The following is a 108,306-nucleotide window of genomic DNA, read 5'->3' as shown; positions in this document are numbered from 1 at the left end:
TTTTATTTTGAAAAAGGAAAATGTCATTTGATCTTTTAAAAAATAAATGTTATTTGTGTTTTCGAATGTTAAATGTTATTTGAAATCACTTTTATATATACATCTCATTTAAATCAGATTGATATGGTCCAAAGTCCATTACATGATCTATTTAATTTTTCATTCACTATCAAAAAAAAAAAAAAATTAAACATTCATCCAAAGTTTACAAATTTTGATTTATGCCATATTCATTTTATCTGTTTTTTTTATTTATATTCATATATATTCTCATTATTTAAAATTTATGTTAAAAAATAAATTTTGACCTTTCCTTCAAAATCGACAGTCCAACGCTCATTGTTATTTTAATGATTTTTTTTTAATTATTTGTTTATTTCTAGACGATCCAAACAATTGTTACAAATAAGCGGAAACAAGAATAAAAACAGAACCCATTTTAATCAACCCTAAAGTATTAATGATTCCATAAATATCAAAAAATGTTTTAGATGCAAAAAGGGAAAAAACGATTCCATGCTATTGGAAGAAAGTATAATATGTACTTGCTACAGCTTTAATGTCACATGGAACCTCTCTATTTTTCTAGGCATGTGCCCTTCTACACATTACATGTTACCAATTACTGCAGTTCACACAGATTATTAATCAGGAGCTCTTCAAACAAAAATGAATGGATGGAAGAATTAAAATCTAGGCCATTTACGTTTGCTAGCTGCTCGCCTAAATTAAATCTGCTGGATTATCTTCTGTTCTATTGATATCAATAATGTGAATTTTTTTTTTTTGACGAGTCTTTGACCCAATAGTTAAGGTTGAGGCTATGAGATTTGTTGATATCAGGTTTGAGTCACGTTGATTGCAAGTAGTTTTTTTTTTTATTCTTTTAGGTAGATTTAGTTGTTTCTTTTTACTTTCTTTGCTCGAGATAAACAAGTCTCGGATCCACGCTCAAGTAACATTGGTATTGTCAGTAATTACATTATATCTTCAAAAATGTTAGCCAATTTTCATTCTTTTGACAAAAAAGTGACACTCTATCTTCTTTATACGTCCCAGCAATAATTGCTGGCTCGATTGGGAGGGGAGAAAGAGAATTCATAAATTGCTTACAAAACTGAGTAGCGTGTGTGATTTGGCTTTTTTTTTTTTTTTTTTTTATGTTCCAAGACAATTATTGCCGATAAAATATAATAATATTGGGTGTGATATAATTTAAATGCCATGGTTTGTGGATTCAATGGGACTCGATAAATTTTATATAAAATTAATATAATCACATTAGTTATTTTGTGTGTACTTGACAAAATGTCTCATGTCCACGCATGGGTACCCATGCGTAAACAACATCGGTTCATGTCCCTCCAATGCGATTTCCGCGGTCACCTAAATGGCTGAAAAAGCTGTTTATATGTGTGTGTGTATATATATATTGTGTGTGTGTGTGTAATGGCTGAAAAAGCTGTTTATATGTATCTTAATTTAACACACAAAATTAAACTCTCAATAATGGTGACCGGGTAAATCGGGTAAGAGCTTGGTGGGTGATAGCACTGGGTCGGGTTGATGAGCTGGAGATGATTGTTCGGGAACCTGGGCCCGCACTTTCAAGGGAGAAAAAACGTTAATAGGTGCCGGAAGATTCTCCGGCGTGACCATTCCGACGTTTAAGTCAATGAAGGGTTTTTTAGAGAGAATATTGTAATAAATATTGCAGGCAATATGTAAGTGAATGAATAATGCTGACCAAACCTGGAATTTATAAAAAAAAAGAGTCAATGATGACCTTGTTTTTAGTTCTTGCTTACTAATCATGGCAAGATAGTTGTCTATATCTTGTTTTCTGACACCGATTACTCTGACAATCCAGACTTTACCCTGATTTGACAACGATGATTATTGAGTTGAGATATCCCATACCTATACACTTGAGTACACTATTTTTATCGAGATAACCGGACAGAGAGATATCATCCGAATTCTGCCCGAGAGCCTGGGGCCCTGGGCTACCTTAGACCGGGAAACGATGATCCAGGCCTCTACTTGCCCGGTCTCTTATACGAAGTTACGTGAAGCTTTCTATGACCCATGTTATTCATCCATTGTCCCGTATTATCCACCGCTCGTACCCATCCGAGGGTTTCAATCAACTAAAAATAATTTACATAAGAATAAATAGTAAAATAAAAATAAATGGAAGTAACTAGAATCATAAAAAGTTTCCATTACTATGACAATCAATAATGAGGGAGCAGCTCCTACTCTCTACCCATCCCCTCATATTACAAGTGGGGGCGGTGGCCTCCTCTTGGCTCCATCACGGACTGTTATAACCAGAAATTTTGGTCATTTTCAATATGAACGCTTAGGTATAACAAATAATCGGTTAATAAATTATCAGACAATAACAAATAAGAGTTTAAGAAGATTTGGCAGCAAAATTCATTTACATGTTGAGAGAGAAGATAATCTTATCATAATTTACCATTTCGAAACAGATCGCATGGATCACTAATATAACATTGAAAAAGACAAGCCAGTAGACACCACTCGATCTGTAGCTTCTCGCCGTTGTCACAGCTCTACAGTGGTATGTCCGATTATCAAATGAAAAACATGTCTAGTTTTAGTTCTTAATTATTTTTATTTTAGTATAAACATGCAAATAACGGACGGATAGATAATTCAACAGCATCTATTCGGTTTAATATTATCACCCCACCATATAAATTTACATCTCCATAAATGTTTGAGTCGGTTTTATGAAACGGTCTCACGAATCTCTATCTCTGAGACGAGTCAACCCTACTGATATTCACAATAAAAAGTAATATTCTTAGCATAAAAAGTATATTTTTTTCTTGGAGGACTCAAATAAGAGATTCGTCTCACAAAATACGACCCGTGAGACCGTCTCACACAAGTTTTTGCTTAAATATTTTGCATGTCCAACCAATTAAAACTTAAATATTTTGCATGTCCAACCAATTAATTCACGACACACACACATATGTAACCAACTAGTTAATATGCATTTAAATCTCTTGCATGCTTCGAATAATTATAGTACTACATTTTGATGTTATATTTTATATTGATAAAGCTGATATTTTTCGTCTAAATTAGCCTAAACAATTTAAAAAATGTATCAGGATGGAATGATATAGTATATACTATTTCAAATTAATAAATATGTTCATACTATGAAGTGTTTTTCAGTCTCTTGCATCAGAGATTCAGACTACACATTTTCTTCGATGTTTTGACTTTCGAGGTAATTTGGTCTTTAAAATTTCAGCATGTTATATGTTTTTATTGTTAAATTAAATATCTTACATTAACTAAATCGAATTAAGTATTATATTATACATTTAGTAATAGTAAATGATAATAATAAAATGAACGGGTCAAACGTTAACAGTATTAAATCCTGTAGTTTAGTAATTAATTGTACATTGGACGGAAGAGTGTGGATGCAAACAAAATACTACGATACAGTGCTTTACTTTAATTAGGTGTATAAATATGCGAGTCTATCTTATTTCTCTTCCCTGCCTGCTTCCTACTACTCACCGTCTCTGGTTATCTGTTGAATATTGAAACCTGCGGAGATATTTTCTTGTCTCCGATTTATTTGGTCTTGCATGGCAGTTCGTTTGTTGGGTTATGAGGTGGTTGATCTGTGCCTTGGAAAGCCGCCGCTCCGCTCCCTCTCCGCTGGTGCTACCGTCTCCGACGCGCTCACCGTCTTAAAGACTTCGGGGGACAACTTCATAAGCGTCTGGAGTTGCGACCACCGTTCGAATAAGAGAAATCTGGAGTGCGTTTGTGTGGGGAAAGTGTGCATGGTGGATATAGTATGCTATCTTTGTAAGGAAGATAATATGTGTTCGCCGGGTTTGGCTTTGAAATCTCCGGTGTCCGTCTTGCTGTCAAAAGATCAGGGTTCGGTGAAGCACGTGGAACCTTCTTCCAGGTAATTTATTTATGTCTAATAATGACATCTATGTCTCTCTCTCATGTTTTTTTACCTGCTAAATTTATGGGCATCCGAGTAATTTGTCGGGGGTGGATTCCGTTATGGAATGTTGTTTTCTTAAATTCTGTGGCTTTTTTGCTAAAGCTTTTTGCGTGGGGAAGCTACCAAAATCGACCCCTTCATTATACGTTCCGAGACAATGATCTTTTTTGCTAAAGCTTTTTGCGTGGGGAAGCTACCAAAATTGACCCCTTCATCGACAATGATAATCTGCGCGTGTTTTTGTGAATAGATCCAGTTTCACCTAATGGGTTTTGCTGTTATGGGTTCGGTAGGTGGCAAGAGTGAAGCTTTAATGGAGAAAATAGTAGTCTTGATGCATTTGCTCTGTTTCTAACCTGTTTTTGTCACATACACGCTATAGTTTTCCAAATTGATAGACGATCCCAGTGTTTTTGTTCAAATTATCCAGGTAATTGAAATGTTTTTTGCTATTATTTTTGCAGTTTACTTGATACCATCGATCTCATCCTCCAAGGTGCTCAGAATCTTGTTGTCCCTATAGAGAGCAACGCCACAACCTATTCGTCGAAGAGAAAGCAGCTCCAGAAATTATCACCATTAGCAATCTGTGCAACAAGTCACAACGGCCAAGAATTCTGCTGGTTAACACAAGAAGACGTGATCCGGTTCCTCCTCAGTTCAATTGGCCTATTCTCTCCCATTCCCACCCTTTCCATCGACACCCTCGGTATTATAACCCACGAATTCTTGGCCGTAAACTACCATTCCCCTGCCTCATCGGCAATGGGGGCCATTTCCCAATCCTTGCTTGAACAAACCTCGGTGGCAGTACTCGACGATGATGGGATCTTGATTGGCGAATTATCGCCCTTCACCCTTACCAGCTGTGATGAGACTGTGGCGGCAGCAATTACAACCCTCTCGGCCGGTGAACTCATGTCATATATCGACTGTGGCGGCCCACCGGAGGAAGTCCTGAGGGTTGTGCAGGCGAGGTTGAAGGAGAGAAAACTCGAGGCCATGCTCGAAGAAATCATGACTGATTCTGATAGTGTTCATTCCTTTAGTTCATCTTCATCCGATGAGGAACTACACTCCCCCACCACGACATTGTCGAGGTCGTGCCGGTATAGCAGGTCTAGCAGCTATTCAGCCCGCAGGTCTAGCAGCTATTCAGCTCGGATGGTAAGACGGGCTGAGGCGATCGTGTGTCATCCAGGAAGTTCTTTGGTTGCAGTGATGATCCAGGCTATCGCACATCGGGTGAATTACGTCTGGGTGATTGAAGATGACTGTAGCGTTGTTGGGATTGTGACATTCGCCAACATGTTGAAGATCTTTCGCCAGAATTTTGATTCTACGATATGACCAGAGATCCAAATTTAGTTTCAGTTTCACCCCTAAACTATGATATGAATATAATATGTGGTGTGGGATTGGGGCTGATCGGGAGGCGCATATTGTGAATATGAGCTCTTGATTTTCAGTTTTGTGTAGTGTGTCTTGAGTTGGACCTGAGTTCTACAGGTTTTGAACCCGGATGGTAGTTTGAGTCGGTATTTGTCTTTGTTTTAAATTATTTTTTAAGATAAAAAGTTGTAGCTATTCGAAATTGTTGTCGCGGTTATGGAACAAATCATGCTTTGACAGATTTGATTATCTTTATGTTTGGTATTCATAAATGTTAAACTTTCGTTTGCTTGGATGATCTGCTTTTGTTAATAGAATTATTATTAATTTCTGACTCAAAATAATATTTTTAGTATTGTCGCCTTGTCTCGTAAAATATTATGCATACAAATGATCGAGCAGTCGCCCTCCAAAATATAATAAGCCTACCCCAGTAGACCAAATTCATGGATTCATTATCCCATCTTACTGGTGCCCATATACACCTCGTGTCGTGTTCATTTTGCCAATATCAGACGGCAACATAGACGTTGTAACAGCCGTTTGTAAGAACTATTAAATATTAGATGAGATTTACAGTGTTTTATCCTGACTTTTGCACTCTCTGTTGAGCCAGGCTTTACATGTCATTTGTTTAAACGTATTGAACAAGAAAAGGCATGCAATACCATATAAATAAAAAAAATAAAAAATCAACCATTATTGCGATCTTTAATTCTTGAACTTTAACCTCTGCATCGTCAAATTTCAAATTGGAAAAACCTCACTTGGTCAGAATATGCTAATACATTTGAGATTATGGCTTCCACAAGATGCTAGTCCTTGACCTCAATGACCCATGGCTCTACAATTATTCAAGACCACCAAATAAACAATGCACACTACGTCAATTACATGGTGTCATTACACGGGCAAAGCAAACCTGATACTTCACTAAACAAATGAAACATTTTAAAAATCTGAGAAAACAGACACGTACAGATACAGATTTCGTAAAACAAAGTCTACAATCATCATCCGGTTCCTTCATGTGTACTGTTAGTTGTTTTGTCAAGAAAGATTTCAGTTGGTTCAAGGCATCCTCTGATGGTGTCATGCCCAAGCTGCGCTCTTTCATTATCTCCGAATCCTAAAGCCTGTCCTTGACTAGTGATTACAACGGTGTGGTACAAACCTGTGCTAACTTGTAGGACATGGTGCTGTCTCAAGCTGTCCAGAACTCGAGGCCTCAATACTTTTTCAGAAACGCCCATGTCTGGAAAGCCGAGGCTTCCGAAACCAGTCCAACCAAAGCCATAGACAGCTCCATCGTCCACAAGAACAAAAGTTTTCCTCTTACCAGCACATACCTGGAAAACATAGGAAAGTGGCGATAAAAAAAACTATTCCATATTTTTCCAGTCCTTCGAAAAACGGTAACAGTTTTTTAGCAGACCTGCACGGCAAGGCGGCTTTTGAGGCTGTTAAGGAGTTGCGGAGTTGTCTTATCAATCTCATCCCCATGTCCAAGTGCGCCACAATAACCTTTGCCCCAAGTATGTACCTGTAACCACCAATTAGCATATGACATTATCATCTTAATCTGTGTGAAATATGCTGAATTCTAAAGGTATATTTCTTCCAACTAGTGTAGGGTCATACGAATCCATTTGAATCAAGAGCCACCACATGCTCATCACCAGCTGACACGCGAACAATGTGTATGTTCTTCCTCTTGAATGACTGGACTGCACGAGGTTGAAGCTCATTGTGCTGCTCTCCATGACCAAGGCAGAAATTTGTACCAGATCCAAAAGAGAAAAGTGTTCCGTCATCAGTTATGGCGAGAGAATAACTCGGACCAGCAGAAATATAAATTATAGAGGCGACACACTGAAGGAGTTCAATCTTTCGGGGGGAAGGTGTATCCTGTGTATCGCCGTGACCGAGTTGACCATGATTATTGATTCCACATGTATATACGTGGCCATGTCTTGTAAGAAACATAGTGAAGCTGAGCCCAGTAGCCACCTATAAATATTCATTTTACAATTACGGGAGATGCGTAAAAAATAAGAAAAGATAATAGCAGAAATTTGGTATTTCACGAGCATCTTTATCATCCAGTCACAAGCATCTTGTTAGCACAAAGGGTGCACAGGGGATTAAATCAATAGTGGAGATTCTCCCTGCTCGCCCCAAAAAGTAAGTCGCCTCTTCTGCGCTGCGGTCTTTGGAATGGGCGAACCAAGCAATTGAGTAAAACATCAAGGTCTTACCGGCCATAATGCATCCTTGAAGAAGTTTAATTTTTGAAAATATGGAAAGTACAGAAGGGAGATGATGGCTAAATAGAACTCGGTTCATTCAAAACTGCTCAAACTAGGAAAATATTTACAAGGCCGCAAACAAAGGAATTAGTAAAATTGTGTACCTGCTTGCAAGGAATGCCCTTTAATGCTTCAACAAGCCTTGGCCTGAATATGGAGCGGTCCCTATGGCCACAACAAAACGATGAATTATCCCCACATGTGAAAACCTGCAGTAGCCAACCAGAAATCTAGATTAAACACAAATTATGCCACAAAAATGGTGCATTAACGTGTGGACTTGTTCTATTATGTGAATGTCTTTAAAATCTTATAAGAAGAATGCCAACTGGAGGTGTCCTATGAGTCAAGTTGACACAACTTGAGCTTAAGATTTCTCAAATCAAGCTCAAGCTTCATTTCAGCTATTTGTAAGCTTGTGAACGCACCCGCAAACTCAAAATTATGATTTTAAATATTTGCAATTTTTTAAAGTATAAAATGAAAATTAATCTTTTCTGTAAATTAATATATAAAAACATAATTATTAATTTTAGACATAAAGATCTGATCAACCAGTTTATTGACGCAATCATGAATTCAAATTTGTGAGTCGAAACTCCACAACCGTTACTTGTTTACACTGCTGCCAGCACCTATAGGTACATGTCAGAACCGTCGAAACTAAATCAAAGAATGAGTGTGACCAATTAAAAATAGAAAAAACGACATTTCACATACATTCATACGACCACAAGAAAAATGAAGGGATTCACATTCACGTGAGCACACACAACCAACTTGAACCACAGCCGTCATTAAAAAACAAGCTCACTTACTAAATGCTGGCAAGCACAAAAAGTGTCAATAGGAAGTGAAATTTATTTTGAATAAAAATGTGAGTAAATCATTTTTTCTCCTGGAACTATGTAATAGGGAAAAAAGGTTCTATGATTAACACAAAAAGGAAGTATAACGAAATCATTAGCAGCCACCAAATGACCTTGATTTCAAGGGTATTATTATCATGTAATCATCTAAAAATTATGACAACATGATCGCACATAAAGAAGCAGAAACATGATTGGTCAGCAGGAGGAGATGAGTTCATGACAAACCTCTCCAGACTGTGTAACAAAGGCTGCGTGATTGTGGGAGGCTGAGACTTGAATCACTTGAGCCGGGCATGGGAAACTTATTTGCCTAAAGGCTACACATTGTTTTGTTTCTGAACCATGACCAAGGACACCACATAAACTGGAACCACAAGAGTATACACCCAAGTCGTTGATAAGTAAAGTGTGATATCTTCCGCTCTTGATCTGCGTCTGCTGAGAACTTTGAATTAGCACAACACAAACAAAGTGATAGCAGACGTACTAAAAGGCCAGTCCCATTTCAACGTGGACATGAAAAATAGAAGGAGAATGAAGTACTTCGAACAGGATAACTTTCAAATATCTCTCACATATAAAATGGACGTTAAAGCTCAAATAGTTTAAGCACGCAAGGTGAATCGAGCAGTTTTTGTAAACATTCTAGCTGAAATTTTTGTAATGACCAGTGTCCGTATACTAAAGCAAAGTGTATGCAAAAAGTAAAGGGAAAGAAAATACATTCTATTTCCGCTTCCAATTTCTATTTTCAACCCTTCAATATTCAATAAAACATTAGCAGCAAGAACCGATGGTGTGGTAGAGAAACTACTGAATTACCACAATCACTGAATCATCAACTCCAAGAGTTCTGAAAGGGCAATGCCTCGAGATAATTCGGGAGTCAAGAAAAAGGTACCTTGCCTGCGGACGTCTGAACCATGTCAGTAGACTGTTCCACGGACTGCAAGAACCTCAAAGTTAGCTTCCAATTCCCGCCACATCGATTAAACAACTCATCCCGAGCTCTATCCCGCATTGAAACATACATGGGGTTTAACTCACAAAGCCTGAAGGCAGCAAAATCCACTAAAGATCGAAACTTTTGAGGAAATAGTCCGTGACATGAGCAAAATGTCCGGGACGTCAGCTCCAAACACACTAAATCTGCCGCGCTTAACCGACCAGATGCCAATATTTCGAGAATCAAGTGGACTGGCAAGTCATCCATTGAAATCGATTTCATCTGATCCCCCATTTTGGCCAAAAAATGAAAACCAAACACGAAATCAACAGGTTTTTGAAAGATTATTCAAAAAAGTAGCAGGGACATCAAAATTTTAACCGGAAGCGGAGACAGTACAAACAATTAACGAAGAAGCTATATAAGTGATAGAAGTTGGATGAAATTGAGTATAGAAATTGGGGTTTAGATGAGTAAATCAACGATGGTTTGTAGTTTGAATTAGAGTAAATCATCAGATGAAATAACCGGAGCTTATCACCAACAAAGAACAATAGATTGGAATCAAAATCGAAACCAGAAAGATAAAATTGAAGATTTACCCCGAACTGAACCGGGAAAAAAATGGAAAGCCAAAGTGGATGATTAATCGAAAAATCGAGGAACATGGAACATACGGAAAATGGGAAATGACTCCTTAATCACTAAGTAACCCAACGGGTAGAGCCGCCATACGTCACACTTTGCATGAAATATGGCAGTGTAGATTATAATGAACACTAATTGGGTAAAACCAACAGGATTCTAAAATCAATTCAAGAATTATTTTTGCTTGAAGATGGCTTAGTCTCTCAAGTTTGGAACGACTTTCATTTGTAACATTACTTTTCCCAGCTTTAAAAAATACTCCAACCCAAAGAATAAGGCTGGATCAATTTTTTTTTTTTAAATAATTAGAAAAAAATTTGAGTAAGCCCATTTTCAGAACCCTCCTCCAATAAAATAATCTACCTATTGGGGCAAGAGATCCTATTTTTTTTTTTTTTTTAATGGTAAAGAGACCCTATTTTTTAATTAACTTCAGACACAACCACCTGAAAAATTGAGCTAATTGTCTTGTACAGAATTTAAAAGACATGAAACTCTTTAAAAATATTAACAAATTTTTCAGCCCAATAGGTCAAGATGAATTCTATTGACTTCGGCCCAGACCCATTTAACTGGGTAGTTTATATTTCCTCCCCTTTCAAGAGGATTGTAGTGTCGCTGACTAGCTAAAAAGTGGGGAAGTAAGTTTCAAATCTTGTGTTCTTTTTCCTTTTCGTCTGATTAAGCTCGTAAAAAAGTAGGTGTTTTTATAATCGAATTTTGAGTTTTCATCCGGTGAATGCAAGCTGCATACAACAACCGATATTCTTATTGTGTTACTCTGAAAGTTAAAGAATTGGCACTCAATGGGATAAATCTTGAAGAAAATACTAGAAATATTGTGTAATACACTCATGCGAGATGCCAATTCTGTAGGATTTCTGTTGCTTATGTATGCAATTTTTTTTTGTAATCTTTAAATAGCCTAAGAAATAGATGGAATTGGGGGATAATGGGAGGACCTAGTTTTGATTTGATGTATCAAGCTTTTGTATTTTATTTGAAGTTGGAGTTTTTGAAACGGTTCAAATAAATTAAACTCTTAACATTTAATTTCGTTAAGTTGTAAGAAAGATTATGAAGTTTCGGGGCTGCTTTACATATTGTCACAGTGTTTTGCAATTTGTGCCATGAAATAATCCATGGGCCAAGATAGAGAAGAAATAGAAGAGGAAGAAGAGTATGTACTGCTTGACTTGGATAGCGTTTCAGCCGATATTGATATTCCACAGGATGCCTCATATGTTCTTTCTGTACGATCGCTACCTTTCAATCAATTGTGTTTAATTCATATCTTCTGTTCTGCTAGTTTAGTGCTTGAAGTTTTATGCAGCAGCCTATTCTAATTTGTTCTTTTCTTATTGAAATCTAAAGTGGAATTGTAATATTTTAGGCAAACACTCAATCTTTCATTTAGCATATGTTTTGTTAAGGTTTGTGTTTTTGTTCGTTACTCCGACCTTATGTTATGCACATCTAGTTCATGAATAATAGTATGATTATTGCACTTACTTTCTTTCTTTATTTATTTTGTTTTGCTCTTAATTTCATACTATTCATAATTTTATTGTTGACCAAATAATGCAGGGTCTGGATACGCTCAACCCTATTCTGATAATCGATAACAAAATTAAGTTGGTAAGTGAGAAAGACTTAAGAAAATGTATGTTGCGGTATTGGGCTTCAAAATAAAGTGCCTCTTTCTCGTTTGATTTTATCCTTTTCATGAGTGAGTTTTAGTGTTAATTTCGTTATGCTTATTTTGTTAGGAAAAAAATTGTGAAATGTAACTAATTCTAAAAGCTTGCCTTCAAAGGACAAGTATTCTTGATGCATTGCCATTTCAGAAATATATCTTAATGAGCTAACTTTTGTATGTTTTAAATTTTCTGCAACTATTTTCAAAAGTTTGTTTGACAGAATGATATTGGTTAAGAGGTTATGTTATGTAAGCTATAAGCATTCTGGAACCTGTTGCTACCTTTTACCATGATTTAAGCTGGAAGGTTTCATTATCTTAGTGACCCGTTCATACTCGAATTTACTGGTATTAGATGATTACCTTAGTGGATGATACCATCTTTTTTGTCAATCCACTTCCTGATATATGTCTCTTTGATTCAGATTTATACAATTTACTAGGCTGTAGCAAGCTGCTATGAATCAAGCTAACTGCATCATAAAACATAACGGGGGCATGCACATTATTTAAAATTATCTGGAACCTACCACAATTAGACTAATTGAATGTTACATCTGCTTCTTAAACTTAATTCGTTTTTGTTTGAGTTCCAGATTGGAGAATATGAAGAAACAATAGGAACCTGCATCATCTTCGATGAAAGTGGTGAGTCACATTTACTTTTCTTTGAGTTTTGATTGGTTCATGTAGTGGAGCAGTTGTCTTTCGTATCATTTCTGATGTCAGTCTTAAAGACTCATAAGTTGGTTAGTGAAACTTTATCATTTACTTTGCCATAAGCATTTAGTTTATGCAGAAATGGCACCTATTGCTCATGAATAGGCGGTGATATTAGTCTTAAAGACTCATAAGTTGGGTAGTGAAACTTTATCATTTACTTTGCCATAAGCATTTTGTTTATGCAGAAGTGGCACCTATTGCTCATGAACAGGCGGGGCCATCCGAAACAAACCTTTTGTCCAGCAGATGCTTAATGGACCCCAAGCAAACCCCAGCTAAGCAAGTCAATCCATTGGCAAGTCTTCATAAGGTTCTTAAGTTCAGATTATTTTTGGATGCTGACGATGAAAATGGAGAAGATGTGGATGCAAACACTCTTTCTTGATGTATTAAACATCAATTGTACCTTTATAATTTATTTGAAGACATGATATTGGTCATTTTTCACCTTAAAATTTAAGGGATGTACATATTGGTAACTTTCTCTTTAACCGATATCCAATATTTTCTAAAGTTTAGTGTTTAAGATCATGTGGCAAATTCAAAAAATGGACTTTCAAAACATATTTACACGCAGAAACACAAAAATTAAACCAAAACTACCTAACTATATAAGTTGTAGGCAAAATAATATTCTAGGCATGCTTATTACGTTTTTGTTCTTGTACATTCTTATGACATTTCACCCATTTATCGTTTGGTTATCCGTATGAATTCTATATCACACCCGGTGTGTACACATTTTGGAGGATTACACAATGATATATAATATGGGGATGTTTGAGAAAATAGATCTGGTCAATTTTTTTTTTTTGAAAAATAACATCTTCAAATATATTTGAAATACACATTAGAAAGTCAATTTTTAAAAAATATCAGTGGATTTAAATAACAAAATACCAAATAATATCGGGTCTCTCCGGTGAACATCCCACCGGATGATTTCTTACCATGTGGGATATCCTTTCTCGGTTATCCAAAGGACATGTGGGATTAATTAATACCCTGAGCCACTGGGGATAGACTTTTAGTGCTTGGTAGCCGCCTAAACATATGCAAATTATTAGCTAGTGTAGCCATGTGCATTGAATCCAGCGTTGGTTGGGCTTTGATTTTGCGGGTAAATGAAGCCTTAATTTCAACAACATGCCACTAATCAATTCACTCACATCATAACATTATCGGGTGGTTCCGGGAATTGGAAGATCTTAGTAAAATAATATAAAATCAGAATTAGATTCGATTTCTTTTTCTAAATCCCTTTTGCCAATCAAAGAATTAACTCACCTATCCGGATCACAATGTGATTTTTTTATTATACAAATTTCATGTCTTTTTTGCTTGTTGAAGAAAGTAAAGGGACACTTTTGAGCTAACTACGTTTTTCTTTCAAGTTAAATAATCAATTCTGATCTAAATATTTTTTTTTTGGAATCACAACATTGTTGTATGGAGAAATTCTCGATAGTCTCGGGGTGAGACGTGGAATCTTCCATTTTGAAAATAGAATAAACTTGTATCAAAATTGTACTAAATATAAAATATGTTTACAAATCTAATGACATTAGGTTTTGTTTACTAATTATTTTATGTAAATATAACATTATATGATAAATAACTAAAAAAAAAACTAATTATTTCTAGTCATGTGATATGGTCGGTGCGATTTTTCATTAAATTTGTCACCACATTTTCTTTTCTTTTTTTTACAGGTAAAATCTTATAAATTTGTCACCACTCTTTTTCTTTCTTAATCATCGTTTTGGTCAAAATTTTGAAGATGGCGAAACTTCAGGTTCGATTTTATTGGTTAACGAGATTTTTGATAAAACTTCTTAGGCAAAAACTTGTGTGAGACGGTCTCACGAGATTTTTGATAAAACTTCTTAGGCAAAATTACTTTTTATGCTAAGATTATCATTTTTTATTGCGAATATGAGTAGGGTTTACTCGTCTCACGGATTATGATCCGTGAGACGGTCTCACATGAGACCCACTCAACTTCTTAACCCCGTCTTGATATGATATTAATATGTGATATATTAATTTTTTAAAAACATGATAAAATATGGTTTGATCTACATTTATCAAGAAAATTTCCAAACATTTTTCCATATTTAAAAAATCATAGAAGGCTTTATAGTATATTATTTTATTTTTTTTTCAATAGACTGAAAAAATAGACCGATATAACTTCTAGTGTGTGTGAATTCATCCTTGATTGAATCACTCTTCTTAGATGCTCAATTGTTCAGGAACATATCGTTGGAGGACAACTAAAATAAAATATAAATTTTTTTCAAGTACGCAACATATTGGACTTTCATCACATCAATTGGGAGAAACATTTCAGTGCATAGAACATGATTGTCAACAATCAAAAAAGAATTTTTTCATTCCATATATATATATATATATATATATATAATGTTGGGTAATCGAAAATCACATATACTAGTAATATGAATTATTCACTTTGGACCTAAGTCCACATGAAATGTTTTTGGATTTTATATAATAATATAAACAATATGTTTGTATGAAACACTATTGCCATAATACTGATTATATTCACTTTGGACCTAAGTCCACATGAAATTGGTTGTTTTTGGATTTTACCAAAAAAACTTTATACCCAACCTCGTATATTTCTAATGTGTGATTTTAGTTCCATTCAAAAATTACAAGTGACCATATCTTTATTCCCCCATGAACGCCGAAATTAGGTGGAAAAGGGAAAGGAAAGGAAAGTAAACTTTACCCTGTTCTCTTTTCTCCCAATTTATTTTCGTCCCAAAAAGTAAAACCAATATTTTGGAATTAGCATAAAAGATTACCATTTAATTTTCTGCATTTCAAAAATATATTTGTTCTCATCATCTTATACATCTCACGGTCATTACTTTTAATTAACTTTGTATGTTTTCTAAAGTATTCTATAATTTTAAATACTTAACAATGTATTTAATTTTTTTTAAAAAAAAGCTGAATAAATAAAAAAGCTAAATATGTAAACAGTCTATTCAACGTAAATGGAAATAGTAGGTCCAGCCACCTTTATTGTGGCACTCCCAATTGGTGGGAAAGGTGACAGAAACCTCTGCCGGTGGAGGTTCAATCCGTGTTATTTAATGGACGGGAGGGGAAATTAGATTAATCATGGACAATTATAAATAAAATAATAAATGCACCTGTTCCAGCTCATTGTACCGAGACGACAGAGATCGGAGATTTGCTGCTTTTTATGAGCTACAAAAACACTACGTGGAGGAAAGTTCATATCTTTTTCTTCTCCAATCCTGTGTCGAAACTCGAAAGGGAGAAGAATAATAAATGGGTTTCTCATTTCACTTGGAGAGCTGAAATTCATTGATTATTTGCTGGCAAGAACAAATCTTTCTTGGTGTTTGTTATTGACCATTCTTGAAGTTCAACCCAGAGCACACCCATTCTCTTGCAACGTTCTATTTGGAAGTGCAGTTGAGACTTTATAATTTTTCGGATCTGAAAAGGTGTAATCTTGGAAGTCAGTTCTTGGCAACAGCAGGACGTTATTTATTCCTAAAACAAACAAACAAACAAACAAACAAACCTACTAGAGGGGGCAGGGGACAAGGAGAACTAGACCGACTTACACTTTTTAAACCCTTTTGGTGTTCATGGAATCCTTTATGTGGCAATGGATGCTACGCGGGTTCTCATTGTAGTTACGCGGCAGAGTGCTGATTTTTAGCTTTTGCGTCAGACGGGTTGTGATAATCTCGTGGAAGGAATTGATTGCGAGAGTTCTTTGAAGCTTTAGAGCTTGAAGTTCGGTTACTTAGATTGTCTGGATCCAAACCATTAGCAATGTCCGAAAATAACGCGGAGCTGAGGTCACTCGCCTTGACTCCGACTTGGTCTGTTGCTACTGTATTGACCATATTTGTCGCTGTTTCACTGCTTGTAGAGCGCTCGATTCATTGGCTGGGTAATGTGAGTTGCATTCATCTCTTCTCTTTGAATCCACCAAATTCGTACTTGTTTCAAAAAATCTCTTTGAAGCACCTGTTTCAAATTTGAGTTTTTATGTTAGGATGAAACTCAGACGAACTTATCGAGTTGTTTTTCAGAAAATGCTTTTAGATTTCAGGAGTAGCTGATTAGGAACAATTTTCTACGCAGGTTTTCATTAAATTGCCTTTTTAGGATGTAATAGTTTGATAACTTTGGTCAAAATTAAGTGGCTTTGAACTAAATTTGTCAGCTTTCGTTTTTTTCTGTGATTTCAGTGGTTGAAGAAAACTGATAGGAAACCTTTGCTTGCTGCTGTGGAGAAAATGAAGGAAGGTGATGTCAAATTTTGCGTGTATTTTGAAACTAAATGCTGTTCCAAACTTTTTCCTGGCTTCTAACTCCGAGCTTGTTTTGAAACCTGCCTACAGAGTTGATGCTTCTTGGATTCATATCTCTCCTACTAACAGCAACTTCAAGCATTATATCTAATATATGCATACCATCAAAGTTCTATGATGGCGCATTCGCCCCCTGCACCAGGCATGAAGTCGGCGAGGAAAGGGTGGATAATGGCTTAAAGGAGGGAAGACTTCTGATGACCGGTCTTAACTAGGAACACCTGCCGAGAGGCAAGTCAGTTCTAGAGAAGCAATTGTGTTTCTTTGGTCATCTGAGACTCCCAAAGTGGATAAATCAACTATGTTTCTTTGTTTATCATCACAATTATATGGTCCTTATATATTGGTTCTTGCAAAGTAGAGCTTTTCTTATCTAGTGATCCAACAATTTAGTCATATGCTCCTTTGTTTTCCTTTCCGAGTTCATATGTGATATACTTGCCGCATTTCAGAAAAACCTAAGTTTATTGGGTTTGACTTGTCTTACAGAATTACGAGCCATTTGTTTCGTATGAAGGTCTTGAGCAACTCCACCGATTCATCTTTGTTATGGCAGTTACACATATATCTTACAGCTGCTTGACTATGTTGCTGGCAATTGTAAAGGTAGTATATCGAATTTTCAGATTACTCATCTACATACGACTCATAGTTGTTTAAGGCAGCCAATCTAGTCTTGTTTTAACTGAAACATGCTATCTTCCTCATTTATCTTTCAATTTATTCTATCATCTCAACTTTTGGAATTGTCAGGGCCCTGATAGGTAATTATTATGTTCAGTTTAGAATCACATAAGAGTTCAAGTTTCTGATTTTACTACCTTTGGCTTTAATTTTTTGTCTCTTCATAGGTTCTAACATGTAGGTGCTCATTATTCATGCCAGATTCACAGCTGGAGAACATGGGAGAATGAGGCTCACATGGACAGATATAATACATTAAGCGGTAATCTAGAGCACTTTTTTTAGTCCTCGGACATATTCGTTGCTTCCTTTCCCATTTTGATCACTATATCTTAAACGAATTGAGGATATCTTTGCAAGGTGAAAGGACTACCCCTTTATCAGCATACACTAGCTATTAATGGGTATGAAAAATTTCGAAAATTCCTACATTATTCATGACTAAAATTCTGCTAATAGCTGAGATGACACAATGAATTTCTTTATTAGAAAAAAAAACAAGACATAATATGAGGCAAAACTCCATTGATGAATGAACGAGAGATTCTCGATACAGCAAAGCTATGTTTCTGTAATAAAAAATCTGAGATTCAACAGCTACAAGTCAACCTATTTATACCAACAGTAAAGAAGGGAAAATGCGACTAATAAAACGTGTTTAAGTAAATGACTTCTAATATTCCCCCTCAAGATGGGGAGTGAATGTTTTCAATTCCCATCTTGACCATCAGTTCTCGAAGCTTTGAAGGAAGAAGGGCCTTGGTGAATATATCTCCAAGTTGTAAGTGGGAGGCAACGTGCATTACTCGGATGATGCCTGACTGTATTCTTTCGCGCACAATGTGACAGTCAATTTCAATATGCTTTGTAAGGGAAAATGCGGCTAATAAAACGTGTTTAAGTAAATGACTTCTAATATTCTTCATATGCATTTGTCACTCTCTCTTAGCACTAGTTATTACCTCGGTATAGTGAGGATCAAGTGTCAACAGTAGAATATAGGATCAAAGAGTGAAGTTATGTTCTATTAATTAGAAATTTGGAAGAAGTTAAGACTGATCTGCGTCAATTTCTTCTTTGCAGAAATCACGACGGCCCTGACAATGCGTAGGCAATCAACCTTCGTCAGAGTCCATACATCAAATCCTATGGACAGGAATAGATTCCTTGTTTGGGTGGTAGGTGCACTTGTCTGCTGCTGCTGCTGCTCTTCTTTAGTTTATGTTCGTAAATATATTATTTCTTCTACTTATGTGGTATGTCTATTTAAATAATTGCATCATTGCACATTTCTGTATGACCAACAATCCCAAATGGCAGTGTGAAATGGCTTTGTTTTCTTTTGGTTTCATTCGGTTTTGTTACTCTTTGTCACTCGTTCATATTTAGCTAAGAAGGATGCTTGATTAGAAACTAACACCACTTCGTTCTGATTGAGATTAAAATGGCTTGAATGTCCAGACTTGTTTCTTCCGTCAGTTTGGGAGGTCAGTGGTCCGTGCAGATTACCTTTCACTTCGCCAGGGATTCTTTGCGGTATGTAAAAGTCAGAGCAAATGGTGAACAAGGCCACTTCTGTATCCTAATTTTTTTTAAATGTAATTACTCATAATATAAGATTTTGATCATTGTTTGATTTGAGAATAATTTTTCACAAGGTACCTCCACAATGTCAGCAATAAATTAGGGCTATTTCTTGCGCTAGAATTTAATTATTGATTTCACTTGTTACTTTTTAGACATTTACTATGCGAATGAGATTATACTCTATGATAATCTGTTTCAAGTGTTTTATCTTTTCCAACCTTGCAGTAGTTCATGTCACCTTGTCAGTTGTATATAATAAGGGCTCACATAATTTTCCACGATAATCTAAATGATTCTTAGGTTGATTTGAATATGTGCTGTATGTCTTTTCTTCTTTTTTAATCTCCTCTGGAACTTTGCGGTGATATGTATCGATCAAATTTATTTATTTATTAATTGCAAAATTTTCTGTCTTCCTATAAGAATCAGTTATTAATAACATCTCTGTTTACTTCTTCTTATTCTTTTAAATTATGGCAGAATCACAACCTTCCATCAACATATGATTTTCACAGCTATATGATACGCTCCATGGAAGAAGAATTTCAACGGATTGTTGGTGTCAGGTAAGAAAGAATATCACGTAGAAGCTTATTATTTACGTTATATTTTTTTGATGTTCTTTTACTTCTAAAGAGAACTAAAAGGCTGAATTTCTTTATTGCTATTTGGTTAGAATGCAAAAACATAGCAGTCCATGTGTTCTGTTCGCCAGTGATCTCTTTCATATACCCTTTTAGTGCTGTAAATCATGGACCCGTCTACTGTAAATGATTGTTATGAAGGTGACCTGGTATTAATTTCTCCATTCTAATCATTATGTTGCAACATGGTCATAAATTGGTAGATTTTTTGAAAACACGACGTGTAGCATAGCTGTCTTGATCTATGTAGGCAGTCCATTACATGAATCCAGTTTTTCCTGATCTGTATGGTTTTCTATGGGAACCTTGTGACATTCTTTTCTGTTTATTATTTACAGCGCTCCACTCTGGGGATTTGTTGTAGCGTTTATGCTGTTCAATATAAAAGGTAATTTTGAATCAAAAGCTACTATATTTTTTGTCTCGCCTTTGTTTGGTCAATTTCAAAATGTGTACCTCAAATCCAAATCACCACCTCCCTCACCAGTCAGGCTTCCATGTTGGCTCTTATTTTTGGCTAACAATCGGAGCTTATGCTCTTATGGTGGATGACTTAATGATAACTTGCACTTTGCATTCTTACATTTGCTCCTTTTATGTGGTCTAAAATTCGATGAGAAGGGATGGACAGGCTAATTTGTCTTAAGTTATCTTTTTTGAATTGCAGGGTCTAATCTCTATTTCTGGATTGCACTAATTCCTGTGACTGTAAGTTCCTCTAACTGGCAGTTGAAACTTATATAAGTTTTCATATTTTATTTGGTTCATTTCTTGAGGATTTTGTGATTTCTTCCTTCTTGCCACGCACAGTAAGAGAGGAATTGCTCTTTTGCCATCATTATAACATGATTTGTCATGTTTTGCAGCTTGTTCTTCTTGTGGGCGCTAAACTGCAACATGTTATAGCAACCCTGGCACTGGAGAGTGCAGGAATAAATGGGAGTTTTTCCGGTCTTAAGTTCAAACTCAGAGATGAATTGTTTTGGTTCAATAAGCCAGAATTGTTGTTGTCCTTGATTCATTTTATCTTATTCCAGGTTGGCCAGTAAAATTGTAATCATGGAACAATAATTTTGATGTTCTTCAAAATTCTCTTGATACATATCCATATTGTGATACTAACCCTTCTATGATACTTGCAGAATGCGTTTGAGCTGGCTTCCTTTTTTTGGTTCTGGGTACTCTTTCTTCCTTTATGTTGCTTTGCTTCCTTCGTATACAATTTAAATTAACTTGGAAACCGTACGTTTAAGAAACTAAGTTAAAGTTATAACACTAGAAGCCTGTGGAATGTTTTGTTCTTTTTTGTCAACGAGATGAGTGTTAGTTCTCTTATATCTGTACCTTCGAACGCAGTGGCAGTTTGGATACAATTCATGCTTCATAAAGAACCACTTGCTTGTTTATATACGTCTCTTCGTGGGGTATGCATAAATTTTTAAGTTGTTACAACATATTGAACCTTCTGTTATACCTTTCACGAGTCTCAGAGTTTAGCTTCTGTCGGCAGGTTTTCCGGACAGTTTTTGTGCAGCTACAGCACCTTACCACTCTATGCACTTGTTACTCAGGTATTCTGCATATTAAACAATCGTAGAAAAATTGAACATTGAGTAAATATGACGGTATGTTTTATTTCTTAGATGGGAACAAACTACAAAGCAGCCTTGATTCCAAAAAGAATTAGAGAAACAATCCATGGATGGGGAAGGGAAGCTAGGAGAAGGAGAAGGCATGGCCATTTCACCGACGATTCCACTGTGCACACAGACACGAGCACAGTAGCATCAGTCGAGGAAGATGATAATCACTTGCCAGATAGTCCTGTATTTGCTCCCGAAAAAGGTGCAGAAATCGAGTTGCAACCTCATGCTGTCATTAGCATTGATTTGCCATTTACTGACCAGAGTTCTAGTCAGATTGGTACTCCTTTCTTTCGGCCCTCAGCTTCAGTTTCTTCCCCGTCTTCTTTAAGAATTTTGCCAGAGATGATACCAAGGTCTTCTTCAATGCCACGATAAAGTAATGGATAGGAAAATTCAGAATCAGATATATTGTAGTAATCGTGTAGATGAATGAATGGCTCGCGTTTTTGCATCTTTATTGTTAAATACCAGTCGGAGAAGCTCAAGCAGATAGGCAAGATAGATTGTAAAATATTTATATAATGACTTCAATAATTCTATATTCTTCTATTTCAACATATAATTGTATCACTTTATTTCGAAACCATAAATGAAAATGGCTGTTTTACAGTTTAGTTCATGGACCAGAGTTTACAGTTTAGTTCATGGACTCAGTTCTTGGAAACATCTTCCAGCATTTGGCCATCCGAGCCTGGTTGTTCTGCCTGATTCTTACCATCTAGTTCGGTCATCTGTTCGAGCTGTCTCTCTTTGTCTGAATGACTGGACTTTGAATCATCGTCGGCATTCAATTTGGGCTCGCTATGAATTTCATCATTTTCAGTTTTCTTGATATATGTTTTGTGTTCATTGTGACTGTCTTGTGGGCTCGGTGGGACCTGCGAGTTGTCCGAATGATGCCACCTGACTTGTGGTTTTGGTGGGGCCTGCCAGTTAGCCCAACGTTGCGCAGCAACTTTATGTTGTCCATAACCTGACGAGCACCAGACGGGGCAACAATTTGAAACTGGTGGGCAAGAAACTGTGCAACAAGTTGGAGGCGGGGGATAGTAGCAGCCGCCCTGATAATTTCCACCATCACCACAGGCATAGCCGCAACCACAACCATAACCTCCATTGCCACCACTGTAGCCACCACCAAATCCACCATCACAACCAAAGTTTGCACACCCGCCATAATAGCCACCGCCACCACCAAAATTTCCACACCCGCCACAACCTTCATTCCCTCCACAATCGCCGCTGCCTCCACCTCCACCTCCACCCCCACCCCCACCTCCAGAACCATGACTACCTCTGCCGCCAGATTGCCACTTGGAGTCACTTAAGCTGGAAATACCACCGGTGCTCTGTGTATCCTGGAAATTAGACGGTGCAATGTTTGGCTTTTCAGCATCTGAAGAGTCAGTAAGTACCCTACGAGCAGAGCAGAAGCTCAAGCATAACAAAACCAAGAATCCCACATGTGCAAAACCCATAGCTGTTGCCATTTAAGAAATATTTCTAAATTTTTCTTATCGATGACATGAAAACATATGCAACGAGCTTTATATAGTGTTGGAAAACAAGCCATTTTAGTTACCAAGCAGTACGAAATTTCAGCAGTCTTTTGGGTTAGCACTCTCCATCCTCTTCCCACTTCTTGAAGCACTTAAAACTCGTGATCGTTGCATGGATAGTGGTAGTTATAATTTTGTACTACAATAATTTATTAATTGCAGAGTTCTATTTCTGTACCCCCATTTTCCCAAATGTTATCCCGGTTTAAACGCAAAGAAATGAAATTTCTGCTCCAGATTTTATTATTAGAGTTCGATGAATTTTAATATTTTGAAGTTTGAACGGATATATACCAAAGTGTAAATTACGTAATAATTAAAATTTAAGGCGAATAGCAAACTGCAAATAAAATACAAAAATGCTAGTCTTTACTATTTTTTTTAATTTTTTTTTCAAGAACGTATACTTCTTTATTATTAATTAAATTGGAGTGTAATATAATAATCATTTTTTAAAATTTTTCTAATAATAACAACTTTTCGACTAACCAATTGTATAGTTTAAAATAACATAATTGAAGAATCACAGTGATATCTTTACTTTCATAATGATTTGAAAAATCATTCTCATTCTACTACATATAGCTTTCAACAACTCACAGATTTGAAATACTGGCGAAGTGAAATTTTAAGACCATCCGAATTCAAACTTTCATTCGGCATTAAATATAGGAATTAGTATGATTGTGTTTATTGATTGGGTCATTGTGCAGGCTTCGTCTTCTTCTGCCTCATATTCTTCTAGTCTGGAGTTGATTATAAACTTTTTTATCATCTTAGCTCTAGATATACAATCTTGCACTTTTGTTTTTGAGAAGATCAGCGAACCAGGCTATTTATGCCTTAGCTAAAACCGCTGGTTCTATGTTTGGTCTTTTTAGGCTAATTATATGCTTGGGTATCAGACATCCTATTGTGTGTAGGAGAATAGAAACATAGAATTATTAAAATTTGTCTGCACACTATAAATCTTAGCGTGTGCTAACAATATGAAAGCAGACACGTAGTGAAAAAAGAAAAAGAAAAGCATGAATTCAAGACGATTTGACCCAACCTGAAAAATCTCTGAAGTAGTAGCCATGAAGTTGATGTCTTGGTGTGGGAATTGGGGAAGTGGGAAGAAAAATATCGAGAAGCAGGATAACAAATACAGATGCCAGAGAGAAACTCTAGGCCTTTCTAACTTTTTAGTAACTCGATGAAGTTGGATAAAGCAATTCGAGTACATAATAAAGCCATTCATAAATAAAGCTGAGATATCAAATCAGGAGTGAATTAGTCTCATCAGGGGAAATGAATGAAAGTAGCAGAGCAAATCTTATTTCCCAGCATATGCATCCCTCAAGGATTGGGACATCATTTTCTCTCTATTTTGCAGTTTTCTTTCAGCAGCTACTATGTAAAGGCTAAGAGTTTAAATAGATGCGGTAATGTAAATATTCCACCTCCCTAATAAGAATACAATATACAACAAAGTGAAGCTTATAACATGCAGCGAGAATGTGAGAATCGGAAAATTAAGTTCTCCGACAGCATGATTAACTAGTCTGGAATTCTACATAACCACGACTTCTTGGTTTCTTTGAACCACCAAAATTCTAACTTGCTGATTTTGAACTCCAACAATACGGATACCCACATGGTAATGTAGTCTCTGTTAATTTGCTATTTAAAAGAAATTTTTTTTTAAGCCCACAATCTCATCATTTCATCCTTTTCCCCTAGATGTGCATAAAGCGAAATCAAATGATTATATCCCATCGCATCTCCGTGAATCTTTTCTTCCAACTTCATGTAAGTTAGCGCTTTCTCCTTGTAGTTAGCTTTAATGAACTGATCGGCCACTATTGAATAAGTAGCCCAATCAATGGATATGTCGGGCTGAGATTCAATCTCCTCAAGTAGCTTCCCCATGCCAACAAGATCAGATCTCTCTCCAAATGAGTTTATGCGTATTCTGTAACTAAAATTGTTAGGAGCAACACCATTAGTTTTCATTTCTGAGAGAGCCTCAGGGATTTTTTCAAGCTCGCCGGCCTTTTTGTAGAGTGCCATGAGATTGTTGTAAGCAAGAGATGATGAAGCATATACTTTATGTTTCATTTTCTCCATGTGGTGAAGTGTTTTCTTCAAGAGTCCTCTGACAGAAGAATTCAAGAGAGCACCATATGTTTTTTCATCTTTCTCTTGTTCGCTCAGGTTATCAAAATATCTCTCCGCAGCTTCCGATCCACGGACTACACCAATCAAATCCAAATGCACAGCAGGATCACCAGGTGAAAATGTATATGCATTATTAGAACTAATCCACTCACAACAACGAGCACGATGCATCCACTGTCAGAAAAATTATCAAGGGTATTTTTATTATTGAAAACTTTTTGGCTTCTAATTATCGAACTGAGTTGTCGTTAGATAAACTGTTTGGGTCTTACCTTAGCATAACTTCAACTCAACAGCTCGGTAGATTGGTTATTTTTATTATTGAAAACTCTTTGGCTTCTAATTATTGTTTCCCAAAATGTCGTTATCAGATACATCGTGAACTCTTCACACGAAACAAATCTAAAACCAATCAAGAAAAGCAGAATTCCAGAAGACTGATTCTTAGCAAATAACCTCTTATTAATAACAGTGTAGACAATTATTTTCAGAAGATAAACCGATACTTTTCAACAGAAGAAAAAAGGCGATCAACAAGATAAAAAAAAATCTGAGGAACGAGATTAAAATAGCAAAGACCGAAAACCACACCTGAAGTGCCTGAGAAAAACGCTTGCGGCTTCGATGATCTCTGATAATGCGAAATATCTCACGGTTATGGACTTTTCATTAACCCATTAATCGGGAGCCTGAACAGTGTCGCGATCGACTTCGACATTGCTAATTCTTGAAAACAAACTTCTGCATCTTGATGCCGAGTATTTTGGGGAATTTTCATGGGCCGCAGAAGCAGTAGCAATGGAGCAGCAGTGGATTTTAAAAGACAAGGTTTTTCCAAAAGCAACAAGATATCTGGAGCGTGCAGACAGTAAAATCGATCCCTTTACGGCGGTGAACATTCTTGAATAGGTGACAGCAATTATGGATAGCGGTCGTCCGTTAGAATGGTTGTGATTTTTTCCCCGAGGTCATAGTGTTCAGCTTAGAACAAGTGCTCACAATGCCTGGCTTTTTGTCAGTCTCTTATTCGAACTATCTTGAAACTAATACGGAATTGATCTCACATGGAAGGGATTACAATTTACAAGTATTGATGTTCATCCTAAATTTAGAAATTTTGGAATCTTGACCTCAGATGACATGACTTTCCTTCAAATGAAGATTTCCATGTGGAAAGGGACGTGAATATCAAACATTTCGTAACTGATGTGTGTAAATATATTGTCCATCAAAATGAGATGGAGATGATTGATAAATATATATGATGCGCACTTCAAATCTTTTATTCATAATCATGTTCGAACTCATATTCTTATTTGTGAGAATTATATAATGAAACTTTTGATCATATAGAAAAATATATTGAAATAGGTACCAAAAAGTTAAATCAATATTTATACAGTATATCGTTATAAATTGACAGACAAAAAGTATATATAATCCTCTTTGCAAGAGGTTAAAAACACAAATACAAAAGGGAAGTGGGCATTAATCATATGTTAATATCCCACAAATGTAGAGGTTTTCCAAGAATATCAGGTGCAGCAGGAAAAGCTGATCCCGGTTGAGTTCAAGTATTGTAATAGGTCTCTAACAAAAACTACATAATGCATACTGCATATATAAGCAGTCCCTCAGAATCTATACAAACCTGTACACCATGAAAATGTAAACTAAAAAAGGATAAGGCACAGAACAATGCAGCAGAAAAGGAAGATGGATACTCTGTTAAGTGACTTGTCCAACTGCATTTCTTGCCTCCTCATCCTTGGGCTACCGTTTCCTGGAAAGTGGTAAGAATTGGAATATGGATGAGCAAACAAACTCGAGTCTAGGCCCCCAAACATTCTGGCAAACACCATTTCACTGACCATGTTAATGGTTGGACTGAAGATATTGGTTGTTGCGGTATAATTACCAAACGGTGGGGTAAAATATTGATGTTGATGAAATGTTCGGTTCTGTGGCAGAAATGGGTTCGGATGGTTCGGCTGATTTGTATCCGAAGTCACTGATGTTGCAGTGGCAGACACCACATTTGTCCCGATTGCTGGTGGTCTCTGGGGTATGGCCAAGTCCAGTTGTGAAGTTTTCCTAGCTTCAAACTTGGAGGCCGAGGACGTACCGCGACCATACAGGGGAACCACTGACGAGGTAGAGATGTAAGATTTACAAACTGGACATTTAGGTTGCCCATCTGAATCAGGTGAGGTGTTTTGAACCTGAAGCCATTTGTAAAGGCATGGCCAACAGTATAGATGTCCGCAAAGTGTGACTACAGGGTCGTTAGATGAATCTAAACAAATGTTGCAATCAAAGCATCCATTTACATTTTCTGAAGCTGTTGCTGACGCTGATACAGAATTCAGTTTTTGTTTGTGCAAATCATTCCCCTCGGATCCGAAATTCATTGCAGAGGAATCAAAGTTTTGCTGAAAAGCCATTAAACTGCATATAGAGAGACCAGGTTACAATCACTCATAGATTATTTTACATATAACTTAGAGCACTCAAATAAAGAATGTCTGAATGTTGGTGCGAATCTTAGGTTTCCTGCACACAGATTATAGTGGAATACACGTCTTTACGAAAAAAATACATTGAGAAAAAGTGTAAGATGCAATCATGCAACAAGCATAGATGGTAACAAAACATAGAAACAATAAAATAAGATAATCTCGAAGATCTGAAACACTCAATTAGCTGAGGTCAAATATGCATTCAACTACAAGAATGGTAGATGTCAATCTGTGGATGATTGTTTTAGAGACTCAAGTTACTATCAGTCAGGAAGAAGGAATAATGCTCAACAATCATCATAGGTAACAAATGATATCCTTCCGAAAAACAGAAATCATTCATGAAAACCATCATATGCTTGAGCTGTTCTGGATTCCACTATCGCAAAATCATTTCAAGTTAAATAAACACAAACAAACTGATGACTTTATATCAACTGGTAAAACCTCAAATCAGTCCGTCCTACTGCAAGAAAAAAACTACAAAAATTCAATGATGCAGAAAATAAGGAAAGAGCCTTAATCCTCCTTAAGGGACCATGTTACTTGATCTTATCTTATCTTATCTTACATAAACAATCAAAACATCATAAATCACGCTTTAAATACTACCAACCTCTCACGGAACTATAATACTCCAAAAGGAAGAAAACAATATTTATGAATTCATTGGATTCCACAGATGCCATGCTCGGTTATTTCTATAACCATGTTATAAAAAAAAAGACATTTTTAAGTTCCAATACATTCATTAGGGACGATGACACGAAAATCACATTAGATCAGCTTATTTGGAAGCACAGGGGAACTGGCGAAAAACTCAGGTTGGATTTGATAAATAACCTTCACACAAAGATCCAGGATCTTTATCCTTGAGAGTTTTAAAATAATTATTTTATTTGACATGAGAAGCAGCCTTGATTTATGAAAATAAAAAAAGCAAAAAATTTGATTTTCGTTTCATGTAAAAAGAATTCAAATCAAAACTCAAAAGATGGTCATAACTCATATATATTCGTGTCTACGCAACATGATTAAAAAGGAGAGAAATTTCTTCACATGTAAACCTTCTTTGATTGGGAAAGAAGCAAGGAAGCGTACACCTCGCCACAAACACCAGCCCGAATAATGACGAAGAATTCCAAATGCTAATGTAACAAGCTAAAATTTTGGAAGAAAAGCTAAAAAAAGCTAATTTTCCGTTTGATTTCATACCATTGAAAGCGTTCAAAAAAAAAACCTGAAAACATGTTATGCCAGCAGTCCGTAAGGAGGCAACAAAACCCCAGAAGATCAATAATCGCGAAACTCAAAGAGAACATGAAAGTTGTACAAACATATAAAGATATCCAGAATACCGGAAAGTAAAGAAAGATATTGTTACCGGGATAAAAACGATCGACAGGAGAATATCCCTGCAGCAATGTATAGGGGAAAGAGGGAGAGGAAATGGGACAACAATGGCGGAAAACGGGAAAATAATTGAGCAGTTGAGGATAATGGGGTTGGAGAAAGAGATTCGCACCACAAAAGGGGTAATTAAGAGAAAGTCAAAATCTTGTGTGAGAAGATGGCATAGGTCGTGGTATTTGAGATATAGATTTTTTATATGAGTTGAAAAAATATTATTTTTTATATTAAAAGTATTATTTTTTTATTGTGAATATCAATAGATTTATCCGTTTCACAGATAAAGATTCGTGAGACCGTCTCACAAGAGACCTATTATAAAGAAAAAGGGACTCGACTGTCATTTGATTTAAAAAAAGATCCACAACTTCCGTCGACCCCCTTCCATTTCTTTTTCGACAACGATTCTCAATGCATATCGTCTTTTCTTTTCGAGCAATTCTTGACGCAGATCCTTCCAATCTAAGCAAACTCAATCGAACAAATGACGGACAAAAATATAATAATATTAACGTTTATTTCGATTTATTTCTTCTATTTTTTAGACTGACTTGAAAAAGAAATGGTCGACTCACGCTTGAATGAGTCGACAAAAGCTTGTGTCGACCCAAGCGCTGGACTCACGCTTGGGTCGATCCAAGCGCAAGCGCTTGGGTCGATCCAAGCCCCACACTTAGGTCTACCAAGGTGCTTGTTGGGTCTATCAAAGCGCAGTTTGTCGACCCAAGTGTATCGGTTGACCCAATGTCCACAGATGTGCACGAAGAATTTTCATCTTTGTCCACACAGATGGATCGACCAAGGTTGATCTCTAGGTCGACTCATGTTGATTTTGGATTGACCAAGGTTGTTTTAGGATAGACTCTTTTTCTAACACATGAATCCATGGATTTGACAAATATAATCGATAATTATTTAATTTTGATAGATAATCACACAATTTTGACCAATGTTGTATGTTTTTAATATATGAATAACATAATTTCACAAGTATGTTTTATAATGTTACATGTTATGACATAAGAGTCACAATTCACCTATGTTACATGTATTTTGACATATGAGCCACAATTTCATTTTAACATATGAATCACAATTCATAACTATATTACATGTTTTGACATATGAATCACAATTATGTTAAATGTTTAACATATGAATCACAATTTCACAACCATGTTACATGTTTTAACGAATGAATCACATTTCACATTTATGTTACATGTTGTTTTAACATATTAATCACAATTTCACAATTATGTTAAATGTTTAACATATGAATCACAATTTCACAACCATGTTAAATGTTTTAACGAATGAAACACAATTTCACATTTATGGTACATGTTATTTTAATATATTAATCACAATTTCACAATTATGTTACATGTTTTAACATATGAATCACAATTTCACAACCAACTATGTTACATATTATTTTAACACATGAATCACAATTTCATAACTATGTTACATGTTTTAACATATGAATCACAATTTCATAACCAACTATGTTACATATTGTTTTAACATATAAATCACAATTTCACAACATGTTGCATGTTTTTTAACATATGAATCACAGTACATGTAACATAGGTGGAATTGTGACTCATATGTCATAACATGTAACATAATCATATAACATTATAAAACATACTTGTGAATGTATGTGATTTATATGTTAAAAACATACAACATTGGTCAAAATTGTGTAATTATCCGTCAAAATTAAGTAATTATCGGTCATATTTGTCTAATTCATGGATGTATTAGAAAGAGGGTCGACCCAAAAACAACCTTGGTCGACCCAAAATCAACATGAGTTGAAGAGATCAACCTTGGTGGACCCAAACGGCTACTTGTTTTTGTGTCGACCCAACTTTGAGTCGACCCAATATACATCCTACAAAATTCAACAAAAATTAAGAGAATTATAATAGACAAAAATTAATAAATAAAAAAACTAAGTGACCAAGAAGAATTTCTTGGTCGACCAAATTTTACCCATAATATTTGGTGGACCATTCTTCATGGTCGACCAAATTTGACCCATAATACTTGGTTGACCAATTTAATTTTAGTCGATCAATTCTTTTTGATGGACTTTTATTTTTTCTTAAAGTAGATTCTGATTTGATTTAGTCACGTACAAATACATAATATCTCTATTGTATTCTGAGGGAGATTTTTTATATATCATTGTGACTAAAGTAAGTGATAAAATATTTTTTTAAAAAAAATATCGTAAACATACTTCGAAGTTCGTTCATAAATTATTTATATTCGAGATATTTGATCGACAAGCATGACATTAAATCACTGAAGAGACGTAAAACTTGTATCACACGCGCCTTTCGAGGTCCCCTTTTGTTGTCAGTTTGTCACTCCAATTTGCAATCAAGAAAAAAAAAGTAAATTGATGGAAAATCACCAAAGCTAAATCATTTTTTCACGTCCAGTCTTTAACCATTAATTTTAAAATCTGCACTCTCCATGTATGATTCTTTCAAGACAAGCTCTAATCCTGGGTGTTCTTTATGTGCTCTTCTAACCTTATAATAAAAGACTCGAACTGACATAAATACACAAAATGAAAGACATAATTACAAGATAAAAGTATGATTAATGTCCTTACCCGCAAGAACTCCGATGGCCCTTCTAGCAACTAGTTCAACTCAACGTCTTAAGAGTCAAGCTGTCCACCCAACCTCTCGAGCAAGCTAGAAAAAAACTCGTTTTTCTAAAAGTATTTTTCATGATATAAAAACTGACTTTATTTTCCTATCAAGGGAGGTCGAGTTTGCTACTCTTTTTTTTGAGCTAAAACTAGTACCCAATGTATATACACAAATGTAATGTAATAATATCAAATAAGATATATAAACTTAGTTATGCTTATCACTTATTTCGAATTAACAAACTATGAGTAACTATGTTCATGTTAATTTTCATATTGCCACAATTAAAAATTTTATATACCAACTTAAACGTACATAATACTGCGATTCTATAAAATATCAGTAATTATGACATGCATATATAAAATATAATGTAATAATATTAAATACGATACACAAAATTTGTTGTTGTTTCATAATGTCATCTTGAGACCTTCTCGTAAAAACTTATTCAGATTGATATCAAATTGTAAGAAACCTCATCCGATTTAGAAACAAATGTGTAGGTTGAAATTTAACATATGTAAACGTGTTCTTGTGCATTAATCTCATGTATTTACGTATTGATTTGATGTATTGGACAATCACCTCACTTTTGCATTTGAGGAAGTTGATAAATGTAGAATATATTATATACGAGTTAAATACAAAGTTCGTGTTAAAATGCACTTTTTACCACTAATTAGTCATTACAATTGTGATGTAAAATGACAAGTATTGCGTCTTACAATTATTTACCATAGTTAAGCTAAAATCTTCTGTTATCACGCTGTTTTGAATTATAAAAATATTATCAAGACCCGAAAACCTAGAGTGCCTTTTGATCATTACTAGCCGAAAAAATTCATTTATTTAATAAAAATATGATAAAAATAATAAATTTTTATCTCATCGTAATTAATCATTTATTTATCCATATTTTTAAAATTTTAATTTAAATGATCATAGTATCGGAACACATAAAATGTTATCTATCCAAACTAGGAAAGGAGGGGCAAATAGATCGATCCATACCATGTGTTATTTTAACTTCCTTTTTTTAAATGCATCTCCGAATCATTGGCTCTGATTCATTTTCTAATTTAGCCGGTCATCAGACATCACCAAAGCATTTTCTTAACAATTCCTCCTGGGAACATATAACTTTAGCTTGGGCTTGGGCTTGGGCTTGGGGTTTTCCAACCCAAGATCGTGCCCTGTTTTCAGAGGTTGGGCCCTCATGTATTGGAAGTGGGGTGGTCCATGTGATCCACTGGATGTGTGTGTGATCAAACATAGGATACAACATATTAATGGAAAATAGTTCAAAACTCAAAAGTCAAGGGACGTCATTGATCATCAGGAGAAAATTAGATTACAAAAAAGTAATCTTGAAATGGGGTGAAGGTATCCAACTTCATTGGTGGTGAGAGTAAAATATGATCTTCGATAAAAGCATACAAAATAGGAATCAGATAGGAGGTAATCACCAAAGCAACACAGAGGATACGAATAATTTAATAATTAACATTATATTGTAGAAAACATGACATAATGGAACTATACATGAAATTTATCAAGTCTATTCGAGCAATGGTTGCAGTGTCGACGGGTAAAAGGAAAGAGAGAAACGCGAGAGAGAATGCTTTCCCGAAGACAAACTTGTAAATTACCATTTACACGAATCTTTCTATGCAGGTAGTTAGTGTCGACTCTGGAACTGCACCTATGACCGCATCTTTCTTCTCACCGTCCTTGAAGATTAAGACAGTTGGAATGCTTCGGATCCCATATTGGGTTGCTATCGAAGGACTGTCATCGGTATTAACCTTGTAGCATTTGAGTTTTCCGGAATAATCCTTGGCCAGTTTGTCGATGACAGGGTGTATGATGCGGCAGGGTCCACACCATGGAGCCCAAAATTCAACCAAAACAGGTAAATCAGACCCGATCACCAGAGATTGCCAGGTTGCATCAGTAACAGCAGGCACTATATAGTTCAAGTAAATAATAACCATGCTGCTATTCATACTTAACATTAGAGCAAAAAAAATTTTGTGTGAAACTATTACGACACAATAATTTTCACAATGGAATGTTGCTCTTCTTAACGGTAAATATATTTTGAGCAATAGGAATCTACCAAGCTCCAACAGCTAACATCATCGTAGTTTTAAAAAATCATACTGAATTAATTTCGCAATCTAATATAGTAACTATTCCATCAGATAGGAATAAATAAAAAAAAACAAAAATTTTAGTCCCATACATATCAATTTTGTTCCTATAACTGAAATAAAGCAAAGTCCTTCTCGATGCCATTAGAACACGGTATCCCTTTAAACCAGCTAAATCAACAATCAGTTGAACGTTATCACATACAACAGCAACTGAGTTTCAGCGATATCCAAGTAACCGATGCACACAAAAAGTAAACCTCATCCATAACAATAGTAAAACATTGTATTCAACCAGAAATACTCGAGGAAGAAGAATCCTAACCTACGACAGCCGTGTCTTGCGCCTCACAGACGACTCGACCACCGCGGCCAGCAGGTTTCGAGGTGAAATTCGGCGACGTGGAAGAGCGAGTCGACTGGATCTTGAGGCCCCTGAATTCAGATAACAGGACCACGGAGCGGCGAGGTGCGGCGGATCCGGCAATTGGAGCCAAGGAAGCGGAGGGGAGAGCGGAGGCGCGTGGGACAACCAGGGTTTCCAGCACACCAGCCATGGAGAAGAAGGTTTTCACGCAGTAAGCGTGCTAGTGCGTGGATTTGTGGATGAATGGGAAGCGAGTGAGGCGTGAGCGATTGTGGTGGTGGAGTGAAGTTGTGAATGGATGAGGAGTTGTTTCGGTTCGTTCATTGTTCTTAAATGGATCACGTGCGTCACACATGTCCGTTTCATCTATTGGATTGGGCCTAATTGGGCCCCGCCTTTTGTTATGGATTGGACAGAAGATCACTGTGTGATATTATTGGTACTAGCACCCTTCTGAACGCAGCAAAGTTTTTTTATATACAATTAATTTAAATTAAAAAAGAAAAACGAATAAACCGTAATTTTAAAATAATAACTTGTACAAAAAATAGAAAAACAAAATCAATAAAACGTCTTAGATGGAGGTTGCTCTTGAATCTTTCTGTTTAAGAAACAAGTTTTTATCTATTGAACTACAAACGTTTTACGCTAGAAATTCGATATTTCATTAATATTTTATTGTAAGGGCAATTTGAAAATATTTTTTTAAAAAAATCACGCATCTCTCTAGTTAATAATTTTACACTTTCATTAGAAACCAACTATAACATTAAATAATTTATCAAACAAGCTCCCTCGAACACCAGAAATAAAATCTTAACGTACCCTTATATTCGTTCTTCAGGCTGTTTGGTTATTTATTTGAACGTCAATTTTTTAAAATTATTGGCATCGACGTTTATTATCTGGAGGTCCATTTTCCAAATGCCCCTTTCCTTTGCCAAATGTGGACGTGTCATTTGTATTTATTCATCCGATATATGAAATATAATATTAAAAATTAAAAATATGAGTTTGGCATTCCTGAGCCACAATCGAGAAGATAAAATTACGTAGCGCTATAAACTGCATTTGGCGTAATAATGAATTATATGTATAATTTACATGAAGCAAATCCAGACAAGATGAGCTCTGGGACAGAGAGAAGCCCATTCACTTCAAAAATATAAAAACACGAGGATATGAAAGGCTACAAGAAGGTGGCTGGCTATATTGTATGAAGCCGTTTGATTTGGCTGGGAGTTATGCAGCTAAGACAGGTTTCTTTGGCGCATGTAATGCTCTATTTTCTCCACATCTTCTTGTACATCAACACCATGGGATTCATGGTCAACTTTTATTACCTGCAGATTATGGAAAACGACTAATTATCCGCAGAACAATTAAATTGATGTCTGGGAAATTAAGAAAATACAAGAGTAACACAGGGGTAACGATTCTTGTTTGCACCTTCATTTTGTATCCATTTTCAAGGACCTTCAACTGCTCAAGATCTTCTTCCAGTTGGAGTGGTGTTGGTGGCAGCTCGGGATATATCTTGAGAAATTTAGAATCAAAGCTCTGCACAAATCTGCTTCTTATATCGAATACATAAAGCATGCGAAACATGTGCAAAACATAATGATGGCAGTTTGATACCTGAATCCCCAGATGAAGCAAATATGGAAATTGAGGGGTAACTTTTCCAGACCTGCATATACGTTAGAGTTAATCAAAATCCATTTTGGCATGTTGCCCGTGAGATACAATAATGCGTAGAGGAATATAGTCTCAGAAGAACCAACTTGTTAAATGGTATAAGTCCTCGTGAGAAATATATTGCATAGCCATGGTTATCTACCACACATTTGACACGATTCGGATCAAAGGCATCTTCAGGCTTTAAAGATGTAACTGCGGTGCTGAAAACCGCATCTGGAGCAGCCTACATGAACCACATATTTTATTTGAGTTGTGATCAGTGACCTGAATGAGGGTGAGAATATTCATAGTGTGAAAAAATCATTGGGGCCATACCCCAAGGAGGTTTGTTACTACAGAACCTAAATATTTTAATTTGAGAGATCTTACCAATGAATTCATCATCTAAATTTTGGAAAAAATCAATAATCTTTTTCACAATTGGAAATTCTCAAGTCCAATCCACACATCCCTTGTTTACCAATATAAGACCAAACTACATAATGCTTCAGTAGTTCCTATAATTTGATCTTGCGGACTGCTACAAGTAAATGCTTTCTCATGAATAGATTTAAATGTGAATATGACAAGGGAAAACAATGTTCTCAGCGCATCTCACCATTAAGGAGAGATCACGGGTGAAAACGCATTGTTACCTGTAGGGCCTTGACAATGCCATCTATAATTTCAGGTTCTATGAGTGGTTCGTCTCCTTGAATATTTACAACCACATCATACTTCTTTCCGATCTTTTCGAGCGCTTCGTTACAACGTTCGGTGCCTATGAAATTCAAAATTGTACTCCATAAATCAAATCTCTTAACAGAGCTAGCGTTATTAGGACTTGGGAGGACAGTAAATGCGGAATCTTGTACCATTTCGACATGATTCTGAGGTCATTACCACATCAGCACCAAATCCTCTACAACATTCAGCAATCTTATCATCATCTGTCGCCACAACTAATCACCCATAACGAAAATCAAATACTTGAGTTAGAAGTTGTCACGTTTGAGCAAACGGTTTGAGCCAAATCAATCGATCCTTACCCACATGGTCCAATGTCGTAGCCAATTTTGCTCTTTCCCACGTTCTCTGCAAAAAGTAAAAGAAATTAGAACAATGGCAGAATAATCGTAAACCCAATTGATCCGGAGACATGAGCAACCATAATTGGAAAACACAGGCCAAAAAGTACCTGGATCATGGGCTTGCCTAGGATTTGAACGAGGGGTTTGCCTGGAAAGCGAGAGGACGCACATCGAGCAGGTATAATTCCGATGACCCGGCTCCGGAACCTTATCGATTGGCGATAATATGCATGGGCACCAAGCGCCAACGCGACCGCAGCCCCCGCCGCCAGGCAGTGAACAACCCAAGACTTAGTGGAGCTAGAGCTTGGGGATGAGTCGCAGATCGGCATTTGAAAGTTGTCGTTCGGAAATATGAGAGCAGAGAGACAATGATAGTTGCGAGTTGCAGCATCAAAAAATAAAAGGAACAAATTATGATGTTGAATCGCCCGTAGTCGTAGTGTTTCGATCTACTTTTCCGGGAAGAACCGTACGTATGAATGAAATAGCACACAGTATTAATGTACGTACGAAGGAATGTATGCTTACATATATAGAAACAATTTCGTTCTTCGATTGTCGTGGAGTGTTTCAAGTAATAGGGAAAATTGTCCCTGTATTCTCACATTTGTTCAGAAAATTAATTCATTAAATAATAAAACTGTATTTCGAATCGCTAAGCTCAAGTGCTCAACAATAGAACGTCACTTTCAAGTTTTGAATACGTAAGATATGTGATCTGTAATAAATCACATGAATCATCAAACCAAACGAGCTCGTGTGGTCTGTATTTTTTTTAACCAAAGAATAATGGTACGACAACAGTAGACACTACTGAGTCCAATACAATACGTTGGAACAAAACTTTAGCAATTTTTTACGCTATGCTAGGACGCCACTTTTAAGGACTGCTATCGTAACTGACGGTGTTTCCAATATTGTTTATTTGTTTGCGAGTTCCTTAAATCACTATTTTCTTCCTTCTTCTTCTTCTTTCTCGACCCCGTCGTACAACCATTTTCTTCATATCTGTCTAGGATACCAGATCCTTTCACTTCCTTGGTAAAACTGTTATCCTTAGACGACTTGCTTTTCTTTCTGGAAGAGTTCATGTCCTGCTGGCCAGGAATTCCGTTTCCAAGCGGAAGTGGCTCTTCATCTTCGTCATTTAGCCTCCAGTTACAACAAATCTCCTGCTGATTGTCAAAGAGTTGTTCCCATCGCTCTCCAGCACCAGGAAATAGGGCACTGAAGGTTGGATTCTCAGTCAACCCTCCTTTTCGTTCCAATAGTACATCATCTGGTCGTATGATAGCACCAAGGATGCTTTTCTTGGGTCCAAGGCGTGATATGGTCTTCTCATTCGTCAGAGTAGAGTATGCCATGGCAAAAGCAGATCTGACCTGTAGAGGTTATAGATCAACTATGATTATAAAAGTACTAAAGAAAAAAGAAACTAATCATGAACTAGGGGAGCAACGTTGCTCTTAACAAATCATAAATCCAATAAAGATGCCTGACACCAGCTGGCGTGTTCAAAGATTATGATAAACATCGTCATCCGTGAACACTAAATTATGACAGGGTAACTTTTTCTCCCATTCAAAAGGGTAAGAGGCTGTCTTTTCAAAAACTATCGCATCACGAGATGCTTCTGGCAATCATTTCCCAGTGCACCATAATGCAAAAAAGAAAGGAAGTTCATTTTTGAACCAAAATAAAGATAGATGAGTGATCCTAAAATTTATTGCAAAACTTAACCTGATAAAAGTTGAAAGAGCTCTTCCCTACATCATTATCTGGAACCTGTTACATAAAAATATGTGGATAAGTCACAAAATGAAGTATCATCTTATTCTTCTTCCGGGAGAAAGTCTAGCCCTCAATTTTCCTCTCAGTTTAGGGTTTGAAAGACTTTTCAAAAGGAAGATGATTCGGACTCAAATTCATTAGATAACCTGCGGGTCTTCAATTGAGATAAGGGAAGACCGGCCTTCAACTGAAAATCTGAATAGAAGGCAATAATAGCAGAAATCAGAAATAAATAATTTAAGTTAAATTAAACCACAACCTAATATAATGCAAAAATTTCTAACCCTTTATTACTTTTTGGGAAGAAGGTAGTTCTCCCGCCATTGCAAGAAACACCAACATCAACTGTATTCAATTTGCGGCCATACATGTCAAAAAAGTTTACCTGTATTCCACCAAAAACCAGAAAGCCCATGAAATTTTTGTACATCACACCATAAGCTCACGCGCGTACACCATCCTTAGTTTAGAGACTAAATGAAGCATTCTGCCATAACACTACTAAAAACCACGGACTACTACAAACTTCAAATTTAATCAATACTTTAAGCTCATCAAAATTACAAGAACAGGGAACACATCATAAAACACTAAAAATTGCATAGATATATTTTATTCGCTCGAACAAAATTAAGATATTTATGACTTCCGAATTCCGATGCAAAAACAAATCAATGGAAGGATGCTCCCATGTTCTTTAGCAGTTTATCTCAACATATTTGCATTCCATGCAGTAACTTCTCAAAAATTGAAGACAAATTGGCAAACTAATGAAAAAGAAATTGAATGGAGTACTTGACAAATAGCAGTGTCTGGTGAACTCAACGATAGCGGCACGAATGCTGTCAAAAGTAAAATATATTACAAATTTATTGCTCTAGTGAAGTGAACATTATCGATGCATTAGTCTACAACTTAGATAATCCAATATGGTTGATGCATCATCTGTACAATTAAGGATAAGCGAAGTGATTGATAACAGCAAAGAATTTGGTACCCCTGAGAATATGCCACTTACAGAGAAATGCTTCTCAAAAATTAAATAAATGGAAAGTTTTAGCAAAGAATCATAATACCAGCAAAACTCCCAGATTATCATCGAGGAAAGCTTGATCATGCCGGTTCTGGTAGAAAAAAAACTATCTTAGAAAAAAAATCCAACAAATAGGAATTCCATAAAAAGTAGAGAAAGAATTTACATATTGAATGTTTTTATATTTAAAATATAAACTGCTTTCTACAATAATTTCTAGCAAAACAGCATAAAAATATTTCAACATTAGGGATTTTTAAAAGGAGTGTGAAACATCTGACAGGAAAAAACACCATTGACCCAAAAGCGAACAGAGGCAAAAGAATGTAATTACCCGCAACATTGCTATAAGCATGGAAAGGAGCGCATATGAACCAATTCCACCAGTGTACACCTAGAGAAAGAGTGACAAGTTGATGGAAATGTAAGATTTATATGCAGGTCAACAAGAATAAAACATAATGAATTTTTCACCTCATTTAACTCTCTTTGCTGCAGGAAGACTTTCAATATAAGGCACAATGGTCGTAGTGGTGGCCATTTAGATACAGCATTCTGAATAATAAGAAACATACAAATAATAACATTAAGACTAACCAAAAAAACTAAAATAAATCCAAAAGCAAAAATATTAAATAAATCAGCAGCAAAAAACCTTTATAAACTCAGCAGCTTGTGGTCCAGTATGTGCATCAAAACTGTTACCAAGAGATACAACATCACAGCCACTCAAGGAAACAAGATCATAACAAAGAAGTTTCAAGAAGCAGTATTCTGCCAAGTACTGTAAATGTGCTTTGGTGTCACACAATAAAGTCCCGAGTACGTGTACACACCACAGAAAGTACACAAATTAGGAACCCGTTGACACATTCAGGACCCAACAATTCTTTCTTCACTGGCAAAAATATTATAATTTCGTCACAACCATCTAAGATTTCTTTCAAGTACAGTACAGTAAAATAGTAGTCAAATCTTATATCTAATGTCAATCCACTTTTTCCACCAAGGCAGCCAACATACAATAATTTCTCATAACCATTTAATAGTCCTATAAAGTGTAATTAAACAGTGCCTAACCTTATATCAAATGCTATACCACTTTTCTTCTCCACAAATTTAATAATTGGTACTCGAGCCTTTGCAATAACCTGATATAGGTAAGACATTGAAAAATTTGAATAAGCGGTGAAGAACTAACCAATGGTGAAATTCAAACCACAAAAGACACCTGTATCTTCTTAGCAATCCCTCCTTGAGATAGAGCCCTGGAAAGAGCATGCAAACCAGTCTGGGGACTACTTACATTTGAACCCAAGATAACAACCTGCCGAAGTACCACACAGCGAAGTCAAATTGCTTACATTTTATATTAATTCCCATACCAAAGGTCATCCACAAAAAATTAGCTCATCACAAGATATCTGCTACCATGGAATCGGAAAGAAAATCCACCATATAAATGTGAATTACCATAACATCTGTCCCGCCAGAACCCATTTAGAGTTCACCCATGGCCTAAATCAATTTTATAAGAATCAAACCATGAAGACATAATTTCTAACTTCTAAGATTGGCAAAATCAAATTTTTATCGGTTATTATATAACAACCAGGAAAATCACTCGCTAAGGATGAAAAGTCATGGTTAGTTTTTCTTAAATAAGAACACATCATGAGACCTGATGCATTGCGGCGTGTATAATTATATCTCTGTTTTCAAATATCAATATGTTGAAGGGCAATCTAGCATCTATGTAACCTAGCTTCAGAAACCAGTCCAAGATGTACATATTTAAAATTTGGGAAAAACACAAACCCTTCTGATGAAATGAAAAATTTTAGATTACATGATTGTGGAAAGAAATACAAGGTAACAGCCAAAAAGCTAATAATATCAGTAATGCCCTTGCTCACATTCTGACATCTCTATCAGTAATAAAGTTATTATGAACTTATCAGGGTTATTGCTGATCCATCCATATCCATAACCATAAAATTTTGTCTTTTGATTGTAGTCAACCACAATGTCCCTGGTGTCCTTTGGCGAGAAAATGCTAATACTTAATAAAACATATCCAAATTCACGATTTAACAATAATCATGGATTCAATGGTCCACATTTGATAATACCTGGTAAAACGACATCTCATAATTAGTTACTATGGCAAGTTATATCATATTTGCAGACAATTATACCTCTAGCTTGCAAGTTGAACAGTGAATATTTGTCAAAAGATCATAAATAATTGCTAAAAACAAATCATTCAAATGACTAATACACAGTTTCAAGCTCACATCAATATCACTAGATGGAAGATAAAGCCCCGTCTTAAATGATCCAAAAACTTCAGCCTGCAAGATGCACCTCACACATATTAACATTTCTCCACAGCTAAGCAAAAAAAAAAACATTTCTCCAGAGCCCAAATTACACATACGCACAAAAATCTAACATACCTTAGCATCAGGCCAGATATAATTTATAACATCAAAAACAGATTCTACTGCAACATTTCGGTGCCCTTGTTCCTCAGGTGTTGGAGAGAGAAAATTACAAAAATCGAGTATCTCTGCACGTATCCAATCTTATAATTAGAAGTCAAGTTCACTAGATTACACAGAGTATTGACACAAGCTGAGAAAAGGAAAATCTACAGTCAAACTTTTTTTCAAGGGTCCGCATTCTTAAACTGCATAGTTTAATGTAGCAAAAGAGGAGCAAACGAGAACCTCGGTGGAGACGAAGCATGGGGCTTTTGAAGTGAAATTTGGAGCTAAACCAATTGCCTTCGAGAGTCCTATGCGGCGACGAAGTGGAAGCTTCGGCAGGCGTATGAGGAAGAGGAGCGGTTAAAACTAAATTCTCTTTAGATTCCTCCAATTCATTAACCTTGAGAGAGAAGTAATCCACAGTGGGGGATTCTGGAGATGCACGTTGGGAAGAGTTAAGAGAAATCAGGTTGCGGAAGACGACGTAGGATTTGAAATCTTCGGAGGAAAATTCCGTAGGATTAGGCGACGTTGATGTGACGGCAAGAGGGCTCATGGCTTCATAGAGGATGCTCTGCCCTTCCATTGCAGGTTGCCGCTTGCCGGCGTGGAAACCGACAAGACAAGGGTTTTTCCTTAATTTATGTTGTTCCCTTGTATTTCTTTTTCTGGGCTAAATAAAGACAACGTTTTCCCTGGGCTTTAGGAATTCACGAACTTCGATCCAGTTTCAACTACAGAAATGGTTAGGGAGGTGTGTGTGAATGACGGACGATTTTGTTAGGGTTTTGCGAGAGGTCTAATAAATTGTTTTGGATTGGACCGCTGTGCAAAAGCATTTGGGCCTCTAGAAATCAAGTTGGTGTTATACACCTTTATTTTTAGCTTATATTAAAAACATCAGGTACTATCTAAATGGAGGCCAGAATCAAAGATCAGTCTGAGTGTTTTCTTGTTTTAATTGGTAATTTTTTTTTTTTAATTTGGATGAATTTTGAGCAATTTTCATTATTTTGTATGTTGATTAAGAATGAATGATTTTTTTTAGATTTTTTTAAATTTTAATGGTTAACGTTGAGGGCAATAACTTTTGTGAGACGGTCTCACGGGTCGTATTTTCTGAGACGGATATCTTATTTGAGTCATCCATGAAATATTACTAATTTTTATGTTAAGAGTATTACTTTTTATTGTGAATATTGGTAGGATTGATCTGTCTCACAGATAAAGATTCGTGATATCATTTACAAAATTTTTTATAGTTTTGAATCGTATTATAAAAAATTTATAGGCAGGACAAAATAAAATGGAAAATATCTCCTAGATATCTTTTTAGAGTTAAAGAAAATGAAACAAGGGATCACATCAATTCAAAGTCAAGCCGAGATATTGATAGATATTTTAACAGAAATAGCATAATATGAAGTGAGGAATGAGTGGATCATATGATATATTTATACATTATTTGGTGTATTTATTATTTACAAATCCGTTAAAACAGGTACCGCTATGCTGCTGCTCAGCGTATTTAACGATTCCGATAGACCTCAAGACACTGGAAAAATATACAGTAAATGTATCATCTATATTTCTGAATGCATGTACAATTCATAGCTCATCGTTAACCACTGGAACTTTTTCATACAGCTCTAACTCCATGAATCTCCTCGGAAGAATCCAACGTCCGCCACGTCGTTGCTGAAGAAACACGATCACAACCAGTGCAATCACTGCACAAGGGATTATCACGTCCCAAGCGGTAGAGTAAAAATCCACGGCGGGATTCGCATAATAGTATGTTCCGTTAACAATGGTTCGTGGAAAATTGTGAGCCCGGTATTGATCATAAGCATGAGGAACCAACCGAACAGCACTGATGCCGATGTAGAATGGATTAGACAAAGCTTTTGCAGATGAACCAGAGAAAGTATTGAGCGAGATTTGTGGGAGAAGAAACCCATCAAGAATCAAACCAGCATAAGATCTCAAGTACCCCCAAAGAGAATAGTACATTTGATGATATTCGACAAAAGAATTCATTTCTTGATTCTTGCTCTTTATCCAGTTCAGCAGCAGAGTAAGTAATCCGCCAAAAATATACATCGACATTGAAACAAAAGCCGCCCTTTTCTCTGCACCCCACATGCCCTTTTCATTTCCTTCACTTGTTTTTGCGGTCCAAACCAGCTGGAGTAGGCGTATCTGCAACAAAAATGCCACCATCATCACCACTCTCATGGTTACTTCATTAGCTTCAAGCCATCCTTTGCTGCTAAACATGAATGGTTGCTTGTTATAGTTTTGCAAGAAAAGGGCTTCGAAGTTCAGGACAAGCGGGATCATGTATCCTAGAGAAAGTATCAGAAGCATGACAAGCGATATGCTGGAGACGACCTCAGGATTTCTTCTCACGTGGAAAAGTTGTAACCCAACGAAGATGCACATGAACGTGTTGGATATCAAGATCATGGTGATCTCCAAGTCCATTCTCCATATCAAGTGTTCAGCCGCACTGCTGTAAAATGCAGCAGATGACATTGTCATATCCTCGAAATAAAGAGGATCTGTTCTTGTTCGTGTGCTTCTGATGCTTCCACTGATAACCCCACCACTTTTATCGTTGATTGGAGCAAACTGGAAGTTCACAACAATCTCACAGTCTGTGGAGTCATCAGATTTTTTGACATTAGATTGCAACTTTCTGCAGCCTACCATACAGAGACATCCGCTTTCTGAATCATACACTCCTTCGGCAGTGATCTGAATTCGACTTTGACTTCGTGACTTATTAATTTCTGAATGAAAAGGGGTGATGGATACTATGAAGCTCATATTCAATGGACCGGATCTACTTTTCTGGGTTTCAGAAATTGGTTCGCGTACAGCACCTGCGATTGGTGCTGACTCTGGTGCCAGTTCAATCCCCTTGTCTCCTTGGTACAACTCATTTCCAATGGCTAGAGGAGCTGTAATGCCCCAACCAAACTCTTTCCCGTTCGAATTCTTGACTAACATGTCGAACCTCATGTTGTTAGACGGCCCATCTGGATATATATTCCCCTTCTTTTCAACCTTCTCCACTCGGCATAACTCTTTTACCTTATCCAATTCAGTGTATTCGTATTTTAGTCCTGGAAGTGCCTCAGGGAGATCTCCACCAATGAGACTGAGATTTATGTTTCTGAAATATCCTGAGTCGTCCACACTTTTGTTTGTCCAAATTTTTCCGACAAGTTTGGCATTATTTCTGATGGTAAGGATTGAAGGGTATCTGAAACTCAACCTTAATGAACAATCTCCTATACCATTCCCAAAATGGTTAACTGGATCCAAGATTCGACAAGCAACAATCAACAGCTGGTTTTTATTATCATCCCAGGAGCCCTCACCGATCAACGTGACATTAAGATCAAATTTTTCATAAAACGTAGGATAGCTAACATTCTGAAATGTTACCACGTACCGAATCATCCGTTCTTCTGTCGAACACTGGATTGGATATAAGGACACCACTCCAGGCAACAATCCATCAACCACACCAAGTGGAAAACAAGTTCGAGGCTTTTTGCACTCTCTTCCTTGCTCCAACTCGAAAAAAATATATCCCCCTACTCCTAGTAACACAGAGCAAAACCTGCTCGAATCCAAATGGAGAGATTGGTTTTTTGGACCTTCAAAACCACCAGAATACCCTCTTCCTAGTTCTTTCGAAACCAAAGAGTAAATATAGTCGGGAACAGAAGGAAAAGCAAACATTGAAATCGGCTTGAAATACCCCGAGTCCTTGACGGAACTTGTGCTTTCCAAAGTTCCACTAATCACGCAAGTAAACATACTTGGAGTCAAAGAATTGTAACTCATCTTCAAAACAGCATCAAGATTGATAACCTTACCTTCGTTAGACTTCCAAGAAGCTGACCCGACCATACAAAGCTTCCTTGAAGATTCTGACCAGAACCCATTCAACAAAAACGTGATCATGTTTGATCTATGTTGTCTCCTCCTGTGGTAATAGGATCCATCATAACTGAAATTGCTTATATCCCGATCGTAATACCGGTACGGGGACCGGATAACCAGGTGACCCCGAACCATATAAACATTCTTGGCGATGGTCTCATATGAATCTGACGTGAGTTTGATGCTAAGTGATTTTCCCACATAGTCAAATGTTTGGTTCGACGCTTTCTCACCAATAAGTCTTTCTCCACCGGTGTAGTAGGCTGTGCGAAAATAAGGTACAAGCATTCGGTACGTTGGGTGAGTGCGGCTAGATTCAGGGACTATAGGAGAACAGTGATCAGTGTATGAAGGAGAAGAGAGAACAGACGGTATGAAGAGATTAGAAATAAGAAAAAAGCTCAAGGACTTGTAAAACCACGACGAGAAAGGCATATTGCGAGAGGAATTCATGGCGCATAAAACCAGAAAGTCAGAGAAGAAAGATGATTTATTATTTATTCATGTAAAATACTTCCTATTGCTCTAAGCATTACGGGTATATGATGTCGACGTATAATTTTGATTTATCCTCTCTTCCAAGCTTGGGACGGCTGCTGTGTGAGATCCTCGAGGATGGAGTTCACCCTTTTTTAGAAAAAAGCCAGTCACCCGATATATCTGACTTGTTCTACACCCAATGTCACGCTGCTACTTATTTTATTCATTTAAAAGAATTCTCAGGGATCAAAAGTAATTTGAGAATGGAATTAATATTTCGAAAAACATAGAATACTCAAATATATATATTTTTTTCTCTATTTATTATTTGTGCAATAAGTCCGGGCGTGGGACCTACTCCTAGTACCTATGTGGAAACCTTTTTCCCTCCACGCCGGTAATATTGAAAGGAGCATTCAATTGGTGGCCGGCGTTGACTGGGGAATTATTCTACCAAAAGACAAATAATTCGCTATTAAGCACAAAGTTTCCATTTCAATCTCTCTCAACTATATTATTATTATTATCAGTCTCTCAATCAGTCAAAATGGAGATCGGATCCACTTTTGAGTTAACCAGGTTAAAATATATTAAAATCATATCCAGTCATTTTTTTTTGGATCATCATAGGGTGTTCATCGATCGGTTCGGTTATGTTTTCGGTTTTTTATTTCGGTTTTAAAAATATATAATCCGATATCCGGTTCGGTTTTCTACCAAAACGATTCGGTTATTTTCGGTCGGTTATTTCGGTTTTAATATAATTATTTAAATTAATAATATAAATATATTGTAAAATAAAATATGTTAACTTTTTATATGTTTTCTTAGTGAAATATTTAATATAATGTCTAAATTAATTAAACAAACAATAATCACCTAAAAATTGTTCAAAATAGTTCTTCGTTCACTAAATATCATATAAAAATATATAATATCAATAAAAATATAAAAAAATTATCAATTTAATGAAATTTCGGTTTTTTCGATTTTTTCGGTTTTGACATATATAATCCGAAACCGAACCAAATAAACTTCGGTTTTAACATTTATACCCGAATTACTAAATTCGGCTTTCGGTTGCATTTTCAGTTTTTTCGATTTGAATTTTCGATTTTTCGATTTTATCCGAAGTTTGAACAACTCTATATCATCAGACCATTTGTCTTAGGATTCCCCCATCCAGTTGGAGAATTAGAAAGATACGTGTTAACGATGAGCCCAAGAGCAACATGGAAAATTAAATACTTGCTCATTGATGCCATCTAGGGAATGACTTATTTTATTGGAAAAATGTTAAATGGGTTGAATATCACCTTTTTTTTAAAATATTAATTAATGAGACTATCTAAAATAAGCCTCATTCATGAAGATATATATTTGATATCGTATTATATTAACTAATAAAAAAATTTCGTAATTGGAATAAATTTTTCATAAATAGTATTAAGAAATATAATTTACAGTTGACATGTGAAATTAAATATAATTATACTAGCATCCTCACATTGCTAACCGTGATGGAACCAACTTAACATAATGCCACTACCTTACAATCTATTGCAAGGCTCAAACTCCAAGTATTTGCATCCGCCAGCATGAAAAGTAGATTTAGTTTATAGTTACTCAACATTAACTCACCATGAAAACGTATGGAAAGTGGGGAAGAGGATGGATGTACTTCAATAGAACGCTTGAAGAATCCATATCGATATTTAGATTCATTAGGGAAAAAAGTTCAGGTCACATTCAAATGTACAAATATTATTATTTTCTAAATAGGCATTGAGATGTCGCTAAAAACAACAATCTGTTCTTTCTAAGACGAGTCAATGCGCCAATCAGTCATAATTCATAACCAAAGGCGAGTAGCAAGTCTCATGCGCACAATCTTGAAGTCGCGTGTTTGCAAATTCATTAGCCTAATGGTATAAGTTTAAGGGCCCGAGAGCAGCAGTTGCTGGTCCAGTAGCCTTTTGAGATAAAGAAAGGAACTCTTGACAATCTTTAGCTCCAATTTGTGAAAATGTATTTACCAGAGTAGGGATGAATCCAGCCAACCTGTTCTTGAAATGCTGTGAGCAGCTCTTGTCACCTTCATCGACATCTTGAACGCCTCCTTTAACAAGACAACCTACCTGAGCTCCTTCCATGTACGCTTTACATGATACCATAATATCACGAGCATACTTGCAATAATGTCCTATTACAAAGTCCTCAAAATGCTACCAAAACAAATGAATGAATAAGCAATTTATCAATAGAATAAAGGAATTGGTTTGGGTTCAATTTGATGTCATAGACATAATGTGAAGAGTTAGGGATTCAACTTACCTTTGCCGGCCTTCTCATGCTGTACACCATCGTTTGGAGGGAGTAAATAAATGTACTCTCGTTATATTCCAATGATCGTTTTTCTCCAGCTGGGGAGCCACTCAGGTTTGCATATCCAGGCTCGTTAAAGTAGGGCTTGGCATTCAAAATCAGCCCTTGTATGGAGACCAAAACTTGTAACATGGTTGAAACACCAGGGATCCACTTCTCTTTGTGGTTACCACTCCATGTATTAAGAAGGCTAAGACATACTTTTCCACAATTATATAAATTAGGGTTGATTCGTAGACCGCCTGAATGATAATGAACAAGCTAGCAAGAATAGAAATGGAATGATTAGGCCTTAAATTTACCCAAGCTTACAGACACCGAGCAGCATTCTTCAGAAGAAATAAAAAAAAACATACAGGTGGAACATTAGGATAACTGCTCGGAAAGAAGACTTCAAAGAAAAAGAGACCATCATGGTATGGCGTTCCATCTGCTCCTACAATCACAGCCCGCAGAAGATCCATCCTGGCTTCGTAAACCCTTACAAATATAGTATCTGTGTTGGTGAGTGGTGACAGCAGAAAAAATATAAGGTCAGGGATCATACTATTCTAAATATCAGCAAAATAAAATATTAGCTATGATAATATATAGAGGCTATACATGCAGTTATGTCGTGATTCATAATTTGATGTCAATACCTCGTTAATTCATCAGTGTAAACAAATAAACATAGTGACCAAAAAAGTTGCAAAGGGAGACGTGGAGGACTTTCAAAACATACCGGGTAAATCTTTTTCCAGAATCCTCCATTCTTCCTGTATTCTCTTAGCCCAATTCTTTGGTGGCTGTCAACATTTAAAGACAATATCATAAAGTCAAAAATGAATTTTGAAGAGATCTGACAGCAGACAACCCTACTTTTTGAAATAGCAGTTACCTCTTTGCCAGATGAAGCATTTTTGGAGTAGAAGTGATCTGAATAATCGTCAACGGTGTCAAATTTTTTAAAACTTTCAAATTTTTGCAAAACTTCATCGGTATTTATTGGTTCCACGTTTGTGGCCTGTATTACCATGGGAGACTCACCATTTTGAATATTGGTGGAATCTTGTGGCCAGGTGACAAATTCTGTCAGAAACTCTGAAGGACCAATAGAAGGTCCTAACATATTAAGGCGTAAATCCTGCCACTGAGGCATATAAGTTTCCATTCCAGGTGAACTCGATGGCATTTTCAACTTCAGAGAACTACTTGGATAATTGCCAATCATAGGTGGATAACTCGCACCAGAAGATAACTGACCTAGTGGACCAGGATAGGAAACATAGGATGCACGAGTCTTCCTTTTACTCTTTCCAAAAGAATGCAAAGATTCCTTCCCGTGCTTAAGAGGCAATGAACTGATGGAGGATTGTGAACCCAGAAAGGATGTACTACTTGAAATGGATGATTTCTTTGGAACAACCCCGGGCTCCAACGATTTGTATGGTAGTTTCAACTTTTGAGATTGATTAGTTGATTCGCTCCGTGATGGTAATGGCCATGATGATAGAGGTGAATTTAAGCCAGGAGGAACAACAGCATCATCTGACTTTGATTGCAAACTTGAGTTAGTTGAAGTACCAGTAGTTGTCACCTTATTTTTATTTCTGGGAGAACTTGGTAACCAAGGAAATGGAGCCTCAATACCAGGTGGTATATCCATGTGATCAAAATGTGATTCTAACATGGTATATTCATCAAACAATATGTCATCGTAATAATTATCTAGCAAATCATCCTCTCCAAAGAAATTATTGGAGCTGGAATCATCTAAAATCATTGAATCATGTGATGGTGAAGCACCATTGGTTGATGATTGGATGTCGCTTGCCAATCCATCCATCGCTAAACCACCTAGACCAATTGAAAAAGAGGACAAAGCCTCCTACACGCCAGATAAGAGAATAATTTATTACATTGATGGAGCAAAAGGAAGCACCAAAAAACCAAAATACAAATTCGTGAGAATAGTGTAGTACCTTGCCCTTCCCGTGCACACCAACTTTGTGATCTATTATCATTACATCACCACAGTCTTCTTCTACATCTACATCAATTATCTCATGACAGACAACCTTCACGAAAATTGGTCACTTGAAAGTTAGGATGCATGAATATAGTATTACTTTCAGAAAATGAGTTATAGGGATGTAAAACAAAATAACTTTCAAACACCAACCATGCCCATCTCATACTCGTTGTACACAGAGAGTGGTTTCAGGTTCAAGTAATTGCAGGGCGTATAAAATGGAAATGCCACGGGTCAAGGAATTAAGAACTTTTGTGAATCTAGGGAGCTCTAAGCTCATGCAGTTGTCAAGAAAGAGAGACGACAGAACAAATCAAACCTACGAAAACTAAACTGACAGAACCAACACACTATAACTAAAATCCCATCGATACCACCAGTTAACTTGGGACTATCACATGTTGCAATCTTCGCAGATTACAGAAAAGCATTCGTCAAGGAAAAGAGGTGACAATAGACATTTCTTGTACAATGCAGTCCTGAAAGGATCTCCACACAAACAAGGACAGATTTAAGTGGAATTTAACCCATGCCATGACGTTCTCACTTTCAATAGCAGCCAAGTCTCATTGATCCGATAAAAAAAGGCATTAGTCCCACGTCGGATGATAGTCAATCTCTGCAGCCTCTTCCGATTCAAAAGTGCCACATCTGAGAACAATCTATGAATTTGCTGGTAATAAAGCTAGCATTGTGTGCATGGATCTATCATCACTAGTGAAGCCAGGCAAGTAAGATAAACGCCTAATACTAGCTAAGACCTTTTGCTCAAAACAAACCATATAACACATGCGAAAGAAGCCACCGAATGATGCTTCAGACCTTAAATTTCTAAGACAAGGTAACCATAACTCTGAAAATGTATTGTGCAAGTATTACTAGATTCCAACATCGTATCTCGTGATATCGTCCTTTTCTCGTGCATACCCTTGAAATATGATGCCAAAAATTAAAATCCAAATACAAATCAGTCTCATTTCAATTATATGCTGTAAGGATCCCTTTAGTAACAGTAGCCCACGCATGCAACCACCAGAAAATCCATCCTTAATCAAAATTCAATCATTCCTTACAAACCCAACCCGAAACACCTAAAAAAAACCTTAAAAGAACAATGGTACCTCAAACTCGAGGAGAACCGAAACAAGCCCACTTTTAAAAAATGCAAAATAACAACTCTAATGGCTCACCTGTTTTTGTTCGGAAGACTTAGGTTTAAAAGTATGATTGGCGGGCGGCAGGATTTCCAACACCTCCACATCCTTACACACAGACGACGAACTTCCCCCCGGAAACACCCGTTTTCTGCACCATCACTCATACCACATCAGACAATACACTCACGCACAAGCTTAAAGAATCTCACCCACAAAAGAAACTGAAAGGGAAAAGAAAAATTACTTAGAATTCTGGTGGACATAGCGAGAAACCGGCGTAGGCGACTCCATTCGATCCACTCGAAAATGAAAAAAATAAAAATAAAAATCAGGGTCGAATCCCACAATAGAGCGATTACTATTCACTTCTCAGCGACGGCTCGTCTTCCCCTGAATTCCAGCGAAATGAACATGAAATCAATGAATAATTCAATTAGCTTCGAGGGTTCCGTTTGCTTCGAGGGCTCTGCTCATGTAAATCGATAAAGATGGATAATCCCGTATAATACAAATTCAAAATAAGAGATAACCCAAAAAGGATCACACATAATCGTTCTAGAATTTCGAGAGAGAGAGAGGGGTAGATTGTCGCTCACTTGTGCTTGGATTGGCGCCCAGTCAAGTACTACACTTCGGATCGTCGTATGTAGGTTGTAACGCCGATGCGATTTGACTATAAAGCCCTAGGAATTTCACTTTATTTAACGACTCTGCCATTCTTGTAGAAAATGCGTTTCAACGTGTTGAAGGGTTTAAAGCGGGACCCATTCCGCATGTGTGCCACGTAATTAAAATTTGTGCCATCGAGAAGGGACAAATGTGTAAATGTATCTAATCCAATAAAATACATGATCCGCTCCGATCGGTGATGCATCGCCATTTTTCTATCAATTTATCATGTTCTATATATTTTTCAAAATCAATTCAAACATAGATGAAAATAAATAAATATTTTCATTTTAAAAAACAAATTTCCTCCATAAATATCTCTTGCCTTCGTTATAATTTTTTTAATAAATTTCAATATAAAATAACTTAAATCAACCTAGATATTTATCATATATAAATACGATACAAAAATTTTATAAGACAATCTCATTAATTAATTTCGCGAAAAAATCTTCAGTATGATCCAACTCTTTAAAAAAAATATTACTTTTAATGTTATATATACTCGACTCCACTCGCTCATATCACACATATAAAGATATAAATTTATGATATTGTATCAAAAAAAATCTACTCTAAATATTGCTAGACACAAAGCGTTCCGATCGCTAGTTTGAAGTTTGAAAAAAGCGGGAGAAAACGTGATAGGAAGTAATAATTATCTCTAAATATAATAATTCATTCAATAATTTTATTTTAACTAAATAATAATAATTTAATATCCGGACTCAATAGGTTTGGTTATGGGGTTTTTAATTTCGGTTTACAGATAAATTACGAACGCATGGATAAAAGAAAACAATCAAATATATCATTTAAATAAATTATGATATTTGTATATTTAAATTACAATAGTGCACACCACCAAAAAGTTGTACAATAAGTTCAGTGTCCGTAAAACTGAGAAATTTCTCGATCATAAAATAAAAACCCACTTTAAATATATTTCAGTGTCCAAACAATTGGCGAAACAAAAGTGCTATCTAAAAAGCCCACTCCACTAAAATGTTCATACCAAAAAGCACATTTGATTAAAATTTAGTATTTGCTTTATATATTACTATAAACTAACTAAGCAGTCGTTTGAGAGTTACTCGAAGTTCGTCTCGGTAAAAAGTTTTTTGGAGATCGTTCGTTAAACTTATCGAACTCGAGATTGATCTTGAGCTTGACAATTTTATCGAACACCGAACTCAATTTAAGAATGTTCGGCTCATAAGCGCGTGAACTTAAGCCTGACTAGTTTTTTGGGCTAGTTTGTTAGGCAATGAGTTTTTTCCTCACATTGTTATTTTATTGAAATGTAGGCCACCGAAATCATATAAAAGGAGTCATACTTCTAAAATCCTCCGATCTTTGTGTAAGAAAAACCCTCTAACCGCTTTTTTATATACACACATGTTCGTGATAACAAACATGCATTGTATGTGTAATGTAATATATAAACATTATGTTTGTTGTAAAAATAATATAATATAAATTTTTAAGACATGCATGCTTTGAAAATAAATTTCAAATCACAATGGCGAGAATATGTCTTTGAAATAATAGTAATAGAATTCTTACAATTAATTAATCATTCGAATTGTTTCATTTTTCCTACTAAAGTGAAAATAAATGATTTGCACTGCGGCGTAGGACTGAAAACCAAAAAAATCAGAATTAGTACATGAAAATAAGAATTTAAAAATTTAATAAACCCAAACTTAAAATAGACAAAGTTAGTTGGAAAACAAATTATTATTTCCTAGTTTATTTTAAAATTCCCATAAAATTTTATCTTTTATTTAGTATACGAAAAGGTGACCGTTTAAAAACCCACTTTGGAAAATTTGTCTGATATTATGGAAAAAAATAAGATGATTGCTTGCACAAGTAATTTAAAATGTACTCAAATGTTTTATAAACAATAAAAATTTAAGCTATATAAAAATGTTTTCAAAAATGTATTCTCAAAGTATATTTTTTAAATAATAGCTGAGAGGTGTTTTTTTTTTTTAGAATTTCTAAAATATTTTTAAATTTTAAAATATTTTTTATAAAATAATTGTTCTAATATATATTTATTCTTAAAATAACTTTTTATAAAACACTTATATAAATACTTGTTCAAAAAGAGGACAAATCTTACTTATATAGTAACGGAAAGTATTCACCACAAATTAGGTCAAGACAGAAGCCGGCGTATGCATCCGATATTGAATTATGATAATGAATTATGTGGGTAAGTAGAGCCGTTCGATCATATGATTAGAAGTATCATATATTTTAGGTTAAGATGAACGTTCATGAAATGATCCAGTGTGTTGTGTACTGGATTAGTCTATCATGTATCGAGTGTGTTGCTCTTCTTGTTCTAATATCATTTCAATATTCAAATCATTGAATTTAAAATATAAAATTACCCATAATATAATTTATCGTTTTATTTCAAATTTAATCAATCAAATCAAACAAATTATTATTTATTCAATCAAATCAAATACTGTTGGGTGTAAATTGTCCCTGCTTGCTAGAACGATCGAATCGTTGTGCTTGAGCTGTTGTGCGGTTTAAAAGATTTGAGTTGTACTATTACTATTAGTTATAGCTTTTGGTAAAGCGGCAAGCGTTCGGTCTTACAATTGGTATCAGAGTCAAGGTCACGAGTTCGATTCTCATTGATAGCAAGGAGTGCAATTATTTGGAGGGAGATTGTTGGATGCAATAATTGTCCCTAATTGATAGAGCGATCGAATCGTGGTACTTGAGCTGCTGTGTGGTTTAAAAGATTTGAGTTGCACTATTACTATTAGCTATAACTTTTGATAAAACGACAAATACTCGGTCTTACAAATACCATTCAACCGATGCCTATAAAATAAATTTAGTTTTAAAGTCGCGAAGCAACCAAAAAATATAAAGAATGTGGGAGAATTCTTGGGCTTAAATGAAAACTCATACGTGTCCGCAGCCGAACCATTAAAGTGACTACAAATATAAAGTTACCCACAAAGTTTTGTTAATGCTTTTCTAGTACATACATTTGCATTTTACACATATGCTCTCGTTTTTCTTATTCAATTAATCAATTTATTATTAAAGATAGTACAAAAATATATAGTTTGAATATCTTCGACGTTTAATGCACTACTATAATAAGAAATAAACTATCATATTTACCAGATGCATGACATATCCCTTAATCACAGTCAACACAATAAGGAGGCGTTTGGTAGGGGTGATAAGGTGGGTTTATTTTTTTTAACTCACCTAATCACATGTTTGGTACGGATGATTATTTAATCAAGTTTATCCCTCCTATGAATGATTAGGTTATATTAGGCAGGTTAAAATAATACCTCTTCACCCCCTAGGATTATTTATCCAACTCTTAATCCTTCATATCTTCCAATTTTACCCTTCTCATATGTCCTAACTCACCACCACTTCCCGCCACGACCGCCGCCACCGACCGCCGACCGTCGTCGTCCGCCGGACCGCAGCTGCCACCGACTGCCGCCGCCGCCGACGGACCGCCGCCACCGACAGTCGCCGTCGTCGGACCTCCGCCGTCGCCATCGCCCTCGGAGTGGAAGAAGAAAAAAAAAAGAAGAAAGGGCAATTTTGTCCTTTCATCAAAAAATTCAAAATTATCCTACACTTAAAAATCATACCAAACATAACACCATATATTACATTCCTACAACAATCATTTTCTTTATCATTTACTTACTAATCATTAGTTTATTTTATCCTTCAAACCAAACGCAGGTTGTTATGAAAGAGTTAAATTTTCGTCTCGATTATCAGAAGCTTGGTTTAAAATTCCTAAGTTGTTATCTTTATGAATTGTATCCTACTGTACAATCAAGAGAGGGACAAGTCGAGTCATTTTTGCCATGGTGTATCCCCGTGCTCGCCCGGATGGACTTGCGATCTTGTTATATCAAACTTTTTATAGAAACATCGATCTTCCTAAACATTCGTTTGGACAGTTGGAAATGACTGCTCTGGATGAACATGGTGAAGGCGCAGAAGCCATTGATTCTGATAAAGATTAAAATCAGTACAGACAAAACTCTGACCACTCTACTCCGAATTATGGGAATCAAACAAAGGTTTGAACATGACCGCGCACTTTAAAAGAAAGGAGAGTAAATGAAATGAAAGAAAGTTGAAGAAATAGACGGAACCCATTATCTGTCTTAGTCGTATTCTTGAAGATAAGAAGATTAAAAAAAAGAGCATAAATTTAAGGCCATATTAGATTATTACTAATTCAACGGGATGTTTTATTTAAATTAAAAAAATTGTCCATTTGAACCAGAATACACGGTCATAAATAATACTTCGGAATTTTAGCTTTTATATAGTTCAGAATCTTGCATTTATCAGTGTCGATGTCGTGAGATTCTCAATAGGAAGCAGATGATTGGCCTGAGCGTATAAAATTTGTAAAAGAATAGGTCTTGAGCTATTTCAATATAGCTTGTTCAAATTAAACCCGGAAGGAATTTATGCTTCCCCTCAGTTGTTCTAAAGCGTATAACAAACATTATGGTTGTTAAAACCTCTGTTATACCAACTATTCTGTCAATATAATGAGTATGTTGAGCTAATCTTATCTAATAATCGAAAATGGACGATCCATGCGACGCCATATGCTCGCGCTCAGGTGCCGTAAAAAATAGCAACTAGAAAGAGTTCTTGGCATTTGGGAAATTTTCTCAATGAATCCAAAAGATAAGGCATCTTGTGTAAAGTGAAGCTGACTTGAAATGAGAGGAGGATATCTGAAGCAAGATTCTCCAAGACAACTATAAATAGCAGCTTCTTGAAGGGTTTCAAGGCACAGCAAACCATTCATATTCCAATCAAAACTCCTCTATTTCATCTCAAGTTCCCAGTTTATCTTCAACCAACCATGTCGGACATGTGCGGAAGCTGCGACTGTGCTGACAAGACCCAATGCGTGTAAGTACCTGTACTATGTTTCCTTATTTGAATCCTCCCGTATGTATGTATATAATATGAAAATTTTGCAGGAAGAAGGGATATACTGCGGACATCATTGTCACCGAGAACATCAGGTACTCCCTTCCTCCCACAGTAGCAATAGTAGCTTAAGTGAAGTTCATGGAAAATATATTTACTTGAGACCTGTTAACCAAGGATATAATCCAACTGTTGAGAATGAATGCTTACCATGTGTTTTTCAATCATGAAATACCACAGATCATCTCAGATAAATGTTGCATAGGTTGTCTCACACACACACACGCATATTACTCATCACGATGGATATATGACTGAATATATTTGAATAATTTAATCTTGTATGATTTGCGGCAGTGAGATGAGCTTGGTGGTGATGGATGCTCCGGCAGCCGAGCACGATGGGAAGTGCAAGTGCGGTACCAGCTGCGCTTGCACCAACTGCACCTGTGGCAACTGATCTTCCAAGAAAAGGGACACCTCTATACTATATCATATTTAAAAATGTAATCCAATAAATTTGCTGCATGTTATATCATATATGGTTTGGTCCCTCGTCTGTATCTTTTTTATGTCATTAGTGATTAATTAATAATATTATCAGTGTGTTACAATTGCCTTTTTCATTGTTCTTGGAAGTTATATAAACATAAGATCTATAATAAATCAATATATAAGGAAACAAAAAATTCTTGGATTATCGTCAGCAACATTCATTAGTGTTTCATACATCAAAAGTCAATATTTTTCTATTTAACAGAGTGAATAGATGGGCAAAGGTTTTCCATTATGAATTTACAACTTTATGCTAAAATTGTGTACGAATCCAAAAACATGCAGGGCAAAAATTGACAACTTCGTCAAGCTAATAATGGTTTCTATACAATTAAAGTAAATTCGGCCGATATTAGAACGCACCCATAAAATCAACAAGCATATTCAATCCCAATGGTATACAAACAAAACGCACGAATTACTGAAATCTTGCAACAAATCTTGAATTATGGCCAACCTTGAGCTCCACCTTGGTCGTTGGATGCGTTAACTTAGTTAAATTGTTATTGTTTATAAATATAACAATGATCAAACATATAGACTACTGCTCTTTCATTAGAAGATGGTATATCAGTATATCTTGTTCATATTTTCAATATACTTCCAATATAAAAAATTTCAAGGGGTCATGCAACACTGTGTTTGATTCTCCATGATAAAGATATTGAATGGGAGGACATGAGACTATCAGAATGCGGTTGGCAACTCATTTTTCCGCACAACCAAAAAGAATGATAACAAAAAATAAAAAGTAACCACTTTATGAACAGCATAAACAAGAATTCCTTTATTTCATATATCTTATTCAAAGACTGGTTTCAATTCATATGGGCTGCCAAAATTGTTTTCGAAAACTCTGTGATATTAAAGTATGTAGACACGCACTCATGTTCAAAATCACATCGCATTCCAGTTTTCTGAAGCTGAGTGCATATTCAAACTTTGAAGCCTTCAGCACGGAGACATTTACGATGAGCCTCAATCCACTTTTCACAAGCAGATTCGCCATGCTCGACAACGCATTCATCCCTCAGCTTCTTAGTATCAGGGCATGCGCAGCAGATCTTCTTCTTCGGCTTTGAATCAGGCCCAGATGACACTGAACCAGACCCTTGGTCTTTTTCCGAATGCAGAGAGATGACAGAGGAAGTGCTGTGTAATGGTAAACTGCCCATGGTCTGAGGTTTCAAGGAGAATACCAAACGTTAGAAAAGATAGCCATAAAAAAGAAAATCATTAATCATGGACTGAAATAATAAGTGGCATCTTAAGCAACAAATCAAAAATCAATAATCATGGACTAAGTTTTCAATTGTAATCAATATTTATCATAATCTGAATTATCAGGATTTATAATTCAAACAATATAAATTGGCTTTCAAACAACGAGATTATCTTCCTACATCCACACAATAAACAGTGATCACTAGAAATATTATAAGATAGGAAACTCAAAGCAGGACGTCAAGAAGTAAGATGGCATCTTTAAAGTTTAATGCTTATTCCATGGATCAAGTTGTACTTCCTTTTCCAATAAGTGGAAACTCAGGCTCCAGAACTCGGGCCATTAAAATTAATGTAGAGAAATTAATTAATTTGAGATACATTTTAGATATTCTACCAGAGAACATAGCAAAAAGAAAAAGAAACTCCAGCACTATATATGTTAGAAATATCTCACATCGAACGTGAAAACTAATAAACAATAGTTTATAAATCCAAGAAGGTTATATAACCCAATAGGTAAGCCTTTTCGAACGGTACCCCTATTGGGTTTATAACGTAACATTGATGCTCTAGTTGAAAGTCGACGCAGCGGAATGAGCGATCTAAAAAAAAGTTATCATTTGATCAATATCAATAAGCAAAAAAAAAAGATTGGATTAAGGTACATGATACATGTTTTGAATATTGAAAAATGTGAAAGCCATCTAGAGTGACCGTCATGGACGTCAGTTTCTCAACTAGTCGTCAATATAACAAATTTCACACATCGATATATTGAACATTAAAACTAATAAAGAGCATCTTATAACCCATAAAAGTTAAATCACCCAATCGGCAAACCTTTAAACCCATAAATGTTACGTCATCCAATAAGCAAACTTCTTGGGATGATACCTCACTTGGGTTTATAATCTAACAATTCAAAACTGTGAAAACCATTTGAGAATTATCCTAGTAACTGCGATTGGCCGTTAGCAACCTTGATGCCTTGATGGAAGGGTGTAAAGACTTCTTAAAATGCCGTTGGCTCCCTATTCCTAATGAATCCTTTCACAAAATTACCAGGCTTAGAAGACTCAAAGGATCAAAACACACATTTTATTACTCCAACTGTAGCTGAACATCAGAAGCCAGAGGCAAGTTGTCCATTCAGCTTTCTTAAGAAGTTTCGAAATGTGCATCTTGAGCGTTAAACTTCTTGCATTAGATGCTATTATATTTTTTATTAATGTAAATCATTACTACCCATAAAAAACTACGCCACTCCTAAAACCCAAAACACTAGTCACAGATTTCACATCACTTTCTAACAATTCTTTAGCTTTAAATAGATCTAAACCAAGAAAAAATAATCCATGAATTAAATAGGCTAAAAATGCGTAAGTCCTCTGTTTATTCATCTCCTTACAACTCCTTTTATACCGCAACCCTATAGCTTAGAAAAATGAGAACCTTGACAGACACCCGAAAAAAGAAATTTCAGGCCCATGGGATGCGTCAAAATTCAAGAACAAGAATAGTAGTACCTCAAATCACGGAACAAAGGGAGCAAAGAAATGTTTCGATCAACTCAGAATACACAGATTCCAAGGGAAGCTCTGAAAACAGGGTTCTAACAAAATGGTGCACATTGCAAAAGCGTTGTTCTGAACCCGAAAGCTGGTCTCGCTAAAGCTTCTGAATATGACCACATACACACACGAGACCTCTTTTGCACACTTTCTCAAGCATGTAGAGAGCATGTTTATGAATTGTTTCACTTGATAACACAGTTATATTTAATGATTAAACCATAAAAAGAAAATACTCATCAGACTGATATACATCTCAGAGGAAGAATAAAAGAGGGTCAGACAGAGAATCGCTAATTCATAGATAATAACTATATAAAACAGCTGAAATTATCTCGTTAAAATGAAGAACACTAAATTATACCAAAATCGGTTGACGTTTGTGGGAGATGGTTAGGAGGAAATTACGTACTACTGGTGCGTTGGTTTCTTCAAATCTCCCGTTGATTTTTCCGATGGATGATTATTCGATCGATGTAGTTTGGAAATGCACACGCTGAAACTTGAGCGTAAAGGAAGTAGTAAATAAATATATACATACATATGTAATGTACATATATATAAATTATTAATTATGGGTTTCAAAATTAATATTCTCATAGGAAAAATTAATTTAGAGTTTCATAAATCCATAAAAAAAAAAACATATTGGGAAATCAAATAATAGCTGAATCTTCATCTTCTTTTACATTTCAAATGCGTCACCGTCGGGTCTCGAGATGAAAACAAGAAAAATTAAGTAATGGTTTCAGTTATCCATTTGAAGAGAACTCAAAATAAAGCAGCTCGCTTGGGTTGCAAGCTGGAGCCATACGAGATCTATGATCTAATATCTATCCACTGTCCACATGAGATATTCAAGAGAATAATTTTGGCCAAATTTCATTTTTTAAAAATAATAATCTCTAAATATATTTAAGTGTTGAGTATGTATCTAGTGAGACGATCTTACGAATATTTATCTGTGAGACATGTTAACCCTATCGATATTCATAATAAAAAACAATACTCTTAGCATAAAAAAAATAATATTTTTTCATAGATGACCTAAATAAGAGATATCTCTCACAAAATGATCAATGAAATCGTCTCACACGAGTTTTTGTCTTAAAGTGTTTTCAAATACACCTAAAAAAAATTATTATTTTTAAAATAAAATATTTGACCAAAATTATTTTACTTATTAGTCCACAATTAATTGATTAGAGATCATCAAAAGGGTTACTGATCCAATTCAGCCCAGCTCGAATTTAGAATATATATTATTATCGAAACATTCTCCATAATAATAATTATCATTTTTTTAAAAAAATATATGACATTGTTCAGAATAGTTTGTGAAATTTCACCGTTTTAATGAGCATTACACATAGTTCGCGTTATAATTTCTTATTTCACAACCAGTGTTACTTGTTTGGCGGAGGGGTCTAGGCGATTTTTTCTACCAAATTATTTTATTTTTTTATTTTATTTTTTTATCTTATCATTGTATTTCTCCAATAATTCATTTATATCGAATTGAAACTGAAAAATCAATAACATATTCTTTTTCTTTATACTATACAAATTGATTGAAAAATATTTCAAATAATCTTTTTTAAAAAAATAAAAAAAAAAAATTATATACATTACATTAGGCGGCTTTTAAAATCGTAGCTGTGAGTGACCGTCTAGCGCTTAGTCGCCGCCTCTTAGAACGCTATTTGCAATAAATCATAAAACACTGCCACTTTAGGACCAGAAAATAAAAAGAAGTAAAACAAAAGCATAGCTTTTGATAAGCATCAAGAAGGAATACTGGGGAGAAAGCACCGAAAGAAGGGAATATAAAATCACAAATGAAAAGGGCAAATATAAACCAAGTAGTGAGAGCAGAAAAAGATGTGACAAGATAATTAGGAATATGAAGTTTTTGTTACCAAAATTCTACATTGCATAATTGACGCAAACACAATCTCACTAAAATAGTATAACATCACCAGACAAAATGAAATAGATTGTCTTGTTCAAGCAAAAATCTCAGACATACGTACCACATCTTCCCCAGACCGACCTAGAACCCGTACTGATGATACAACGATAATCCGTTCGAGTAGAGAAAGGTTTGCTGTTTTCATTTACTTTCAGGAGTAGACTTCCACTGATGTTGTGCATTACAATCGAAATGTAGAAGCACAACTGTCAATCTTGAAACTTCCAAGAAGCAGTTCAAACATAATCTTGAATATTTAGGCAATAGATAACGAATAATATAGCAAGTAGAGAATGCATAAAGGAGATCTACGTAGAGGTAACAGGGAGAACTTTATACACATTAAGAATGAAAGAGACGAAAGATTCCACAACGTAATTATTTCATGTAGTATAGACCAAACTTCCAGACCTCCACTTAGGCGAGTTGAGCCAGATGCCAGTTCAAATTCTTTCAGTGCTGACACTGACACGGAGAGGTAAAATATAACCAATTTTATGATCTTAGAGCTCCCAGTTCCCAACAGCAGCGCCAGAATTTTGTGACAAAAAATCATCGAACTCCCGTATACGAAAGGAGAGACCCTGGGAGTGGGTTGTCAACAGCAGCAGATGTCACTCCATTCAAAAATCTTCAAATTTCATTTCTTATTTTAGCGAGAAATACAAGTTTTTCTCTGTCACTCCTTCATCCTACGTAGTGCTCTTCTTCCAGCCAACATCAATCATACTTCTCCCTCCATGAACAGACGAGAAATAAAACCCAAGAAAGTCCCAAAACAATGTCACCAACGACGAGTCTCAGCCAATCGAAACCAAGAACCTCAACTTTTCTCTCAAAGTATATTCTCCATATAGCCATTGTAATATGTAGAAGCACACAGCCTTTGGGGAAAAAACTATGAAACTCCTTATCCTTCACAAATGCCACCATAAACAAGAGAAATCCAATAGCAAACATAAGCAAACCCGAAAATGAATCCGATGTCTGGATTAACAACTGATCATGTGGTGTTGAGCCTAAAAGCTTACTAGCGCGCTCCCTACCATGACTAAACACAAAGACCTCATCTCTATAGAACATCATAAGGGCTCCACAAGTTAAGGCAATCAAAGAATGGAGCATGCAGATAAGAAAAAAGCCTTGGGACGCCATTTTATCGACGGAAGGAAAAAACAGATGGTAGTGATGGTTTTCTTCTAGTGCTGTACAAATCCCCTAATATTCAATTTTTAGGCTCAAGCATCAAAACCCACTTAAACCCTTGGCTTTTAGGCAAAACAAAATCAAATTCTATATGAATAATAGTTGAGCTCGCACCGCCGCCTAAATCCCAATCAACAATGCATATTTAAGGAGAAACAGAGGAAACCCTTTGTTATGTACCATGAAAAGACATGATCTTTATCAACATAATTGAACAAAGCCAATCAACCATAAAAAGAAAAATCTTGGATTCAGAAGACAGTTAAGGTACTTAACCACTTATACATCAACAGATTTATGAATCCCAGGCCTGGCCTTATGCGTGAACAGGAGATTCTTCAATAGAAGGTTAGGAGAAGCGAAAAGATAGATTCTTGGTGCCAAATCCTAAGATCTATGATGTGGAAACAGAAGAAATGAAAAGATTTCACTTGGTTGCACGGTTTACAGAGCTTAAAGGACATAAGAAAAGTGTGGAACATTAACAATTACCATAGGTGGAAGGCTTTTCTTGCCTCATAGCTTTTAAAAAAAAAAAATTTGTCATACCAAAACAGGAAGATGCATTGGATCCGTTCATTTACAAATGCATAGGTGAAGAAGAACCGAATACAAGAACTAGGAGTTGAAGGAAACATCACTTACGTGTGGGTCCAGGCCAGCACACACACACACACACACACACACACATATATATATATATATATATATATATATATATATATATATATATATATATTTATTTAAAAAAAATTTAAAAAAAAATTCCCATGCTCTAGAGTCGTCTCCCGTCGGCAATATTTAAAATTATCCCATGCAGTAGAGTCGGCGCCCGTCGGCATCCTCAAACCTTCAACCGGAATTGTTTTAAAAAGAATAAAATTATTGATAAATTGATACATAAAATATTTTAAATGGCTTATTAATATACGAACTACATATAAATAACTTAATTGATATATAATTTAACTAAAAAGTTAGTTTTAGTTTTTAATAAAATTGCTTTCAAATCCGATTATTTTTATTAAATTTAATTAAATACACATTTTATTTTTAAGAAATATTTTATTGATTAAATTTTAAAAATAATTTTATATTTATTTTAAAATATAATTATAATAAATAAATAAATCGTATATTCTTGGTTTAAAAATAACAAAATTATTCATTAACACAAACTATGTAATTGATTTTCAAAATATTTATAAGTATATTATAAATTGTATCTGTCTATATTATAATATTATAATTATAGGCAAATAAATTATATACACACATAAAATATATTTGATATATTATTAAAAATATAACAAAATAAATATAATTTTATTTATATATAATTTAAATTACAACAACCAAACTTACTGGTAGAAATATCTAAATCAAGTTTGAAAACTTTTGACCCTTGTAACTGCGTAAATTGAAAATGTGTGAGATTTTTATGTGTCGTCGCATTTGTACTTCGGCCATCAAGCGTCATTGGGTTTTTTTTTTCCAAAAATATTTGTCTTTTTATTATTTATAATTTTCATATTGAACATTTTTCCAAATTCCAATTGAATCATCAACACCATATTTTGGGAAAAAAAAAACTGTAATTACTTTTGGTTGATCGTCCGAAAATGATACCTCCATACTCCAATGACAGATATTTATTCATTATATTTTTATCAATATGATAAAAAAAAGTTATTTCTATATTTGAGTTGAGAATTATTAATCATAATACAATATCTAAATAAATAGAATTTTATTAAAAATTAATAATAAATTAAATTAAATAATCACGAAAGTAAAAGTTTGTACATAATTTAATTTATTAATGAAAATTAATTTAAAAACAATTTAAGTTAAAGATAAAATTGACTTTTTAGCTCGATCATGTATCATTTAAGTTATTTACAATATTTAATGTACCAAATTGTCAATTTATAAATAATTTATATATTAATTAATCCATTTACAGTAGTACATATATCAATTTAATGATTTATCAATAGTTCATGTTCTAAAATAAATTTTACTTTTTAAAATTAAAAATTAATTTTTACATTTATTGGTTTCTAAAATAAAATAAAATATAATAATTTGAATCCAGATATGAGTCAGCCATCAGCATGGTCATGAAGTCTTGATTTTTTAAAATTTTAAAGACCACTATCGCTGTTTGGGATAAGTTTGTTGCACATGTGAATCATAAAATTATGAATTATTCATGTCTGTATCTCTGAAGAAAAAATAAATAAATTCGGTGGACTTATAGAAATGAAAGATCAAGGTGATAGATGAATCATCATTTACAAATAAATTCGTGTCGTTTTTTTACGTGCATGCATGAATTATAGCATTCATGATCAAACATACTGAACATGGTAGAATTCATATTAACATAAACATAATATTTTTAATGCAAAATTTAAGGATTCAAAATTGATTTATATAATGAGATCTATACAAATCCGTGAATTTCACGTAACCAAATTAAAATTAAACTATTGAATATAGTGTGAAGATATTAGAGTATGTCTTTTACGATACGATCTCACGAATCTTTTTTTATCTATGAGACGGATCAATTCTACCGATTCACAATAAAAGATAATACCCATAAAAACTGTTACTTCCAAATAAAAGATCCGTCTAACAAAATACGACCCGTGAAACCGTCTCATACGAGTTTTTGTCAAGATATTATCCTTGTGCAAACATTCTCGAACAAAACTATCAAAAATTATCAACACGTCATTTTCCAATCAAATTCTAATCTGAAAGTATCTTTAAAATGTTTTCCGATGACTACCTTTCTATAAAATAATAATCATTATTTTCAAATGAAAACACGCAAGGTACCCAACCATTTATTATGAGGCACAGAGACAGTATCAATTCTTGCTTTATCCAAGGGATTTTGGTTCATTGAACATGGCTATACAGGCACCATTATATGTACAGAACTCATCTCAACTTTCCACCTTTGGATAAAAATTGATAATTTTGAACAATCTTCGAGTCACTTTCTTCTTTACCTTCTATGCTATAAGAACTCATCTCAACTTTCCACCTTTGGAAAAATATCAAAAAATTGTCCTACACCTGCTTCCTTGTTTCTGGTAATAACGAACTAAAATACTCACTTTAAAAATGGAGCAAAAATCAAATAAAGAAATTTTCCTTGTTTCTGGGAATTATTTTGCGGCGTCTCCTTGAAGTAGGCTTCTTGCTTCCTCTACCAGGCCGGACTAGATTTCTCTTCACGGGGTTTTTTTCGTGAATCAGAACAGGGGGAGGGTGAATTCTAGTCATAGCCTGCTGATGAGCTCTTTGTTCCAATAGATCTCTGTGATATGCCTGTAAACAATGGGATTCCAACTCTACTGATGCATAAATTTTTAGAATTTATATATTCAGGTGATTTGGAAATTATACTTGGCAAACACAAAATCAGACAAGAAGAAACCGAACAACTATAATCATCAATACTTGTACATGCATTAAGGACGGTTCGATGGATTATAGGCATGAAGTATTTACAGATTATCTCAAGATACAACTTCAGAGGCCAATTCCAAAATGGTAAAAACACAAGGTTTTTTTTACACTAACATGACAGTACAAAGAAGAAGATAAATAGAAACAAAAACTACAAGAAGACCGTGAAATCCAAAATCATCCAAACAGAAGAAAGATGTTTGTGGCCAGACACCATCATCGTGCAGTCAAATTCTAAATGCTACACCAGTTAATTCTAAATGCTACACCAGTTAATTCTAAATGCTACACCAGTTACTGTTCCTTCAAATTTCCGACTGAATTTGCTTGGCTCTTATATCAAAAAGCCTTTCAACCATTTTTTTACAAACAGTAATAGAGTTTGCCAACACAAAATTATTTTTATTTAAATTTATGAGTTGAACCCACCTCACAAGTAATAAACAATAAGTATCGGAAATTCGTTTTGACAATCAGCACCCACTATGGGATCTAAAAATATCTAATTTGTCTAAGTGCCACTAAAAGACCAGTACTGAGGTGTGACCAATCATCGTAAATCATTCATTACTTGAAAAAGAATTGGTTAAAGCATCCACCTCCTTCGAACTTTCACTGAGTTACACACACTGCCCCAGAGGTTTATAAAGTGCAAAGCCAAATACATATTGCCTTGTAATCCTTTAAGCATGAGTATTTGAACCCCTTCATCCCAGCACAAACAAACCAAAAATAGTACTTGAACCCCCAAAAATAACATACATTATGTGACTCAACAATATTGTGATGAGAGAAAAGAAATGCCACCTGTATCACGAAGTTCCGCCTCTCACAATCTAGAAACATGTTTATGTTCCAGTTAACTCTTTCTTTCACTTTATCCCTCACAGTTGCGAAACTCAGCTGATCTCTGGATGTGAATCGATCAACTTCATTAAACCATAGACAGCTGAAAAGGTTTGTCATGGGTATGTGCTCTCTTATTATCACACACCCTTCGGGAACATCTGCAGATATTTTGGTCCATGCAGAACTCAAAAATCATCACTTTTGAAACTAAAGTGAAAGCATATTCCAATTACAAAAGTCACACAAACATACCACTAGTTATAGGAAGCTTATCTAGAGTGTATGGTGTTAAACCCTCCTTTTTGTAATAATCAATTTGGTGATCAATGGAAGTATTGTCATATTTTCCTGCAGCTTTATTAGCCTCAGCTTCTTCAAAAACATCAAAACGACTGTAGTGCCTTGATATAGCAAACGTAGCATTTTGGCGCCACAGGAACCTGTGAAAGAAAGTAAGCAAGGTGGGTAATTGCAGTCCAAGTCATGACAAGAAAAGGCGGGAGGCATACTTCTCGAGAATCTGGTATGGATCCACGACTAGCCTGAGCTTTCCATCAATCCAGATAGAGTACCGAACATTAGGAAAGAGCCTATGCAACAAGAGCTTTGGCACCTGACGACAAAATATTCATTTGTTTAGTTCCACATGCTATCATACAACAAGGACAATAGAACAACGATACTTCGATAATAGCTCAGCAAAACATCGTTTAATGACAAGTAGCTCGGGAAATAAAGTGACAAGAAGCATATGAACAAGGTAAATAAACAACATGAGTGAAAATAAAAGCGTTGGATAAAAACCAAATCCAACTCCCAAGGAACTACACTGCAGTACAAAGTACAAACTATAAAACTCCAATCAATAACAGTCAAATGACTCTTAAATATAGGATGTGCCGACACGCCAGATGATAGCAGGACCAAATGAGTTATGATCAGCCTATCCTTTCATTTGGTTAAATAAAAACTTTCTTCTGCAGTTGCAACAGGATTAATCATGAAGTGGGCACAGCAAAATAATAAATCACTAATAAATTCGGTAAAATGAACACACTAGTTAGATATTGCATGTTAAACATAACGTCAAAGTTGATTATAAAAGAATACTCAGGTCGATAGAAACCCAAATTTTCTCACAAGAAAACGTCAAATTTGGACCATAGAAAAGTATGGTCAAAACAGAAACCAATGTGCAAATAGATTGAAATCAGCATTTTTCACAGCTATGAAGATTGAAGAAACTGAAAGGATGAAGAAAACTAACCTTCCCATTTCTTCTTGCATCATTATAGGGCACATTCTGGACAACGATAATTCTCCATAACCCAACCTGTTTCCCACCATCCAAGACACTAGTATTCTTCATATATGCTTCAGTCTCTTTATCAATAAACATGAAAAAAGGGACATTTTTTCTTGCAACTTCACCAACATTCCTTGGTTGTTGAATCACATCATAGTTACCTATGCACAAAAAATGTAAAAGGGCTCAATAAACAGCAGGATGTTAAGACACCTGGCAAGGTGCAGGTATTTCCAAGCTTCTCAACTGGCATTGGACAATTGCATGCTGCTCTAATAAAGGAAAAATTCAAATGCAGAAGTACCAAATATAGCGGAGGCCACAATGACCTCATGGAACTGCTCCAATTCTTTAAGATCGTCAGCGTCAATGTCAAAACCAGTTTGGTCTCTTGGTCCACATCCTTTTACAAATCTAAAGAGCACGAGCAAGTCAATGCGTTAAAAATCCAAGCAGCAATTTTGTTAAATCTATAATATTGTCTATGTAAAACAAACAGGAAACTTAGCCTACCCACAGTGCACGGTCATGGATTCTTTTATATCAAAAGAATCTTTTCTCTGTTTCAGAGAAGGGTACCCACCAAACTCAGAGCCTCCATTTGGTTCAGTTCTCAGAGGATTTTCTTCAGAGAAATATGTTAAATGACTAAGCACGGAAGATTCTGAGGGGAATTTGGGTATACTAGCTATGGCATGCTCCACAGGAACGTAACACACCGGGCATGCTGAGGCAACAAATAAGAAATAATATCACTGTATCTAAGAGTATATAGGCATGTAAAGAACACGTGGATAGATGTGAAATACAATCCCTCACATTAATACCAGTAGTTAGTTAGGATATCAGTAGCTCAATAGCTGTACAAAAAAAAAATCCAAAAGTTAATCAAACAGCAAGGTAACTTACGGCGAGGTCCAACGCGTCTTCTATCACCAGGAGGAGGGGGTGGAAACGCAAAATTTTTGCATGGATTATCCGAAAAAGAAGCAGTACTAGGATCAACATCTGCTGCTGAAGCATGGGAGATGGACGGATACCAGCCAGCATTCTCAACACATACTGTAACTTTATTCATCTTAACACTACTATCATATAGCATTGCTTCTTTCCCAGTCCACCATGAAGATAAAACATGAGACATATTAGGATCCCTTGTATCAAAGTCCAAACTAGTGTTTCCCAAATAAGCCTCTGACATCAACAATAAATCACCGGTATAAGTTAACAATACAAGGCACGTAAATTTGGTTACTTGCATAACTGGATAATTAGACTACAAATAGTCAATAACACACTTGATAATCCAACAGAAGGATACCCCCTATCAAGGAAAAAAGGAAGCAAGGTTTATAGTTATTAGAAGCGTGAGGGTATCATAAAGCCTGGATGCGATATGCAGTGCGAAGAATGAGTCTTAACGTAGAAAGTTGAACTGAGGGATAATACTGTAGGAATCTATTAAGTGAAGAGAATTTCATCATGCACCATCCAACATAATGATAAAATTCTTTACAAACACAGAACTATTGAACAGTAACAACATATTGTATGCTCTGTGTGTGTGCGTGTTTATTGCCCTACAAGTGAGATGAATGATAGGTGTCTTACGTTTCACCACAGATAAATCCAATCTAATTTTGATATCTTGATACGTCACTTTAAGATATTATACATATTTTATTATCCCAACGTAAAACATAAATTGGAATAAATAAATTAAATTGTATAACAACTATTTGAAAAAGTATGTGCTTTTGCTTGTGCATGTGCAACGATTGCTGGAATGATTAATAGAAATAGCACTGATTAAAAGGGAAACAATAGGGACTGGGCCACATAAATTATCCAGACATCTCAGCTGATGCAAAGAACCTAACCAGAAGTAAATACTGGGCATATAATAACAATTAAGTTCAATATAATCACTCAGAGACTAAAGCCAAAAGGAGGAACTTATGACCCATCAATTAGTGGTGAAGAGTCTTGAGACCACATCAATGTTGAGCTATGATGAATATTAGATAGAATACCGACAATGAAAAAATACAAAATGCATAGCATCAAACCACCTTTATTGACGGTAAAGAATCCTGTCGTGAAAGCTACAAGAGCAAGGGATGCTAAAACCAGCATTCCCACTTTCCTCTGGCTTAAATATCTGAAAATGGAATGAACATGTCTTTCTTTTTCCTTATAACCATTAAAGGATGACTTCGAAGGCCTCCGAGGAATGTACAAGTTCTGAGGTGGCAACCCTCCATTCAGTGGGTGTTGCTGCAATAATCCATAACTGCCTGATGCTCTAAGACCCAATGACCCTCCAGTCATTGTTCCTCCGACCCCTCAGAAGTTATTTTCATCTCTTTTCACAGCAAAATCGGCATTCATCCACGTATGCTGCGTGAAGATCACAAATCACACGCCAGATGATCAATAATTGAATACATCAACTAACAGGACAAGAAGGTAATAAAAAATTTCCATATCAGGTACAGTAAGTAAACCAATTTTGTAAACAAGCAACACAGTATAAAAAAAAATCAAGTATCAGTTCAGAAAGATCAAGAAAATAAAGTATGTTAATTCACCATTTTATTTCTGAAAAAAGGCATGAGAAATGCCGTTCATGCTAAAGTTGATGACATAAATACTTCAAATCCACGAAATGGTCCAAATCTATCACATCCATTTCAACAGAAAAAATGATAGCCTACAACTCTTCAACTTGAAACAATGAGTTAATAAGGATCATCCCCCTTTTATGCTCGAACGATTTCCAGGAAAATAATGAAGAAAATATTAGAAATGCACAAAACACCCCACCTTCACAAATCCTAATTTACCACAATAACAAGTAAGCACGGTTGCACGTAGAACAACTCCAGACTCCTTTTTAGAAGCCAACCACCCAGAATGCAAAAAAAAAAAAAAAAAAAAAAAAAAAACTAAAACCAAATCAGCGCCAGAGATGTGAGCGATTCCAATCAATCAAAACCGAAACCGAAGAATCCATTTGCTTGAGAACTTCAAATCTGGACCTACCTAAATCAATGCATGCGGATAAGCGATCGAGTCGAAGGGCCCAAAATGAGATATTTATCAGATTGGGTTGCTCCTCACCTCCGAATACTCTCCCAGTAAATCAAATTATCCAAAAAAAACAACAAAATCTAAGGAAGTTTCAAAAAAGTTTTCCTCGCTCTTGTGGACACCTAACAACAGTGGAATTGCTTCGTCTTGGTGAATTATTTTTCGTTGATTTTTGGGAAATTATGAGCCAACTGCCAACATCCATTGTATTTTGGTTTTGCAAAATTCAAGAAATATTCTCTAATCCAATAATTTGGTAAGTATATTTTCCCATGTGCGGGTTTCGGGGTAATTCGGGGAAAACGATAAATAAATATACCATCGTCACTGTTCACTCCCTCCCCAATTGGCTTTAAAACAAATATCTTGAAAATTAGATCATTACTATTTCATTTATTTATTTCACTCCCCAATTGGCTTTTAAAAAATTATTCTGATGCAATAAATTATATATTTTGGAACTTAGATAATTACTGTTTGATTTATTTATTTAAAGTTGAAAACTGTAATCGGAATGTGGATTTAATTTGAATCACAAAAAACATAGCTATCTTTCTATATACTCTAACTACTTATCCGCTTAACGAAAAACCACACTTAGATTTAGTTTCTGCATTGTTAGGAAAATTAAAATTCACATTTTTAGATATATCCCTAGATCCTGTGAAAATTATGGATGTATTGATCTAATTGTTTTTTTTAATATCATGGAATGTCCAGAGTATTTGTATACTAACGCTTTTTATCTATTTAATGAATGCTAAATTCATTAAAAAAATTGTAGTTCTTTTTTTCAAAAAAAAAATCAATTTCATATTTTTTCACAGTGTTTGTTTTATATAAAAAAATCGCTCTCGGTGTCATTTATATCAAGTTATTATAATTTCATAATAAGCAAAAATTAAAATTTTCAAGTTCCAAACATAATATATTATCAGTGGATCGTGACACGTGTTATGTGTATAATTCAAATTAGAAGGAAATAGTTTTTTTAAAAAAAATCACATTAAAGGCTGTCAAGTTTTTAAGTTAAAATGAGTGAAGAGAATATATGATAAAAGCAACATAAATAGTAAAATGGTATATTTCATATTATTAAAAAGCTTACATGCCGAAAACCGATTGTATTAGTATTTAACTTTTAACTAATATTTTATATTATAGTTATCAAAGTTAATCTGTCTTAACATATTCTGATATTTTATGACAGTAAAAAAAAAAATTAGGAAAAAAAAATTGTCAAAATTATACTGAAAGAATTATATTTATCGGTTGATTTCCCAAAAGTACATACATAAAAAAATATTATTGAATATATAACCCCATGAAATACTAATTTTTTTTTATGGAAAATGTTATACCAATATATTTTGGAGTGAGCTTGTCAAAGAGTTTTCCAATGCGAATTTACTTAACTAACGTTTACCATTTATTGTATTAATCTTAAAATTTATCCAATATGTACTTAAAGACAGTAATTACGAGTTCTTACATCAGTATAAAAGAAGAGTGAGTTTCATGTGAGACCGTTTCACGGATCATAATCTGTGAGACGGGTCAACCCTAACCATATTCACAATAAAAAAGTAATATTTTTAGCATAAAAAGTAATATTTTTCATATGTGACCCAAATAAGAGATTCGTCTCACAAATACGACCCGTAAGATCGTCTCGCACAAATTTTTGTCATAAAAAAATCGTTCCATTTATAGCCGATATTTTTTTTATGGGCCATTGCAAAAAAATTCTAATTTTTGAACTAAACACCTATGTCTGAGGATTGAGGAGGTCCTTGTCTCTCCTTACTTGACATATTAACTATTTCAGTGTAATTTTGGACCAAAACTTTTCAAAGGAAAACAATAGGGTCCATGTCTTCATGTCGTGCATGAATGATATCCTCACCCCCAAAAGGAAATATATGTTGTAACAAGCTATTGTGGAGATTTAATAAATCACCCAAACCCAGACTTTTAAATAGTATGTTATATATTTAGATAAATAATAATTAGTCTCGACTCATGAATACATATTATTATTTATAAGGTTCATAAGAATCACATGACAAAATGTCCAAGTTGTGTAAGTCGTTCACTTCATTTCCTCGTCGTGCATCCGTTTGTGACGTTTTGGATTCAACGGGGTAAAATAATCTTGTGATTTAAAAATACATTATTTTTTCAAAAAATAACTTTTATATGAGACGGTTTTATGGATCTATTTATGTGAAATGGATCGATCTGGTTCATACCTACAATAAAAATTAATACTTTAGATATAAAAGATAATATTTTTTATGATTCGGTTTGAATTTGGTCGTGAGACGGACATGTAATTTTTTGTGTTTTTTCAAAGGTTGATGATGCTGCATTCTGTATATAAATATATGTATAAACACAATCTATTAAATTATTTAGTATTTACATTTTTTAAAAATTTCAAATTTATCAATAATTGAGTCAATATTAAACATTCGAATGATTTTTTTCTCAATACATATTATTAACTTAATATCTTTCGTAAAATTAATATCAACAATAGATAAAATATAAGCATGTTATTAAAAGTTCGAAGACATGAATGCAAAAAATGAAGTGATTCATGAGATAAGAGATCTGAAATTAAGAAAAAAGCAAAAACTTGTGTGAGACGGTCTCACGGATCGTATCCGTGCGAAGGATATCTTATTTGGGTTATCCATGAAAAGTATTATTTTCTATGCTAAGAGTATCACTTTTTATTATGAATATGAGTATGGTTGACCCGTTTCACAGATTAAAATCCGTGAGACGGTCTTACATGAAACTACTCTACAAAAAAAATTAAGTTAAAGAATGAGTGGAAAAACGGTCTAGAATTAAATAATTTTTTTCATCTTTCTTTATTTATTACTCTGACATTTTAAAATATTAGTTTTTTATTAAACAATTTGAGGAATTGTTGTGGGGGGCACATGAATTAAAGAAGGAAGAGGGTGGTTTAAAATTTTTAAAATACTTGAACAATTTGGATGTAGGGTGGGTGCAAAATTGAGGGGGTGGGGGCAGTAACATTCAAGCAAAATAATAATAATTTAACAATTTATTTCCAAAAAACATTTTTTTAAATATACCGAATCAAATCATCTCACAAATATAAATACATAAATTATCTCTACTTATAATATATCTAATCTTATATGAGAAAAAATGGGTTGTATAACCTAAAATATTAATGATATATTGGCTTAGGCAAAAACTTGTGTGAGACAGTCTCACTGGTCGTATTTTGTGATACAAATCTCTTATTTGAGTCATCCATAAAAAAATATTACTTTTTATTGTAAGAGTATTACTTTTTATTGTGAATATCGATAATATTGACTAGTCTCACAGATAAAAATTCGTGGAACCGTCTCACAAGAGACTCACTCATCACTTTATGGGCAAATAATAAAAAAGGTATTTTAATTTAATTTAAGTATAAATATAAAAAAAAGTAGAAAATTTCAACTTTCTCCTTACTTTTCATAGTCTATCTTATAATGCTATTATTGGTCAAAATGAATTATACTCGTGGTCGGGGGAGACCGGCAAAGTGAGTCTACTTTCTGCATTAGAAATTGAAAAGGTAACTTCAATTTATTTAAAGATAGAAAAATATTAAATATTCTCGATTTCACTCGCATAAGAAACAACGTGGAACAATTAATGATGGAGCCCAAGTGCCATGCGTTTTCTAAATGCTATTCAACTCGAGAAGCCCACATTTAATAAATTCAAAAAATGCTATTAATTAATTAAATTAATTTTAGTAATAAATTTTTTTTAAATCAAAATGAGTAATATTTTTCACCGACAATTGGTTATTGAAAATTAATATCGTGGTCGCATTTTAAAGTATATTTACATTGTTTTCTACCGTAAATGTCGAGAGTTTGTAAGATATAAATATATACTTATTAAACCATCAATATATCGTAAGCCACTAGCCATTAACAAAGTCGAGTCCATCTACCTTTATAAAAAAACCCTCCAAGTTGTAATTTTTTATGGTTTAGTTTTTCTTTTTCCCAAATACATCTGCAACATATAATCAAGGCTATCCTTTATTCATTCCATTACAGTTACTATTATATAGTCATATTTTGTACGTTTGGTGTGAAAACATTGAAATAAAATGCTACTTTGGGATCTAAATCCTTATAACGCGTTGGGAGTATTTTCGAGATGGTTTTACATGTCGATGTATCACGCGATGAATGATCTTATTCATAATTAGACTGAAAATTATATGTTGCTTAAAATTATAATTCGCGAAAATTTGTGTGAGACAGTCTCGCGGGTCGTAGTTGTGAGACGGATATCTTATTTGGGTCATCCATGAAAAAATATTATTTTTTATTGTGAATATGAGTAGGGTTGACCCGTTTCATATATTATGATCCGTGAGACGGTCTCACATGAAACGCACTCTTAATATTTTTGAGTCATAGATCCGCCAATAACACCGTTTTATATGAGTTTTTGTGTTTTAATAATTATTAACATAACATACGCATTGCATTGCAAGTATATAATATATGTTTATTTGCTTATTAATGTTCAAATAATCGTTTTAAATATGTTTTTTATATTCAAATAATGATTAAGTATATTGAAAAGTGATTTATCAAATATACATGAATTAGCTGATAGAAAATGTTGAGAAAGATTGATGAACTACATTAAAAACACCAATGAGTATATAACGTAAAATATCTATTTATTTATAATGTTGGAGTAAAATTGAAAAGCTTTATAGTGTGATAGATCATACCAAAATAGTGGTAATAATAATCTCAAACTTTATAATATAATATAGAAGTTCAGATAACACATTATTTTCAAGCAAAAACTCATTATATCCAAATTCATTTTCAAATAAAAAGCCATGTATCTAAGTGTATAATATGTCTACTCTGATACGGTCTCACGAATCTTTTGTTGTGAGACAAATCAATCATATACATGTTTACGATAAAAAATAATAAGTTTGACAAAAAAAATTATTTTTTTATGGATGTGTCACGAAATTGATATGTGAAACCGTCTCATAAGAATTTTTGTATCAAGTGCATTATTAAAATTAGATTAAAACTCAATCGTTTCAACATTAATATAAAAACGAATATGCATATCAGAACAAATAAGAATTGAAGAAATATCACAATGTATTTTCAACTAAACAATCCGGGACACCAATAAATCAACAACACAATCAAATAACCAATTACAAACAATTATAACCAAACTACCAATAAAATCGACCCAAACCTATATTTGAATATCGCATTCGTTAATCATTAGTTGTCATTTTCACGTTATAACATTTTACACCGAATGAATACATTTAATATATATCATTATATAACGAATATATAATAAAAACGACTATTAAATAAAATGGATTTATTGTAATTTTGGACGTAAATAGCTAACAGAGTAACAGGAACCGGTGGAAGAGCGTGTAACACACGCACATGAAAAATGGCGTGGTGGGGGAGTGACTACAACGGAACACAAGCTCTGTGGAACTTAATGCTAAAGCTCTCCCATCAGAATCAGAACTATAAACTCCATGTTGCACTTCAATTCTTAAAAGAAAAAAATAAAGAAAGAGAGAAAGATTAACCCCTTTTATTATCTCTCTTCTCCACTTCTCTCACTCTATTATCTTACTCGACACAATTCAGTCCATGCCCTAGATCCACCCATGCCAAGCCATGAATCACTGCTGACCCAACTTTTCATTGAGTCCCCATTGTCTTTTCGGTCACCATTCGTGAGCCCTGTTTGGTTTTCTTCTTGAATTTCCTTTTCGAGCGTCTGGGTACATTCTTGGTACATTTTCGGTTTTTGGGTGCTCCTTGTGTAGACTTCTTTATTTGAGTTCCTCGAAGTGTTGGTGTCAGTTAACTGTCTTTATTAAGTGTCGGGGTTGGTAAATTTGCTTTCTATGCTCGAACTGTAATGAATCTTGGCTTATAGTTGGTTTCTTGAATGGATTTGATTGTTTTGAAACAATCGAAGAAGAAAGGTTCTTGCGGTGATTAAAAATGTAAAAAGGCACCGATTTTGGGGTATGGGTTGTTGCTGAATTGGGTTTACATAGCGAGAATGGGTTGTATATGTGGTAAGCCCTATGCCATTGACGATAGTAACGAGAGTCCCAGGGAGAGGCTGCCGGGCAAGGAATCTTCGGATTTGCAGGCTCCAAGGGCTGTTTCTTCTCGGAGGGAGGAGAATTTGAGGTTGAAGGATAGACTGGATAGTAATAGTAATAGCAACGAGGGCGGGCTTATATTTGTAGACAAGCAAGTCAATGGTTCATCTAGGTTGTATGTAGAACCTTTGGAAAGGAAGCGAGAGAATCCCGAGTGTGTAACTGCTGTGCACCATCCAGGGGCGGGTATGGTTCCTAGAGCAACTGAAGGGGAAGAGGTAGCAGCTGGATGGCCACCGTGGTTAGCTGCTGTGGCTGGCGAAGCTATTAAAGGGTGGGTCCCTAGGAGGGCAGACTCTTTCGAAAAATTGGATAAGGTTAGGCTTTTGATATTTTGTTTGTTGCATGTATCAGGCTATGTCGAAATGCAACTTATATGACTTTGTCTATGGTGGCATGATTGAAACAGTGGATGATATAGGAATGTTATGGTTCAGATTCAAGTCCATCCATGGATCAGGATGATATATGTCGTTTCAATGTTAAAAAGTGTCACCTTTGTGGAATGCAAGATAATAAATGAACCAAAAGATTAAGCCTTTGAAATATCAAGTCCTTCTATGATACCTCATTGGTTGCGCGTAGGCTAATAAAACTGCGTGGATGCATCAGAATTTGCATTTATGTCAGTGAGTGATGAGTGGTTCAATTAGCAGCTAATGTATTAATATGCATATTATTTTCAACCTATGAGTTGGTTTACCAATATTCTCCCGTCTCCACCAACTTCAAATTCTGGAATGATGTCGTTAATTATCAGCAATACAGTTGCATATTCTCCTCAATTTGTGAGGCTAACCTCTGCTATTAAACCCATATTTTAGTGTTGAAAAACCCTTGAAACGGGCCTCATATTTTGCCTATTTTCTGTCACTCCCAGATGATTATATATATGAACCTATGCTATTATTGAGTCCTTTTTGCTAGAAATGCTGGACCAAACTACAAAAATGCATAATCATTCGATGATTATGTGATGAATTTAGGAACTCTGTTACAGTCTCAGGGTGATTGAGAGCCAACAATTGTGTGGGTTTATAAAAAAGAATTCATACTCATTCACCTGATGTGACTCAAACGCTAGCCGTATATCCTGGACAACCGATAGTGCCACTAATAAGCTACTTGAGCACAACAATTGCATTTTTGGGATTCTAATCAAGGCGCAGTTATAATAACTTTTGGGCCATATAGTCTCTGCTTCTGGTTATATGCTTGTGTTATCACAATAAAATTAGCAAATTGTGTTGCTTTAATCTGTGTTTTTTTCTATATTTTCTTCCACATGTTACTTTAATCTAAATTTTTTTATGTTATCTTCCACATGTTTGTGATGAAGATTATGCATGTTTCTGTCGTAAACCACCATTCTGTTTATTTATTATATTTTTGCTAAGTACATTGATGATGTGTGCTTTTGCCAAGATTACTCTGTCTAATTCTTATTTTTCCCCTTTGTGGCCTTCTTTTCTACAGATTGGCCAGGGTACTTACAGTAATGTTTATCGTGCCCGTGATCTTGACGCAGGGAAGGTTGTTGCTTTGAAGAAAGTGAGATTTGATAATCTGGAGCCCGAGAGTGTTCGTTTTATGGCGAGGGAAATTCATATTTTGCGTAGGCTTAACCATCCAAATATAATTAAATTGGAGGGTCTAGTTACATCACGGATGTCTTGCAGCTTGTATCTTGTTTTCGAGTATATGGAGCATGATTTGGCGGGACTCGCGTCCCACCCTGGTCTCAAATTTACCGAACCTCAGGTGTGCACATATTTTCTTTGATTTCCTACTTGCATAGATATAACAAAAAGATTTTTCTCCTTTTGCTTCAAGAATTGTGTTTATACGAATATGCGTTGGTTCTAACCTTGAATCTCAGATTTGAAGAACCAAACGGTTTTGTTCTTTTTCCCAGGTTAAATGCTATATGCAACAACTTTTACGTGGGCTAGACCATTGCCATAGTAACGGCATCCTTCATCGAGATATAAAAGGCTCCAACCTTTTGATTGACAATAATGGTATCCTGAAGATTGCAGACTTTGGTTTAGCTAGTTTCTTTGATCCTCGGCAAAGTCAACCACTGACCAGCCGTGTTGTGACGCTGTGGTATCGGCCACCAGAGCTTCTACTTGGAGCTACACATTATGGTACTGCTGTAGATTTATGGAGTACTGGATGCATACTTGCTGAATTATATGCTGGCAAGCCTATCATGCCAGGAAGAACAGAGGTACATTATTGTCGCAGTTTTTCTCTTTCAACAGTCACGAGGCGATGAAGTTCTTTTGAAGGACTACAGATGTATAATATATTTTTAAGGTAATTTGAAATGCAAGGATGGAATTCACAAATTTGGTTTTTCAGGTTGAGCAGTTGCATAAAATTTTTAAACTCTGCGGGTCACCCTTAGAGGAGTATTGGAGAAAATCAAAGTTGCCCCATGCAACAATTTTCAAGCCCCAACAACCTTACAATCGTCATGTTACTGAAACATTCAAAGATTTCCCTGCACCGGCATTAGCACTCATAGAGATCTTGCTGTCCATAGATCCAGCAGATCGTGGATCTGCTGCCTCTGCTTTGAAGAATGAGGTAACATTTTCTATGTATTAAATTTTAAGGTCTCATATTGGAATAATCAACGTGAACTGATTGTTTAAGAATCCTTACATGTTTGTAACTCTTCTCGTAGTTCTTTACGGCAAGACCATATCCTTGTGATCCTTCAAGTTTACCGAAGTACCCTCCTAGCAAAGAGTTTGATGCTAAAGTTCGAGATGAAGAAACAAGAAGGTAGTTGTTCCATCTTGGAAGTTACTGTCCATTTTTCAGTTAGAGAAATCCAAATAGGTTATTGAATGTCTCGTAAATGTGTGGAACATGTAGACAAATAGCGGCTGGGAACAAAGGTCATAGATATGACCTAGAAAAGAGAGGACCGAGAGAATCTCGCGCAGTACCTGCCCCTGATGCTAATGCTGAGTTAGTCTCATCAATGCAGGTAACTAACTATACGACCTGTCAAACTTATTTCCTATTTTTTACGCTGGTTGTAGAACTCAATGATGGGTGTAATATTCTTGCATTTAATTAATTTTCTAGTAAGGAAAAGATGTCTTGAACTTGAGCAAATATAATAGATGTAAATTCAGTCTTTATTCTATCGGAGAAGAAAGCGTTTTTAAGATCAAACTTGAATTTACAATGTTTCTGCATCAAAATTTGTTCTTCTGAAGGCATTATGATGATCACTTTTGTCTCGAACTAAATGCAGAAAACAACAATATTTAGATGTATACTAGTTTTTTTACAGGAGATTGAAAATATATTTCAATGAAGGGTAGTAGTAAAATGTGGCTGTTCATGATTCCTGCTGCATTTCTTTCACCTTTTCAAGTTTTATTGTTTTATTTGGTCTATCACTCTTGCTCCTTTCATGTGTTTGACTATCAGACAGCATGTTCTTGAATCCGATCCTTGTGAAACTGCGTAAACACTGTGTAGACTTTAATCTCAATTACCTCCAATATTAATGTGTTTTTTGGATGCAGAAAAGGCAAGGTCAGTCGAACCCCAAGAGCAGGAGTGAGATGTTCAGCTCTCATTTTGAAGAAGCTGCATCTGGTTTTCCTATCGAACCACCAAGACCATCCCAATCTGTGGATGAAGAAAACAGCGAGCCTCACGGAAATGTCCACAAGAGAGCTTCCCATTCCGGGCCGTTGGTTAATCGAGCTGCCTGGGCGAAGGCTGGAAAGAACTTGGAAGATGCTCCTAAAAACCTGGGCGTGGCTGAGTTAACAGCCATGTCTGGTTTAGTTGCTGCAAGGAGGAGCATGTTGTCTGAAGAGCGTAGGGATAAATCTTTGTCTCAGCATGAAGTTCCAAAACTTATAGCCAGGTTTCCTGGATCATACAAAGAGGTTTCAAGTTCTGCAATGAGTCAAGTCCAGAAGAATAATCCGAGTGCCAACTCTCAGCAGCAAGAAGACGAAAGAACTAACAACAATCCTGCACTTGTAAGTACTCATGTTACGTTTACGTTATGTGGCATAGCTATTAGCGCTGCTGTCGTAGTCATCATATTTCTTTCTTGCTGATCTCTCTCCAGCTTGGTTATGGTTCGAAGGGAAACAAAATTCACTACTCGGGACCACTTCTGGTTCCGTCAGGCAAAGTGGATCAGATGTTGAAAGATAACGACCGGCAAATTCAAGAAGCTGTACGACGAGCTCGATTGGACAAGGCGAGGATGAGAAAACTGCAGGCTGACAGAAACCAGCTATCAACAAATTCATTATTTGTTTCTGGTCGTTGAACAAGCAAATTCAATTGGAAACCATGAAAGAAGGAAAGATGTCACCAAAAATGATGGGTGAATCTTAATAATTAGTTTATTATTTTTTGTTCTTTTGGAAAATGTGAGGGAGGAAATTGTTGTATAAATAGGGGTGTAACTGTACTGTGCTGCAGAAGGTAGGTTGTGGCCAGTTCCCCTCTGGTTTTAGAGTTCAATGGGAAATCCCTCCGTTTTCTTGATTCTATTTGGCAGTCTTTTTTTTTTTTTTTATCTGTATGGAGTATTCTTGTAAAGCTTATCATGAATTTTAAGTTTTAGTATTACATAGTCTCTTGTGTAAACGTTCGGAGCTGTTGAAAACATGAGCTGGTATAGCTTATGTTTCCTAATATTTAACTTTGGTAATTGTTCACTGAAGATCAGGAACACGTTCCTAACTATGCTATTTATGTATGAACTATGAACAAGAAATTAAACTTCCACGATTTAATCGAAATAAAAAGCCTCAACTTGAAATTCAATAGAAGTAACCGATGAGCGATCCCAAGAAGATTTTACCCTCTGTCTAGTAAAAAGGCGGTTTACGAAATCTCGAACTCGATCTGTCTAATCTTTAGATTTTTGGTGCCCTTGGGCAGAATCGGCTATGGCGGCATCTCTCCAAATGCCGAACTATCGACAAGTGGAGAATTAAATCCCCCGTATATAAAATATCTACAGTATCAGCACTTAACACCGCATGCGATTTCAGTAAGATGGTTTTCCCCTCTTACATTCGCAGGTTGGAAGCTTATAATAGAGGTCGATCGTACCACGCTTCCGCCGTAGTGTTGGTGAAGTCCGTGGATTAGGGTTTATCAGAGGCTTGAGGGTTATCCGGGAGGTGATTCTGACGACGAGTAAGTTCAGCATTTTCCACCATTAAATAATGGGATTTGTTGACGACATAACAATCCGTCCTGAATTTTTTAATAACGGGTTTTCCTAAGAGAGTAATTTTGCTTCTTTTTATGCACTTTACGTCATCAGATTAGGTTAACCCAGTCTATGTATTTAACATAGCCGTACAAAATTAATAATATAATATCGTTTTTTTATTGTGCTTTATTTCTGAGACTGTTGTTGTTGTTGTTGGGAATTGAAGATACTGTGGACCACATAAACTAAAATGATTTTAAAATTTAATATCTACATGTTGCCACTTTTGATCTTGAAATGGGGATTGCAGCTTGAGGATGAGGATTGTCCACGTTGCCATGGACATTGTTGTACCGGAGAGATTGGAATTAGAGGAAGGGTGGAATGTGGCTTTAGGGTTTCCAATAAAAAAAAAGGGTATAACGAGGCTCTTTTTTTTGACATTGTATGCATTCATTAATACAGGATCATCAGACCTGTGTTTTTTTGGCACCTTTTTTTGTTTCTTTCTTACTATGGGGAGCAAACATGAGGCTCTGGTACTTGCTAGAGGGAAAAAGAGCACACCGTTCTCTTACTCCTGTTGAGCTTTGAGGAAAAAAGTTAAGATTTATCAATTTGTGTGGTTCTTATTTGTTTGTTTGCTTGCTCCAACTAGCTTACCCTTTCTTCCCTTTTCTCATATTGCTTTTAGAACTTTTACGGGTTATCCGAGTCCCCATTTTCCCCTTAATTGGTGAATTTGCTTGAGGGAACATTATCTGATGGTGATCTTTGAGATGTGCTGCTATATTCTCGTTTGAATGAGTTATTTAATGAAGAGGCAAGTACATGTTTAGACATAATCTCAGCTTTGGTATTTCGGGGCTATGACGTGCACTTGATCAAAATGGAGGTTTTGGTGGTGAGACAACTTGTAAAAAGTTTGTGGATAGTATTATCGTGCTATATCGTTTGTGTATGCGATGGGATTCACGCAGGTATACTTATAGGTGGATAATTATGGAAGGCACGTCCGAGTCAAATTGGCAAAGGTCTGATAATTCTAGGGGTTTAAACTCTTCATCGTTACTGGATAGAAATCCCAGAAGTCTTCGAGCAAGCACTGTCAGATCGTCGGGAGGCAATGCATCCCATGAATCTGGATTAGTATTAGTGAGAAAAGGGAGTGAACGAACCCTGTGGCCCTATATCAGCAACAAAACTCAAGCTGCAGCAGCCGAGGATGGTGACGCAGCTGGAGGTCCTGTTCGGCACTTGGAATGCAATGATGTTAGTCTGAGACAATGGTTGGATGATCCAGAAAGGACGGTGGATGCTCTTGAATGCATTCACATATTTTCTCAAATTGTAGATATTGTGAACCTGGCACATTCGCAGGGAATTGTTGTTCACAATGTCCGCCCCTCGTGCTTTGTCATGTCTTCACTTAATCGCGTCTCTTTTATTGAATCTGCTTCTTGCTCGGATTCAGGTGCTGACTCGATGGACTACGGAGAAAACGGTCAAACAGCTGAGTTCAAGGGTTCCGCACCATCATCCCATGATTTACACTCACACCCCCAATCAAGAAGTCAGTTAGGCATACATGATTCAGGGGCCCCGACTGATGTTGTGAATCCCACTTCCCAGATGAATTCGGATGCCAGTTGCTTGCAATCAATATCAGGTCAAGCTTTGCAAGCCTCGGAAGCCATTGGTAATGAACGAACAGGTGATAAAAAAAATTCTTTTCCGATGAAACAAATATTGCTCAAAGAATCCAGTTGGTACAGCAGTCCAGAAGAGGTTGGCGACAGTAATAGTTCCTGTGCTTCCGATATTTATCAAATTGGTGTCTTACTCTTTGAGGTCAGTGGTAGGCATTCTTTATGTAATGAACTTGTACAAGTTTGCGTTTCCGATGCTTATCACCATCTTCCTGGTTTTCTTGATGTTGATCTTTTATGAGTTATATCTAGCGTGATGACATTTTTATTCTAGCACGGTACTGATATAGATTTTTTTTACTTGTGAGCTAGTTATTTTGCCCTTTTAATTCAGTGGAAGAGAAAGCCACAACTATGGCAAGCCTGAGACACCGGGTCCTCCCTCCTCAGTTACTTCTCAAGTGGCCTAAAGTAGCTTCATTTTGCTTACGGTTACTACATCCAGAGCCAAGTAGCAGACCAAAAATAGGGTGGGTTTTTGTCGTGGCATTCCCAACCTGTTGAAGCTTCAAGTTTTATTTCCAATTACTATTTGGTCTCATTTATTCCTGCAACATTTTTCCCTTTCATACAAAAAAGGTTTCTTATATTCTTTTTCAACCAGGCGCACATTATTCTTTGATAATGTATTTTTGGTTGAGTTAATTGCAAGTTTTTTGGAATTCTTGTAGATATTGGGAAGTTTATATACAGAAGCTCTTGGGTTAACAAAGTACTTGAAGTCTTGGACAACGCGACTTTTTAAGTATTTATTTTTTGAATAATAAATAATAAACAGTTTTATATTACTAATGAAAAGGGCTTTTTTTGATTTTTTTTTGAAGTGATGTTAGAGCAAAAACCAAAAAGTCACAGCTTTCTATCTTCTAGCTTTTGGCATTTTCAAGTGTAAGTTTAAAGACGAAGACCCACCGGATGCTGCGTTTTTTTTTTAAAAAGGCCATTTTATTAAGATAAGGAGTCGTTCTAGAATGAGCTTCTTTATCCAAAGTGGCTCTACTAATCCTCGTAAATTGCTTGCCTTGAGAGTACTATTCGCAGAGTGCTAAAATTGATTTATTGATGGAAAATAGCAGTTTTTTCAACTTTTGAGAATTTGTGCATGTTTGAGTTGTTTGAAAATATGAAAGCTTGAACGTGCGCTTTGTTGAAACTGATTATATATTTTATTTTATTTGATATTTGATATGCAATTACCTGCAGACAAATAAATGCATTCTATTTTCACAGAAAAAATATAAATGGGTGGATATAATAGTCACCAGACTGTTAATTTAAGTTGTCGTACATTAAAAACTTTCTAATTTATATGATTTAAGTGTGATTTCTATAGCTCGTTTCTTCCTACATCAGATGGTCCCATCTTTACTAAACGTTGTCGTACATTATGTTTATAATTTCTAAGATCAAATGTGATTTCTATAGCATATTTCTTCCTACATCAGATGGTCCCATCTTTACCAAACTCTCCACTAGCACTCTTCTTGGTAGATTTGTCTCGCAGATGTGTGTTCTATTTATAAGTTGTGTTTTACAGCCGTGATACTCTCTCTGTTTGCAGTGAGTTGCTGCAAAGTGAATTTTTGAATGCACCAAGAGATGATATAGAAGAACGAGAAGCTGCTATAAACCTTCGAGAGAAGATAGAAGAGCAGGAGTTGTTGCTGGAGTTTCTTCTGCTACTGCAACGAAGGAAGCAGGATACGGCAGATAGATTGAACGAGACAATATCCATTATGTCTTCTGACATAGAAGAAGTCTCCAATCTGCAGACAGCTCTTAGAATAAAAGGAGGCCAAAGGTCAGAGTTGGCCAAGAATGCCACCTCAGGCTGCCAGTCAATTAACGTTACTGGTGCTGATGATTCCGGTAGTTCAGGTTCTAGAAAGCGAATTAGGCAGGGCCGTTGTGACAGCAAACCAGGTGAAACTTCCTATCGTGCAGATGACCATCAAAAGCTAGAGATGCCTTCTGGATATCAGGGAAACGTTCTCTCCAAAAATTCTAGATTGATGACTAATATTAGGAAACTGGAATCAGCTTACTTTTTAACGAGACGCATGGATGTGAAACCAACAGGCAGATCATTGGCTGGACATTTTCCTGTCGATAGTGATGGTAGAGGATCTATTTCGGCAACTGAAAGAAGTTCCATCAGTAATACATCATCAAAAGAAAGGTACAATAAACAGAAGCAAAGTAGGTGGATAAACACATTTCTTGAAGGGCTATACAAGTATTTATCTTTTAGCAAGCTCAGAGTTAAAGCAAACTTAAAGCAAGGGGATCTCTTAAATTCCTCCAACCTCGTATGCTCCCTTAGTTTTGACCGTGATGGGGAGTTTCTTGCGACTGCTGGCGTAAACAAGAAGATAAAAGTTTTTGAATACAATTCTATCTTAAACGAAGACCGTGATATTCACTATCCTGTGGTCGAAATGGCAAGTATATCGAAGCTCAGCAGCATATGTTGGAATGGCTACATTAAAAGTCAGATTGCTTCAAGTAACTTTGAAGGGGTGGTGCAGGTAAGTTTGATATTAAATATGTAAATCTATTTCTCTTTCTCTTCCAGTGATCAATCATGTTGTGATCAAGTCTCTCAGGATATATTTTCAGGTGTGGGATGCCATGAGAAACCAAATTTTCATGGAAATGAGAGAACACGAGCGTCGTGTGTGGTCTGTAGACTTTTCAGTGGCTGATCCAACCATGCTGGCTAGCGGGAGCGATGATGGTACCGTTAAGCTCTGGAATATCAATCAGGCAATTCTATTTTTGCAATTGGTGGATGTCAGCTTTGAAACTAAATGTACCAAAGCATCTAGTTATCATTGCTGCATGAAGTAAATTCTAGAAATGTAACATGTTAATTTTCTTGCTTCAATTGCCACTGCAGGGAGCAAGTGTCGGTACCATTAAGACAAAGGCCAATGTCTGCTGTGTTCAATTTCCCACAGACTCTGGTCGCTCCCTTGCATTTGGTTCTGCAGATCATAGGATATATTACTATGATATTCGTAACTCAAAAATGCCCCTTTGCACTCTAATTGGGCATAATAAAACAGTGAGTTACGTGAAGTTCATAGATTCAACAACTCTTGTGTCTGCATCCACGGATAACACACTAAAGCTCTGGGATTTGTCCATGAACAGAGCAAGAGTTATCGATTGTCCTCTGCAGTCATTCACTGGCCACCTTAATGTAAAGGTATGCTGTTTCTTGTTATTCTTTTTATGGTAATACCTTAAAGAACGGACCATTATTCGACCTGCATGATTACTACATACAATTTCTGTGACAGTAGTCAGGTTCAAGTTGCATTACTTTGTTGTCGATTCAGAATGTCTTCTATATTTCCCCACCCAATTCTAATGCCCAGATATTGCAGTTAACAAGATTAAAATGTTTGATAGTGTTTGATACTGATGATAGATCATCCATTTTTCAGAATTTTGTTGGTTTGTCTGTATCTGAAGGCTACATTGCAACTGGCTCAGAAACAAATGAGGTATCTAACGTCACGCTGTATATTGATGCTACACAATCTGCTCTTCGATACTTGCTATACAATATGCTCTTCGTCTTTTAATTTTTAATACCTACATATATGCTTTTCTAAATAGTTTTTTCTAGTTAACTGCTGCCTGATAATTCTCCGTTCAAGAGTGTTACTCTTGCTTGTAATAGACTTCTCTAAGTTGTAATCGAAACAAGAAAATAAAGTGACAATGATTCAAGAAAGAATCATGTAGGTAACATTGATGCGTTGTTAATTCCTTCGGGTGTGGTTGAGATGGGAGCAGTTACATGTGGTGGTGACTAGTGAGGCCCAGATCTTTAGGATCTTCTTGGTTCAAAATGAGATAAAACAAATTAGAGGACTCAAAGAAGTCACTTATCATGCATAGGGCTCCATGTACACGCTGTTACAAGTAAACAGTGATGTATGTCGTATAATATATTAATATTCCTCTATAGCTTAATTTTAATTTCACTCAACAAGTTTGAGATCGGTTGGTTTCGGTTAATAGGACGATAAGTGATTATTTATTGAAAGATAAATCATTTGAATTTATAGGATAAGGAAAAAATAGAACGATAAATTATTAAACAAAACATAGGATGAAGAGGTGTTAGAAATCTATCATTATTTCATTATCGTCCTATCAACCGAACCGAAAGATGTCATGTAGGGTAATTGGGATAGTACTAGCTTACATCAGTGGGAGTGGGATAAAAGAAGTTAAGAAAGGATACTGGATTGAGGCCATTGGTTTGAAGTGGGCATAGGAATGATGATTAGATTATTGGTAATTGGCTGACCATCGGTCACACGGGTTGACTCAAATCCATGGTTTTTAATGACCTTATAATAGATGAAAGGCTTGTCCGAGACAAGAGAGGGGTTCAGTGGCATGGAGTGCTAAAAGAAAGATAACTGGATTATAAATGTGTGATTCCAAGCTCTTCCTCGAAGAAATTAGATTCCATGAAAAAGATGGTTGGGATATTTAGTTGGATTGGAATCCATTATACGAATCGTTAATTTTTTTTTTTAAATCCATTATATTATTGGTCATGTCGCTTAAAAAACTGCTAGGCCTAGCAAATTCAGTGTAGATGGTCTGGAAAAGAAGTTTCTACATTTGTTTCTTTCTCTCGCCGCAGTTTGGCAGAAGAAATTTAAGAGGAAGATGTGCAAGCGACATGGTTATTTGGGAAAGACATGCTTTATTCATCACGACCCTGAACCACCACCTCTCAAGTCTCAATTCCTTTTCTGTGAATTACGAACTCAAGTTACATTGTCTTTCTTCTCTCTAATTTGTTTATATCCATGCAGGTTTTTGTTTATCACAAAGCATTTCCTATGCCGTCGCTAGCATACAGATTTAATAGCACGGACCCACTTTCCGGTGAGGAAGTGGATGATACCACACAGTTTATTTCTTCTGTATGTTGGCGCAGCCAGTCCTCCACGTTAGTCGCTGCAAATTCTATGGGAAATATTAAGCTTCTGGAGATGGCTTGACTACCTGAACTACTCGGGAAAACTTCCACAATCCACTCTGAATAGTTGATGCAGGAGTGATGGGTGCATTAAGAGATAGAAATTTTGCTGTAGTTTTTGTAATGGACGTGACTTTAACATGGAGAGTGAGATTCATATTTTTGACTGAATGTGTATATATAAAGATTAGGAAGGATAGCTTTAGGTACGGGAATATATATTGATTTTTCCTTGTATATTCTGCTACACATGGTTCTTGATCTTCACTTAAAAGACTAATTTATTTGCCGGCTTTGTAGTTTTTATTTTTATGAAAATGTGAGAATGACCATCTTGAAATATAAACCATATGCTGAGAAAGTTGGAAAATCGAATTTCATAAATAATATTGTGCAATATCATATTAGAACCTACAAAAAAGTGGCCAAGTGGTGTGTGTGTGTAAGATAAAGCATTATTCGAGCTACCCAAATAACTAAAGTATTTTCGCTCTATAATTTCCAGGAGCAAGAATGATACAAAAAATCTATCTGCACTGGTTCTGACTAAATCTTGGCGACAAAACCAGTTCACCTAAAAGCCTTCCAAGCCTTCCAGCACCAGGACCCGGTCTAAGCTTCGTTACATTTCCAACCTTAGTACACCGTGGTTTTCCTGCGCACCAGCCACCAGGCGTAATGCTTCCATTTTTTCGCCTCAGCAGTTCTCTGTCGATTTTCTCCAAGATGGGAGAATCCCTTTCGAATTTACGTGCGAAGGCAGCATTACTAGCATAAATTTTTGAAGTGTCGTTGAGGGACAGACTGTGGGGGTGTTGTTTGGGCGGATTATCCCAAGAAATATAGTGCATGTCATGGTTCACGACAGTTGAAGCAAATTCGGGGGCGTTGCAGATGACTGTCTGAAAATAGCCCTCCGGGGAGGAAACAAAGTTTGAGTAATACATGAGCAGAGTTCTGGGAAGGTTATCCCAACCCCATATACAGTATTCGACAAATGCTCGTGATAAGATCGTCCAAGCTGAGCCTGCAAATGGCTATTAAACTCCGCATCACAGAATTCGTAAGTGCACGGATTTTTATCCGTTAATAATTAAGAAATGTCGTATTTAATATTTCACCAAGTTTGAGAAAGTAGATGCAAGAACTAACCAGTAAACAGTTTAAATGCTGTTGGTAAATTTCTCCTGGGTGAAACCCAAAATATGTCGGACTTTGTTTTCTGGTAGAGTCCTGGATCAACGATCAACGGCATTGCCCTTTGGCTTCTGCAACAAAGCCATTTTACGTTACTAAGTTTCTGTGGCCTTATCTTCTCGATACCAAACAATCCAACTCAACACATAGAAGAGAAAACTTACGCTTTCCAGCCTAAATTGCTCGTGTGTTCGACAAAATTAAGGTCTCTTTTCAATTTGGAAAATGTGTGGAGAAGATCTGCGAGGTTGACAAATTAGTCACATTTCAAGAAATTCTTGCAAGAAAGATGTGAATCACAACATCCTTGTAACATCACAGGAAGAACTGAAAAACTCACCATCTTGAGTCACCAAAGGATAATCTGAAGCACTGAGATTGATAAACCAGTCCCAATCTTTATGTCTCTTCAAAAGAATAGCACATGCATGAAGAGTACTAGCAACCATGGTGGGGCCTCTATAAGTAACCATATTCGCTTTGGTGTTCATAAAAACATTCCCAACGTTGGTAAAAAGGGTATGGTTTTCTACCCTTGACTGGAGCTCCAATCTCTCCTCTGGAGGAGACTCAAGATCAAGATGAACAACATAATAGTTCCATGGATGATATAAAGAATGAAGAGTCCTCCAAAGTTTCTCCAAATCGCCTTTAGAACCAGATATTAAATAAGCAAACTTTGGAACAGAAGGAAGAGCTGGAGGGGGTGGAGCTTGATTAAGCTTCGCTTCAGCAAAATAAGGGTTGCTTTGATTGGTCATAAATCGAGAAGGGAATATCGAAAAAACCGAATTGATTGAGTTCAAAGAGGAGACAAGCCCCATATTGAAGGAGGTCGCAAGAAGCAAAATGAATACCAATGAGCTTATAACAAGAGGGAACACCCACTTCTTCTCCATATTCATGTACCCCATTGCTAAAGCTTATGATAATGAAATCTAACAATAAATTCTCATCACAGCTGAATCCTGATATCTGCTATATTCGTTCAAAAGACTTGAACACAAAAAGTGCTTTTTAATGGTAGGTTGTTGATCCCTATTGTGGCACCAAGTGCTCAAACATGAATCAAGGAATTCTTTGATCGGAACCAAGAATCGTTTTACGAGAAAAGGAATCTAAATACAAAAAAAAAAAAAAAGATAAACAGATTTAGTCATTGTTGAATACTAAATTATTTGATACATTTAAGAAAGATTTTTTAAACAACCTGAAAATGATTTAAAAACAACAAATTAAACAGTTCTGCACTATTATATTACAAATAAACATCATGCTGCCCCCCAACGTGAATAAAATATAGCAAAAATCATTCCTCATAAAATATTATACTGCTGTGCGTGCGGCCGATGAATTAAGCAGAAAAGACATGAACACTGCATCAATAGAATCGAAACTGAAAATGATTACGGCCAATCAGGACTACTTTAACGAAAAAAACACAGCTGTATTATCTCAATGTTCAATAGAACTCGATGATAAAAACCCAAATCTCAATTCCAAAACACAGTATAAATCTTGAAAAGTTAGCCCGAGTACCGACACAACGGACAACAGCAACCAGAAAAATTATATCTACGACAAGGCCCAAATCCCAAATCGTCGTTTAGATCACTCAATTTACGATCTAATCGACCCAGAATCCCAAAAATAAAGGGAGAAAAAAAGACATCGGTTACAACAAGAAATCGCATCAAAACATTAACCATTAAAGTGAGGGTGAATACGCTCTATAACGAAACACGACAAGTACATCAGCAACAAAACGAAGAACACGCAATCATCAGCTAAAACCATACAAGCCTAAGAAAAAGCCGAACCTTGATGCTTTCTATTTATTTATTGTCATACGTTGGTTAATACAGCATCCACCTTGTATGCGTGTCCCCCGTATATTGTGTACGGGTAGAGAGATCTCGAAGAGAGGAAGATATAGAGCTGTTTCGATTGGGGAAAAAAAAAAACAGGCTCTAAGAATGGTGGGTTTTGAGTTGTTCTTGAATACAATCTCAAGATTGCAGTGATCACGAAATTTCAGGGAGTGCTTCGTGCGTGTAAATTCTGTTACTAGTTTGTAGGAGGAATCAAAGAGATGATAAAAAAATCAGAGCAAAATTACAAATTTTATATCTTGGAATAGATTAGACTGGGGAATGCATTGAATCCTGGTGCTGCTATTCACTTTGACCCCAGACGTCGTCTTCTTCATTTATAACTTCATCTCGCGGACTTGGGCAAATTTTAAAAGCTTGCTATCCCTATTCCGTAAATCCCATCTCGGTTTCATCTCGTTCGGATTCTTCTCTGTTAATTAATTTTATGTAAAATCTTGATTTGATAATCAAGCTTTATATTTTCATAAATGATTTTTATTAGAATAACAAACTGTTTATGATTTTTTGTAATTTTTTTATTTATTTTGAGCATTTTGATTATTTAAATGTTAAAAAATACAGATAAGGATAAATAAATAAATATTTCGTAAATTTGAATTTTTTTAAAAAGTAAATGAATTATCAGACAAAAAATTTTGTGAGACGGTCTCACGGATCGTATTTTGTGAGACAGATCTCTTATTTGAGTTATCCATGAAAAAATATTACTTTTTATTCTAAAAGTATTACTTCTTATCGTAAATATCGATAAGGTTGACCCATCTCACAGATAAAAATTCGTGAGATCGTCTTACAAAAGACCTAATAGTTATGATAATAATAGATGTGCCAGAAATTTATTCAAATGTGAGTAATTCCGTAGTTCTATTTTTTATATTTCAAAATTTGAAAAAATTTTGAAGTCACGCTGCAAAATTATTTTATTTTATATTAAAATATTGCTCTAGTTTATTAAATTTAATATTTGGTGATAGATAATAAATGGTGTATAATCCAAAATACAGAGTTTGCTAAATATTATTTAATTGGAAAAAAAAAACAAAAGAAAACAATACATTTCATATGTGAAACATAACATAAGCTATAAGAATTGATGGTTTTGAGAACAAGAAAGAGATGCATTGACAAAAGGTTCATATCGATTATCATATACAAAAAATATCAGTCAATGTGCAAAATAATACTACTAAAAATTATGAGTAGTTATCTCGTAAAACATTTTCACGGATATATATATTTATCAGACGAGTCGATTTGGTTTATAAGAAATAAAATTTTAAATTTGAGATATGTATCATAAAATTGAATCATGAGATTATATCATTTGATTTTTTGTGAATTATTATTCAGCCAATGAAGTTTTAATTTCAACCATAAAATTTGTTTATAAATTATAATAATAATAATAATAATTATTATTATTATTTCCGTGGTTTTTTACGTACACGTGGTATAGAACATCATTCCTTCTCGTTAAGGGAATTATTATTTGTTTGAAAAGTTGTGAAATGTGTTGTGAAAAAGTAAAAATTTACGGTAAAAAGTAAAAATCTCAAATTCTCAAAATTATCAAACTACACACTTTATAATATTTTTCTCTCAACTCAATTGTTATTTCATTCACAAATGAGTGCTCTATTTATAGAGTTTCATATACAAATATTCCAAAATAAATTACATCATTACATACATCATCACACACTAATTTTCAATATTCAACACCTAATTTTACCTAATTTTCAACATTCAACATACATATTTTAATATTATATTTTCAACACTCCCCCTTGTGATGATGATCATAATGATTGTCTTCATTACGTGTTTTTATACTGCCTCGTTAAAAACCTTACTTGGAAAAACCCATTGGGATAAAAACCATAGTAAGGGAAAAAGAGTGCAGTCACGTAAACTCCCCCTGATGTTGACATGAACAGTTCTTCACAAATTTCGTAGATTGCGCATCCCAATATTATATATGTGCTTTCTGAATATTGACGTAGGAAGTGCCTTTGTGAAGAGATCTGATGAGTTTTCACTTGATCGAATGTGACGAACATCAATACATTTATTCTTCTCAAGCTCCTTGGTGAATGCGAAGAACTTAGGAGGAATATGTTTAGTTCTGTCGCTTTTTATGTATCCTTCTTTCATTTGAGCAACACATGCAGCATTATCTTCATATAGTATCACAGGTTTCTCGTCGAATGATAATCCGCATGAGATTTGGATATGTTGGGTCATTGATTTTAACCACACACATTCACGGCTTGCTTCATGTAGTGCAATAATCTCGGCATGATTTGATGAAGTTGTTACTAGTGTTTGTTTCTGTGAACGCCAAGAAATTGCAGTGCCTCCACGAGTAAATACATATCCAGTTTGGGAACGTGCCTTGTGTGGATCAGATAAGTATCCAGCATCAGCATAACCAATTATACTTGGATTAGCATCTTTTGAATACAAAAGTCCCAAGTCTGTCGTTCCTCGTAGATAACGGAATATATGTTTAATTCCATTCCAGTGTCTCTTTGTTGGATATGTGCTAAATCTTGCCAACAGATTCACGGCAAAAGATATATCAGGCCTTGTACAATTTGTAAGGTACATAAGGGCACCGATGGCACTTAGATATGGTACTTCTGGACCAAGAATATCTTCATCATCTTCACATGGACGGAATGGATCCTTTTCTATGTTTAATGATCTAACAATCATTGGAATACTTAAAGGATTTGATTTATCCATATTAAAACGTTTAAGGATCTTTTCTGTATAATTTGTCTGGTGAACAAACATTCCACATTCTTTTTGTTCAATTTGCAAACCCAGACAATACTTGGTTTTTCCAAGATCCTTCATTTCAAATTCTTCCTTCAAGTATGACACAACTTCTTGAATTTCCTTACTCGTTCCAATGATGTTTAAATCGTCAACATATACAGCAATAATTACGCATCCGGATGTTGTTTTCTTAATGAAAACACAAGGGCATATTGAATTATTTACATATCCCTTCTTCATCAAGTGATCACTTAGCCGATTATACCACATTCGGCCGGATTGCTTTAACCCATATAATGATCTTTGTAATTTCACAGAATAACATTCTCTGGGTTTTGAACTTTGTGCTTCAGGCATCTTAAATCCTTCAGGGATTTTCATATATATATTACTATCAAGTGATCCATATAAGTAAGCTGTAACAACATCCATAAGATGCATTTCTAAATTTTCAGATACCGCCAAGCTAATCAAATACCGAAACGTAATTGCATCCATCACAGGAGAATACGTTTCTTCATAATCAATTCCAGGCCTTTGAGAAAAACCTTGTGCAACAAGTCGAGCTTTATATCTTACTATTTCATTTTTCTCATTTCGCTTTCGAATAAAAACCCATTTGTATCCAACAGGTTTTACACCTTCAGGTGTAAGGACTATAGGTCCAAAAACATTACGTTTATTTAGCGAATCCAATTCAACCTGGATGGCATCTTTCCATTTTATCCAATCCTGCCGATTTTTACATTCACCAAAAGATTTTGGTTCATGATCTTCGTTATCATTTATGATGTCGATTGCCACATTATAAGAAAATATATCATCAATTTTTTCTATATCTTTTCGGTTCCATATTTTTCCAGTATTAATGTAATTGATAGAGATTTCATGATTCTCGTCAGTTTGTGGTTCTGACAGAACATTTTCATCATCATGTGTTTCTTCAGGAACATCATTCTCTATTTTGTGATCATCATGTGTTTCTTCAGAAACATCATTCTTTATTTTGTGATCATCGTGTTTCTCTATGAATTTTCTTTTACGAGGATTTTTATCCTTGGAACCGACTGGCCTTCCACGCTTCAGGCGTTTAATGACATCATGAGTATCTTCCATTTGTTTCTTTGGAATTTCAATTCGAGCAGGGGCATTTGCAGCATGTATATATGATTTAGTTACCCCTTTTGTGTCTGCAAATGCATCTGGTAATTTGATTTGCTATTCTTTGCAAGTGCACAATCTGCTGTACATCCTTTTCACATTGTTTTGTTCTTGGATCCATATGTAACAATGATGATACATACCACGTAATTTCCTTTTCGGTATGTTTCTGTTCTCCCCCTAACATTGGGAAGATTTCCTCATTAAAATGACAATCAGCAAAACGTGCTGTGAACACGTCTCCTGTCTGAGGTTCAAGATATCGAATGATTGATGGACTATCATAACCGATATAAATTCCAACCTTTCTTTGAGGTCCCATTTTCTTTCGTTGCGGTGGTGCAATAGGTACATATACCATACATCCAAAAATTCTCAGATGAGAAATGTCTGGTTCTTTACCAAATGCAAGTTGTATTGGGGAGTATTTACGATATGCACTTGGTCTGATGCGAATTAATGCAGCGGCATGTAAAATTGCATGTCCCCATATAGAAATAGGGAGTTTTGTTTTCATAATCATTGGTCTAACAATCATTTGCAGACGTTTAATCAATGATTCAGCCAATCCATTCTGTGTATGTACATGAGCAACAGGATGCTCAACAATGATTCCCATAGACATACAATAATCATTGAAAGTCTGGGAAGTAAATTCACCAGCATTATCAAGTCTAATTTTCTTGATTGTATAATCGAGAAATTGATTTCTCAATTTTATTATTTGAGCAAGTAATCTTGCAAATGCAACATTTCGAGTTGATAATAAACATACATGTGACCATCTGCTGGAGGCATCAATCAATACCATAAAGTATCTGAATGGTCCACATGGTGGATGGATTGGTCCACAAATATCACCATGAATACGTTCAAGAAACATTGGTGATTCAGTTTGGATTTTGCCTGGTGATGGTCTTATAATAAGTTTTCCGAGAGAACAAGCTTTACATTGAAACTTATTATTCTGAAAGATCTTCTGGTCTTTCAACGGATGACCATGTGTATTTTCTATAATTCTTCGCATCATTGTTGAACCAGGATGTCCCAATCGATCATGCCAATTGGTTAATATCGAAGAATTATCAACTACCATGTTTGATTCAATGGGACTTATATGTGTATAATGCAATCCAGTAGGGAGCATTGGTAATTTTTCAATCACATATTTCTTTCCTGATTTATATGTGATAAGACACATATATTTCTCATTCCCTTCATTCATTGTTTGAGTATCATACCCATGGGAATATATATCATTAAAACTCAACAAATTTCTTTTCGATTGTGGTGAATATAAAGCATCATTGATCAAAAATTTTGTACCATTAGGTAACAAAAATTGTGCTTTACCACATCCTTTAATCAAGTCTACAGGACCTGATATTGTATTCACCGTTGTTTTTGTTGGTTTTAGTTCCAAGAAATATCTTTTATCTCGGAGGATAGTGTGCGTTGTACCACTATCGGGTATGCAAACTTCAGTTTTGCTCATTGCATTTTCCATATTTGAACTTCAAAAAAAATATGCAATGAAATAAATTACTGGCAATATATATTTAAATATAACATATATCATAATTATACAATAAAACATTATTCTATGAATACATGAAAAACAAATTATTGTACATTTATATTCTACCACTATATTGTTCATTTTCAGAAAAATCATTTAGAAAATCTGCAGCATCAAAATTGTTCATTTCTATCCCACCAACATGTTGATCATTTCCAGAGAAATCATTCATAAAATCACCAGCATCAAGATGAGTTGAATCACTCAAACGGTCACTGCGTTCAGTGAAGTTGGTCTCCTTTTCTTTCCCCTTTAATGATTCTTTATAAAGTTTACAAAGGTGCTCAGGGGCTCGACAAACTTTGGACCAATGTCCTGGAGTACCACATCTGTAACAAGAACTTTCATATCTTTTTGAGTGATCCTCATTAACACTTGTATTCTCATTATGCCTTTTCTGTGGATGGTTTGGGACGCTCTTTTGAGATGAGTTATAAAAATAACTATCTCTATTATTTTCAAAACCACGGCCTCGACCACGACCACGACCAAATCCACGTCCACGTCCACGTCCACGTCCACGACCTCGACCTCGACCTCGACCAAAATCTTGTCTTTGAATTTGATTTTGGTTTCGAGGTTTAAATTCATTTTTATTTACAGCATTTACTTCGGGAAATGCTGTTGATCCAGTGGGTCGGGACTGATGATTTCTCACTAGAAGCTCGTTGTTCTTTTCCGCCACAAGAAGACAGGCGATGAGTTCAGAATATCTGGCAAATCCACGTACTCTATATTGTTGCTGTAGAGTAATATTTGATGCATGAAATGTGGAAAATGTTTTTTCAAGCATCTCAGATTCAGTAATCTCATGGCCACAAAATTTCAATTGCGAGATTATTCTATACATCGCCGAATTGTAATCACTGACTTTTTTAAAGTCTTGGAATCTTAATGTATTCCATTCATCCCGGGCGGTCGGAAGTATAACTTCTCTTATATGTTCAAATCTTTCTTTTAATCCCTTCCACAAAGCCATGGGATTTTTTTCAGTCAGATATTCACATTTCAATCCATCGTCGAGATGTCGACGTAAAAATATTATGGCTCTTGCCTTTTCTTGTGACGTGCATATGTCATTTTCTTTAATGGTCTCGCTTAGACCCAATGACTCAAGATGCATTTCTACATCTAGAGTTCATGGCAAATAATTTTTCCCAGTAATGTCAAGAGCGATGAATTCGAGCTTTGTCAAGTTTGCCATGGTGGTACTAAAAATCACGATGCATTTTATTAGTTAATAAATATTGCAATACAAAGTAATGGATAAACAACAAGTACAAGTATTCGTAAAAATAAAGAAAACACACGAGGAGGATATTCTCCGATAAATACAAGACTCGTGAGTATGATAACTAAAATAATTAAAAATAACCTTGCGAAAGCCATCTTCTTTTTTCTCCGAAAATTTGATGAAGAATAATTTTTAGAGAAGAAGAGAAAGTTAGGGTGATTGAATGAGTTTGAGAGATCATATTTATAGGGCAAAAACTAGCCGTTTTGTTACCGTTTATGACCGTTGGTGAATAAAAGAATAAATGTATGTATTTGTATAATTTTATGGTAATAATATGGTATATATAATATTAGACATGTTTAAATAATTATATATATCATATCATAATATTATAACGACTGTCATAATTTATTTTGTTTAAAAACCTTATAGGCTTTTATACTTGTCGTATCCCTTGCCAGGAGTGTGGGATGTCGTCTTAACATCCTCCCAGGATTTATAACAAGTTTATGAAAAATTTATTTTTATTATAATAACATTATATTGTATATTAAATAAATACATAATAAACAAATAACAGTAAAATAAATATAATTACTTTTGTTACCTTTTTCTTCTGTTTGGAGCTTGGAAAAATATGTAGGACTTTTAGAGCTTCGTGCTGATAACGTGTTGTGAAAAAGTAAAAATTTACGGTAAAAAGTAAAAATCTCAAACTCTCAAAATTATCAAACTACACACTTTATAATATTTTTCTCTCAACTCAATTGTTATTTCATTCACAAATGAGTGCTCTATTTATAGAGTTTCATATACAAATATTCCAAAATAAATTACCTCATTACATACATCATCACACACTAATTTTCAATATTCAACACCTAATTTTACCTAATTTTCAACATTCAACATTCAACATACATATTTTAATATTATATTTTCAACAAAATGTAATTTAAACATCTTTTTCAAGGGGTCGCCGTAAGCCTAATTGTATTTATTTTTGGTAAAAACATATTATTCGACAAATAATTTATTAGTAAGAATGGAACAGGAAACAAATCAATCTCAAAATCAGTAATTATTATTCATTTGACTTCGTTTTCTTCACAATTCTCTCATTTTCTCGATTTGTTAATCACATTTCCATTCTTAATAATTAATATTGACTTATTAATGAAATTAGTATATTCATAATTTATGGGACCTCATTAATCCATTATTTCTTTATTTATTGAGCGAGACTCATTAATTCATTATTGAGAATGTTTAGAAAGGCGGTTTCTTGCTTATTGAGTTTGGGAAAAAAATTATTTTGTAAGACGATTTCACATATTTATATATGTAAGATATGTTGATATGATATACACAATTACATAAAAAAAAGTTTGATATTAAAAAAAAATTGTTTCCAAGAATTGAGTCGAGTAGAAGATCCGTTTTACAAAATTGATTTGTGAATTGTCGTAGAAAATTTTTTGGGTAAAAAACTAAATAATAGCAGTGGTGGAGTCAAGATTTTTTATATATATATATATATATATATATATATATATATATATATATATATATATATATATCTTTCCAAGTAGTGTTAATCTATCTATTTTTTTTTATAATTTATGTGTGCACAATGTCCACCCTTCGCATTTATTGCAAATAATATAAATATATTTGTCTTCTATCTTTTGGTTCATCTACCAAAATATTTAACGAAATATTTTTTATTTAAAAAAATTTATCCCTCAATAACAATTCTTTCTTTTGTATAATAAATATACACATTAAATAATAAATAAATAAAATAAAATGATAAAAACACAATATAAATGTTAATTTATCTAAGTATCATATATTTATATATTTTTTTGTTTCCAATTATATTTTCTCGTTGATGTTGTCTTTAAATTATTGTCATCTAGTTTTTTAAGGTGCTAACATTTTTTTTAATATGTCACTTCATTTATTTTTATGAATACTAGTAAATTGCTATATTGAAAACATTTACGAATTTGAAAGTTGGAACTTAAAAATAATTTTTGTAAATTTGAATTTAATAATAATTTTGATTCTATGCTAAAATAAGGGAATAATGGTTATGACATTTAGGATAGAGAAATTGAGAAGTTTTTGATGATTTTTTTTTCCATTTTAATTATTAATTATCTTGAAAAAGTAACAAGACTAAATTAGCGTGAACACATAAAAGACTAAATTATTTAAAAAGGTGAAGACATTATTAAATAATTTTAAATAATAAAGATTATAATAAGAAAAATATTTATAAAATATTTCATTACAACTAATAATAATGGTCATAAAAAATTAAAAATCAATGATTTAAAATTTAAAGATGGCTATGGGGCTAGTTTTATTTTATTTTTTAAAAATTATATATTTAGAAATATCAAAGTTGTTTTTTTAATACTATTTTACTTTGTAACACAGCAAAGGTAACAACGATTTTTTTTAAAAAATAAAGTAACAAACAATAAATTTTATGCAAATGAATCAATAAAATGTAGGACCAAAACAGACGTTCACGTTTCTTTGTTCACTCATTTTTAAACGAGATGACATTATTTCTTCCGTAAAAGAACAAATGAATGTTAGTTGTCTTAAGTTGGATAAAGTATCTATCATATCTTTTTGAACTAGTTTTTGTTGTTGAGTTAGATCTAAATATTAATCTTAACAATCGAGAAGTTTCGTAATGCATCATGTCATAACCAAATCCTCTTCCATATATATATATATATATATATATAGACACACACACACACATAGGTTACGGCTGCCAAACTTATAGTTGCAATTAGAATACATATATAGGTGAAAGACACACACACATAGGTTACGGCTGCCATTATTCTGACCTGATCAAAATATTCTTGCGGATGAAAGACGTGCTTACTAAAATTTCTAAGCCATTATCGGTGGTCCATGGGGAACTGGTGGCCATTCGAGAAGGATTACGGGTGATCCAAGAACAAAATTTAAATATCCATGAGATCACAACTGATTCTCTTCTGACTGTGCAATCAATCACCAACCCAGCTGAGGACTTCAGTTAAATGGGTGCAATTGCTTTGGACATTAACAAATTATTGCTCCATCAACACAAAATCTCTCTACGTCATGTTCGTCGTTTGGAGAACGTTGTTGCTCACTAACTTGCTTCGTTTGCTATTTCTTCTCAATCCCCCTTTGTTTGGGGCATGGGAATTTTCCTCTTTGGTTGATTGATCTTATAATGAACGATCTTTCTACTTCATAATAAAATTATAAGCTTCACTGTCAAAAAAATTCAAAATCATCATCATCATCATAATAAATGAACAAAATTAAAAAATAAACACCAATGAATTTTATTCCCATCATATAGGGATGATGGTTTTGTTTTAAATTCGGTTTGAACCCATGCTTCTTTTTATTAGAAGACATTTATGTTACTAAAACACAGTTGATAACGACAAAATCAATTAAAAGCTTATAGATCCATATATTTGAAAAATTATGAAATTAAATCGAGTGAATTTGTTTCCATGATCTTAAATTTATCTACTCGATAAATCATTCCGCCTACAAAATAATGACTATCTTTGATCATCCTTAAAAAATTTGAAAGGTCAACTTTAGAATAATATCAATTGACCCAATTGTCAGGACAGCAAGAAAATGGTGACAACGTGTTTAATAAGGGTGACTTTAACGTTGCAGGCCACCCACATTTAATTGAGTTCACGTTCAGGGTTGGGGAATTAATTTATTAAATTTTAATTCTAATAATCTCATCAATTAAATCATTTTATGAATGAAACATGTCATATATTATATTTATATACATATGAATTTTTTTTTATTTTTTATGTCTAAAACATATTTTTATTTAAAATATAAACAAAATTGATATATTTTATGAATAAAAATCGTACATTTTGGGGAAAGAATGATTACTTACAAGTACGACGATTTTTTTATTATTAAAAGGCTATTACGTAATATTGTTTCTTAAAATTAATTTCATAAATAAAAGAAACTTCTATGTTTATGTACGTCTGGCTATAAATAATATAGGCTTTCATGGATACTTCATTTTTTTCCCAAAAAAAAAAAAAAAAAAAATCAGCAATCAAATTTGGGAAATTGGACTAATTAAGATTAAAATTTGATAAATGAGACAACTATACGGAATAAAAAAATTTCCGAAAAATTTATATCGGTCATGTTCGTCGGAATCTGGCTAATTAAACTAGAGTAGGTCTCTTGTGAGACGGTCTCATGAATCTTTATCCGTGAGACGAGTCAACCCTATCGATATTCACAATAAAAGTAATACTCTTAGCAAAATTAATATTTTTTCATAGATGACCTAAATAAGAGATCCGTCTTACAAAATACGACCCATGAAAACTGATCGCACAAATTTTTGCCATTAAACTGATCAGTTTTGGGTCTAAAATTTAAACTTTCGTTGTCCAGTAGCCATAATTAATCTTCGTGAGGCTCGTTTACAATGATTTATGGACGCTTGTCTGACTTGTTGTATTGGGCCTTATGGAACTCAGAGGCCCATATTAATGAAGTCTGTTAAGTGAAGCCCGAATCCGGGAGACATTTTAATTATTTTTGTAAAACCATTCTCTCCCTTTTGATCTATATTACTACGTAGGTTTTATAAAAATAAATATTTTTTAGTTTTTCGTATATATTTAGAAAATCTTGATTAGTGTAATAAAGTGATAAAATATAAACATGTTGGTTCGTGTAATGAGATGAGATGTACATTATATATATATATTATTATTATATTAAGTGTGAGAGCCTTCGAATAACTATCTTCGAGGACACCAAAATATTTAATTCCATAATTACCCTTCTTACCATACTAAAAACATTTTCAAGTCACTCCATATTTTAAATAGAAAAAAATCAAAATAAAAATTCTCTTTTAAATCGAACAACTTTTCTAAATCGGAAATAATTTCGTGTTAATTATTTAATATTTTTTGATCAAATTAAAAAAAATAATAGTACATGCAATACATGTGCATCTTTTACTAGTTTAGATAATACATCTATATTAGGGATGACATAATGGTTTATTATTTCAATTTTTATTTTTTTTTTGTAAAATTTGAGCCCAAAAAATGGAAAAATCATAAGATGTTTTCAGTTAAGGTTTCTTCGTCCGCGTAAAACGATACTTAAGGATTACGCTGTAAATATTTGAATGTGAAAGACAGTGTGTAAACAAAAAATAATACTAAAAGTACAACCAAAATATCATACAACGATATTTATAACAAGCACATCGTGATATTTTGATGGTCGATTTTTTTTGTCTCAACAAATTAACTCATAAAAATAATTTTTTTATTTATTATTAAACAACCATCTCGTATCTTCATCGTAATCATCGACTTGTCGTGCCTAAACTGGTGTTCCCAAAATGCCCCGGCACTACCCAACAAGACGGGTTATTATCCATTTTAGTTAGTTTCCCACCAACTCATTCGTTTTTGGCTAAAATAAAATAAAGTATAATTTTTTATTTAAAAAAATAAGACGTTACGATTACATATAATTCAAAGAATTTAATTTTAATTAAATATAAAATATCTCACTTTAGTCCGCATCCACACAAATTTATCTCAAATGTCTGACATAATTTACAGTACAGATCATATGTCCAACGAATAAAATCAAAAAATGTATATACTTTATTTACTAAAATCAGTTCTCAAAACATATTGCCGAAATAGAGGCAAACATCGGAAATATTTTATTAGAATATTAGATGATGAATGGAAACTTATATAGTTTAAATATAAAATACGATTAAATAAATAAAAATAATTTCAATTACTTCGTTTTACCTTTTTACCATCGACTATTAGAACAATGTTATTCAAGAGAAACTGTTTCAGATCTTTCAATATACCGTGATGTATCTAATATCTTCTCCAACCGAGGTATGCATAATTACGAGGCCATATGTCTCAAAGTAGTGTCCGAATCTATGAAGTTAGGTTATCGTTTTGATCAATATTTTATCGGACGAACTCGTCACATATGGCATATCAATTTACTTGATTAACATAATTTGCAACGTATTGCAATACTCCGAAGATTTATCCAATGCTTATCGAAATACAACGGCCGCAAGTTTTCACATCAAAATAAAGTAAAACAAGACAATATATATTTATAATTTTTTTTCAAGCACACTTTATTATTAAATTAATTTTTTTAAAAAATAGTGATCAGACAATAATAATTAAATAAAGATAGCCGTTGTTTATACATGGAGTGAACGTTAATTTTACATCATCACATTTCACATGATCTAAAATATATCATAAATGTTTTCAAAAAAATATATATATCATAAATATTTAGTACAAGATATAAATATGCCTAAATGAAAAAAAATCAGTAAGCTGTAATTTTTATCAACATATATATTTACAGCAATATTCATGAATCTCATATATTATATTTTATTTTGAATTTAATATTTTGTTATTTCCAAAACAATTATGTTATTATCACAAAAACTCTTGCTCACAAATGAATTTCGTGGGTCGAATCTCTTATTTGAGTCATCAATGAAAAATTATTACTTTTTATGCTAAGAGTATTACTTTTTATTGTGAATATAGGTAGGGTTGATCCGTCTCACAGATAAAAATTCGTAAGACCGTCTAATAATATACTTATTCTATTATTATATAGATATTCAAGGTTTTAAATGTTTGTTTAAATATAAATTAAAATTGTAAAAACATTTTAATATGTACTATTGGAAATCTCCAAATCATAGGAATGTAAAATATAGTTTT

At 34.8% G+C, this 108,306-nt stretch overlaps 18 protein-coding genes across 36 annotated transcripts; 5 read left to right on the top strand and 13 right to left on the bottom strand.

Annotated features, from left to right (window-relative positions):
- The first annotated feature begins 3,540 nt into the window (after positions 1-3,540).
- LOC140812654 (CBS domain-containing protein CBSX5-like) lies at positions 3,541-5,708 on the top strand. Its single transcript, XM_073170985.1, has 2 exons — positions 3,541-3,976; positions 4,486-5,708. Exons 1-2 carry the CDS (start codon positions 3,645-3,647, stop codon positions 5,369-5,371), a joined length of 1,218 nt encoding a protein of 405 aa, XP_073027086.1. The 5' UTR covers positions 3,541-3,644; the 3' UTR covers positions 5,372-5,708.
- A 527-nt stretch (positions 5,709-6,235) lies between these two features.
- Positions 6,236-10,408, bottom strand: LOC140811443 (ultraviolet-B receptor UVR8). Its single transcript, XM_073169330.1, has 6 exons — positions 9,496-10,408; positions 8,820-9,029; positions 7,827-7,931; positions 7,055-7,423; positions 6,849-6,956; positions 6,236-6,762 (listed from the first exon to the last, which is right to left on the bottom strand). The coding sequence occupies exons 1-6, from the start codon at positions 9,832-9,834 to the stop codon at positions 6,427-6,429; spliced, it is 1,467 nt and encodes a 488-aa protein (XP_073025431.1). The 5' UTR covers positions 9,835-10,408; the 3' UTR covers positions 6,236-6,426.
- An 882-nt stretch (positions 10,409-11,290) lies between these two features.
- Positions 11,291-13,136, top strand: LOC140811444 (uncharacterized). Of its 2 annotated transcripts, none has more exons than XM_073169332.1 (4): positions 11,291-11,441; positions 11,776-11,826; positions 12,484-12,535; positions 12,822-13,136. In XM_073169332.1, the coding sequence occupies exons 1-4, from the start codon at positions 11,331-11,333 to the stop codon at positions 12,887-12,889; spliced, it is 282 nt and encodes a 93-aa protein (XP_073025433.1). In that variant the 5' UTR covers positions 11,291-11,330; the 3' UTR covers positions 12,890-13,136. The 2 variants fall into 2 exon arrangements, with proteins under 2 accessions (XP_073025433.1, XP_073025432.1); XM_073169331.1 differs by having other exon boundaries at positions 12,796-13,136.
- Positions 13,137-15,739: 2,603 nt separating this feature from the next.
- Positions 15,740-22,173, top strand: LOC140811761 (MLO-like protein 11). The gene is given in 15 exon segments (XM_073169829.1): positions 15,740-16,585; positions 16,882-16,939; positions 17,035-17,274; positions 17,498-17,610; positions 17,890-17,950; positions 18,772-18,866; positions 19,150-19,224; positions 19,756-19,841; positions 20,258-20,307; positions 20,587-20,627; positions 20,786-20,956; positions 21,062-21,097; positions 21,276-21,343; positions 21,430-21,490; positions 21,563-22,173. Coding segments are annotated over 15 exon segments (1,659 nt in total). The 5' UTR covers positions 15,740-16,459; the 3' UTR covers positions 21,941-22,173.
- LOC140811759 (uncharacterized) lies at positions 22,174-23,321 on the bottom strand. The gene is made up of 2 exons (XM_073169828.1): positions 23,148-23,321; positions 22,174-23,045 (listed from the first exon to the last, which is right to left on the bottom strand). The coding sequence occupies exon 2, from the start codon at positions 23,041-23,043 to the stop codon at positions 22,216-22,218; it is 828 nt and encodes a 275-aa protein (XP_073025929.1). The 5' UTR covers positions 23,044-23,045; positions 23,148-23,321; the 3' UTR covers positions 22,174-22,215.
- Positions 23,322-24,212: 891 nt separating this feature from the next.
- LOC140812074 (pentatricopeptide repeat-containing protein At4g21705, mitochondrial-like) lies at positions 24,213-26,531 on the bottom strand. Its single transcript, XM_073170267.1, has 2 exons — positions 25,879-26,531; positions 24,213-25,689 (listed from the first exon to the last, which is right to left on the bottom strand). Exon 2 carries the CDS (start codon positions 25,456-25,458, stop codon positions 24,811-24,813), a length of 648 nt encoding a protein of 215 aa, XP_073026368.1. The 5' UTR covers positions 25,459-25,689; positions 25,879-26,531; the 3' UTR covers positions 24,213-24,810.
- A 179-nt stretch (positions 26,532-26,710) lies between these two features.
- Positions 26,711-29,345, bottom strand: LOC140812072 (E3 ubiquitin-protein ligase RMA3-like). 7 transcript variants are annotated; one of them, XM_073170264.1, is made up of 3 exons: positions 28,874-29,039; positions 27,159-27,735; positions 26,759-27,070 (listed from the first exon to the last, which is right to left on the bottom strand). In XM_073170264.1, the coding sequence occupies exons 1-3, from the start codon at positions 29,017-29,019 to the stop codon at positions 27,050-27,052; spliced, it is 744 nt and encodes a 247-aa protein (XP_073026365.1). In that variant the 5' UTR covers positions 29,020-29,039; the 3' UTR covers positions 26,759-27,049. The 7 variants fall into 7 exon arrangements, with proteins under 7 accessions (XP_073026362.1, XP_073026366.1, XP_073026363.1 ...); XM_073170261.1 differs by lacking the exon at positions 28,874-29,039 and adding an exon at positions 29,191-29,345 and having other exon boundaries at positions 26,711-27,735; XM_073170265.1 differs by lacking the exon at positions 28,874-29,039 and adding an exon at positions 29,191-29,345 and having other exon boundaries at positions 26,711-27,719.
- A 4,038-nt stretch (positions 29,346-33,383) lies between these two features.
- On the bottom strand, positions 33,384-34,734 carry LOC140812346 (thioredoxin-like). Its single transcript, XM_073170594.1, has 2 exons — positions 34,379-34,734; positions 33,384-33,866 (listed from the first exon to the last, which is right to left on the bottom strand). Exons 1-2 carry the CDS (start codon positions 34,608-34,610, stop codon positions 33,553-33,555), a joined length of 546 nt encoding a protein of 181 aa, XP_073026695.1. The 5' UTR covers positions 34,611-34,734; the 3' UTR covers positions 33,384-33,552.
- Positions 34,735-35,473: 739 nt separating this feature from the next.
- On the bottom strand, positions 35,474-37,683 carry LOC140812345 (3-deoxy-manno-octulosonate cytidylyltransferase, mitochondrial-like). The gene is made up of 8 exons (XM_073170593.1): positions 37,299-37,683; positions 37,150-37,195; positions 36,976-37,062; positions 36,757-36,881; positions 36,205-36,344; positions 36,059-36,110; positions 35,870-35,980; positions 35,474-35,763 (listed from the first exon to the last, which is right to left on the bottom strand). Exons 1-8 carry the CDS (start codon positions 37,521-37,523, stop codon positions 35,671-35,673), a joined length of 879 nt encoding a protein of 292 aa, XP_073026694.1. The 5' UTR covers positions 37,524-37,683; the 3' UTR covers positions 35,474-35,670.
- A 251-nt stretch (positions 37,684-37,934) lies between these two features.
- On the bottom strand, positions 37,935-43,334 carry LOC140812344 (uncharacterized). The gene is made up of 13 exons (XM_073170592.1): positions 42,751-43,334; positions 42,478-42,590; positions 42,316-42,372; positions 41,250-41,345; positions 41,099-41,169; positions 40,674-40,716; positions 40,493-40,573; positions 40,353-40,412; positions 40,062-40,109; positions 39,270-39,370; positions 39,132-39,180; positions 38,935-38,979; positions 37,935-38,576 (listed from the first exon to the last, which is right to left on the bottom strand). Exons 1-13 carry the CDS (start codon positions 43,094-43,096, stop codon positions 38,085-38,087), a joined length of 1,602 nt encoding a protein of 533 aa, XP_073026693.1. The 5' UTR covers positions 43,097-43,334; the 3' UTR covers positions 37,935-38,084.
- A 784-nt stretch (positions 43,335-44,118) lies between these two features.
- Positions 44,119-46,923, bottom strand: LOC140811334 (uncharacterized). Its single transcript, XM_073169190.1, has one exon. It carries the CDS (start codon positions 46,921-46,923, stop codon positions 44,119-44,121), a length of 2,805 nt encoding a protein of 934 aa, XP_073025291.1.
- Positions 46,924-48,644: 1,721 nt separating this feature from the next.
- On the bottom strand, positions 48,645-53,240 carry LOC140811066 (uncharacterized). Of its 2 annotated transcripts, XM_073168940.1 has the most exons (9): positions 53,103-53,240; positions 52,751-52,896; positions 52,540-52,654; positions 51,300-51,395; positions 50,216-51,205; positions 50,060-50,123; positions 49,692-49,831; positions 49,285-49,596; positions 48,645-49,175 (listed from the first exon to the last, which is right to left on the bottom strand). In XM_073168940.1, exons 2-9 carry the CDS (start codon positions 52,795-52,797, stop codon positions 48,873-48,875), a joined length of 2,067 nt encoding a protein of 688 aa, XP_073025041.1. In that variant the 5' UTR covers positions 52,798-52,896; positions 53,103-53,240; the 3' UTR covers positions 48,645-48,872. The 2 variants fall into 2 exon arrangements, with proteins under 2 accessions (XP_073025041.1, XP_073025040.1); XM_073168939.1 differs by having other exon boundaries at positions 52,751-53,135.
- Positions 53,241-59,479: 6,239 nt separating this feature from the next.
- LOC140813007 (cytochrome c oxidase copper chaperone 2-like) lies at positions 59,480-62,078 on the bottom strand. 3 transcript variants are annotated; one of them, XM_073171408.1, is made up of 2 exons: positions 61,918-62,078; positions 59,480-59,885 (listed from the first exon to the last, which is right to left on the bottom strand). In XM_073171408.1, exon 2 carries the CDS (start codon positions 59,880-59,882, stop codon positions 59,643-59,645), a length of 240 nt encoding a protein of 79 aa, XP_073027509.1. In that variant the 5' UTR covers positions 59,883-59,885; positions 61,918-62,078; the 3' UTR covers positions 59,480-59,642. The 3 variants fall into 3 exon arrangements, with proteins under 3 accessions (XP_073027509.1, XP_073027508.1, XP_073027510.1); XM_073171407.1 differs by having other exon boundaries at positions 61,870-62,044; XM_073171409.1 differs by lacking the exon at positions 61,918-62,078 and adding an exon at positions 61,461-61,825.
- A 1,714-nt stretch (positions 62,079-63,792) lies between these two features.
- On the bottom strand, positions 63,793-65,333 carry LOC140812494 (uncharacterized). The gene is made up of 2 exons (XM_073170769.1): positions 65,176-65,333; positions 63,793-65,077 (listed from the first exon to the last, which is right to left on the bottom strand). Exon 2 carries the CDS (start codon positions 64,630-64,632, stop codon positions 64,198-64,200), a length of 435 nt encoding a protein of 144 aa, XP_073026870.1. The 5' UTR covers positions 64,633-65,077; positions 65,176-65,333; the 3' UTR covers positions 63,793-64,197.
- Positions 65,334-67,641: 2,308 nt separating this feature from the next.
- Positions 67,642-73,691, bottom strand: LOC140812068 (probable hexosyltransferase MUCI70). Of its 3 annotated transcripts, none has more exons than XM_073170254.1 (11): positions 73,373-73,691; positions 73,149-73,219; positions 72,400-72,727; positions 71,237-71,521; positions 70,841-71,054; positions 70,632-70,741; positions 70,289-70,488; positions 69,531-69,634; positions 69,274-69,461; positions 68,980-69,179; positions 67,642-68,031 (listed from the first exon to the last, which is right to left on the bottom strand). In XM_073170254.1, exons 3-11 carry the CDS (start codon positions 72,656-72,658, stop codon positions 67,837-67,839), a joined length of 1,755 nt encoding a protein of 584 aa, XP_073026355.1. In that variant the 5' UTR covers positions 72,659-72,727; positions 73,149-73,219; positions 73,373-73,691; the 3' UTR covers positions 67,642-67,836. The 3 variants fall into 3 exon arrangements, with proteins under 3 accessions (XP_073026355.1, XP_073026356.1, XP_073026357.1); XM_073170255.1 differs by having other exon boundaries at positions 73,154-73,219; XM_073170256.1 differs by lacking the exon at positions 73,149-73,219.
- A 5,274-nt stretch (positions 73,692-78,965) lies between these two features.
- LOC140812067 (probable serine/threonine-protein kinase At1g54610) lies at positions 78,966-84,384 on the top strand. Its single transcript, XM_073170253.1, has 8 exons — positions 78,966-79,981; positions 81,141-81,425; positions 81,580-81,897; positions 82,032-82,259; positions 82,360-82,460; positions 82,554-82,668; positions 83,219-83,686; positions 83,779-84,384. The coding sequence occupies exons 1-8, from the start codon at positions 79,559-79,561 to the stop codon at positions 83,983-83,985; spliced, it is 2,145 nt and encodes a 714-aa protein (XP_073026354.1). The 5' UTR covers positions 78,966-79,558; the 3' UTR covers positions 83,986-84,384.
- A 140-nt stretch (positions 84,385-84,524) lies between these two features.
- Positions 84,525-91,896, top strand: LOC140812066 (protein SPA1-RELATED 4-like). 6 transcript variants are annotated; one of them, XM_073170251.1, is made up of 8 exons: positions 84,525-84,866; positions 85,878-86,736; positions 86,907-87,064; positions 88,156-89,122; positions 89,214-89,387; positions 89,494-89,805; positions 90,047-90,106; positions 91,442-91,896. In XM_073170251.1, exons 2-8 carry the CDS (start codon positions 85,888-85,890, stop codon positions 91,628-91,630), a joined length of 2,709 nt encoding a protein of 902 aa, XP_073026352.1. In that variant the 5' UTR covers positions 84,525-84,866; positions 85,878-85,887; the 3' UTR covers positions 91,631-91,896. The 6 variants fall into 6 exon arrangements, 5 of the variants coding, with proteins under 5 accessions (XP_073026352.1, XP_073026349.1, XP_073026351.1 ...); XM_073170248.1 differs by having other exon boundaries at positions 85,196-86,736; XM_073170250.1 differs by lacking the exons at positions 84,525-84,866; positions 91,442-91,896 and adding an exon at positions 91,267-91,435 and having other exon boundaries at positions 84,888-86,736.
- An 89-nt stretch (positions 91,897-91,985) lies between these two features.
- On the bottom strand, positions 91,986-95,082 carry LOC140812070 (beta-glucuronosyltransferase GlcAT14A-like). 2 transcript variants are annotated; one of them, XM_073170257.1, is made up of 5 exons: positions 94,626-95,082; positions 93,146-93,923; positions 92,970-93,045; positions 92,761-92,876; positions 91,986-92,635 (listed from the first exon to the last, which is right to left on the bottom strand). In XM_073170257.1, the coding sequence occupies exons 2-5, from the start codon at positions 93,717-93,719 to the stop codon at positions 92,136-92,138; spliced, it is 1,266 nt and encodes a 421-aa protein (XP_073026358.1). In that variant the 5' UTR covers positions 93,720-93,923; positions 94,626-95,082; the 3' UTR covers positions 91,986-92,135. The 2 variants fall into 2 exon arrangements, with proteins under 2 accessions (XP_073026358.1, XP_073026359.1); XM_073170258.1 differs by having other exon boundaries at positions 94,657-95,082.
- Between the last annotated feature and the right edge of the window lie 13,224 nt (positions 95,083-108,306).

The sequence above is a fragment of the Primulina eburnea genome, chromosome 14 (genome assembly GCF_022965805.1).
Source record: "Primulina eburnea isolate SZY01 chromosome 14, ASM2296580v1, whole genome shotgun sequence".
Lineage (NCBI taxonomy): Eukaryota > Viridiplantae > Streptophyta > Magnoliopsida > Lamiales > Gesneriaceae > Primulina > Primulina eburnea.
The sequence above is the reverse complement of the archived record's forward strand: the minus strand, read 5'-3'. Positions and strand labels throughout refer to the sequence as shown.

Excerpts from the sequence above, each read along its gene's own strand:
- LOC140812654 (XM_073170985.1), top strand. The coding sequence starts at position 3,645 with ATGGCAGTTCGTTTGTTGGGTTATGAGGTGGTTGATCTGTGCCTTGGA. Across the intron at positions 3,977-4,485 it reads CACGTGGAACCTTCTTCCAG|TTTACTTGATACCATCGATC; the intron begins GTAATTTATTTA and ends TTATTTTTGCAG.
- LOC140811443 (XM_073169330.1), bottom strand. The coding sequence starts at position 9,834 with ATGGGGGATCAGATGAAATCGATTTCAATGGATGACTTGCCAGTCCAC. Across the intron at positions 7,424-7,826 it reads AGGGCATTCCTTGCAAGCAG|GTGGCTACTGGGCTCAGCTT; the intron begins GTACACAATTTT and ends GAATATTTATAG. Across the intron at positions 6,763-6,848 it reads AAAGCCGCCTTGCCGTGCAG|GTATGTGCTGGTAAGAGGAA; the intron begins GTCTGCTAAAAA and ends TATGTTTTCCAG.
- LOC140811444 (XM_073169331.1), top strand. The coding sequence starts at position 11,331 with ATGGGCCAAGATAGAGAAGAAATAGAAGAGGAAGAAGAGTATGTACTG. Across the intron at positions 11,827-12,483 it reads TCGATAACAAAATTAAGTTG|ATTGGAGAATATGAAGAAAC; the intron begins GTAAGTGAGAAA and ends TTTGAGTTCCAG. Across the intron at positions 12,536-12,795 it reads CATCATCTTCGATGAAAGTG|AAGTGGCACCTATTGCTCAT; the intron begins GTGAGTCACATT and ends TTGTTTATGCAG.
- LOC140811759 (XM_073169828.1), bottom strand. The coding sequence starts at position 23,043 with ATGGGTTTTGCACATGTGGGATTCTTGGTTTTGTTATGCTTGAGCTTC.
- LOC140812074 (XM_073170267.1), bottom strand. The coding sequence starts at position 25,458 with ATGCATCGTGCTCGTTGTTGTGAGTGGATTAGTTCTAATAATGCATAT.
- LOC140812072 (XM_073170260.1), bottom strand. The coding sequence starts at position 29,019 with ATGAAATCAAACGGAAAATTAGCTTTTTTTAGCTTTTCTTCCAAAATT. Across the intron at positions 27,736-28,873 it reads TTCTTTCCCAATCAAAGAAG|TTTAATGGCTTTTCAGCAAA; the intron begins GTTTACATGTGA and ends CTCTATATGCAG.
- LOC140812346 (XM_073170594.1), bottom strand. The coding sequence starts at position 34,610 with ATGGCTGGTGTGCTGGAAACCCTGGTTGTCCCACGCGCCTCCGCTCTC. Across the intron at positions 33,867-34,378 it reads GCAAGACACGGCTGTCGTAG|TGCCTGCTGTTACTGATGCA; the intron begins GTTAGGATTCTT and ends TGAACTATATAG.
- LOC140812345 (XM_073170593.1), bottom strand. The coding sequence starts at position 37,523 with ATGCCGATCTGCGACTCATCCCCAAGCTCTAGCTCCACTAAGTCTTGG. Across the intron at positions 36,882-36,975 it reads CTCAGAATCATGTCGAAATG|GCACCGAACGTTGTAACGAA; the intron begins GTACAAGATTCC and ends TGAATTTCATAG. Across the intron at positions 35,764-35,869 it reads AAAATGGATACAAAATGAAG|GTAATAAAAGTTGACCATGA; the intron begins GTGCAAACAAGA and ends CATAATCTGCAG.
- LOC140812344 (XM_073170592.1), bottom strand. The coding sequence starts at position 43,096 with ATGGAAGGGCAGAGCATCCTCTATGAAGCCATGAGCCCTCTTGCCGTC. Across the intron at positions 42,591-42,750 it reads CATGCTTCGTCTCCACCGAG|AGATACTCGATTTTTGTAAT; the intron begins GTTCTCGTTTGC and ends GGATACGTGCAG. Across the intron at positions 41,170-41,249 it reads GGATTGCTAAGAAGATACAG|GTTATTGCAAAGGCTCGAGT; the intron begins GTGTCTTTTGTG and ends TACCTATATCAG.
- LOC140811334 (XM_073169190.1), bottom strand. The coding sequence starts at position 46,923 with ATGAATTCCTCTCGCAATATGCCTTTCTCGTCGTGGTTTTACAAGTCC.
- LOC140811066 (XM_073168940.1), bottom strand. The coding sequence starts at position 52,797 with ATGGAGTCGCCTACGCCGGTTTCTCGCTATGTCCACCAGAATTCTAA. Across the intron at positions 52,655-52,750 it reads TATGTCCACCAGAATTCTAA|AAAACGGGTGTTTCCGGGGG; the intron begins GTAATTTTTCTT and ends GTGATGGTGCAG. Across the intron at positions 50,124-50,215 it reads ATGCTTCATCTGGCAAAGAG|CCACCAAAGAATTGGGCTAA; the intron begins GTAACTGCTATT and ends AAATGTTGACAG.
- LOC140813007 (XM_073171408.1), bottom strand. The coding sequence starts at position 59,882 with ATGGGCAGTTTACCATTACACAGCACTTCCTCTGTCATCTCTCTGCAT.
- LOC140812494 (XM_073170769.1), bottom strand. The coding sequence starts at position 64,632 with ATGGCGTCCCAAGGCTTTTTTCTTATCTGCATGCTCCATTCTTTGATT.
- LOC140812068 (XM_073170254.1), bottom strand. The coding sequence starts at position 72,658 with ATGACTGGAGGGTCATTGGGTCTTAGAGCATCAGGCAGTTATGGATTA. Across the intron at positions 69,635-70,288 it reads ATGCAAGAAGAAATGGGAAG|GTGCCAAAGCTCTTGTTGCA; the intron begins GTTAGTTTTCTT and ends TTTTGTCGTCAG. Across the intron at positions 68,032-68,979 it reads GGCGGAACTTCGTGATACAG|GCATATCACAGAGATCTATT; the intron begins GTGGCATTTCTT and ends CATTGTTTACAG.
- LOC140812067 (XM_073170253.1), top strand. The coding sequence starts at position 79,559 with ATGGGTTGTATATGTGGTAAGCCCTATGCCATTGACGATAGTAACGAG. Across the intron at positions 81,898-82,031 it reads TCATGCCAGGAAGAACAGAG|GTTGAGCAGTTGCATAAAAT; the intron begins GTACATTATTGT and ends TTGGTTTTTCAG. Across the intron at positions 82,669-83,218 it reads AGTTAGTCTCATCAATGCAG|AAAAGGCAAGGTCAGTCGAA; the intron begins GTAACTAACTAT and ends TTTTGGATGCAG.
- LOC140812066 (XM_073170248.1), top strand. The coding sequence starts at position 85,846 with ATGCGATGGGATTCACGCAGGTATACTTATAGGTGGATAATTATGGAA. Across the intron at positions 86,737-86,906 it reads TTGGTGTCTTACTCTTTGAG|TTATTTTGCCCTTTTAATTC; the intron begins GTCAGTGGTAGG and ends CTTGTGAGCTAG. Across the intron at positions 89,123-89,213 it reads ACTTTGAAGGGGTGGTGCAG|GTGTGGGATGCCATGAGAAA; the intron begins GTAAGTTTGATA and ends ATATATTTTCAG.
- LOC140812070 (XM_073170257.1), bottom strand. The coding sequence starts at position 93,719 with ATGGGGTACATGAATATGGAGAAGAAGTGGGTGTTCCCTCTTGTTATA. Across the intron at positions 93,046-93,145 it reads TCCTTTGGTGACTCAAGATG|ATCTTCTCCACACATTTTCC; the intron begins GTGAGTTTTTCA and ends TCAACCTCGCAG. Across the intron at positions 92,877-92,969 it reads AGCAATTTAGGCTGGAAAGC|AAGCCAAAGGGCAATGCCGT; the intron begins GTAAGTTTTCTC and ends GCTTTGTTGCAG.